Source organism: Corylus avellana, chromosome 1 (assembly GCF_965113065.1).
Source record: "Corylus avellana chromosome 1, dhCorAvel1.hap1.2, whole genome shotgun sequence".
Taxonomy (NCBI): domain Eukaryota; kingdom Viridiplantae; phylum Streptophyta; class Magnoliopsida; order Fagales; family Betulaceae; genus Corylus; species Corylus avellana.
Genome location: NC_142490.1, coordinates 2,852,252 through 2,987,928, shown reverse-complemented (window position 1 = coordinate 2,987,928; position 135,677 = coordinate 2,852,252). Strand labels below are relative to the sequence as shown.

Sequence of the window (135,677 nt, the reverse complement as noted above, 5' to 3'; positions counted from 1 at the left end):
CCTTGATGACATATGGAATGAAGAATTACTCTTGAAGTCTTCATTTAAAAAAAAAAAAAAAAAAAATCTGAGCTTTGAAGGGTGTGTTTGGTAAGTATATATCTTTGTTTTAAGTTTTTTTTTTTGGTTTAGAAAAAATAAAGAGTAAGAAGGGAGGTAACGAGATGGGGGTGTCAACTGTCAACCCTACTCACGAGTCATATCTTTACTCATCCTATTATTCCTGAGGGTCTTAAAACGTATAATAATAAATTATGAGATTATTACTTGTCTTGAAAATCTAAAATGAGAGGATAGAAAAGTAAAATACTGAGATATCACAACTTTTACTATAAAAATATTCTGATTTAACAATTTATAATTAGTAAAATAATTAAGACAAATTGATAAGCTAAATTATTTTGCTTCTTATTTTATCAATTATGAGCCATCACATTTATTTATAAATAAACTTTTTTTTGCTTTGTTTATAATAAAAGTTGTACCTTGGCACTGTTCTAAAAAAAAATATTATTGTTTTGTCAAAGATTGAGGAGAGAGATTCAAGGGATTGATTGATTTGTTGACTAAATACATAAATCAATTATTATGAGACTGATTCCATGATTTTCTCAGTCAATTAAAATATATTCCACACATGATATATATATATATATATATGACACCTTATAATACCAGTCTTGTCATGTATTAAAATAAATAAATAAAAACTCAAGAGAAAACCTTTGGATACATGTCTACTGGAGGCACTGGAAGCTTCTTCAAGTGTACATCGTATAAGGCTGTAAGCTAATTTTTTGAAGCCTGAGTCAAGCAGGCCAATACGTCCAATAAATAACCATAATTTGGGGGTTGTAGTCCACGGATAAAAAGACAAATTGTTCATAGACGCCAACAAAACTCGGATAATATATATATATATATATATATATATATATATATATATATATATGTGTGGAAAAAGTACGCTTTAACCCCTCAAAGTTTGAGACAATTTTCAATTCGACCTCTAATGTTTTAATTTTTACAATGCACTTTCCTAAACTTTCAATTTTTTGTAATTTGACCAATTGTATCACAAACTTCTTATATTACCCATAATTTTTTTATAAAAAATAAAAAAAAAAAATTTGGAGTGGCTGTAGTGACCCCTTTGGCCATCTGGCCATTTTTGCACCCCAATTTTTTTTTTTTTTTTGTTATATATATAATTAGAGGTAATATGAGAATTTTGGAATAACATTAGTCGAATTGCAAAAATTTGAAAATTTGGAGAGGTGTATTGTAAAAATTGAAACATTAAAGGTCAAATTGAAAAATTTTCAAACATTAAAGGGGTAAAGTGTACTTTTACCCGTGTCACTATATATATCAAGATAATTGCGGAGTCAAACGGGGTTGCGAGGAGCCAAATGGGGTTGAGAGGAGACAAACGACCACTTCACCCGCCTACAATTTTAATAAATCATGTAAAATGTGTTGCATGTTATAGTTGCTCCCCCTGAAAAACAAGAAAAGAAAAAAAGAATTCCTCTCACAAGTCAAAGACATCAAACAATTACAGCCATGCTTCTAAGTCTCTTCTAGATTGCCATGTGCTTGTCAACAATTACAGCCATACTTCTTTAATATTTTTTAAGTAATTCTTGTTCAGTTCCGTCTTTTCATTTTGCCTCCTATGAACTAAAATTCTAATTCCGCCACTGCACAGTTAGTCAGAATCGGATCCGTGAAATATATCCTTCCGTTCTTGTTCGAAATAAAGAGGATCTTATTTCGCAAAACTGGCGGGAAATGTAGCACACTTGTATGCCAATAGGCCATAGGTGATAGACCATGATAAGTTTCTTGAAGTCTTTGGCTCACTCAAAGCTCGTGGACCAAAATTAATAAGGAAGGAAAACGAAGGCAGGAAGCAACAAGATATTATTGATAAGTATTTTTGTTTTTGAAGGCGTCAAGGAGCAGTCTTTGTCAATCATTAATACGTGGGCCTATGGAGAAACTATTGTTGATGGAGCCCAAGCCCGTCACGTGACAGCCCATGTAATGGCATGATGGTGGGGACGGTCATTATGTTTGATTGGCAAAGTTGAAGGCCCAGCAGATAACGTATCGACGGCCCACGATTCACCCTTTGTCTAGATTGGAGCCCACACCCTTGTTGGAAATCTTTTGAGCAACTCCTGGTATAACACAACTGCCCCACCATTTTCTCACAAACTGTACAGCTTGTGCAACATCACAGTGTGGAGTCCACCCATTATATGCTCAAACCCTAATTCCAGTCTTTCGCCAAGATTTCGAATATTAGTCCCGAATTCAATTATGTTTCGCCTCTTCCTCAGATAAACACATCAAACAATTCCCAATCATCAAAATAATATATAGAAAAGAAGCTTCATATATTTGATTTCTTTCTCTTTGAATGAGAATTCCAGCAACGGTTTCATTAGATATTTTACGACTAATTTTTTTTTTTTACCAACGCTGCGAACCGCAGTTAGATTAAGACATGATACACTCTTTTACCAAATCCAATTCTTATTTAATGTATAAAATCCAACAACTCAATCATAGCCTATCATTATAAATTGTATTACAAAACCAAAACAGATATATTGACAAGGCCTTTTCCACAGTACTGTTGATTTTTTTTTTTTTTTTTTAAAAAAATATTGATATAGAAAAGTAAAAAAGTAGTATTGAAAAGTGAAAATTTTTATTTTGTACTAATTTTTTTATTTAAATAATAACAAAAAGTAAATGATATGATAAAAAAAATGAAAATATTTTGATGTTATTTTTTTTGAAAAAAATGAAATGAATAGTATGGTGGTGTTTGCTTTTGTTTATCAATCACGACACCATTGAACCATGTCAACCTTTTAGAAGAGACGACCTTTTGTTTGAAGCAGAGTTCACGTGGTTGGGCCCATAGTTTCATCTCCTTCTGTGATTGTGCGTTAGTTATTGTCAAAATTGCATCCAGTCTGATTGGATAGATGTGACATTCACGTGACCAACTATATGTAGGGCATTATTATCCAACCAAGGTGGCCATGAATATGATGACTAATAAGCCCAGAAATTAGGCCCAAGTCCAGAACATCATTACCCAATTGGGCTTCGGCCCAAATCCCTCTGTATATTCACCCCTTGCATTCTCTCTCTCTTTTTTTGGGCATCATTTTCTCTTTGTTTTTCGTTCTTATTTGCTGCACCACAAACAAAGGAGTCATAAAAAATCGTCATAAAACTTTTTAAAAAAAAAATATTCAGGCGAAAAATATGACATATTCGAACCCTATTTAAATTTCAATGAGATTAAATCCCTTATATATAACTTGAATAGTTGAACACATCATTTTGAAAGAAGCCAAATGACCCCAATCTATCCCATGAATACATATAATTAATATCTTTCACTATTTTAATTTGAGTAAAGATATACATACAACCCTTTTACAACCGCTTAACACGTGTCAGACTGGAACAATGTCAACCGCTTTAAAAAAATTTAACATCTTCAAATCATATGCCGACACTTGTCAGCAAATTATAATTAAGTTATAAAGAAATTGTAGGTCTAGTTTAATAGGCCCACGTACAAAAGTTATTCAAACTCTGAGGCCAGTTTCCTAATTATTTTTTACAAGCACAAAGCCCTAAAGCAATTTCCAATTGGTTTTGCTTTCCTGGTCACTTCCAGAGTGTTTTTTTTTTCTCTTCTCAAAGTAAGGGGCGCCATTTGCAACTTCCAAGAGAGGTAGTGGTCTAGAGATTGGTGATACCGTTAGGGGCTCACTTGTCAGGTGAGTGTTGTGAGAGCCTCAGAAGATATAGGTATATAATCTCCACAGCCACAGGCGTGCCATACATGGTATGTCTAAAGCTCAGACACACATTCTTTAGCCCGGCTGAAGCTCGAGTTCGGCTCGAATAGAGGTCTTCATAAAAGAGCTAGTCTTGAAATCTCAAAGTTCAGCTCGACTCTGCTCGATCGCAGGTTCCTTCTGATAACCATTCTTTCACAAGTGTGCATTTGTTGCTTAATTTGTATACTGTTCCATCCCATTCGAGCTCTTCTTTCAGTTGAAGCTATTTTAATGGTATGTGATGTGCTAGTTTCTAGTGTGGTCGATCGATGACTTAAATTTGTAGTAAGTAATTAGCGAGTGCTTAAAGAGCATTGGCCGTCCATCGTCATCATGGGTGTGCTTGCTGTCCTGGTGGTTCTGCTGATTTTTGCAAATTATGGGATTCTTGCTGTTGCTCGAGGGTTTTCGAATTTCACTGGCTTCGATTCTTCTTGCAACGTTGCTTGCAATGTCACTTTGGAAGACAAGAGAGGTATTCCAACAGGAGCTAATCCTCTGCATAACAGGTAGAGAGAGAGAGAGAGAGAGAGGTTTCCAGGTCCTTTATGGTTAAAGGAATCTGTGATTTCTATTGTTGTTTTTGGATGTTGCCTGTGAACATGTATTCAAGATACAAGAATAGGTAAAAAAGAAATGATTCTTTTGTGGTGGTCTGACATGTTCGTGCATGAGTTGTCTCTTGGTTTGTTAACCTCAAACGCAATGTCTTGCATGCCTATCATAAGTTTGTTTTTCTTAATTGCATTTACTTATGGTTTAATCATCAAGAGTAGTGTCAGTGCATGCCACCATGCACCACTTACCACTTAATTACATTAATTATGATTTGTTTGCATTTACCAGATTTATGATAACTGAAATACGAGATAAGTTGTAGAGCAGGGTTTGAACTCACGACATCTAGTCTGATATCATGTTAAATTACTACTTATTTCAAAGGCTTAATGATACAATGTTTCATGTTATGTTAGTTTTCTTGATCCTTCCTAAATATCTTATACTCGGAAAATTGACATTTTTTATTCTCCGGCCTGCTTTTAAAACATGAATTTCCCTTTGAATTTTAGTCGTTTTACATTCAAACACATAGCATCTTGGTTTCTCCAACTCAAAATCTTGACAATTGATTTTGATTGCATGTTTTTCATTCCTTAATTACAGAAAAGAAACAACTCTTGACAATTGACATAACCCACTTAAATAAGACTTGCCACAAAAGAGCACGTGATGCATAAAATTTTCCTAATTCATGATTCCAATTTCCGGACAGGAGAAATAATTTATTACTTTTGAACCACGCGTGATATATATGTATTAATTTATGTGCTTGAGATAAGTTTTTGTATGTTTATTGGTTGCCTGAGAGCAGGAGAGAGCTGGCAGTTTGTTTTCTTAGGACGCTTCCAGGCTTGTCCTGTTGGCTGTTGAGTGTTGGGGTAGTCTATACGCTCTCTTTCGTTGTCTCATTTGCTTGTCCGGCCGAGTGTTTATTTTAGCCCGTGTCACTGTGTACACCAATCACTGCTGCATTTTTTTTTTACCCTATTTAATTTAATCCTCAATACTAAATAATATTTTGGAGAAAATATACTTTACCCCTACGCTTCTTTTGATTCAGCTTCTTATATTTAAAAATAGACAATGTATCTCATAAAGTTTTCTTTTTTCTGCAATGTAGCCATTTTGTTTGTAAATTCTATCTTTTTTGACGGTTTGGAGGTCATGAGCGTCTCACGTGGCCTTTAAGCACCAAAATTGCCAAAATTAGCCCTATGATATTTCAAAATTACCCAAAATGTCCCATTTTTTTTTTTCAAACTAAAAAAAAATTCTAACCCCTTGGCCCAAATGGAGGTGGTCGAGCCACCCCCATTTGGGCCAAGGGGGTTGCCAGCACCCCCTTGGTCCTTGACCTCTAAACTGTAATTCACTGCAATTTCTCACAAATTTTTGAGTTTTCCCATGTGTCAAAATTGATCGTTATTTGGGATTAAAAAGGTTAGAACATGCCCTCTACATGCATTTGAGCTACCCAATTGTTCTCACTTACAACAAATATAACACATTTGTTCAAATTAGTAAATGCGTGGTCACCCCTACTTATTTAGGTGCCTCAAGAGTTAAGAGGGATTATAGAGCTGTTTGGCCACCCTCATCTACTTAGTGGGGAGGTAGGATGGTCACCCTATCTATTTAGTGAAAAGGTCATGCGGCCACCTCCCACATGTTTGGAGGTGGAAGCTGTATAGCCACTCCTTACTTATTCAAAGGCGGTGATATCATAATCACCATCATTTATTCAAAAGAGTAATTGTGTGAGCAACTCTCACCTGTTCAGAGAGAGTGATTACATGACAATCCCTATATATTTAGAAGAATACTTACATATGTTGCCTTTGTCATTTTTTAGGACAATTTGATAATTTATATTAACATGCAAAACACACTCTAATACTTTCCACCCAAATTGATGGCCAATTTTAACATAGTGGGCAGCTCGAAATATTATGGTATAGTTTATAGGTTGGAGTTATAGATTTGAAGTCAACTTAAGAATGATGAGGTAATTTTAGAGGCAAAATTATAATTTAACTTTTTTTTTTTTTTTAATCAATTGCAAAGAGTAAATGGATGCCAAAAAAAAAATCCTCCAACTCTCAAGACAGCCTTGAGTTCTTCCAAAATCCTTTATTTAAAGATGTGAGATTTGAATAGAAAGTTACCATACAAGACATAAAGAAGTTCAAAAAAGGTTCATTTCCTCTTTATTTTTCTCAGAGTCATGCTATTGCTATAGCCTATACATCATCCCTTGATCTTTCACCTACCCTTCTACTTTTTAAAATTACTATTAGATCTTCAGAATCTATGTATGAAACTCTACAAATCCAATGGTAATTTTGAAAAATAAAAAGATGGAAAAAAGACCATGAGAGAAAATAAATCATTTTATCTTTTTCTCTATAGTTACTTTAACACAATTTTTCACTCGTACCATTATCCCAATAGTGAGATTCATTTTTTCTTTTCTTTTTCTTTGTGCAACAAAACAAAAGGAATTTGTTGACATATAAGGCCTAAGAGGTAAGTTGGTAAACAATTAGTAAAAATCCACAAATATGTCACTGCAAAATCTTTGTCTGAAAATGGCAATTCCCCACTCCACAGGAACAAAGTGATTTTTTCCTCAAATCATTCAGAACCCACGTCAACCCCTCTTTGCTTCAAGTAATCCTTGGCCTCAATGACGTCCTACAAAAGAAACATGACAATTACGACTCTGCAAAGCATGACAAGAAGTATGATCTTCATTTAAGGATATAAAAAATAAACATATGATGGTTAATCATAATGGAGATAATAATAGGGGGAAACTTCAATTACTCCCATGGTTGTCACCCATCTTGCAATGTCCTCCCTAATGTTTAAAACCTTTCAATTTAGTATATCTAACCTTTAATTTTTTTTTAAAAAAAATTTCAATGTCCTCCCATCCTAACAATTTTCAAAATACCTTTTTTTTTTTGTTTTTTTTTTTTTTTTTTTAAGAAAAAATATTTATTTTTATTTTTTGCAAAGATTGAGGCATGGGTATATTTTCAAATACCGTTAAATTTGGACCAACGCCTAAATCTTTGCAAATTTTTTTTTTTTCCTAAAACAAATGAGGGTATTTTGGAAAAAGTTAACGGACAAGTTAACGAAAATGTGAGATTGCAAACAATCGTAAGATTGATACACTAAATTGAGAGAAATTGATCTCTTTTTTTTTTTTTTTTGATAAGAAAAAGAAAGTAAAAAATATTTCTTAAGAGAAATTGATCTTTAGGAGGAAGATTGCAAAAGTGATGATAATTCAGGGAGTTAAGTGAAATGTTCCTTAAAAGTTAAAAAGAACAAGGGTATTCACCGAAATCAGACACAGATAGATAGAGACACCTACCAAAATGCACCATACATGATATGGCAATGTTAAGTCACCGAGAAAAAAAGGAAAAATACCTGCTGCAAAAGCAATGCTTCTTGAGGACAAGTTGGAAACCGCATCAGACCAACTCCAACCATTAATAGGCCATAGCATCCAAGACACATGATAAAATAGATAGGTAGCTGGGAAGAAGATGGAAACAGGGCACTTTGAGCATTGTCTACATTGGAGAAATAATATTAAACAGATTAATAGACAAACTTCTGAAATTAACTCACTAACAAAGTATGGCTACTTGGAACCATAGATGTCTTCAAGAGGCCAAACCATAAGGCAGAGATGCCAACCAGCAATGTCATAATCTTCACAATGTGCTTCATTGATCTATGATAAAGCTGAGGCCTGAAAACAACACAAAATACTATCAGAGCAAAAACATATAGTTGTGGCAACAGCTCTGATGGTTAAGAGCAGATATTGCTTGACAAGAAATACCTAAGACAAGTATTCAACAGCTACTACCATTCCTTTTTTCTCATTTTTTTTTATCCCTTGAGGAACTTATATATGTTTGTTAAAGAACTTTAATATCCACACACCACCATTCTTGATTAAAACACGTGTATGCTCCAGATTTTAGAATAAACCTATCTGCATAGTTAATCTTGCACTAAACTATAGCTTACATGTATAGTAAAGCATGCACTGATGCATGACCTGAAAATATTTTTTAAGCAAAAGAAAACTGAATTTTTTTATTAAAAAAACCGGGGTATCCGGAAAAATTCTATCACATGCTGCCATCAGAAGGGATGGATCATAGAAATTATTTCATTGTCCCAGACAAACGTGAAAGTGATAATGGAACTCAAAGCCCTTGCGCAATGTCCCAACATCATCTGGCAGTTTCAAGTGGAATCACCCATTCCTCTAATCTAAGCCGCCCAATCAATGCAATTGGTAAATAAAGTATATAGCAATAACTCAAACACACAATACTATAACATTTTGCAAGTTCTTCCATCATGTTATGTTAAGCATGAAAAACATTCCTTCTTTTCTCTTTTTTTTTTTTTTTTTTTTTTTTTTTTGTGTTTTTTTTTTTAATTCTCTTGTGGAACTTATATATGTTTGTTAAAAAATCCAGACAGCACCATTCTTTACTAAAACACACGTATGCTCCATATTTTAGAATAACCTATCTGCATAGTTAAACTTGCCGTAAACTATAGCTTACATGTATAGTAAAGCATGCATGGATGCATGACCTGAAAATATTTATTAAGCAACAGAACACTAAAAAAGTCTACCACATGCTGCCATCAGTAGGGATGGATCATAGAAATTATTTCATTGTCCCAGACTAACGTGAGAGTGATAAAGGAACTCAAAGCCCTTGCGCAATGTCCCAACATCATCTGGCAGTTTCAAGTGGAATCACCCATTCCTTCAATCTAAGCTGCTTAATCAATGCAATTGGTAAATAAAGTACATAGCAATAACTCAAACACAGCACCATACCAGTTTGCAAGTTCTTCCATCATGAATTTTCAACATGTTAAGTTAAGCACGGAAAACATTCGAGTGATGCAAGTGAAAGTGACGATTACGTAAAATGAAATTCAAGAAATTCGTAAGAACCTGAAGGACCCAGAGATAGAAGATGATGTTCTGGTCATACAGAGGTCATCAAATTTTGAGAATGACCTATTTAAAACCCTATTCCATAAAAACAAAAATGGGGTTTGTCAAAATTAGAAAACCAATTCAATCAGATTGTTTTTTTCTGCATTCAACAGAGAAAAAACATTTTCTTCTGTTCTTCTGGCCACGAAAGAAACACCTTACTCACCAGCTTAGTTCCTTATTTGGGAAAATGAAATATGAACAGAAACAAACTCACTTATGTGGAACCAAATAACTGAGCTTGTAGACTAATTCTTCTATCCTTTTACTTCCCTATTTTTTTTCTCAGCAACCAAATAGAGGCTACTCGAAGCAGACAAATCAAACCTACTCTAAGAAAACCATACAAAGAAACATCAACAAACTCATAAGACACAACAATGATGGCTCTGCAGATTGTCAAACTCCAGAGATCTTAAAACAGGTCAAATCCAAAAATTAAACACAAATCCCTTGGATTTGCAGAAAACCAGTTTTTTTCCTCAAATTTTCAAAACCAACAGTTTTCTCACCAACCAAATACAGAGATAGATAGATACATAGAGAGAAAATTGAAACGCAATCATGGGAACATAATGAAAGAGAAAAGTGTTGTGACCTTATAGCACTGCCAACAAAATGAAACTTCATTAGTGTTTCTTGGGTTTATATGCATTGCAGGGAGGAAACCTAGCGAAAACCCTCTTCCATGAAAACAAATCAAAGGGGGGAGAGGTTTCAAAAGGCTGATTTTTTTTTTTTTTTTTTTGCAGGGGGAGGGGGTTAGTCGATTTTGACACAATCGTTAAGAGTAATGCTACTCTTCACACCGGTGATGTTGGCCAAGCCACATCACCCACACTATTTAAAAAAAAAAAAAAAAATTGTAACCCCGTGCATTTTTGAAAACAACACCTGCGTCAAAATCGACTACGCCAAAAAAAAAAAAACTTCAGCTTTCTGAAACCACTCCCCCTATTTTTCCCCCAAAATCCCCCCGCCCATCGTCAGCTCCACCACCGCTGACCTTCCCCACTGTGAGATGACCAGCTCCACCACTGCTGGGAAGGCTGCTGCTTGTTCCGCAAGCCTCATCGACAGTGGGAACCCCTTCACAACGTACTTTACACGCGCTACCGCTTCCAATGCGAATGTATCAGCTCGGCATCGTCGGCAGCGGAAAGGACAAGGCCGGCATGCAGATGGCCAGGGCTTCACCTTGAGTGTCTCAGAGTAGCTGCACTGGAACTCGAAGGGCGAGCCAGAGAGGAGGTGTTCATTTTTTGGATTGTTACAAATCTCAAATTTGGATTTTTCACACTACTTTAAGTCCATTTCTATACTTTTGATTTGTTCAAATGATTCTTTAAACAATTATTTTGTAACAAATACATCTTAATAATCTTGTATTTGACATTTTCTTCTTTGTGAATGCACATTCTTAAGAATGTAAGAATGAATTATATAGACTGTGAATGGTATTTCTATATTATATGGCTGCAACCAAATGGAATTGTTGGACATGCAGGTAAAGTTCTAGATACATTTTCTGCTGAACTAGTGGGGTACATTCCTGAAATCATATATGCCATCTATGCGTTAGAAACTTGCTCTTTCATGTCATAGTCTGTTTAATTTAATCTAAGATGAGAGACTTGTTTATTTTTAGTTTACAATAATTTAACTCAGAATATGCGAAACACTAATTACTGCTTAAGTTGGGAATGAGAGCACAGGGATATGGGCATACTATCTAAATTATTTGTAAATATGAATTTATAAATTAGTGACGATAAATTCTACAAAACAAAGACGGCATATCTGGCATAACCTCAATTCATCAAGTCGGCCTCTAATGTAAACAGCCTTATAAAAACTGAAATACAAAATACAAAACTGAAATGTCAACAACAAATCAAAATCCACTTCAAACAAATCAAATTACAAGCAGATCCACAGAAAAGTCAACATCAAGCCAAGCGTGCCAAACATACAAGCAGATCCACAGAACAAACTCTGAAAATATTAAAAAGAAGAAACTAGCAGAGGAAGATTACCTGAGATCAACGACAACACAAGCCCGGGTCTGAGAGAGAGAGAGAGAGAGAGAGAGCTATAGGAATCGAGGGTAACTTGTAGCTCGAGAGCTCAGAGTCGGGGCTTGGGCGGAACGAGCGTGGCCTCGCCGTGGTTGTGGTGGAGGCTCGTCGCACGGAGGAGCTAAACGAGCACGAGCGGCGGCCAATCGAGTCAGCTTTCCGACGGTAGTGGAATTTTGGGGGGAAAATTGAGGGAGGGTTTGAAGAATGAAGTTTGGGGGTGTTGGTTTTGACGAAGACGCCTCTTCGTCGATTTTTAATTTTTAATTTTTTTAAAAAAATATAGATGTCATCTTTTTTCCTCATATTATTTTACGATCTTATATGAGCCCTTCGTAAATCTATGCTAGACTAAATTTAATGATTAATTTATTAAATTTATAAGAGAATATGTGATAAAATGAGCAAAATATTAATACTAATCAAAATGAAAAGTGGCCATGCCACATCACGATGATGCTAGATAGGAGTGGGTAAATTAAGTGATTAACTATTTTTTCTTTTTTGAGAAAAATCGATCAAAGCTTTATTACTAGGACTCAGGAAAACCATACAGTCAGAGTGGACAAAACACTCTTAAGAAAGAAGAGCCCGAAGCTCTAAGGTTATAATGTCAGAAATACAAGTTGGAATTTCCTCAATCCAATTCTGCTCAATCAAGGATGACGTTGCTTCTTTTGTTAATCCATGAGCAGCTTGGTTGGCATCTCTCTTCAAATGACAAATCTGCCAATTTCTAAGAGAATTCAAAACTAACTTGATGCCCTCCAGAATCTGTCCAAAAGGCCTCCAGCTAGCCTCTAAATCCCCAATAGCTTTACTACATTTAAGGAATCCTCTTCAAGAATAATATCATGGAAGCCCATCTCACAGCAAAATTCTGCAGCCCAAAGAGCCCCCCAAGCTTCGCCAGTAGTAGGTTCTTGGAGCAACTGGACCGGTTCATATTGTGCTGCATTAACCATTCCATCGTGGTCCCTCGCAATGACGCCATCCTCCATCCTTTTATGCTTAGAATCAAAGGAGACATCTCAATTAGCTTTGAACTTTCCTTCAGGAGGTGGTACCCATTGCTCTCTGTTTTCGCAAGCCCCATTCGGATGACTCCCTTGCTGGCCCAATGAGTCCTTGAATTGAAGTAGGAGATTCTCACATTCTTGGACCAACTTTGTTGGATGCAAAAAATCGTCACCATGGACCACAGAGTTTCTTCTAGCCCATATCTTTTTTGACAAATAGTTAAGTGATTAACTATTTATTGCCTACTGATTGCTTACTAACCGCACACTGAACTGTAACCGAACGACAATCGACTTTCGACGGCCAATAGGTGGAATAAAAATATTGTTTCGACATTAATTCGGTTCAATAGGTGGTATATATATATATTGTCGATTAATTGACAACTAATTGATTTAACCGATTTTTCAAAATGAATTTTGAATTTTATCTAGTAATTTTCCTTATTCTGTTTATCTGAATAATGTTATGAATTATTTTTTTATCCTCCTAAAATTGATGTGGTTTTTAAAATTACCATTAAATTTTATATGAATTATACTTGAATTTTGATCAAATGATGATTTTGAAAGTCATATCAACTTTAGAAAGATAAAAATATGGTTCCTAACATTGCTCTTGTTTATGCAATTAATTTGTTGTTGTCATTTTGGTCATTGTTCCATAAATTTACATTTAAAAAAAAAATTATAAAACATATTATTTATTGATTTTGTAATTACAAGGAAATTGATAAATCTTAACATAAAATCTTATAACCAACAATTAATAGACCATTTATTAACCGATTAACCGAAAAAGTCGAAATTTTTGTATGAAGTCGGTTGATTAATCAACTTTTACGAATAGTAGGCAAAAATGCTCCAGCGACACTGACCTAATCGATACTCATCCTTAGTGGGATCGGGATCCCCAACAATAGCTGGGAATTGCCCAATAAAAATGGCTGAAATCCTAGCCATTAAATTTCATCCAAAGGTCTATATGCTGTTACATGTTCTACTAATTAAAAAATAATAAAATATTATTTAATTTTTTTAAAATATATATATATTTAATTTAAATAATATTTTATTATTTTTTAAATAGTAGAATAGGTCGCAGCGTATAAACCCTTGTATGAGATTAAGGGCCAGGATTTCAGTAACTTTTTATGAGCAACTGATCCCGATCCCCCAAGCGGGCTAGCCCAGCATCTTACTCAATAGTCACAGTAAAACCACATACCAATTTTATTTATTTATTTATTTTTTTCTAAACAAAACCACATACCAATTTGAAGTGACGGAGAGTTGGACGGGGAAGGCGACATATACGTTACGGTGACGCTTACAACGACAATCGGGAACAGCAGTTATTTTTGGTGTTTTTCTTGACAAATCAAATGGTACGCCTTCTCCATCGCTGCGATATCCAGCTCTAGGTTTTGTGTTTTCTATCAATTGGTACCTTGGTCGGTTCTAGTGCTATTTATTGGTTAGTAGATTATGGCTGTTTACGAGAATGAAAGCAAGTGCACCAACTGTTTGATTAAATTTCTAAACGAAACTTTTGAAAGCGAAATCAGGAACACCTTGTTTCTAAATACCAACCACTTTGCAATTGCCTTAAGCTGAATTTTGTCGCCGCCATTGACATTACACCTACGAAGATTGGTTTGCTCACCAATCCAACCACACTCACAGCCGGTGCCACTTTCGCAACCACTGCTAAGTTCTATGATTATCACGATTCACACTGCTAATGCCTCTAAACTGGCATTTCACCACCAGTGCCACTCTCCGTCGCTTCCGATATTATTAACACCATAACCAGCAAGGACCCATTGTTACATTACCTTAACCGCTATTGCATCCACCGTATCCACTTTCCCACCATCAAAATTATTGCCTCTGCTGCATTCACTACTATGGTTTGCACTGGCAGGTCATTGTTATTAGTAGATCCGCCAACATCATCCCTGCAATCATTTTTTGATACCATTTAGCTACTGCTGCCACCATTGCCATCATCTTCACTGCAATCGTTGCCACCCATCCCCGTCTATTGTCTCAATGCTACTGTGAATTATGGTATCAGGGGCTCCACCCTTTCTATTTTATTACAATCATTCTCATTTTATAACCACTCTACCTCTAGCATACAATTTTTTTTTTTTTTGGAAGTTACGAAATTCATGCATGAAATTCCAAATAGTATGAGAACGAGAAAATTTACACAATTGACATCTCAAATGATGCCTACTAAGTCCTAAGACTACACAGTTCTTGAGATTTCGGATTTCAAGGAAAAGGAAAAGCCCGAATTGACTTGAAGGTGAAAGACTGATGGCTTTTTGTGTCTTAAGAAATCGGCTGACACAGACTTTTTGAAAGTGCTACTTGGAAGATAGAAAGTAGGGGGCATTATTATCACATGCACAAGACACGCATTTTTTAAGGGTTTGTACTCTCTCTTCTTTTTTTTTTTTGTTAAAAATATTTAAATATTTACAGGAACAAACTGAACAGACTAGATGCAGAGAGCTGGCGAAATCGTCTACATTTTACCGCACAGTGTACTCTGAGGTGACTTCATCATAGGCCATTACTACTGCCATTCATTCTTTTGTGCATTCAGTTTTATTTACTATTCAAGACTGAAGCATCATGTTCTGGTATAACAGTACTTCCATCTAGTCTAGCATTATGAAATTATGCCCATTGTCTTCCTGTGCCTATTTTTTTTACTTTGGGTACCATGTTTCCATGATCATAGGATGTACTAATATTAATCATCTAGTCGAGGTATATGTTGAAAAGTAAAAAAAGGAAATTATGACGTAATTGTCGTTTCATCCTAAGATCCTCCATCCTTGGTTAAAATGAATTTCTTTTATGGATTCTATTATGTTATATTTTATTGTTTTGATTCAATACCATCCCTTAAGTCTATTACGAAATATAGGGGTTCATCTTGATGAACGTTCTTCACAATCCAAGAAGAAATTAAGTCTCTGAAAACTCCCACTAATCATATATGAATGTTAAAAGAGTAATTATAAGATGAACCGAAAGTTTAGATTCCCAAAAGGAATGATCTGCCTTTTTGGTCTAGAGCTGTGTTGGTTTATGGGGAATAGGACAGCCATATGCGTTAGTTCGCCTTTAATATTCTGTTTCATCAATAGCCATTTTCCTACATAAGATATTTCTTTTGTTTTATTTCCCTTTACTACTAACAAAGCCCAGGACTGATCAGAACCCGAATCTTCTTTTGAAATGGAGCATTCCAAATGTTTAGTAATGAACATTTGTATTTTTCTTATTCCATACCAGCATCAATTAATAAAACAACGTTCAATTATAAACTTGTACTCTCCATAATATGCAGTAGAAATCTGGAACCTTGAGTACTTCATGAACAATCATGGTAGAGTGCATTGAGTTTATTATTTTGAGTAAAGACATATATCTTTTAGGATCTTTGTTCTGATTATTGCATATACAGATAGAAGAGGTTGGATGGGAGCATCTGGTGAGATTGGGCGAAGATCTGACATTTCTTAGCTTTCGAATCTTGTAAGAGAAGATGTTCTTGCTTGCATTATTCATCCAATTAAAATTATTTTCCCTTTGGAAAAAATGGTCAAGGTTTTCTTTTGCCTTCCCTTTTACATTAACAGGCTTATATCCACCCCCTCTGCGCCCCTCCAAATTCGTATGTACTTGGTGTTTACAGCAGCAAAATGAGGGGGGGGGGGGGGGGGGGGGGTGATGACCTTTTTTTATTTACTTTAATTTTTTGGGGGTTTTTTTTTTTTTTTTCTTTGAGAATATAATTGGGTTTTCATATGGCTTCTGATGGAAAAATGAACAGGAATGATCTATTTGAAATAGGACAAAACCTATGGAGTAAATTACAAAAATTTAAAAACTTAAAGAGCTATTTGATACTAACCTAAAACTCAAGATAGCAACTTGTTATTTCCCTAATCTTTGGTTTATTATGGCTGTGAAGTTTATTGAGGGGTTCCTCTGATGTTGCTTGAATAGCCTGCTATCTTGTCTAGTCGTGAATGTATATGGTTTTTTTTTTTAGATGTGTTGTGAATGTCTATGTTTGTTATTACATGTCATGGTTTCTCAATTTCTTCACTTGTTCATATTTCTTATTCATGTAGTGGACTGAGCCTTTTTCTACATTTAATCGGCAGAGATGAGAAGGGCAGAATGCACTTTATGGAAATTCAATTGGATATAGCCTATCCCAAAAGTCCACCTTCTGTATCAGCGGTTGGTCTTCTTTAATCTCTTTGGTAATTGAAGTTTTTGCATTATAGGCTTAAATTATTCTTTGAGCTTCCTCCCTCAGGATGTACCATATATTTTTGACTTACAATGGTCAAAAAACTCAAGATTAAAGGATGTGGTGCAGCAGTTTGGAGAGGTATTTGTTGCAGGCTTTTTTAAGAAGTCACAAACTTTTCATTATTTGCTTGTAGTTACTGCTGTAGGACACGGTATATCTCTTTCTTTTGATCTTCTCACGAGTTCTTACATTCACTAAAGGATGCAACTACAATACTTTGTGCACAGCATCTGAAGGAGCTTCAGGAATTTTGGTCTATTTTGGATGATATTGATAGATCACTTTGGGTTGTTGACCCAAAAAATCCTTCTCGTTCAATGTCCGAGCGGCAAATCAATATAGGTGAGCCATTGGTTGATCATGCATGTGTTGACAAAGCATTTATCTTTTCTGTTTGTTGGTATTAAACTTAATAGTATATGTTTTTCAGGAAACGATTGCTTCATTGTGTTGTCTATAAATGCCAACAATCCTAGATCCTTACCAGAGTGAGATGTTATCCAATATTATATACCGGCAGTGCTGCTGCTAGTTTTATCTTTTCATTCAGCATTGAATAAGTTGTGTCAGGTGTCGTTTTATGGGTTCAGGTTCATTTGTGGATTCATTGAGAAAGATATGGCAGAGAAATAGCAGAAAATGGTAAACTCTCGATTTCTTCTATGGATCTTAATCAGCATTTTAAATCTGATATTTGTCATATAAAGGTAGCAAAACATTCAACATTCATGTAGTTATGAAAGGAATGGCATTTTTGGATGTGCAGGCTTGCTCACTTAGAATCTATAATACTCCTTTGCTTTTATTAGCAACAATCTGTTATGGCTAAGTATCTGTAGGGTTTCCTATTGATATATCAGGCTCAGCTTCGAAGGTGAATGGTGGTATACCTGTTCCCCCTCCCTCCCCCCCTCTCTCTTCTCTCACCCACACACACAAAAGAAGAAAATGCAAAAGGACGTAGAATTGTGATAGGATCATATTAATGATGTAATATTTTGTTTTTTTTATTTTATTTTTATGTATTAGAAAATGAAAAAGAGTCAATTTTATCTTTCTATCTTGTTTTGCCATATTTTATCTTGCAGTAGTTAGCTGTTGCTTGTATCTTGCCAGCATGTATTGCGAAAGTTCTTTGAATTAGTAGATACTTTTCCTTAATTTTTCTGAAAACTGTTCTCTTGATCAACAAGCATTAACCAGTGACATTCTTTATTTGTGTACTTTGATCATCTGTATAGGGCAAAGGACAAACCATACTTGGAAAATCTTACATGTCTTCTGGAGACTCAACTGCCAAGGCCTACTGATGGACAGAAGAATAACCAGCAAGTTGAATGTGGAATTTGTTATGCACAATATCTTCCTGTTGGTATTGCTATATACATTTTCTTAGATGTTTTCTGTCTTACTAAGTATTTGTGCATACATCAATCACTTTTGCAATTTTATTGTAGATGATGAGCTGGGAACTAAGAGTGGAGGCGGAACTGACTATACTTGTGAGAATTCCACTTGCAGTAAGGCTTTCCATAGTGTTTGTCTTGGGGACTGGTTACGCTCAATAACCACAACAAGGCAGTACGTTGAGTTTTTAGTGCCCTTGTGTCTTTCGATTGGTTCGGCATTAATATAGCTTTAGCTTTCAGATACTAAAAGAGGTGTCCTTTTGTGTTGAGTTCTCCATTGTTCTCATTATTGATTGATTCGTGATTTCTGTGCATGCTTCACTACAGGTCATTCAACGTTCTTTTTGGGAATTGTCCATACTGTTCAGAGCCAGTTGCTGTGAAAATCAAAGCCGCTAAAATGTAAATTCTGTGTCTTCAACAAGGTTATCTTTCTTCTCCAAATGGTGTAGTACAATGACCAAGACCAGAAAGTTGCTCTTGTTGCTGGTATCTTTCAACAAGGTTAAATCTTTCTTCTCCCACTGCAGCAACAAAACACTTTTTCAATTTATTCATTAACAATGTCCAGTATATCAATGTTACATTATGGTTGCATCCGATGTAAGCTTAGTTCTTACCCACCTGTACTATAATTTTTCTTAAACTATGACCTGCTATGCAACAATGAAGTGGCTTTTTTCATTTCATTTTTTTTTTTTTTTCTGAGCAATACATGGGAAAGGGAAAACTAAGAGGAGGACTTTTTTACTTCTGATACGGATGGAAGAGATCACTAGGGATAAGGAGGAAATATTTCCAAACACATGGCCCATTTAGCTATTTGTTGTGCTATAAAATTAGCACATCTTGAAACTTTACTAGCGGGAGTAATGCTACACATACACTTTTACTTTTACACTTGGCTTTTAAAATGACAGTTAGATTTGGAATGAATCATTATTAGATTTTGATCCAATAGTAATTTTAAAAGCCATATCAGAAAGTGAGAATAGGAGTGTAGAAGTGAGAGTGTGTGTATCATTACTTTTATTTGCCGACCAACTCAAAAATAAGAGTAATATATGTCGCTATTGATTTGTTATGTTGTGACCTAATCTTACCCATCAGCCCATTCTCTTGATTATACTTTACAGTGGAATGGGACCTGCCTAAGAGACGTAGCTTCTCTTAACTCATGCTTTATGATAGTGACTTTGGGCTCCGGTGATCATTTCTTTGGCTTGCAAACATCTTTTTACTGAGAAGTAGAACCGCACACGTTTTAGGTTTTCCCTCCATTGAAATTGGCGGAGCCACTCCCAATCAATGTTACTTTTTAGTTGAGTATATTGCTGGCCATTTCTTTAAATGTTATCTGCTCACTTTTATCATCGTACATGTAGACTTAATTTACCATTTTTTGTGTTTGGCTCTGTATATCCATGCATGTGAGCAGCTTTATATTGAAATCATCAGATAGAGCCGATCACATTGTCCCACCAAATTTACATTGGCAGCATCAAATCATATGTCACAAGAAAGATTTTTACTTTTGGGTTAACTGAAATAAAATCATTGGAGATTTCACCGGATGGTCCCCTTGTTTTGACAGCTTACGGCAAACCACTTGGGGTGTTGAGGTCCCTCGGTTTAATGCCTTCCTATCAAGCCGGTTCAGATTGTGGTCCCTATATTCAGACCAGGTTATATGGCCCTGTCCGTACGTACATTTAGAATAGTAGAGAACTATTTTGTTATCGTGTTTTTTTTGGTCCATAAAAAATCATCTGAAATTTTCCTTTTATTTTATTTTTTTCTTGTAAACTTAGTCCCTATATTTTTCGAAGTGTATCATTTTCGTCTTTGCATATTTGTTATCTGAATGGATGGAAATTTTTTATTAGACAAATTTTACGTCCAAACTAGATAAGAATAATTTCTTCCAACTCAGTCTATTAAACTGACACGTATCTAAAAGTGCATGTAATTATGATATAAATTGTAAAAATGTACATGAAAATTACATGCATTTTGAACACATGTCAATTTAATAGATTGGGTTCTTGAAGCCAGCGAAGAACTCATCTCATTGTTGAGAGATCTCCATGATGTGAGTTTCTGTGAAAAAAATAAACGGTCAAGATTGTTTCCAATGAGAAAATAATTAGATTGAATCTCTTATTATCTTATAATTTTGACCGTCTGTTTTTCCAATAAAAAACTTTCAATAATTTTTTCACTGGCGTAGGCCTAGCTCGATCGACCACCGGCTTTTCCAGTTTTTTCTTTGGGTGGATTTCATACAAGCAATAAAACTTAAAAGAAGAAAAAGAAAAAGAAAATCCAATTATGATTAGAGAGACTTGTATCATTTTATGTAGAATTTAGTTCATAAAATCTTTTTTTTTCTGAGCATTATAAAATCCAATTGGTGTTGGATATGCTATGTATTGTGTTGAAAATGCGTAACAAGTACGATCTAATATAAATTCTATTGACCCCATTCACCAAGGCGATAAAGGGGGCCTGGTAGCCCTATATGGTGGTTCATATTCTTTTATGAATCCTCTTGACCAAAAGATGACAATGCATATCAATCCTCACACAGTCACACGTGCACTTAACCACCCCGACCGTGACAACCCTTGACCTGGGACCCTATCTCTATGCTTTATGCTAGCTATAGAGCCCACTTGAGAGGTATAGGTTATGTTTGGTTAATTTATTTGGGTAGGTATTTTGTGTTTTTTGGTTTGAAAATAGTGTTTTAATAAAAATTGTTTTCTTTAAGTGAATTGTGGCGTTAAAGTTCACATTTAAGAACATATTTCCTATATATGGAGTATGATTGAGAAAACCTAAACGTAAGTAGAGTGGACTCTTTACAAATAAAATTTTTTTTAAAAGAAGAGAATGGCTATGAGCCGTGAGGACACCTTCATTGGATGAGAAAAGTGGTCACACGGCCACCTCCTCCCATTAGGGTGGCCACACGGCCAATTTAATCCACTTTATTTTTTAGTTATTTTAAGCACAAAAAGGTAGGAAAAGAGTTTTATAAAAATTGCTATGTATTTTGAGAAGCGGAAAATTAAAACCGAATAAAAAAAACAATAATACATTAATATTAATTTTCAGGGACGACCATGGAAATCATATACCCACAATTCTTCAAATGATTAGGAAAAAGGAGAAAATAATAAAAAATAATAGGAATAAAAAGGTCAATTGTTAATTTTGTTTTTGGCCAAAATTGATAGGTCATGACTTTCTGCACAATTGGGTTATTACCTTTACCTTATTCTTTTTTTTTTTTTTTTCTTCAAATAAAGAAATTCGTTACCCTCTTCTTCTTTCTTTGGCTTGTAGCCACATAATGGAATAAATGGACCACCTAATACATAGACCGATCGATCGTCCTTTTTCTTTGGTTCATCAATTGAAAGTAAGCAGATTTTTCTTGTGTTTGAAAACATGTACATATAAAGAACAAGAACATCCTTTTCACAGTTTTGCATAAACTTTATTGGCACGTACTGTGCCTACAGAATACAGACACGTATAGCCCACAGGAAGGATTTGACTTTTTTCTCCCTCCCCCGGAGCTTAAACTTAAGCTTCATCGACATGATATACACACGAGAATAACATATATCCCCCGCCCTTAATTTATACCATCCAAATTTGAATGACTCTTATCACACAACTAGTGTACAAGGACATGTACGCACACGTAAGTCCATATCATATGATCTGATTGGTTGCTCTGCAATTTAGATTCCGGCAGCACACTCCGGTGGGGTCACCGGATTCCTCGATTTGTCGGTGCAGTAATCGTAGATCATGTGGTTTATACGAACCCATCTGTACTTTCTGGCTTCCAGAGCACTGAGTACTTGATAGGCGGTTCCCTCCCACCAGTTGCTGGGGTTGGAGGCGCAGTTCGCCGGTCCCGGCACCGGGCATCCCTCGATGTCAAAGTCCTTGTAATAAGCATAGAAAGGTGCCTTGCTCCAATCAATCTTCTCCAGCCCGCCTCTCGTAGCCCAGTTGTCGGCTTCCCATAATGTGGAATAGACCCCCATGGACTGAAACTTGGGGAATGGGATTCCTCTAGCTTCGTTGTTCTTGTACACCCTAATGGGCACATCATCCACAGAGAAGCTGCACCAAAAGTACACCGACAATATTAACACTGTTTTAAAGGCTGATTTTCACCGACAGATTAATTCAATTATTACATGACAAATAATATTGTAGCATGACATATATATGTCGGTCATGCTTACGAAAGTGTAAAACTTACACAATTTGACGGTGGTTCCATAGAATTGTGTATGTGTGGAAGTCAGCAGCAGGATCAAACCAAAGGTTGACTCTTTGCTCCCTATCACCCTTCCCATGAGCGTAGATATTGGTCTGGACTGTGTACGGTTGCCCTGTCCGATTCCCCAAGAACTCAAAGTCCAGCTCGTCACGAACAGAGTCGGTGTTTGAATTCATCTGCCACACAAATTAATCAGAGCAGACAAAATAAATACCAAGAGGGAGAATTTTTTTTTTTTTTTTAATAAATTCTAGTACTGTACATTTAACGTACATAAAAGGCAGTGACAGTTCCGGCGGAGTCTCCGGGAACCAGCTTAATCTTCATGCTGACACGCCCGAACAAATACTGCCTCTTGGAAGCAAACCCACATCCTGAAACGTAAAACAAACACAATTTTGTATTCAGATAATACTTTTTGTCATTTCTGAGTGCGTGATGATGATCATAGTCCAAATTAAGCCTTTTTATTTTTTAAAATACTATATACTAAAAACACATGTGACCCCACGAAAAGCTGTACCAGAATTTCGGTCAAGAACGAGTTGGATTGCCTTCCCGCCGTCGATCTGCCTGATATGGGAATCAGACCACGTGATTCGAAAGTCTTCCAGAAAAGTGGCGGGTCGGCCCGTGATGGGGAGAGCAAATGCAAGCACCAAAAGAGAAAGAGAAGCAATAGCGTTTGTCAAGGAAAGATATATGGCCATGGTTGCTTTAGACTTTAGAGAGAAAGATAAGAGGGAATATGATTTAGAAGAGGACTTGTGGGTAGCTTGTATATATAGTAGTGATATAGTAAGGGGAAGATAATCACGATAATTGATTAAGACTGCTGCATTAGATGGGAAGAAAGCAATATATTACAGCTTAGCTTTCCATACAGCTAATGGCAAGCCGTCATTAGGCCCTACCCAACTGTTTGTAGACTTGTAGTTTCTTTTGCGCCTCTTCTTTTATCATCTGCCTCATGATTTTCTTGTTCTCATTCTTCACTCTCTTCATTGTTAATATGCATTGAAAAAAAGTAATCTCCAATATCTAGCTTGCTATACTATTCTGTGGACGTCAAAAATTGCCTAACTCTTCCAAATTATTCCCATGACATTCTCGAAGGATTGGAAGAAGCTGGATTTGATTGTATTTTTGAGTGCACGCGTAGGATCATACCATATACTTTACTTGCACCTAACTCCAAGGCCCAGCTAGCCTGATAGCCCCTCTCTCTTTCTTATCTGGGTGGCAATTCAATCAGGTTTAATTTAGACTTATTAATTCTAATTTACTAATTTCAAATTCGCGAATCATATAAAAAATTATCATAATAAAATATTGTGTAAAATGAATTAGATCTTTTTAACCTTAATCTGCTAATTTTGTAATATGAATTTACAAACCGTCATGTTGAAAGATAAGGGCCGGCTAGCTAGCTAGGCTAACTATGTTTGATAGGCTCAATGAGTTGGTTGAGTTAACTAGGCCGTGTAGCCTGAAGTTAAAGCCATTCAATCAATTCGATATGGGGACAGCCAGGACAGGGTAGGTGGATTGAATCAAATGGCTACAAGCAGATACGTCCAATGTTAGACCCATTAGTGGGCCAGGTTTTACAGTCTGGGTTGAGGTTGGATTGATTAAGCCATCCTTCAACTTGTTAAACAGGATTTTAAGATAAACTTGTTTATGATAGTTGAAATTATGTTTTGTTTTTATCTAATATTGTTACTGTTGGTATAAATGGAGCCAAAAAAAAGTACTTCTGGGGGGAGGCTATCTCAAAATAAATTTAACAAAGACTAATTCAATGGTTAATATGGACAATTATATCAGCATTGTATGAGATAATTGTGAGATAAAAATTCATGTTCTAACATTACTTTAATTTTCTTTTTCCTTTTTAACGGAAGTAAAACTTTTTAGACTTGGTAATTTGAACATGAAAAAACATTATAATTATATTTATCAGAATCTAAACAAAGCAAGCAATTATATATTGATAAATATAATAAGTATAAAAATTTAAATTTTTAATCTCTCATTATGCAGAGTAAAATTATTCTTATACTAAACCATGGGTCCATGAGCTTCTCTTTCATTGGCAGCAAAAGGCAAGAAGATAAAAATAATTTTAAAAATATATATATATATAGTCTATTACTTTCCAAGATAGCAACTTTGTGATGCTTAGCCATATTATAGTTTGAATAAAGCAAAACAAAACAAAACAAAACAAAAACAAATTAAGAAAAAAAACAAAGAAAACATATACCTCAAAAAATTATACTTTTTTTTTTCTTCATATTTGGGTGTCGAACTTTTGTATTTTAGAAGAAAAAAAATCAGATATTATATTTTTGAGGAATTCAAGGTTTTTTTTTTTTCTTTTCATATTTTATGGGAGATGATGGTTTTTTTTTATGAATTTCTTCATTTTTTTTTTTTTTTTGGGGGAGGGCGGGGGAGGGAGTATTCATGCCCCACTAGCCCCCTCCCTCCGCCCCAAGTAGGAATTCCTATTCTTGTTGTATGCTTTATTTTAGTTAATATATTTTTTCGTATGTTAAAGTGGAGTTTCTTCTTTCTTCGTATGAGAAGGAAGTCGATCTCTTTCTTCTTTCTTCGTATGAGAAGGAAGTCGATCTCTATCATTTACCAAATGAAGTTTTTTCCATACCAAACATTGGATCACGAAATGTGAGGCCAAGATGCCACTATAGAATTCATAAAATACGTAATTAATTAAGCAAATTGTTGGTACGTACATGCAGTTGACCGCACGCTTTTAGTCCAATCAAAAAAATTTGCTTAAATAGAAACAAACAAGGGTAACTCATTAGAAGTACCCGCGAAAAACATTGTGATGCTTAAATGAGTTGATATTTGAGAAATAACCAAATAAAAAATAAAGTAGAGAGGGAAAAATGTGCATACTTTAGAATATAGACCATCATCTTCATTTATATGATTATTATTATTATTTTTTACATATCCGTACAAGAGAATGGAAAATTCGAACTAATGACTTCTGCTTCATAAGACATAGTCTCGATCCGATTGAACTATCTCTTAAAGACTATTTATAAGATTGTTGTTAATATAGTAAGTAGACTTTATGTCGAGAGTCAAGGGACCAATGGAAAGGTTTCAACGGCCCATACCTTTATTGAATCAAGTTTAAATAGGCAAAACTGTAAATGAGGGATACCATTTCTTCTATGGTCTTCTCACCACGTGTCCGTTTGTCTGCAATTGCCTCGAGGGAGGGTTGACTACCAGACACAGTCCATCTCGAAAGCGGATGGGTCTTCCTGATTCCTGAATACGAAAATAATCAACTTTACTAAACTTGAGTGGCTCTTACGAATCCGAAAGGATCTTCAAATAAAAGTAGAAGTTCTACACAACATTTTAGTGAGCCATCATTTCAAGTTGATAAACATCAGTTTAAGATAATTATTGTAAATGATAGAATCAATTATTAGCATGAGACGAGGCTTGGATTATCACACATGTAAAGATTAAAAAATGTGCTTCTAACCCATCTACAAAAATTGGGCTTTCGGATGTGAGATCTAGAGTGAATACGTGGCAATTCCAACACCAAACAAATTCATATAATTACATTCATGATTTATTTTCTTGAGTGAGGACCCATCCTAATCCCTTGGCCTAATAGAGTAGGGCACATCATATAAAGAGAATTTGGAAAGTAGGGCCGATCAAACGAGGCCTTAGATCAGTTGACAAGGAAAGACTTGAGAATTTTGTGGAGCTAAAAGACAAACATATCACTTTTTTCTTGCATAATTGAAAGAGAAGAATATGATTGGATAGAGAGGATGAATGGGGCCATGGCCACGGGAAGGATGGCTGTCTCTAGCAACTTATGGGCCCTATCTGATGTATATCTTAGGAAGCTGACACCGTTGATTGGACCTGGTCAAGCCTAATCACTTCCAACTCACGTCTACGGTGCTTCGGTTTCGAGCCTATTTGGGTGTGCGTTTAAGAGATTTAAAAATACGTTTAACACTCAAAATATCCGTTTGAAGAAAAAAATAATAATTTGTTTGGTAAAAAAAAATTGAAAGCGTTTTTAAAGGTAAAAAAAACTTAAAAATTGTCAAAACGCAATTTTGATAAAAACTTAAAAATAAAACTTTTGACAAAAAAAATTTTAACGTCTAAAATTGACCGTAAAATGACTAATCTCTTTTTGATTTGAAATGAAGAGAATCGTATTCCAGTGATGGTCATAATGAACACAAATGAATGCCTAATTTCCATGACTGAAAGGGAGTTGTTATATTGAACCCAAAAAGTCGAAAGAGTTGGTTCTGTTTGTTGATATTTTTTTAGAGGGCACTTTTTGTTTTTTATTTGATAAAAAAAAATAATAAAATAGTTTTGTATATTTTGTATGTTAAGTTAATATATATATATATATATATATATATATATATATATATATATCATACAAAGCCACCTAGTATTTTTTGTTTTCTACGAGATTTGAATTTTTGCCTCTTCATACATTAAGTTGATAGTGTATTGGCCCTTTGCTCGAAAGTAATAACATTTCTCTTCCACCGACAACAAATGTATTTTAGAATTCGCTTGAGATTGAGATTGAGATTGTGAAGAGTTCACACCTGTTTTCACCCTTTTTCCATGCATCGAGCTTCAATATTTTCCAACGTGTTTTCAATTGAGAAATTTCAGAACTCATCCGTGAAAATAATTTCATGTATCCATGAAAAATGCATTTAAAAATCACATACTTTAAGAATATACGTAAGTTAATTTTTCCAGGAAAAACTTTACCCATTTCAAAATTATTAGGAAAAATGTTTACAGCTTCAAGTAATATCTTTTCCCAATTAATTAAGCACCACAACATAAAACAGGAATTAAAAAGGAAAATGGTCCCCAAGAGGTAGCTCAATCGGCTGGGACCACACTTAATGAAGTGGAGGTCACTAGTTCGAACCCCCTCTCCCCCCTCTTGTGCGGACATGTCAAAAAAAAAAAAGAAAAAAAAAAAAAGGAAAATGAAAAGAAAAAGGGAAATTCACTCGAAAATCATAGTGGCACGTGATGAATGTTGCATATATAGGAGAATTCAGAACCCAATATTGTTTCGTGACATAAATCATATATATTCTTGTGGTGATGGGGGAGTCACAACTGACAAGAATAAGTGGGAGAGAGAAATTCACTCTCAAACGTCTTCTTTTGCCTTAAATTCTTGGTCCCCGAACACTGCCTAATCTATGAACTTTTAGAAAGAAAAAAGTTCATAAATTTAAATTTTCACACCAATGCGTTTAATGCAGACTGCTTTCATTTTCTGAGACGGACAAAAATTTATTTCAAACCGGTCTGGAGAAAATATTCACCAACTCATGTAAAATTGTGTCAAGTGTCTGTAAATATTTAAAAGACACATTAAATTTAGTCTAAGTTAGTAAACTGTTATTAATATGGTGAAGAATTTAATGTGTATTTTAAATGTTTATAGACACTTGGCACTATTTTACATGGGTTGGTGGATATTTCCTCCAGACCGGTTTGGAATAAATTTCTGTCTTTCTGAGACACCCTTTGGAAGAAAACCTAAATTTAGTCCCAAATATTTTATTGATAACTTAAAGTTAAAAATTATTTTATAACACATTTTCTAGGGAGACAAACACAAATCAGAGTGGAAAACTTCCTGAAAATAGGTCCCAGGAGAAATATTAGAGATCTCTCAACTCTTTCTGATATTGTTTTGTCTAATTATGAGATGAATGATACAAGTGTTTAAATAAAAAAAGGAAAGAAAAAGAAAAATTAGTTGAAAGTGGAGTGCGACCTAAAAGTTACCGAACAAGCGTGTAGCCGTGAATAGAGGAATTAGTTCCTTGCACGAAAACTCAAGAATTACAAAGGTAAACATTTTTTTTTTAAAAAAAAAAAACAAAGAAAAATTTAAGACTTCTGATCACAATTATTTGTCCCTCAAATAATTACTAGAGATGAATGAATATATTGCTATATTATTTAAAAATATAGATAAATGTATTTTTGATCCTTGTGTTTTGGAGTGTTGACAAATAATTCTTTGAGTTTTAAAAAGTGATTAATCACTCCCTTAGAGCATCTCCAGCAGTAAGAGGTATTCTACCTAATCAAAAAACATAATTCTCTATTTTAGCTACTCGTTTTTTACTACCAACTCCAACAGACTCTTTATTTTATTCTTTATTTTATTAGATATTATTTTTTATTTTTTATTTTTTTTTTGATTCGCGATCACTTTTGCATCATCTTGTAAATTGCAATAGAATTGATTCACGCAGCATACCTTTTTTTTTTTTATTTTTTTTATTTTTAAAATTTTTCCATTTTTAGTTTGTCAATTATATGCATGCTATTCAATTTTTTGTGTGGAGTTTTTAGTGATTCAAAAGACTTGAATTTGTATCATAAATTCATGAACAGAGAAGAGAGAAGAGAGAAGAGAGAGAAACATTGAGGGAGTGAGAGAAGAGAGAAGAGAGAGAAACGTTGAGGGAGAGAGAGAAGAGAGAAAATAATATGGAAATAATATTATATTCAACAATCTAGTGTGCTACAGTGAATAACAATATGAAGCTATTCACTGTAGCAGTTAATAAGGTATAATAGCTAATATGAAGCTATTCTGTTTGAACAAAAAAAAAGGACAAAAATAGCTAAATATAGCTAATATCTCTCTTTTAGCTACACTATTGGAGATGCTCTTAGAGTATATTTGGTGGTGGCCGAACTATTTCTATGGTCATTAGCTGGTGGTTCGGCCACCCCTGGATGGCAAAATAAAAAATAAAAGATTGAGGTAGTACCCAAACCACCCTCTCTGTCCGCCTGATTTATGCTGATCGATGTGATACGTTAATGGATTCTTTTAACTTTTTTATTGAGATGAACGAAATTGTTATTTTTTGGTTACTTCAATGAATGATTAAGCACTTTTTAAAATTTATGGAATTATTTGTCAAAATCTCAAACCACAAGAACCAAAAATGTATTTATCTCTTAAAAAAACGATTAAATGTTTGAAAATAAAATATTTGACAGTGAAATAAACCATTCCTATCTCAAGATCTAGAGGATTCTATTCCTTTTATATTCATGCATTAATTCTGAGGGGAAAAAAATAACTCAAAATTAATGGCGCTCGCTATCCACATGCAGAGGTACAGAGCCCACCAGTCCAGCGATTATGACTTACTCATCAACTTGAAAATGAAAACAAAGAAAGAAAAAAAGATAACTCAAAACAAATCATGAAAAAATCTCGTATTATAGCATCCATCCATTAAACAAGCTGATGCTGATGTTTTATAGGAAGCATAATTCTTTCGATTTTTTTTTTTTTTTTTTTTTTTTTTAAAGAAAAAAATCTACAAATTGATAATAAATAGAAATTAGAAGCCACCATTGAAGAGGAGACAAGCTCGTAAATTGGTCATTTTCGACTCTACCAATGAGTACGCTTTGATGGGTCACACCTGCGCATGCCTAGACTGCACCACATCATAATCAATATTATTCAATAATTTGGACTGTCATATTGACATTTCACCTGTAATAGCTCTTGTGATATTAATAATATATAGTACTTACACATGGGGTGAATTAATTTCTTTTATCTTTTGTTCAAAATAAAAGAAAAACATAAGGGCGCATACTAATATTTCTAGGAGGACGAAAAAAAAAACTAGAATTAACTGCAGCTTGTAATGGGGTCTTCAATAAAGGGAATCAGTACAAAACGTTGATTAATTAATGGGTTTATTGAGTGGTCAAGGATCTGATCAAAATTGGAGGCGTGAAGTGAACAAATAAATGTGATTTTAGATATGGTCTAGTATGTCCACCCTTGGCATATCTGTTATATGGTGGAAAATATATAAATAAAAGTTGACATAAAACCTTTAATTTGACGCATTCATACTACACGTGCTGTCCTATGTGTTATTATTCTTATGGATCGATGGAGATTGGTTGTAATCTTTTGTTTGAATTGCAATTTGTTCGAGTGCGTGCAATTTTGAGAGGAGAAAAATTCGAATTAGTGACTTTTAATTGTTTCATAAGGTGTGGTCTCCAGCCGATTGAACTATACTTTGAGTATAATTGTGAGACACCTTTGATGGGAAAGAAGTGGTAATAATTTGTAACCTAAGATGTAAATAATTACCTTAAGTGATGGTTGGTGGTTCTAAAGTTTTAAGAAAAACTTAAAGTGATTTGGCATATATTAGTGTAATTGGATGGGAGTTTGACTATTAAAATAGGAATCCTCAATTTTATTAGCATTAGTCGCATTGGGTCCCACCAATGCCCCAATAGGATTATATTAGCCTATATATGACTCAATCGAACTTGAGAATTTTTACCGTTTAAGTCCCTCATGTGCAACTCTTAGCGGTTAGATACCATTATGATCACGTCTAATTAAAATAGTTACAATTGCTTAAGTTACCCGGCTACCTTTTTTTAATAAAAAAAAAAAAGGGGATGTAAATGACTTCAACAATTTCTCCAACCAAAGTCACCACATTTTCTGTGTCAAAGTTGAGACAATGAAGTAGATGCAATGATAAATATTATATCCTCTTCTGTTTTATAGCTGAACCACTTATAATGCACAGATGAAAATGACTCGTCATATTTCTGAGCAAATCACATTTTTTTGCCGGTAATTAGGGTGGCTAGATTTGACAAACCAACGACATTAAGGCTTATCTAATAGGCCTTTGACAACAAATATGGTTCACCTTTCCTTTCGTGTTCTCTTGTTAAATCTGATCTTCTGATAAAAAATAACATGCAATTATATATACTAACCCTACCTTGATTTGGACGTAATAGAAGTAGCTCTTTGGAAGGCTCTTGTGATAATGATAACATCCAAACATATATATATATATATACAAACAACAACATTAGTTGCAAGTAAAAGTAACTTCTTGTACGTAAAGCTCCTTTTATGAGATCATTTTGATACGACCAAACAGGTTTTTGGATTCTCTCTTTCACCAATTATCAACTGCGCTTCAATTCTAGGAATCTTCGTATATATTCTTTGCCTGTTTATCTTTCATGATTTCAAACGCATGAACCAAAAATCTATGAATACTTGTAAATATATGATGATCATCGATGAATGATGTATTGCAAAGAGGCTAGAAAATGAAAGTAAGGTTTCCTTCTGCATGCCATTATCAATATATACCAAAGTAGATAACAGGAAGACCCACATGTAAGGGGAAAAGAAAATCATGTGGGGGCCTTGAGGGGGCTTAGGGAAGCTACAATCTGCAGAAAATATATGTATGACAGAGGGACTCAGATATGCTATTTCCAAGTACACTGTACATGCGTATACTTCTGGCAAATGATATGATCACCCGGCCCGTATATATTTTTCGTTTATATGCAGAAAGGGTGACGCCGACAACTACATGAATGGTTATGGATAAGAAAGATATATATATACCAACCATTTGTAATACTAGGCTAGCTACAGCTTAATGGGTGTTAATTATTTGCTATTGTCGTAATCATGTTCATGGATAAGAAAGCCCATCAACCCATATATATATGTTTACTTTATAAAACAGCTTCAGCTTAATATGTTTCCTAACATATTCCATTATTGTGATGTGCATATTAGAACCACCTCATATTTCGATGGTTGGTTTTCACATTTTCATTTAATTAATGCTTTGGGATTTAATGTGTTGATGTGTATATAGCGGTAATGTTAAATTTTATGGAAATTAGGTTTGAGACCTTTGTTAGCCTTTTTTTTTTTATCAAATAGATAACACAAATGATTGTAGAAATATAATTATACCCTTTAGATAATAATAATAATAATAATAAGTAGTTTAATTGGTTGGCCGGTGGCCGTAGGTGGCACAACCTAGCTATGGTTGGGTCATCTCTGAACCACTCATAACTTAGAGGGTGGCCGTGGATGGATAGCTTGCAACCACTAAGAATGAAACTAAAAATTTAATTTTTGGGGGCTCGGATTGCTCCGAAATTTTTTTGGAAGCGGTAATCAATAATAAAGTAAAAAATAAAATATTCTCTATTAATTTTTTAAATGGGGTTTTGGGTGTCTATATGCCCCTTACTCCATCCGTTGACCGTGGAACTATTCCTTTGTTAGATTAGATGGTAGCCGCAAGCTACCCCGTCTTATGGCTACGTACCTCTCATAGAGGGGGGTGTAGCAATATCCCCTTAGTTAGGGGATGGAGCTATCCCTATTTTAGGAAGTGGAATCGAACTAATTACTTATAGAGGTGGTGCTTTGTGGTCATCTTTAAAGTGGTGAGTGGGTGGGAGATGATCCACTTTTTTTTTTTTTGGTGTTTTTCTTTTCTTTTCTTTTGCTCTTTTTATTGTTATTTTTATATATATTAGGGATATAATTATATTTTCATGGTCATTTATCTTACCTATTTGACGAAAAATTGGACTGAAGTCTCAATTTTAGGATAGGGATAAATCTTATGTCTCAAATCTATCAAATTAAAAATTAGAGGCTTAAAGTCAAAATGGCTAATATCATTGAGATCCTCACCAAATTTTCCCAAATATGAATTTTTCATGGTCATTTTTATCCATCACCGTTGATCCGAACAGAAGGCTAGGAACGTACATATGCTCGATCTGAACTGTTGATCATATATATGTTTTCACTTGGTCATAAGCAGCCTTGACTCCTTAAGGACAAATTCATTTTAATTAGCTGATACTATTGTACTCGTGAATGATTAAAGATAACACCCAGCCGATTGAGCTACCTCTTGGGGAATCAATTAGGTTCTTGATCATATGCATTAATCAAGCTTTGGGTAAGAAGTGTTTTATTAATTAATTATATCAATTATGGACAGCCGACAGGTGTTTTATTCATGTTACTATGCATCCAAACGTTTCGTGTCATTAAGGTCAATTATGGACAGCATGTGCTTGTCCATTCACTAGTCGTTGTTGTTTTTAGATGAGAAAAAAGGGAAAAGGGTTAAAAAGAGATTCTCCCACTATCAACTACCAAGGGAAAATATCTAATCAAGGAAAAATACATGTAGAAAAATGTGCACATTTTTATAGGATGATGAGTGCTGTCATGCCATGGCCTGATGGCCATTAACTGAGCTACAAATTGAACTTCTAATTACGTACAGGGTTAATTTGGCTGTAACTTCAATAAGATCATGCCATCAATCATTTAAATTAGTGGGTGTTCCAACATCAGTGAAGAGATAGACAAATGACATGCAAGATACCAAACTATTGCGATTTACGAGTCATTTTTAGATGGATTTGTATCTTCAGCAATTTGTTATTCGGATCATTAAAATTGACAAATAATATGCAAGATGCCGAACGATTGTGAGTGACATTTAGACAGGACGTGTTTTCTCCTTTTATACCCGGACCAAGATAATTGTGATCTCAAATTACTTTCATCAACACTAGTGCTTCGATATATATACGTCATGAGAAAAATCCTGAATACAAATATGGCAAAGGACCCTGGAAATGAAACGAAGGGAAGCAAAGGAATCTACGGCTAGCATTAGGTTTCAGAGATATAAATCCTGCCTTAGCTTAGAGATAATTCAAATCCATTTCCCTAACAGGAATCCGCATATTTATTATGAAAGGGAAACATTTATCTGATTGTGAACATCGAGTATATTTCATAAACCCATAACCACACAAATGAGATAAATTAAGGATTGTGATATATATATATATATATAGGATGGAGAATCTTGTCAACATTTTGCCAGTAGATGTCAAGCTCATCCTTTAGAAAAGACTAAGACATCTGAATCACTTTTGTGTCTCAGCGACTCATGTAAACATAGAGATCGATCATGACAATTCCCACTCCTTTCTCCAAATTTATATGCTCCATTTGTATTAATTTTTTGTTAGAATACATATTTCCATATTAGGTTTGATTCTAAGATTTGATTATCATAGTTGTATTCTCTCACCTACCAAAGTTTTCCTATAAACAGGAACGTTTGTATTATAAACAAGAATTAAGTTAATAAAAGCAAAATGTAGCCCTCAAGGTAATTAGATGTGATGAACAGAAGTGTCTATCACCAAAATCACTCCAAACTTCTTTTGTCTTTTCTCTCTCTTTGCTTCAGCTTTTCCTCCATATTTTATTATTCTTCATAAATTTTTTTGGTGTTAATTCTTTAGGGCGGTGACTCTTTCAAAGTTCCTACCAGCGTTCTTCAAAGCCATTCAACCATTGTCTTCATCAGATTTCATTTTTGGTTTGATATGGATATGAAAAAAAAAAACAAAATAAACAAATATCAAACCAGCCTCAGCAAAAACCACGGGTCTTTGACCCATCAAATATGTCCTTTCTATGCTTCAATTTTATAGAATGGTAGAACCCCATTTCTGCCAAAATGGGCTTCCCAAACTTTGATCAGAGCCTAGGATTATTTTAGGGGCTCAATCGAGGTTCCAAAGGATGGAACTTGTGAAACTGTCCCAATGCATTGGCAAGGTCGGCCCATGGGCCTGCTGTAAGGCCTAGCCTTGATGATAGCCACTCTCGCACATCATCTTTCGTGAATATTCCGCATTGCATTTGTTGCCTTGCGTTATGCAACAATTAATATTATGCTCCACTGATTTTGAACGAATTTTGAGTAACTTACTCAACAAGTATATGGAGAATATAAACTATAAAGAGTAATATTTTCCGGTTAAAAAAATTGCACTTTAACATTTATCCCATCTTATGTACTGTGCATGTACCTAATAACTTTCGCTTCATTAAACATGATCTTCAATCGATTAAACTACTTCTTGAGACGCATGAACTTGAAGCTTTTGCACTACACAAGAGGGGGGCAATCCAAATGTTCAAAGGAATTGAAATCTTTGAATCATCAGTCAAACATAAACGAAGAAACAGTGTCAAATCAATTAATGCAATCACCCTTCAAGCTTCAATGCCCCCAGAAATTTTAGCCTATAGTTCACATTACAAACTCTAATACTCGCACATAAACGCCACTTGGTCCAATTTCGACCAACAATTTAGTCAAAATGAGGACAAACAAAATTGAATTTGGATCCTTCCCTTCGTTATCATCGGACAAAGAACTAGGCTTACTTTCCACGAAATTTCCCTTACTTTCGTGGCCAAGAGAGAGAGCGTATTTGTGTGAGTGACGAGTGACGACTTTCCGGGTAATAACGTGTCGCCCATCGGTCAACATGGCGACCACTTACATTAGACAAATTTCCCTGAATTTGCCTGCAGAGAGAGGGAGAGCTTTCTAGTGTCTCACCATGCTACTGAAAAAGCTGGTTGGAAATAGAAAGAAAGAGAAAGAGAAAGAGAGAGCATTTCTAGAGAATGGAAGCAAGGTTTTGGAGAAGCTGGTTGCCTCTTGTAATGGCAGGCCTATTCCCATCCGTACCTTCTCCTACGAAGAGCTTAGCCGAGCAACGAATAACTTTGATCATCGCCTTGTTCTAGATAAACACCTGTGGTATATATTGTACAAGGGTTCTTTTGAAGGCCGGACTATTTCCGTTAAGAAGTATGAAATGTTGGAGTCCACGGAGGAACTTGATTTTCCCTTCACTGATATAGCTATTTCTGCAAAGATGAGCCCTCACAAGAATGCTCTAAAGCTGCTCGGGTGCTGCCTCGAGACTCGATTTCCTATTTTGGTGCTTGAATCGGTTGAAAACGGAACCCTTAAAGATCGAATTTGTGCCTCTAGCGATGATGAAGCTCAACAAAAGCTTCGGCCCATGGCGTGGCAGAGCAGGTTAAAGATTGCAAGAGAAATTGCTCATGCAATTGCATATCTACACACTGCGTTCTCTAGACCCATCATCCACAGGGACATACAACCGCACAATATCTTCTTTGACCAACATGATGTTCCGAAACTGTCTGATTTTTCAATTTCTGTATCGATCCCAGAGGGGGAAACTCATGTAGAAGATTTGGTGCATGGGACTTATGGATTCGCATGCCCCCAACATGTTGCTACGGGCCGGGTAACGGAGAGGAGTGACGTTTATGGCTTCGGGATGCTTCTATTGCAGCTTATAACTGGACAGCCTTCTAAGAATATGTGCTCTCATCCGAGCTTAGCGAATTGCATTAGAAACAATGCTATAAATGAGATCGTCGATCCTGCAATTTTGGTTGGGGAAGGAGGAGCCGGTGTGGAGTGGCAGTTGCTAGCTGTGTTGGAGCTTGTTCTCATATGTAGAAATGAGGATTCGGAGTTAAGGCCAAATATGGTTGATGTTACAAAAGAACTCAGGCGGATTGAGAAGTCGGTCGTCGTATGATTATTTCCTCACTTGGAACAACCAATTTCCTCTGTAAAAATTAATCATGAAATAAGGGACAATTTATGGCTCTTCTTGATCACTTGTAATGGTTATTTTCTCACTTGGGTAGTCCAAATTTATTTGTAAACATCAGTTACCTATAATATGGACCAGTTTATGGCTCGTCATCCATGTTGCTTAGCAAAAATTGGTTGTAGCCCTTTGTCATTCTTCTTCTATTGAGGTCAGGGAATAGAAACTAATGATTTTTTTGAATGAATCATTGACATTCATATTATTTGTAACACCCTCACATTAGGGTGTGGGCTTGATATGCGAGTTGGCCCAATGCGTTGGGCTAGATGTGCATGCCATTGACATTGGGCTTAGTTTAGTAAAAGTTGTATCAAAATCTTCTCAAACAGATCATAAAGCTAATGAATTTCATAATTATATGGTCTAGTTAGTGCCGGAGATTTTAAAGCCACAAATCTAAATGGACCCTATTCAACTAACCAATTCCACAAAGCAATAAGGATGAGGATCCTTATATATATATATATATATATAGCCTAGTACTCCGACGAATAAATGGTCTCAGACCAACCCTGGGACTATATATCAGGTTTTGTACATTGTAACTTATCACCAAAATTTGATAGAAGACAGAGATATGTATAAAGAGTAATGCTGTAGAACTCCATAATCACCAATGATCTCTGAAAAAGAATTGATCGGAAAACGCGATGTGTCATCACGTAAAGGTCACTATGAGATTGACAAGAGATGCCATGCATGGCTTGTTAGAATATATTGTATGATTTGATTTCTATTTTATTATTGATTGTAATCAAATTAAATCAATTTTTTTTTAAAAAAAAATCTGAAATCGAGAGAGAAAAGGAATAAATACTTACTTTTTTTAAAATATATTAATTGTGGGATTTGATTTCAGAGATTTGATTATATTGATTTAGGAGATTTAAATCAAATCAAATTAGATTTAAAAGAAAATAAAAATAAAATCCGAAATAGTGAGAGAAAAGGAAGAAATATTTACCGAAAATATTGTTGGGTTTGATTTCGAATATTTGATTATTGGTTTTAATTAAATCAAATTTGATTTAAAAAAATAAAAATAAAATCCGAAATCGCGAGAGAAAAGGAAGAAATGTTTTACCATTGTTAGAATATATTGTTGAATTTGATTTCAAAGATTTGATTATTGATTGTAATAAAATCAAATCAAATTTAATAGAAAATACAAATAAAATCCGAAATAGTGAGAGAAAAATGAAGAATATTTACCATTATTAGAATATATTGTGAGATTTATTTCAGATATTTGAATAATTGTTTGTAATTGGTTGTAATAAAATCAAATTAGGTTTTATAAAATCTAAAATCGTTAAAGAAAAGTAAGAAATATTTACCCAAGGTTTGTATCATTTTGATATTAGAGTTAGCCACCACGTTGAGTATGTGATCAAATAGGTTGCAGCTTTGTGGTCGAGTCACAGAAGAGACTACCAATAGGCTGAATTAAAATGCCAAGAGTGGGCAATTATAGATGCCGGCTGCTGATGGTATTTCACAATCCTATTCATATATATATATATGTATATAAATTCTTGAGTACCGTATGGATATATGGTAGCTAGATGTTTCTTCTTTTTCTCTCTATAGAGATCGACTAGAGAGTATATGACGTGATTAGGTTGGATTGCTCAGAACAAAAACTACAAGAAATCCCGAAAGATATTGAAAAGAAAGGTAAAAAAAATAAAAAAAAGCAGAAATGGAAGAAAGCGAAAACCCAAAATCCACAGCTGTATATGCATGTCCGTTAGCGGGAACTTGCCCCTCGTATCTCGTGGTTTTTTGCTGTTTTGGCTGTTTCTTGTCTTTTATATCATCTCCGTGTGTCCTGTTGCTTCTCTTTCCTCTATTATATATCTTGGTTCATCAAACGAGGTTTCAAGTGTTTCTCTTTTCGGGATGTTCATCTCCCTTCTTTTTCCTTTCGGCATTCTGTAATTTTCCCCTTTGTCTTTCCACGTTCCATCACCTCCAAAATCTCTGTGACTCTCAGAGAGATTGCTACATCAGGTTTATCATTCCGTTATTGAATCCGTCAAAACCTTCGCTTCTTCTTCTTCCCCATCTCTCTAGCTCTCTCTCTCTCTCTGCAATGGGACGTAAACTTCGCTATTTTGCCGTCTCTCTTCTCTGTCTCTTTTTGAGCTCCACCCAGTTGAAACTCATGGCCGAAGGTAAAAGGGTCACTGCTAAATCTTCAAACTATAAATCCTTCATTCTTGAAACTTGAAACTAACATTCTTGTTTGTGATATATGCAGGTAGACCAATTTCCTCACCTTCATCCCAGGTGAGAATCTTACTCTCTCTCTCTCTCTCTCTCTCACTCTCTCTCTAAAAAGAAAAGTTTTGGATTTTTTATAATGAATTTTTGTTGTTAATTTAGACAGTAGTAAGAGAAGAAAAGGCAACGTTGAGAGCCCAGATAGGATCAAGGCCTCCGAGGTGCGAGAGACGTTGCAGCACATGCGAGCACTGTGAAGCTATCCAGGTCCCCGCAAATCCTCAAGCACAAAACGGGCACAGAAACTTTTCCAGTCTCTCAAATATTGCATATGCAAGAGGCGCTGACAATTCAAACTACAAGCCCATGAGTTGGAAGTGCAAATGTGGGAACTTCATCTTCAACCCATAACCAAATTGCATTACAGTAATTTCCAGGCGAAGAGTAATTAAGATACCTATTTTTCAACCCTGTAAATCAATCATAGTCAAGGTAAAGTAATTTTTGTGTGCGTTTTTTTTTTTTTTGTTAGGATCCTTTTCCCATGCAATTCCACTTCCTGTCCCATGGAAAGATCATTAGTTATTTTCGGAAAAGTACAACGTTAGTGCATGTTCTTTTTTCTTCTTTTGATGATTATATATACACCAAATCATAGTTGGTGCATCATGTTTAATTTAATGGGAATTTGCTTGGTATGCTAAAATTTCAAAATTTTGATTAAAATGTGTAATATATTATGTCTTGAATTCTGCATAGATCCGACATGGATCCAGCGTAATCATGAAACCATAGCCAATAGCATGGATTCTCAACTGCGACATTTGCGCAACCGTGAACGACACCATGTGTAAAAGCTCGAGCAGCCGCCTTAACAACTCAAAGGTCGCTATTAATCAGAGAAAAAAAAGACTCAGAAGTCGCTATTATTATTATTATTATTATTATTATATATAGACTATTATATTAAATTTATAATAGTTAATCCAAATCCAAAAGACAGATTGATTTCTTTGGGATGATTGAGTATGAAAGATCTGGTTAAAGTAGTTAACCATTTGCGTATTTTTGTACCTTTACCACACGCCACCGTCCCGCCTTCCCATGTAGCCTTCACCTACATAACGTAAACAGATGAAAAGGAAAACAAGTTCAGAAATATTTTTTCACCCAAGAGTTAACCATTGTGTGCTGGATCTTCTGTTTACCTTTCTAACGATTTTATTTTCTAAATTGTTAATAATTTAGGTAATAAATATTAAAAAAAAAAAAAAACAAATTATTGGGCTTACCTATTTAAAAAGTGAGTCTCTTTTTCGGACAATCAAATCTTACGAGTCATAGGCGTTTGAATTATTTGCAATTTGTACAAAAAATTTGCTGAAATGATCTGTCTGAAACCCGCATCCAATCTTACCACATATATACTTCAATTGAAATATCTGAATTACTTGTAATTTAAACAATAAAATTGCTAAAAACTTATTTCATTAATTGGAATATTTGGTAAAGCAATCAATGTCCTCATCATATGAAGAGAAAAGGAAATCATTATTAGTAGAGATTCTTTTAATATTATTATTCATTGTTATTTGAGATTTGATCAGCCAGAAAACTCTCAAGAATCAGATCGTTGATGGGATAGTTCAAGGTCAATTTTCCAATCTATTCCATCTTTTCCTTGTTTATAAACTCCTATCATCTACTTTCTTGTGGACGTGACTCAACAAGAGTTCCTATACGTGCAGGTCTAAATTTTGCACTTAAATCAATCGAATCAATAGTGCAAAGTACCCCATCTGAATGACAATACAGCACCAACTGCAGTTTGAATGACGAAAAACAGTAACAACCGCAGCCTGCTTGTTAACATGCATGCACCAGCACAGTTCCTGAAAATTTTTGGGAATTTTTTTTGGGTCTGTTATTGTAACTTTTTGTTTGGTAAAGTTTTGAGATGAGAAAAATTGAAAGAAATCGGTTAAATATATTTAAAAAATCTTGCTTATTAATATTATATCTTTGTTATTCATCTCTCATTTTAATTTAAATATATTGTAAAAATATATATTAGAATATATAATAGCTTAAGAGAGAAAGAGAGTGGAAACTGATGAACCATTAGTTCTACATATTGATTATATTTAAATATGATATAATATAAAAAGTGTTCATATTTACAGAAAAAAAGTGGTAGGTAAATATGATAATTATCTAAACAAGAAATTTGATACACTTACACGAGTGGTAAGTGACCCAATAAAAAAATCTATATAAATCAACCTAATATTAGAGTTAGAGGATACTCTAACACCAACTATATATGGTACAGCTCTCACATGCTTCTCTCTGCTGTGGACAGAGTGACAGACAATGGAACCCCACCTGAAGTACTGAAATGTCAACAATGTTTTTTTCATTATCATTATTAGATCAAACACAGAAAGGGACATAATAAAGATTAAAGGGGAAAGCTTCAGAAAAAAAAGTTTTGCCACCATGGTTCGAAGAACCGGTTTGTTTGGAAGCCAATCTAGGAGAAATGCTAGGCTTTGGTTCCAAAATATGTGTCAGAATGGTGACACATTACTTTAAAACCTAAGTTTTAAGATTTTTTTTTTTTTTTTTGGGAAAAATCTAGCATTTCTCTTAGATTGGCTTCCAAACAATACTTTCAAACATAATGCAAGCGTCCCATGCATAATTCAATAGGTTTAGTTGTAGCATAGTTCGAGTAAGTATAAATTTCATCAAAATATGTGTCATTTATTCATAAGTTTATCGATTTGGGGGAGAGGGGGGTAGATTTTTTTTTTTTTTTTTTCTCCATTTTGCTCTTATGATAGAAATGGGTATGAAGTATAACATTAATACTCTTTATAAAACTACAAGCAGAGTACATTGGATACCCTGTATTAATATGTGTCGGTCAATACACGTCAAAACAACCCTTTCAATCTTTCAATAAAAATTGGGGGTGGACCCATGTGTTGGGTTGGGGGACAAATTTCTCTCCAAAATGATATATTAATGTGTCGGTCAATACACGTAAAAACAACTCCTTCAATCTTTCAATTTTTATTGGGGGTGGACCCATGTGTTGGGTTGGGGGATGAATTTCTCTCCAAAATGATATATTTGTCCCTCCAAAATCAACATACTATGCTCTATTTTGTTTGTATTTTTTCTCTTATCCATCTTCCCACGTATTGTTTTTCCTTGCATTTATTTGTGTGTTTTTGGAGCAAAAGTATGGAATATGATAAAAATGTTTGTTTTTTAGACTTATTTTTTGAGTGATTATTCTGAGGCCATTTAGGTTATATATATATATATGCTCTTGTATTTATACTATTAAATAAGCCTGATTCCGCCCCTTATCTTCATCATAGGTTGGTTTTGATTGGAGAGAAGAACCCTAATGAAACTTTGAGCCTGTTATGATCGAGGTTGGATAATCCTTGGTGGAAACTGGAAAGAATAAAATTAGAGTACAACAAGTGCAATAATCAGGTGGGGTCGAGAACAGTGAATCCTCAACTCCAAAATTCAAGAGAATGTTGATACAGACAACTAAAAAGCTGGGGGCCAGCGCAGAAGGGATTCTGATTCCCACGCCTTTTTCTCAAGTTTTTTTGAGCCTATCAACTAAAACAGCATTCAAATTGCCCCATCCCTTGGACATGGACAAAATGTACAATTTTCCTTATCCAACCCACCCAAGCAATAACTCATCATCCTTCCCATGTGATGTAGATGGGGCATCCTGTGAAATCAGAGCCGTATATTTAACAGCTCCCGTCGGGGCATTTTCGTGGGCCCTCTGATCTTGATCACATTTTGAGAACTGATTAGCTGAAACTAATCATCATGGGCAGCAGCATAAAGGGTTATCTATCTGCCACTTGATTGCTCTCTCAAGTCTCAACTGTTTGTAAAGTGGGTTTTCTCAAAGCAGCCTAAACTTTGGCCAGAAAGCTTTTTATGCTGCGGCAGACATCTCTTTTGATAATTAAGAAATGCCAGGTTTTAGATTGCACTCAAAAGTATCTGATTCATCATTATGAAATCTGCCCATTTTGACACCAAGAGAGTTAATGCTGGAGAGATCATTATGTTGACATATAGTAATTAGATGCAATAAATGAGATCCAAAATCCTGACAAGAGAAGGAGGAGCTGCAAATGCAGGCAGTACTGGACCTTGCTTGCACATATAAAGAAAAAGATCCAGAGATTATACAAGAGAATTCGAACGTATTGAAAAGTCGCATCACATGATTATATTTTTCTCATTTAGTACATGTAAGTTTCTTTGTGAACATGGAACTAACAAATACGACACCAATCGTTCGATCAAAGTTCCTCTATAAACATCAAAGTTCCTCTGATTCCCAGGCCTTTTTCATCATGCTTTTTGAGCTGGTTAATTATCAAGCATATATATTGATTCAAGTTGCCTGTTGCCCCATACGGTAGACATGGACAAAGTGTATAATGCCATATCCACCGTACCGCAGCATTAACAAGTCATCCGGCCCATCGACTCCAGTTCCCAGCTGATGTAGATGGGGCATGAGGAATCCCAGCTGTTGTGTAATTAAATAGCCGTAGAAAGCCTCCGACGTCACAGCATTTTTCGTAAGCCGTCTGCCCCTTTGCTTACATTTACAACAGATTAGCCCAAACCAAGCATGACGGGCGACAACACAAAAGAATCTTGGCCTGTGCACTACTCTGCCACTAGATTGCTCAGAACTTTTTCGACAGTGGTTTTCTCATGTAGTTTCTTTCTTTCTTTTTTTCTTAACAAAATGAGCATAACCATGCTATAAACTATATATATATTTTCAGTGTTTTAATCAAGTAACCCTTTTCTTATTTGCTTAGAAAAAAGAAAAAAAAAAAATTGGGTAAGTGATACACATTTATCTCTTGTCTATCTATTTTGTAAATTCATCATTGAATCTGTGAGACCTACATGTAGTCCTACATATTCAATGATAGATTTGTCGATCTTTTTTATAAAGATCAATGGACAATATATAGATAAGCAAAAGATGAAAACCAACATTTTTACTTTTATCAATTTATTATCCAATTAATCAACTGTATATCACGTCAAACCAATCAAATATCATGTAACATTTATTTGACATGTGATACAGTAAAGTTGGCCAAGCATCTTTATTTATTTTTTTTAGAATAAACTATTTTGAACTTTTTATTTATTTAAAATTTTGTGTCATATAGCATGCAAAATTTTCTGTCATATACTCTTTGTTCGAACGCTTCTCTCATTTGGGAGAAAACGCATCCCAGTGTAAGGTTCGTTGCATACCTTGATCCATTACTGTTCGAATAGAATTTCCTACTGTGGTTTGTTTGTGACCTTGTTGTGGTTCGCCATGTTCTTGGAAATGACGGTATTCATTTCGTTTTTGTTATCTTCTCTTTGTTTTAACTTTGTGCAACTGTGCTTACTACTCTACCCCCAAAGCAAAAACAATAAAAACAATGTCTCTTATTTTACTTAAATTTAGTTTGGTGGCTGAGAAAAATTGGAAAGAAAAAGAGAGAGATTTGATGGGACTTTCTATTTAATCTCCGAGAATGGAAAATTGAAGAGATTCGACGTTATTTTTTATTTTTTCCTCTCTAAAATTTTCTTAGTGTCAAATTGCTTATAAGTGTAGTTTTATCTAAATAGCTGACGCTTTATATATGATGGTGGTTCATGGGGACATGGTTAAGTGATTGCAAAAAAAAAAAAAAAAAAAAAAAGCAATTTAGATCTTTTATCACTCCTTCCATGGGTAAAACAAAGTTATTTGGAATTATGAATTTTAAATATGAAAATGGTTCCATTTCTATGCTGTTTTAGTTTTTCGCTTGGTATCTCAACATGGTTGTTGTTAAGGCTTCGGGTGATCTTGTTAGGAAGAAGAGTTTACGCTCAAGGATACCCTCAATATGAAATTAAATTTAAGATTTGTCTATTTTTATTTTACATAAACCCGCGCATACACATATAGAGATATACTATATGTATCTATGCGCTTATGTATTTATGTAGGTTCCCCCAACACCAAAAATCAGGGTTCCGCCCCTGTTTTGATTGGTTGTTTTGTGTATAATATTGACCAAAATAAGAGAAACACCAAAGCTTTGGAAATGAAGATTGTGCTCAATTTTATTTTGTACCAATTGTGTTGGATTTGACCGCTATCAGGATAATCCCAAACTGTACGTCATAAGAAGATGGACTGAACAGAGGACTACAATTGGTTGTTGACGGGCAGGGCCATAAACAAGCCAAGCTAGGAGGTATAATGTCCAATTATGTATGGGTGATTCTGCCATCCCCAAATAGCCCATGGCTTCTGATTCTTTTTCATTACCTAATAAAACCAATGTGAGTTTCACGAGCTTCTATATAAAATGCACAGAATCACAATTGTTAGTTCTTGTGTTGGCTTAATTCAGTTCCAAAATGCAGAGGCTACTGTTCACGAGCTCAAACACTGATATAGAATGCTCAGAATCCAATCTCCACCGTTCATAATGTAGATTCATGTGTTATGAACGTCCCTGCAAAATTTCAGCTCAATCGGACCACAAACGCCCATCGATCGGGGCTGTTGATCAAGACTGGACAGCATTTCCAGAATGCTGTTTCACCCATGTCCGGACATGCCTTCCCCGGGTCCGGACCTCATTTCCAGAAACTCAAATTTTGCTCCGCAAAGCCGTGTCCGGACAGCCCATTAACATGTCCGGACACCCCGTAAGTTTGAGGCCCAAAAACGTGATTTTAAGTGGTTTAAGTCTAGGGTTTTGTCGGGGGTATATATACATCATTATAGAAGATAGAAGCATGAATTTTCACCCCCAGAGAGTTCGTGTGAGGCTGTGCTTGAGTGATTATTTTGTTGTGAGCCAAATTGATTCCTCTTAGAGGATTTTTGTTAGTATTGATTGTGTGCTTAATTGAAGTCTATCGGAAGGGTTCGATAAAGGAGAATCACGTTGAAGAAGATTGTGAGCGTGGAGACAAGTTGGAGGCTTGTCGATCTTACAGAGTCAAGGTCTTGCAAAGGGTTGTAAGTGTTCCTAGTGTCTGTAATCTCTAGATAATCTTTTGATAGTGATTTCCTGGGTTTGGCTGCCCCGGAGAGGTTTTACTTTTAGAACGTTTTCTAAAAGGTTTCCTCTTCGTCACCAAAATCTTTGTGTGTGATTGTTCATATTTTGGTGATTGTTTGCTTTGATAAATATCCGTTAATTCCGCATAAACTTGTGATATTTATCTGTTTAGAGTTTTTTTCAACAATAAACAACCTAAATTCAAATTATGTCTGCTACTTAGGGTTGTAAAGCCAAGAGAAGGCTTGAGTCTACATACAAGCTAGGTTTCTGGTTTCCTGGCCTCAAAGTGCAGCCAAATGTTATGCATCTAATCTAGCATCAGTAGTTCAATGCACCTCAATAACAGTTATGGGTTTTAAGTATCAAAAAATACAAAAACAATTAAAAGCTGTAAGCGTGACTGGAAACTGAGAAAACAATAATAACATGGCTTCTCCCTCAAAACTATATGAGCCAGTAATAATGTTAAGAGTCCTTCCTTCCCCTCACAGGAACAGAGGAACATGTTTTTACTCATGATACCTATATGGTCAATGCTGGTGCAATAGACAGGGATAGCCTATGTAACATCATACACTACAGACCGATTAGCCTATGCAACATCTTCTATAAGATTATCTCCAGGATTCTAGCTAATCGTCTTAGATGGATCATCCACAAAACTATCTCACTGATGCAATCCTCAATCGGCTCATCTATGATAACACAATCATGCTCCCCAAGAAGCTTGAGGAACATGGTCTGATGCGCTAGAAACAAAATTGTCTACAACAATGCTCCCCAAGATGCCTTCTGCCTGGTCAATCAAGTAAAAAAAGATTCACTGAGAGAATCAAAATGCCTGGTCTGAGAAATCCACCGGCCCTCCCAAGAGAAACTGTTGGATTCTTCTGTTGACCAACTTCTTCAAGCTCCACTTCGATGTCACAATCTGTGATAACTTATCTTTGCTTGCAGCATCCTATCACAACTCCGAAGGGAAGATCCTCTATGGTCCATCCTATCACAACTCTGAAGGGAAAGATCCTCTATGGTTGGACTGCTAAATGTCCTCCCATGACCCCACACTGGAGAAGTCAAAGCTGCCCTCCTTGCTGTTCAAAAAATGACCGACCTAGGGCTAAAGAAACTTATCATTGAAGGGTACTCTCTAGTAGTAGTCCACACCATACAGCACAGGCACCTCCCTTTGGACTGGCAAATTGGCCCTATTATTCAGAACATCCACAGCCTTCTTTCTAAGACCTTCTCTTAGTTGGCCATAAAAATCAACTGCAATGCCAACTTCATTGTGCACAACTTAGTCAAATGGGCTGCTTCCATCAACCTTCCGGAAGCATTCCCATCGAGCAAGTTCCTACCTCCATTCTCCACTGATAAGATACCAAATGCCATATGATTAGAGCTTAAAGGTGACACTATTGCCAGCATTGTCATAGGACTCCCCAACAAGTATAATGCCCCTTAGGAGCTTGAACTACTTGCATGAAAGTAATGAGAAAAGAGTACAGGCTGATATTAAGTGAAAAAACACTTCCAGCATTTATAGCATTATTTATCCACAGCACCTCTAACAGATGCAAAATAAGTAGTACACAAACTCCAAATACACGTAATATAAGTACCACAGAGACGCTCTCAAGTAACCTACGTTTTTTTTGCCTCTTTTTAGTTTCACCTCTTAAGGAAAGCCAGTACATCCTTGACCATTTAAATCAGGACTAAATCCTACTCTAAGACGGGGTCGTTAAAAAGCATGCAGCATAGTTAACATCACTAACAACTATAGACATAACTACAAACTAAAAAGCTGGAAAGCAATGACCAGCAGTAGAATCTATGGTGTTTGTTCTAACCAAAGGGAACGAACATAACCTTCAAATTATAAGTAAGAACACAAGCACACCTGCGCTAGCGCACAAGCTTGCACACACTCTTAGAGATATTCATCCTGCTGGAGGTTAATCCAACATATGATAAGGTTTCGAGCTATATATTGAAATTAGTTCTCCAATTAACAATTACAATATGCTGATCATCAACTGAGAACGCAACTATTTGAGTAATTCGAGATACTCCTACACCATACTTATATCACAATATAACGTGCAATTATTTCTACAGCACATAGTGAAAAAGCCAATAAAGGAAAGAAAAAACTCCATTTTTACGACAATGGAAGCATACCCCCCATTTTTTTTTCATCATCATCATATTTTCCGATTTCAAGACCAAGAGAGCTCATCTAGTTTACCAAAACACAAAGCAAAGCAAATGCTGAAGATACCATCTATAATTCCAAAACTTAAACAAAAGCTGGTTCAAGGCCTATACAAGGGGTTAAAAAGGGAAGAAACCCCCAAAAGAAGAAAACCCCATGAACTTCTCCACCTGATAGAGCAGCTCCACCCAGACTCCTCCTCCTCAGATTACCTGCATATATATATATATATATGAACGTATCATGCTAGCACTTACAATTCGGGGTCGTTGAATGCCACATTAGTGCTGTGCCCATTGAATGTCCTTAATATTGATCCCCTCCTTAACCATCTCATAAAGCGGGCTCATCTCCCTCAGCTTCTCCACCCGCTCTACCGTCAGCTCAACCGCCTTGTCGATCTCGGCCTCCGTGGTGAACCTCCCAATCCCAAACCTAATAGACGTGTGCGCCATGTCCTCGTCCACCCCCAACGCCCTCAGCACATACGACGGCTCCAAGCTCGCGCTCGTGCACGCACTTCCGCTCGACACAGCAACCTCCTTCAGCCCCATCAACAAACTCTCCCCTTCCACGTACGCGAACGACAGGTTCAAATTCCCCACATACCTCCTCTCCTCGCTGCCATTCACCACCACCCCATCCAGTTTCTCCCTTATCCTATTCAACATTCGCTCCTGTAAGGCTCTGATTCGCTTCTCGTCGTATTCCATTTCCCTCATCGCGAGCTCACACGCCGCGCCGAACCCCACCACCAGTGGGGTCGGCACGGTCCCGCTCCGAATCCCTCTCTCTTGCCCACCTCCGTTCATCTGGGGCTCCACGCGAATCCTAGGCCGTCGTCTCATGTACAAAGCCCCGACCCCTTTTGGCCCGTAGATCTTGTGCCCACTCAGAGACATCAAGCTCACGTTCCACTTCTCCACGTCGATGGGGATTTTCCCCAACGCCTGGGCCGCGTCGGTGTGGAACGGCACGTTGAATTCCTTGCAGATGCTGCCGATTTCCTCCATCGGTTGGATCACCCCGATTTCGTTGTTGACTGCCATGACCGAAACGAGGCCCGTGTCGGGACGAATCGCGGAGCGGAGCGCGTGGACGTCGATGATACCGTCGGAGCCCACGGGTAGGTAAGTGACGTCGAAGCCCTCCTGCTGGAGGTGGCGGCACGAGTCGAGGACACACTTGTGCTCGGTCTGGGTGGTGATGACGTGGCGCTTCTTGTCCTTGTAGAAGTGCATGACCCCCTTGACGGAGATGTTGTTCGACTCGGTGGCCCCGGACGTGAACACAATCTCCTTCGGGGACGCCTTGATTATTGCGGCGATTTGGGAGCGGGCCGTCTCGACAGCGTTTTCGGATTCCCACCCGTAGAGGTGCGTCCGCGAGTGGGGATTGCCGTAGCGGGAGAGGTAGTAGGGGAGCATCGCGTCCAGCACACGCGGGTCCACCGGTGACGTGGCCTGCATGTCCAGGTACAGCGGCCTTCCCGATATCCTCACCCCTTTCATCGTAATTCCATTTGCGTCCTCGTATGAATCAGCCGGAGAGGGATCGGCGGCGACGGCTGCGGCAGAGGAGGACGAGGAGAGGCGGCAGAGGAAGTGCTGAGGGTTGGGTTTTGTTGAAAGGGTTTTGCGTAGAGTGGAGGAAGCGGAAGCTAGAAGCTTCGAAGCCATGGATTTTGTTGCTTGGTAGTGTGGTAAAGGAAATTCTCAGAAGAAATGAGAATTGGGTGCGGTTTGAATTAGAATTAGGATTAGGGCTGAGAAGTCACCGACTTAATCTCCGGGATCGACACGTGGCAAGTTGAGAACCATGGACTTCCCACAAACAGAAGGCTTCCACATAAATTGTGTTCGAACGACGCCGTTTCAAATCTGCGGTTGGGCTAACTGTCCACTTGCTATTATAAATACTGACCCAGAGTCACAGAGCTCTTATTACGTGGCTGTCCCACAGTCTCAGTGAATTGTTGCTGACATTTTTCCGGTTTTCAGATCCGAATCTCAGTGAAAGCATTTACAAGAAGCAACATTGCTCGCTGCTCAGATTTTCTGCTGATTCTGCCCGTGGTAAAGAGGCTTTTGGTGAAGTCCCTAAAAAGTGCGAATTATAGCGATTGTCTCAGTCTTGAAATCTTTAATTTCGGTAAAGTGTTTGACCCACGTTGTTGAAGAAGGCTAACTTTTTCTTGTCGTTGCAGAATCTGTGGGTGCTCGAGTTCTCCCAGGTATGTCTGTTTCCTGAGCTTTAGCAATCTATTTTGCCATTGTGAAAGTTGGATTTCATTGATATTGGGTGGAATCAGATCTTTGGGGAGCTCTGCTTTTAGAGTAGCTGTTTTCTTGTTTAGATCTGCGTGGTTTTGTCAATGTGGTTATATTTTCTCTGCTTATGCATTTCATTTTTCTTGTTTTAGTTTACTTTTTTATGGAGTGTTTTGTCGTGGGTTGGATTTGGAATGTGGAGAAGTTGTGAGTTTCGTTAGGATTGGGTATTTGTTGTTGAACTGAAGTAGATTTGGTCGTACTTTTTATTTCCTTATGAGGTTTCAAAAAAATGGACTTTCCCCCCTTTCTTTGTCCTGTTCAAATGATTGATATCGTACGGGATTGTTATTTGAAAGTGGGCTGTGTCTTTCGAGGGCGAATCCTGATTGATATGTAGAGTTATATTGAAATCATTGAAGTATTGGTGATGTTTGTTTTCCTTATGTTAATCATGGGTAGATCAGGCTTGAACGAAAATATGTTTATCATATTTGATATGCTTGAGGAAGTTTGGAAGATCTAGACGATTGAGTAGTTCTCAATTCACACCTTAAGATTTCATAAAAAATTAGGGAGCTTATTGTATTTTTCAGGCATATAAATCAGCATTGGAGTTGCTTGATGTGATGCACTTTCCGGCCTTTGAATAAATGGTAGATTATTGATAGAATTTGAAATTTGTGCAGATTTTGGGCAGGATATATAGGTTGAGATCGAAAGAAAATTCATCATGTTCAGGTTCTCACCTCGTAGGAACCAGAGATCGAAAGGATTCAAGGTGAAGCATGCTCTCCAGATTTGCCTTTTGATTGGTGTTTGTGTCTGGCTGCTTTACCAAGTCAAGCACTCTCATGAAAAGAGAGCATCATTTGGTGAGGGCACAAAAACTGAGAATGACATCATAAAGATGGGAAGAAAAGACCTTCGCCCTCAAGTGGAAGAGACTACCACTAGAGATGCAACGCAAAAGGAAGGGGAAGACGAGGAAGAAGGCAAGAATGAAGAAGAAAACAAGCCTGAAGAAAGTGATAATGCAGGGAAAGGTGGTGCGAATGATGAGATAGATGAACATGATAAACATGGTAAGGATAAAGTCGAAGAGGAAACAGAGCAAAGATGGGATCCGGTAGTCGAAGAAAAAGAGAAGGAAGAGAAGGAAGAGAAGCAGGAAAATGTTAGTGAAGAGAACGAAAGAGACAAGGAGTTTGAAGAGAGCAAAGAGAAGGAAAATGAAGAGAGCAAGGAGAACAAAGAGAGCAATGAGAATGAGAAGGTAAGAGAAGTAAAAGAGTTGGAAGATAGTAAAGAGAAGGAGAACGAGCAGAGCAATGGTAAGGAAAGAGAAGAAAAGGATTTTGAAGAGAGGAAAGAGAAAGAAAGTGAAAACAAGGAGTTTGAAGAGAGCAGAGGGAAGGAAAGTGATGAGAAGGAGAATGAAGAGAGAAGAGAGAAGGAAAGTGAAGAGAAGGAGAATGAAGAGAGCAGAGAGAAGCAAAGTGAAGAGAAGGAGAATGAAGAGAGCAGAGAGAAGCCAAGTGAAGATAAGGAGAATGAAGAGATTAAAGAAAACAGAGGTGAAGAGAATGGAAGTGTAGAGGTGAGTCAAGGGGGCAACAATAAAGAGGAGAGGGAAGAGAGCAACGAGAGATATAGCAGAGAGAAAGAGACAGAAGAGAAAGAAGGTAAGATAGAGGAGTTTGGTTCATCTGCAGATCAGGTTCAGGATGGAAGTGACAGGAATAATGAGGCAAGAGAAGAACATTACAAGGGGGATGATGCTTCTAGCGCTGTAGCACATGAAAGTCAAAATGTAACATCTGGAAATGAGCAAGGCAGTTGGGAAAATTCTAAGGATGCAGAACAGGTTGAAAACAAAGAAAATAATGATTTTGTGCTGGAGAATAAAACAAATAGCACCGAAGTAGTTGATGCCAATCACAGTGAGTCAGACACAAGTGTGAGAGAAACTGAAAATTTTGAGAAGAATGACTCAACAAATGCAACTAGCAGTGAAGATGGTGGTAGTGAGAGCAATCAACCAGAGTCTAAGAATGTTCCCAACTCTAGTTTAGATAATACATTTTCTAATGGAGATAACTCTACCCTGCAAAATGTTGTGCTGCAAGAAACTGATAAATCTGTACCAGCTTCCAACAATGAGCAACAAGATTCAAGTGGAACACCTTACACTAGAATGGAAAACAGTGATGCAGCTAATGGAGAATCCAGAGATACTTCTAACAGTAATTCTGGAGCAGAGGGGACAGAAAAAATTGTTATGCTATCAAGCACAAATGACAATGCAGACAAGGGTCATGAGGAACAAATTGACTCTTCTGATTCTTCGTCCCAACAAGTAAAAGATGTATCCCTAAACACAGATAACAATTCTGATGCTGGCCACAATGAGAATGGCAATGCTGGTCAGAATAACACAAATGACAACACGGATGCAGGCCAAAAAGAACCAGATAATTCATCTGATTCTTCAGTCCCCCAAGAGAATGACAATTCCTTAAAGACAGATACCAATTCTGATGTGGGCAAGACTGAAACTGAGAATGTTGTTCAGACCAACAGAAATGACAATGAAGATGCAGGCCAAAAAGAACCAGTTGATTCGCAGGAAGAGAAAGAGGCATCCTCAGAAACATATAGCGACCACAATGCCAGCCAGGAGAACGATCAAGTAGATTCTTCAGTTTCTTCTATCACTCAAGAAGAGAAAGAGGCTCGTACAGATTTGGAAACTTTGCCAGAGACCCGAACTGAAGGGAATAACAACGATGATACGGCATAGAGTGACATTTCTGTGGAATTGGTTGTGCTGATCTGTACACGATCATCTATATAATTTTTTTGTTTATTCTTTGTATCTTAGGTTATCGAGCTTGTATGTGCTTTACTTGTTGTTCTCAATATTGTAATACAATCTATAAGCTTTGTGGTACAAGTTAAAAAGGCCAACTTGGTTTCTTGCATGCATAACCAGTTTGAGATTCCAATTTTGCATATATAGTTCAGGGTGTTTTGTGGGATGAATTAATGCTGGCTATTATTTTCATTTGGACACAGTTTTCCTCCTAAAATGCACGTGAGAATACCCTCTAAGAGCGCATGTCGGTTTAGAGAAAAAAAATTATGTCCTTTCTTTCCATTTTATTCCGGGGCAAAGTCATTTTGTGAATGCATAGTACAACAGCAGAATTGACCGAATCTGTTTGCCTTTTGAATGGATCACAGGTTTCCTGCAGCTTCAAAACAAAAGCCCTCCCACTTTTACGTCAACTTTCCTTGCAAGCACACCTAGAAGCGTCTCCTAAAATCCCCTGCTTCGGTTGCGGGGACCCTTGGAGGGTGCAACGCGGATGCAAATGGTAGAACCGATGAACACCCCAAACCTAAAATTGACTTTGAGAACTCCAACCAAACCCCCCCACCCCAAGTTAGCCTGAACATGACGTGCGAACCTTGTGAGTAAGAAAGGGCACGTACTTGATAGAGCACTCCAGACACAAAATTTGACACAATATCTGCTTCTTATTCTAATCTATTTTTCTGTCTATTGACTCTATTGGTGTGGAATTTACTTTTCCTCTTCCTTCGTACTGTCATGAACTTAAAAATTGACCATGGAACAACTGGTCTTTAGAACTGTATCATCAGAATTGCATCACTTCTAGAAAAGTGATATTAGAAGTGCGAAACACTATGCATTAGATGGTGGGCCTGGACCTTGGAGAGTAGTGAAATAAATTTCAATATTTCATCGCCCTACCTTGTGGATGAATATGACGGGGGGATCTTGAGACATCAAGCCCATCCAATGGAAGCATTTCAAATTCTCCCACTTGTTTTTGATTTTTCTCTTCTTGCACAACACCCAAGAGGCCAAGAGAAAGGAGATTTTTTCTTCAAACTAGAATAAAAAAATCTCGTTCAATTTTAGCCTATTGAACTGACATTTGGCTTAAAACATATAATTCTCATATGCATGTTCTATTTTAATTAAGCTTGTCCTTTTCTAAGTGTTTTCCGCCATAACCATTTTAAGCCAAAAAATGTTAGACCTAGAACATTTTTACAAATTGTTGAGTAATTAAAGCGTGTTAAATTTTTTTTTAGTGGTTGACATGACTTTAATCACTGTAATTTTGCATTGTAAACTTCATGCCGAAAGCAAGAATCAGTAAAAGCCCTTCATTGCCTTCAGTCTTTTGAATAATATATCTTTGCCTAAAAAACTTCATGCCTTCATTGCCTAAAAAAGTTGCTTCTAGCAAGAACCTTCGAATTGCCAAAACCTCTTCAACAATTAAAACTTTATTTCATTGAATCAATTGCAATCGGCTCGAAAGTGAACCATCCAAACTATCATCGAATTTTTATTTAGCTGCTGAGTTGGGTGTAGAAAACAAACAATCTAAAACAAGTACTAAACAATTTGCCACTTGCAAGTTTTAAACCACAATTCATAATGCAAAAAGAAAGAGAGCTATCATCAACATGCAGAGGTAGTCCAATTGAATCTGACAGAAGGAGAGGAATGTGATAAACATGAGTTATTCTGGAAGATATCTCCTTCAAATGCGCCATCAATGTCTTAGTGGTGGTGGGGCTTCGCCTCAAAAAGCCCATCTGGACCTGGACCCACAAAGGAAATATATCAAACATAATATAAAAAATTAAAAAAAATAATAAAAAAAAAATTTAGCTGGGCGTGCAGTAACGTGCTATTTATCATTACTCCTGATAATATCATCAAAAGCATATGCATATAGGAAGAAAAAAAAACCAACGTTTATGATTCTTTTAATCACTAAACTCAACCCCTTGTTTTGCTTTAAGAAAGAAAAGAGAACGGGGAAGACTATTCAGTACAAGTTGAAGGTTTCAACAACACATCTTGCAACTGATCTAAAACATGCTACTTCAACAACTCACTAAACAATAAAGGTAGCCAAGAAGGTATTTGCAGCAATGGTGACAATGCACACAAAACATTCCAAAGCAGCATAGAGCCCTAAAGTCAAACAAAATGAAGAAGACCGACAGATCTGATAAAAGCAAACAGATGCAGCAATAAAAAAAGGTTGCTGTAAGATGAGAATCAGAAATACGGCAAAAACTGGATGTCCAACTTCGCCACAATATTTTATTTTAAAGTAGTCGAACTACCAATGGAGATATGATCATGCCATGAGACATAAAAGGCACAACTAGTTCTGGCAAAACATGGGGTTAAACCTCAACTAAGTAAAAACGAAGAAATGTAGACTGTAATGGATTCCAAGCTCACTAAATTCTTAACAATTGGGAAATAAAAGGCACAACTAGTTCTGGCAAAACACAGCGTTAAACCTCAACTATGTACAAAATGAAGAAATGTGGACTGCAATGGGTTCTTATCCATTTGATGGCAACTTAAGGACCAATTCCTTACTTGGATGAATAGCATACACAACCAAGCAGAATCTACCTAAAACACCAGAAAACTCACTATGGCATGCCACAAAACCAATGTGTCGAATGCACTAGTGCCAAACAGACAACCTAAACTAACCCCTACCTTATTATGACACACTGAATTGAAGCTTAGGTTGAGTTTAGTGTGCTTGGCTCTAAGCAGTATGTTTAACGCTATTAGGCTAAAGAGTCGAGCCCAACCAACCCCACCCTCCCCTTAATCCACAACTGCTTCAGGTTTATTAGGGATAATTTTTTTTTCCCATGCCAATCCCACATTGAGTTTGTGGTGATACTTCTTTTTTTCAATAAGTAATTGGCCCCAAGGTGAATTACCAGTCAACTCTTTTTGCATGACCAAAGTTACTTATTAAGTACATGGTTCACACCACTTTGGTGCTTACTTAGAAAAAGGAAATTCCATGGATGCCCCTAATCCCAAGTATCGCAATAAACTTGAACCTCATGACTTCACTACATATGAAATCATTGGCATCCATTCAGATGACCAAAGTTACTTTTTAATGTTTTTTTTCTTTTTATAAAAAGTAGTTCCTCCACCTCCCAATCTACTTGAGAAGGCTGCTCTTCATTTACGATACTGTTGATGCAGCATCAATCAAGGCATGTGAAGACAAAATAAACTGTCGTGCCAAATGAAGCAACTAAGACAATGACCGAAACAAAGAAGCAACTAATAAGGATTAGCAAGTTACGAGATGTTCTTGCATAATTAATATAAAATCCAAGCAACACTAACACTGGAATAAAATAATGGTGGTTTCTTCATTTAAGCCATGTTTGCTCGAGAAAACAATAAGCAGATTTAATAGTGATGTTAGAGAACATACCCCATGGAAACTCTTTGTTGCGAATGTGCAAATACGGGTACGGCTGCACACATTGACACAACCATAAAAGATGGATAAAGTGACATACAAAAGGAATTGATACATTGAACCTAATAAGCAAGGAAAAAATGCAATAAAAGCCATTGTAGAGAGTAACTAGCAGAACCCTCACATTATGACTAATGATATTGGCTCCATGTGTTACATATGTACAAACTGCTCAGGTATCTTCCGTATAGCAAATGTAACAACAACAATCAGAGAAGTCAAGTGGGTAAAACAGAAAGCTTACAGGAGGCTGTTCATAGTGGGGATGGCCCTTTGATAGGTTATAAATCGCTAAAATCGTGCATGTGGCAATGCCTAAATATGTTATCTTTTCCCATTTTGCCGTCTCATCTGTTAAAATTTAAAAAGTTGAAAGAAACAGAAAATCAATAGCGAGAAAGAAAAGGAACATGTTATTAGAGAGAGATTTTATTTAATTTTTTTGATAAATAATCGAAATGTCATTAAAAAGTTGAAAATGCACGACCCAGGTACACATAAAGTATACAAGAGAAACATCTAGCTAGAAAGAGAAAAAGGGTAAAAAAAATCATGAAAACCAAGCAAATTAGGATAGTCTAAAGCAACTACCGAGTGGAAAAAAAAGTATCAAAGAAGAAGACTTTAGATCCATCACCATTCCCTTGCAGTCTTCAAAACTACTATAATTTTTTTCCCTCCAAATACACCACAAAAGGTAGGACAGTACAATCTTTCGCACTACTACTCTTTAGGGACTACCACTCAACCCTCTCCAACAACCGAAAACGTCTACCACTCTTTTAGGCATAACCCAAGTTAGCCCAACATGACTGAAAATAGCACTACATAAGGAACTAACAATCTCAAAGTGGAGAAAAAGATGATCTACAGACTCACAATTCCTCTAACATATACAACACCAATCAACTATTTAATGCTATGTGTTAGCTCACCAAAGCCATGGGACTCACAAGAAATACATATTTAATTCGTTTTCAGCTACACATCTTATCAACAATCCAAGAGAGCACATACATTAATCGAACTAAAGATCCAACAATATAAGAAAAACTAAACCCTAACATCACACGCAATATCCCCAAATAAAAAGAAAAAGCCCTAATTCATTTCGAATTGAAATTGAACTTTTGAATCCTATAATAGCTGACCCCAACTAGTTGGAATAAACTCCCTCATTCCCTCAACAAATAATAAGTAGATGATTTCCAAAATTCTGAAAATAAATCCAACAACATCAGGCAGAGGAAAACCAAGCCCTCATCACCCGATATATCATAATAAACCTCAACAAAACCCCAATTTTCCGGAACAGTAAAAAAGAAACTTTAATTCAGAACCATACCATTTAGCAAGTCAAAACCCTGACATTGACCATAACTCGGAAACGAATTCGAATGCATAAATCAGAACTCGAAACAAGCAAATAATCTCGATCGTATTTACGACTAAAAAAATCAGACCAATCTCTGTGTGTGTGTGAGAGAGAGAGAGAGAGAGGGAGAGAGAGATTTACAAGCGTCGTCGTGGTGAGCAGAGGAGGAGAAGGAACGCTTGGGAGGAGCAGAGGCACGAGAGCCACCACGCAAAGCGGTGCGAAGAGCACCAGATCGGACCATCGCCATCGCCATTTCTTCGCTAATCTCACTGTTTCCTGCGCTTTGGTTTTGGAATTGGAAACCCTTTTGTTAACAAAGCGAGATGCCGAAGAGTGTACAGGGTGTGGCACGTGCGAATAGAGTACCACTTCTTTTTCCTTTTTATTTCTTTTGGTTTGGTTTTTTGTTTTCTTGGACGAATTTAATTTTTAGATGTTGAACAAAATTGAGGTATATATATATATATATTATTTCTTTTGTTTGGATTTGCAATTAATTAATTTTAATATTTTTGTACAATTTTAAACTTTTTAAATAATTTAAGCATCTAAATTCCATTTCAAAAGTTATGAGAAATGTTATTCTACAAATTTTATCATCACCATTCTTATATCATTATTGTTATTCTTCGTATGACTGTCACTGTAATTATTATTACCATTTTTACTATTATTACCACTATTATTCACGTCGCTAAAATTAGGCGTTACAATTATCTTTGCCATTACTATCATTGCCATAACTATTATGTTATTATAATTTCTTTATTTTCAGATATATAATAATAATAATAATAATTTAATTTGACGGAGATTAACATTTCCATAAATGATGTAATGGAAATTCTAAATAATGTTGCTTAGTTTTTGTCTTGATTTTGCCTTACCATTTTTTCAATGTTAAAACACATATATGCATATATACCAAAGTAAATTTGTACAACGAAAGATCTTGAAAAGGACAATCAAAAAGCAAATTCTTTTGTTGCATTTCCATAATTCCAATGTTGGCATGGACAGAATGATTTTTATGATGATTCAAGTCTAGAGAACAAGAACCAAGAATAATGTTGCAATTATAATAGCAATCATATTGCAGAACCAGCAATGAAAGCAGATTTTTTTTTTTTTTTTTTTTTTTTTTTTCGGTTGGATGAACAAAAAACTATATAGAGGTACTCTCCAGTAAAGACTGGAACACCAACTACACTATTTGTAGCTGAAAATAAGCAATCAAAAGGGCTGCACATAAATCTGCAGCAAACAAAATCTACAGATATAATACAAAGCTGCAGCAACCAAACTATAAAATCAAAGAAAATCCCAAAACCTATACATGAGACAACACACCACAGAAACTAATCTACACCAAAAATCTTCCTTTGAAAGGTTCCACATTCTACATAATTCCAGATTAGCATCTGATTCTTTAAACCTCTTCCTTTAGCCATAATTCTCACCAATACTCAATCTGCACAGAATGGATTCTGAAGAAAATTCAACACAATTGCAAAAGCCTCAATCAAAATGGGTCATGCATGAAGCATCCATAGCGAACTTTTGTTGAATTTGTGGTTCAGAGAGCTGCATGAAAACCACTTCGCTAATACAGCAGCTCAGCCTGTTTTAATGGAAAAATGACACAGAAAGGAAAATATAAATACCGACACAATTAATGAAACAAGCAACTCTAATCATATGCATCTTCGACTAGACTGCCGAAAAGCAGCATTCCAAAACAAAGAAAAAAAAACATAAAACAATATACTGATAGAAATAAGGAAACTTGAATTGCTACCGTCACACACCCCAGTTAAAACTTAATGCCATTGGCTAATTCCTTGGTCTGGAATCAGGGTTGTTTTTGTCACAAGACATTCTTCCACAATCACCATTGTCACAGTAAAAAGGCATTTGAAAGATTATTTCATGAGTATTATTATTGGAAAAAGGAACATCTTATGAAAAACGATACAGAGGAAGAGAGCAACTGAATGTATTGCATAAATCTGAAACCCCATAACAAAAAACAGCTAAGCCAAACTCTCTCCCATCAACTTATTCAGAGAAACCGATATTAATGGCCTACACTATGGCCATGAGGATCAACAGAAGAACTACCCCCCGTCTGAGCCAGATACTTCTCTCTGTGCTTGAGTAATTTTCCCATAAGTTCTTCCATTTCCGCCTTCTGGATCAGCAGCTCCTCAAAGCTGAGTTCATTAAGTGGGATATCAAACAAGCAGCGCCCCTGGCATTCCTTCCTCATCTGCTCGAGTTTCTCCCCTCGTTTCTTTTCAACTTCCAATTGGTTGAAAAGATCAGAACACTGCTTGTTCAGGTCACGGAGAACACTCTCTTGGTGAGCCTCAGCTTCCCGAATTGTAGCAGCATCTAGCTTCACGGGGCGGCCAACCCTGTCTATTACAGCAGCAACAGAAGGATGACCAAAGGAGAAGGCCTTTCCCCCAGGGGAGAAGATGATAAGGGCAGTCTCAACAGCGCACAAGGTGCAGAGTTCGCTGGCCTTCTTGAAGAGGCCAGATCGCCGTTTTGAGAAAGAAACTTGCCGAGCATCTGCTCTTTGAATCATCTTCTCCTGAATCTTTTTGCTGCCCATGTTCATTAAGTCTTGCACTTTGCAGAACTACTTGAAGTGCAATGGGAAGCTTGAGAAATTCTAAGGAGAGACAGCAGGATTTATAGGGCTTTGATGCCTTAACCAAGTTTCAAGTCTATTCAATTCTCATTTTCTGACCGGTCAACCCCATTTCTTTCCATATATTACCTTGTGATAAGAAAATTATGAGAAAATCTTATCATTCCTGTGGAATAAATAATGAAAGTTTCAAATATCGTATGTTATTAATGGCATACTAAAACTATATTTGACTATTAGTAATTTGGTTAGAAAAGGGAGTTAATTCCAGAATAATCATACCAAAGATACCTAAAGAGTTGAATAATTCCAAACCATTTAATGTCACTCCTCATTGAATAGTTTGAGTGTTTTCAGTAAAAGAAACGGTTCATAAATTAAGAGAGTAACAACATTTAGTAAACTGTCATATAACTTAGATCACGTGGCAATGAAAATCAACCCTTGGTTCTTTTTTTTTTTTTTTTTTTAACAAGTGTTGATCCCAGGGCTGATTTTGACCACTACATCATCATGTTGTATAACAATCGTATAGTAGTCTACTAAATAACAATTTATAAACCATGCCAACAGTTCGCATACTAAAAATCAATGCTCCATGTTCCTAGTGAGCAACCAGACATGAGAGGTTCCTTAATGAAAACAGTCATCTTATTGTGAGCTTACCAAAAGGTAAGAAAATAAAAACCACAATAAGATAGATAATCATTCTTGCCTCCAGCAATTATCTAGATTTTGTTTTGATGCTTGTAAACTCAAGTACTTGACAAGAAAACTTAAGAACCAAGAAAAAACATTTGCCATCAGATTGTGACATGGAACTACCTAGGCAGGTTTCTTGTCAATCATGCCGTGCTCAGACCAAATTCTGAAGGCCTGCAATCATACAAACTATTTTTTCCAAGATTATAAATAACTTTCCTTACTTGGAAAAGGCATCCTACTTTAAACAACTACTGTGTGAGTGCCGTGGTTTAGGCAAGGTCAGATGGGAGAGAGGAAATAGAGGGCTTTTTTTTTATTTTTTTATTTTTATTTTTTATGAATAATAATTTATTAGAAAGAAAAGCTCACATACACAAAAAGTATACAAGAGAAGCAACCACCCTATCGGGTCGGAAATCTAGAAAGTCAACAAGATCTACAAGATTAGAGGAAGAGCAATTAGGAACAAAAGTTATAGCTCAATCGAAGCAGGCACTCAAGAAGAATGATTTTAGTTGAAGCACATTAGATTCGTGATCCTTGAAAAGAAGTCTATTTCTTTCTCTCCAAATACTCCACATTAGTAAACTAGTGGGATGACTTTCCATATGGCTGAGAATAGAGGGCATATTTTCTTTTAGACTTTATTTACGCCCAAAAGAATTTGTGGAGCTTACTCGGTCTTCTTATAATGAAGTTTTTCCAAATCTTTGATTCAGTAGTCCATCTTAGCAGGTGAAAATATTGACTAAATTGAGTTAAAAAATAAATAAATAATCTAATCGTATGAATGTCTCCAAACCCTAAAAGTTATACTTTAGTTTCATGTTTCATGTTGGTTCATTTACTTGCATTAATTAAGTTGTTAACTAAACTGTTATTATTGTTAGTTTAATTTACTTTAATGTTTTTATACTGAAAAAGTAAAAACATTAGAAGAAAATTATTCAATTTAGAATTCGGTCCATGAGCTAGAAAATCCAAAAGGGTGTCATTTGAAGTTCTAGATATTCTCCATACTTTATAAAACAGACCAATTTATTAAAAATAAAAAAATAATAATAATTAAAAAAAAATTAAAAAAAAAAAAAAAAAAAAAAAGTTGAAATAATAAAGAGGTATTTGCTAATTAGTTTTTTAAACACACTCACATGGCCACTCCTAAGGAATTACAATCTAATGGGATAGCCTAAGTTGGAGATGACAGGCTCAAGGACTATTTGAGTTGAGATATCTTAACTTGAAATATATTACATTAGCCTTTTATTGAAGCTGAGCTGACTAGACCAAAGTTTTATAAAAGGAATATGAATATGACTCTTCCCAACTTAAGTCAAGCGAAGCATATTGAGGAAGGAGAAGAAGAACTAATAGACAAAGGCTAACTGAAGTACTTCATGGGACTTCTTCCAAATTCTTGTCTTCTTTTCTTGCTTATCACCAACTTTCCAAGCGTTGTTTGTAGTAGGGAGGGCCATGTCAATTGGCCTCGTGTATACAATTTCTACTATTCTTACATTATTGATTGTATAGCTCTCTTTTATCTTTATAACTTTTAACCAACACAAAGCAATAGGCCAGTTAGAAGTTTGAGAAGCCACTTATTCACTTATTACTGCCACACTTTCCATCAACACAGGAACAATCTACATTAGCTTAGTGTGACATAGCCATGGTCACTAGAACACTAAAATAAAAAGAGAAATTATTCTAATATTAGTTTTTCATAATCATGAAACTAAATTATACTTTTTTTTACAAGTTATCAAAATATCATTAAAAAATGTAAAGCGCAACCCAAATACACAAGAAGTATACAAGAGAAACGCCTATATAAAAGGAGAAAAGAAAATTATAATTATTCATAACACAAATAAGTTTTTATTTTTTAAAATGTTTTGGTTTATATTTTGCATTAAATATCAGTGTTTTAACATTTCTATTTAACAGATCCATCTCCAAATGAAATTAGGCTATCTTTTTTTTTTGCACCCCCCCCCCCCCCCCCCTCGACTATTCAGTTTTTCATTTCTCTCTAACTATGCAAAAAATAGCCAACTGCTGCGATGTCATAAAAATGTGAATGAAGCATGTGTTCACGAATCCTTGCACAAACATAAAAGGTTGTGAAGAAAAAGTATGCAGTACCCTTACAATTATCATAATGATGGAAAGGATCACATCTGCTGGAGACTGAAGAACTCACCTCTTTAAGAAGATGCCAAAAGTTGTCAGAGTTTTTCTGAGAATCTTGTGGTAACAAGCATCCCTCGATCAATCAGATAGTAACATGGAGAACAAAGAGTGGTCATCCCGAATAGCTTATTCTCATATTTCTTCCGAAGTGGAAAGCCAGAATAGAAACACTGATAAGAGAGTTGCATATGAAAAAGGACAAGTCTATTATAGCCAATGCCATAACTCATAAGGAAATGCACCCTAAATGGAAGGAATGACATAAGGCCTGCAAAAGAACAAGGGTTTCCCTGAGAAGTGTATTGCTGAGAAAATTAATAGAAATATTGTAAGGATTATTTACAAATATATCCTCTAACTATAAGTGATTATGTTAAAACCATGTGAAAAGGAAAAACATACAAAGCTTCCATTGGGGATTGTAAATCTGTATGACAATTACAAGTAAATATGGCCATGCTGACAATTTCACAAAATAATTAACAGTAATATTTGTTCTGATACTTTAGGTTGTTGAAAATGTCCGGAAATTTTTATGATGATAAATCATTCTAAAAAAAAAAAAATACTCAGCATCTTTTAATTCTCTATGACATTGAATAATTTTGTAAACCAAACACCTCCACGTTCAATAGTAACATCTAGTTCTAAACATTTCTTGCCTTCATGTTCCTCAAGATGTTATAAACTTCTAACACCTAAACCCCAATAGTACTTAAGCGTAAATATCTCCTCAATCACTCTAGATTGCAAATCCTCATAAACCTAACTTTCCAAACTGGTTTTAGTTAAACAAGTTTTGCCCAACTGCACATATACACCATACATATAATGCTTTTTTCCTTTAGTAATTTGAAAGAGAAGCATCGTGAAGAAAAATATTTATGTTCATTATCCATTTATTATCTGCTTAGATTAGAGAATTGCACAATTTAATGTGGTAGCCAACTAATCAAAAGTTGTGATTAAGATCCCTTACAACGAAAAGTTGCAATAATGCATATTTTGAGAAATTAAGATGTTAGTAGTTATTAAACTCACCTTATACATTTTTTTCATTCTCCAAAATTTTCATCATAGCCATATCTACTTGTAAATGAAGAAATAAGAAGTGCTGATTAAGAAACAAGGAGGCATTTCAGAAAATTAATGAAAAAATTAGTAGAGAGATTACTCGTTGCTTTATACATGTAACACTTGCAAGATGTGACTCGGCATAAAACATTGGGTCTAATTACCAAAAAGAAAAACAACAATCATATGGATCACACATAAGAATTACAAATGCTTCCATAGGATTATGTTGTGAGCAGCGCAAAGCTTACATGAAACAGGACATAGCGAAAGCATTAGCTGAGCAGGTGATCATAATACACGAATTCTGAGGAAACCAGAAAGGAGAAGCCATTGTTAAGTGAGACAAAGGTATCTTGCTCGATCGGTTCTGGTTCCATTCCGAGGAACGAACTACTTTCGTGCACAATCTCTTTCGTCTCTCTGCTCGCAAACCCGACCCGTTACCACGAAATTTGGTCCTCTATTTGGATATTTCCAGCAAGTGCAACTCAAATCTGATGAGGCCTCGTTTTCAAGCCCATGCTAGCCCTTGAACAATCAGGCCCAGTCCGCCCAGACAAAGATAAATATGAGACGACGTGTAGTTTTGAGGATGATGAGGCCATAAGTGGTAGCACTGGTAGGCGAGACTTCTTTTGTGGTGACGTGTTTTATAATATGGAAAAATCGAATTTACTTGATTTTATAATTTTGACAATTAGGGCCTTAAAGTTTTTATATTGTTTTAGATAGGTCAGTCCGTCAATTTACAGTCCAATTAATTAATATCATATGACTTTTGTTTAACACGTCATGTAACAACTGTACGTACTACATGAAAAATTATAACATTTTTTTTAAGGAAAGAGAAAGAGAGGTGACGGGCCAACTTTGCTATGTGACATGTACAATTTGGCACATAACATGTCAAACATGAGTTATGTAACATTAATTTATTGGTCTGACGTAGCATACCGTTAATTAATTTGATAGTAAAAACCGACATAGATACCTATTTGAAAGAGTAAAATATTATCAAGAGAGGAGATATTTGGCCAAGATACATTCGATTGTCACACCAGAGCTTTGGTGGAGAGAAACGGGAGATCCTCAACTCCTTTAGAAGCATGCGTAACCAATATAACTCAGCAGTGGCAATGGCCATAGATCTATACTCCGCCTCTGTGCTTGAACGAGATACAGTTGGTTGCTTTTTGGATTGCCAACAGATTAAGCAATTGCCAAGAAAGATACCATAACCATTTGTGGATCTTCGGTCAATTGGATCACCAGCCCAATCAGAGTCACAAAATGCTTCTAGATGAAGAGGTCCCTTAGTGAAAGACAAGCCATAATCTGGAGTTCCCTTGAGATACCTTAATACTCTCTTAGCTGCAGTAAAATGAGCTATAGTAGGACAGTGTAAAAACTGACAAAGATGATTCACTGAGAAGGATACATCTGGTCTTGTGAGAGTGCAATATTGAAGTGCACCAACAATATGCCTATATAGGGACTGATCTTCCAATAGTTCACAATCAAATTTAGTCAATCTTTTGCCCGAAGTGCATGGAACAGAATAAGGTTTAGCTCCTATCATGTGAACTCGATGTAGAAGATCAATAATATACTTGGATTGATTAAGATACAAACCAGCAAAAGTACGATGTATATGTATGCCCAAGAAATATGACAAATTACCCAAATCCTTCAACTTGAATTCAATTTGCAATTTTGAGATGAGATCATTAATGTTGGATAGATTATTTCCAGTTATGATGATATCATCTACATATATAAGCACAAAGATGGTAAGAGAATCTCTATGAAGCAAAAATAAGGAAGTATCCATCAATGATCCTGTGAAACCGAGTTCAAGTAGAGCTTGAGTAAGTCTATGGAACCTGGCTCTTGGTGCCTGTTTTAAGCCATACAAGGCTTTCTGAAGCTTACAAACTGAATCAGGATATTGAGGATCAACAAATCCTCTTGGTTGTTCCATAAAAACTTCTTCATCAAGTTGTCCATGGAGAAAAGCATTTAATATATCAATTTGTTTCAAAGACCAATTATAATGAACAGCTAGTGCTAGAATCAATCTCACAGTTGCAAGTTTTATCACATGACTAAATGTTTCTGTGTAATCTATACCATCTCTTTGTTCAAACCCTTTGGCCACTAGCCGTGCTTTATACCTCTCAATGGTTCCATCTGGTTTTTGTTTGAGTTTATACACCCATTAGTTTCTAATGACATTTCTGTTGTGTGGTCTTGGACAAAGAGACCAAGTGTGATTTTCCTACAAAGCTTGGAACTCACTTTATATGGCAGCCAGCCAATAGGGATTTGAGGTTGCTTGAGTAAAGGTGCTCGGCTCACTAAAGGTAGAGATAGACGTATGCATGGGTTTTAGGGGATGTTTGGTAGAATAGTATAGCTTGAAATCAGTAAATGTTTTAGGTTTTAGGCTGCCTGTTTAGGATCTAGTAACAATATGAGGTGAGCTTGGTGGATTAATTAAGGTAAGTAGTGAAGAGATGAAAGGAATATGGTCTTCTAAGATTAGAAGAAATATGTCACAGGTAGGTGTTGATTCTGCAGGAGAATCAATGGTTGTAGGTGAGGTTGGTGTGGTTGTAGGTGAAATAGGTGGAGAAGGTATAACAGAATCTGTTATCACAATTGGATTGGATTCTGTAGGTAAAGAGCTTGAAGTTGGTATTATTGCAATGGGAACAATTGGAGTGGATAATGGTTCAACAGAAATTGGTTCATTTGTAATCAAATCAGGTGAAATATTGTTAACTTTAATGAACTGAGAGAGTAAGGGAACAATACCTTGATTCAAAAAAGAGTCACTTGCTGAAACCATGTGGGAGGCAATACCTTGTGCCAAAAACAACTTCTCATCAAAAATCACATGGCTTGAGATAAAAACCCGTTTGGTGGAGGTATCTAGGCACCTATATCCCTTTTGATTTAAACAATATCCTTAAAAGATGCATTGTCTACTTCTGAATTCAAGTTTGTGTCTATTATAAGGACGAAGAAGAGGATAACAAGCACAACCAAATATCTTTAAATTATTATAATCTGGTTCCTTATTGTGAAGTTTAAAATAGGGAGTAAACCATTTTATAGTTTGAGTAGGTAATCGGTTAATTAAATAGACAGCAGTATGGCAAGCTCAATCCAGAATTTAGAAGATAAATGAGATTGAGCAAGAAATGTAAGGTCAGTTTCTATGATATGTCTGTGTTTTCTTTCTGCTATCCCATTTTGTTGGGAAGTGTGAGGACATGTTATTCTATGAAAAATACCATGAGAAGAAAGAAATTTTTTGAATTGATGAGATGTATATTCACCCCCACCATCAGTTTGGAGTTGTTTGATCTTTGTTGAGAGAAGATTTTCAAGTAAACTCTTAATTTTGGCAAAACAATCAAATAATTCGAACTTTAATTTTAAAGAAAAAATCCATGTATATCTTGAAAAATCATCTACAAATATAACATAGAATTTATAACCACTAACAGACACAACTGGAGATGTCCAAACATCACTATGAACTAATTCTAATGGAGAATTGGTAACATGAGTTGAATCCTGAAAAGGTAGTTGTTTGTTTTTGACTAATTGACGTGGCTCACATAAAGAAAAACTAGACCCTAAATGACTGACAGGTAGATGTTGAGACTTGAGAACAATAGAATTGGGATGTCCAAGTCTGTTGTGCCAAGTGACTTCACCAGCTTTGACTCCAAGAAAGGCAGCAGGCTTGTTGTGTTTATTGATGAGAAATTGTTTCAGCTGAATTGGCCCCTGCAATATTATCTCCCCCGAGAGGTTGTCCTTTACAAGAAAATAAGAATCTGTGAGTTTGAAGTGGCAATTATTATCATGATAGAAACGATTTATTGAAAGGAGATTAGCTGAAACATCATAACAATGTAAGATGTGTTTTAAATGAATGATAGTGTTTTGGAGTTTGAAAGAAGAAGAACCCGTATGAGTGATGGGAAGAGAGCTACCATTGCCTACAGCAACTTGTACTTTCCCATTGTATGGCTATTGGATTGTGAGATTTTTCAAGTCAGCAGTGATATGGTTATTAGCCCCACTGTCAGCTAACCAATCATCATCTTCACGAAGAGCATTAGATTGAGCAGTCATGGCTGCAAGCTCACTTGGAGGGTGTCTTCCTTGGTAGGCATAATCCATGCGATGATAGCAATCAAGTGCTTGATGGCCTGTCTTACCACAAATTTGACAAGGAACACGATTAGTGCTATTAGAAAAGGTAGAATTTGTTCTACCTGAAATTGAAGCACGATTTGTTTGCTGAGGAGAATAACGCTGACTAGCACTATTTGTTTGCTGAGGAAAATAACGCTGACTAGCACTATTTGTTTGCTGAAAAGAATAGCGCTGACCACCAGGAGGCTTATGTGGTTGATTGCGTGGATTGTTCTTGCTGAATTTGGGCCTGTGAGTATTTGGCTTTTGAGAATAAAGCGCAAATGAGGTGGTCTCATACTGTTTATTCTGCTGCAGTAGAAGATGTTCATGGTTGAGCAAGGCAGACTAAAACTGATTTAGAGGCATAGCATTGTTATTTGTAACAAGAGAGAAGGTAGTGATAAAGGCATTAAACTGAGGATTCAGGCCTCCAACAAGGTAAGAGATAAGGTCTTCCTCTTCAACTTTCTTTCCAACAAGAGCTAGTTCATCGACAAGGAACTTGGCTTCTTGTAGATATTCAAAGCAAGTCTTAGTTCCTTGATGAAGAGTTTGTAATTGGTGCCGTAATTGACTTATGCGTGTCCTAGAAGCGCATGCAAAATGGGTAGCCAATGCAGTCCACACCTCATGGGAGGTATTCAAGTCGTAGACTGTTAGAACCACTTTCTCAAAGAGACAAGTGATTAGCCAGCTAAGAACATACTGGTCTTTTCTTTCCCATATAGCAGCTTCAAGATTGATAACATCATCCTCTCCAGCAGTTTTGGGAAGGAATTTAGGTGGGCATGGTTCTGAGCCATCAACGATGTTCATAAGACCATGAATACGAAGGATGAGACGAATCTGAAGGCTCCAGACCAGGTAATTACGTTCACCCAATTTGCTAGGTGTAAAGCTAGTAAGATTAGGTATGGAAATAATGTTTGCGGAAGAAGCCATTAGGTTGGAGGTGTTAACCTACAAATGGCTCTGATACCAAGTAAAATATTATCAAGAGATGAGATATTTGACCAAGATACATTCTATAGCTTTATCATTGAACTTAAATAGAAAAGAGTTACACTTGTATTTGATCACATCAAGCTAACAAGATAAGCTTTGATGTGATAAGAAGATTTAAACAAAGAATAAAAGATAAAGAGATAATATAAAAGATTACAAACAATCAAAAGAGAAGTGATACAAATAAATAACTCTTACAAGAGATAAGTAAGAGTCCTAGCGCACTTCTCCTGAGTAGCAGTAGACTCCTTAACAGAAAGTAGAGAAAAACTTGAGGACTTAGTTGTCAAAATTAAATTGAAATCCAAACTAAATTTATATTTTCCTTCATAATATATGATTCTAAGATGATAGCCAACCTTATAAACTCTTGTAAGGGTGTCAAAATTCGTTATTAAAGGTGCCATTTTGATTTACTAATTTTTTATCTTCTCTTAAAATCTCTCTCCATTGTTGTCATAATTAACAAATTAATGCAAAAGAAAAGAAAAAGAAAAAAAAAAAAAATCACAGAAAAACTAAGTGAAAAGTGAAAACAAAAGGAGAAGCGCGTATCTTCAAAAATTGTCATTTGCTGGTTTACTTTGCATACAGCCAAACACTTTTTTCTCTGGTCGGCTTTAGACTTGATCCCATATCTACCCACTAGAAGGTTCCTAATTCTTTGACAAAGAACCAAAACTAATCCGACATGTCGGGCCGACAAGATGAAGCTTCGGACCACGAATCTTATGAGCATAGACAAATAAATTCTTTCTTCTTTCTTTTTTTTCCTACGTGGCAAAAACAGTCATCCGAATTGCATGCAATTCAATTAGTTTTGATTTTGATCGAGAGAGTTGCAAATTTAATTGTTTTGAGGCGTTGAGCATGTTTTGTAGCTTTTACGCCTCAAACCGTTGAAAATAAGTGAAGTTTTTTCTTAATATTATAAGTCAAAGTTGGAATTTAAGTGTCTACTCTTTGTGGTTGTGGGGGACGAACCAGAATAATTGGGCACAAAATCTTGAAATATTTTTTGCTTAAACTTGTTGATATGGAAAATATAAGCAAGTCCATATAAATTCGTAATCAGTCATTTTTTTTATGAGAATCACGTTATGTGCCACCCGTACATCGCTGGTCTTATCAAATTTGGACACTTGTATATGCTCCAATTCCACGTGTGAATGCATATATATAAGTCTACTCATTTTTCTTAACAATGTAAATTACTTCTTTCCTAAGAAAGAGAGGCTCTATCGTCGGATGTGCTTTGCTTATATACATATATTTGTCTCGGCTGGCGAGTCCTCATTGTGTATACAGAAACAGGATGACTGTGGCTTTGGCGGATACCCTTTGGAATTGGGATAATGCCAGTTGGATGTGATTATGAACCTACTCTTTATTTACTAAATCCTCTTTAATTACAGATAAAATATCTCTATTTATAGGTAATACGATATCCCTCTATTATAACTAATTGAATATTATCCAATTCATTTAAACTGGACATGATCCTAATTCTATTTGTAGAAGAGGTAATGATAATAAGTTATTATATTTACTCGAAGATAAATATTAAATAATATACGTGATAAAAACTTATTGGCAAAATGATTAGCAAGTGTTATCTGAATAATAGTGTTCAAGTATGAATATTTATTTATTTATTATTATTATTATTATTTTGTATTTACTAGAAGAAATAATTAGTGAATGACAACTTCAAAGTCTAAAATGCTCTTTATGTCCAAATGCAAATAGCAGATAATATTCACATTTATTATCCGCATTAACTGCGCGGATGCGGATGGTAATAGCATAATGTAGATGCAGATGTTGATATAAAAAACTATTATCCACATTTTGCGGATGCGAATATTACTATTATCTGTATCTGCATTTTCACCCTTATTAATAACACGAGAATAAAAAGGGGCAAGGACAATTACAAAGAATCTTTGCCAAGTTAACATTTATTATTAAATTCTACCAAATTAATATATTTTCTATTTCAAGTAAAATGAAGAGTTATTTTGACCAAAAGAGGTAATATTATATTTCAAGATATTTTTGAGACATGAAAATTGAGAAAAATAGTAGAAAATTTGTCTCGAGTTGAAGTAAGATTGTGTAAAAATGATTTGAAAAGAACGAATTCTCCACTTGATCTTAGTTAAAATAGACATCATATTCCACAGTAAGTTTTCCAGAATGGTGAAACATGCCACCTACAGAATGTTGGATTTAAGGTATAATTTAGGAATACTATATTTTTTATTATAAGTACCTTATGTTAGCTACTAAAACATAGACTCTTACGACACTAATTTCCCTACTTACCTCTTATTATATAATCATGGCCGTCCATTCTGGGTCAACCCAATAATTTATGGTGCATTAAACCTCACATGGTCCTCTACTCGTAAAATGTCCATCGAAAAATTGCTTACGATTCCCTGAATTCTTTGCAACCACTATAACCACGACAAAAAAAAAAAAACCCAAACCCAATAGTATCCATCTTATTTCACCCAAAAAAAAAAAAAAAAAAAATTATATACACCAAAACAAATGCCTATTTATGTATGTATATGATGAATAATTAACTTAAAAAAATAATAATAATAATAAATTATCTATCAACTGCTACAAGGTATAGGAATCACAAAACCAAAATTGTGTGGCACCTTCAAAATGAGTGGGGCGGCCGAGAGGCAATCACATGCACCTCAAGCGACTGCGACTGCAACTGCATCAACTGCTTCAAAGTGAGCTTTGGATGATCATTGTCCACCCTAAAACCGACGGTCGGATATTGTTTAAACTTGAAAGTCCACAAAAGATTTCCCTTCTATAGGACCATTCTCCTCTTGAACACCAAGCGAGTACACCACGTCTTCCCTGGTCCATCCCGCACGTAACAAAACCATGGAGAGCACCCTCACGTGCCACGCCACGCCTTCTTCGCCATTCGCCACACCAGGCCGACCTCCACCCTTCCTCTCATCACCACCGTCCATCATCATCATCTCCCTAACCTCCTCATCCTTCCACCCTCCATTCCTCAACCTCCAAAACATCTCCTCCAAGCAACTTCCCAAGTCCCCACTCCACCACCGCTTGTTCCCACGCGCCGCCACGTCCGTCCAGAATTCAATCCTCCTCGCCGCCGTGGCCGCCCAGGCCGGCGCCTTAATCCTGGACACCCTTGAAATGTTCAAGAATTCAGCTTCTTGGAAGAACCCAGTAACGTCAAAGCTAAACACTCGAACATCACCGCCATTAACGTAAAACACCGGATTTCCTGCCATTTTTGGCTCGGAAGGAATGTAAAAGTTTCTGTAAATGGGAACAAGAACCGGGGCTTTATCCAAGAACTTCTTGGCCATAGCCAAGGCTTCATTGGTGTCTTCAAGCTGATCAGCAGAACCCCAAGACTCGCACCAGAATTTTCTTTGGGAGACTTGTTTGAGGAGGCCGAGCGTGGGTAGCTTGAGGAGGAGTTGCAGCTGCTGGGGAGAGGAGGAGCGCCAGTTGGGGAAGCCGGGGGCGAGCGGGAGGCCTTCCTGGAGGATGGGGCGGAGGTCCGGCGGGAAGGAGAAGCCGTAGGTGGCTTCGATGGCGGAGAACTCGGTGTCGGAGAGACCGTCGAAGACGGAGATGTTGGAGGCCTTGAGGTGGTCGATGAGGGCCTTGGCATAGGCGGCAAAAGAAAAGCAGACAAGCGGTTTTTGTGTTGCTGGGGCTGCCATGGGAGAGGAGACTAAAGAAGTTGAAGAAATGAAAGGATCATGGAATCATGGAAATGTGGGGTTTTGGTTTAATTTGTTTGTTGAGATTCTGTGCGAGTTTGAAGGTGAAGGGGGAGTAGGAGATCAAGGCTGCGTATTGCTCCTCCTAAACTGCTTGGAGCGAAGAAGTCGTCGGGGGTGAGACCCATATGTGTTGATTTTTTCTGGTATAAATATATGGGCCGGTGTGATTCTTAGAGAGAGAGAGAGAGAGAGAGAGTTTTAACTCTTTAGCACACGATACGTTAAACGTCTTCTGGATGGTAGGATGCGGTTCCTTACCCACGAAAATTAGGCGTCTATGATGGAACATGCCAAGTCACGTGCCATTCTTCCTTTTATAATTTCAAATATCACTTAAGGCTCTAATTTTTTTTAAAAAAAATAATAATTAAAATACAAAATACTTCTAAAAATATAAAATTTAAATTTAATTTTATGTAACATTAAAATACTTTTTAAATTTTTTTTTTAAAAAAATACTCTCAAAACACGTTAGCAAATTAATAGAGCTAATTAAGTATATTTTAAAAAATTGATATACCGTAATGGCCTTTTTTTTCTTTTTCTTTTTTTTGAAGGAAAATCATTCTTATCTCATTAATAGAGAAATTAAGAGCATTAAAACTCTTACCATCACAGAACATAACGTTCTAAAAGATCCTAGCCAAAGCTAAAAGATCAAAGTCGTAACTAAAAGATTACACATCAAAGACGCCAAACATCCGCTAACCTATAACTAATCTTCAGTTGGAATAACAGATCTGCGCTAGGCAGACACAAACTAATGCATAGGTAACTCTTATTCCTCGACCCTAGGATCAAAAGGACCCCATGCCGACACACATCCTCCTGAACCCGAAAGAATGGCCTTTTTTGTCTTTCTTAACTTTCACGTTTTGGGAATGCATGTGGCTGATTCATGGCTTTCTAGGGTCATCAAATGATGCCAAGACTTTAATATGAACATATAAAAATAAAAATATGAATAATTACTTCACTGGCAATTGGATAAATTATACTTTCTCGTACGAAATTAAAGGGTCATTGGTAATGTTTTATTAAATTTAAGATTTGAGTAATTGGACCGTAAATCATGATGTTAGTCGTAATATTCTCTTTGTTAAAGTTTCTATTTTATTAAAAAAATTATACTTCATTTGTATATTCTATCGTATTACAATTATTTTATAAACTTACCTAACTATTTACAAGACGTTATATGGTGGTTGGCGTGATCAATGCTACGTAGTTATAAACTGATTTAATAGTCTACATGACACTTTCACATCAATCACAATCAAACTTAATTATTTAATAGTTGATGTGTTAAGTGCTATTAGGGGTGTATAAATAGAGTGGTTATTAACCGCTAATAAGATAATTGAAAATAACTGCAACCGAATAATTGCCTAGAGCATTTAGAAATTCAGTTAATAATCAAGTAATCAAAATTATTATTATTATTATTGTTGTTGTTGATAAAATTACTTTAAAACCGTAGGTCCGTATCAATAGATTAATTATATCATGGTGTGCCGTAAATTCATTGTCATCAACATTCACTTTTGAATTTGTAATGTTGTTTTATGTTTTGGATTTATAATTTCTTTACCGGAAGCCTTGTAAAGAAAACTAGTTTCAAATTGATTTTGAATTTGTAATTGTTTTGAATTATGAATTAATATATATAATTCTTTGGTCACATTTGAGATACGAGATAAATCACAAATAAAATAATGGCTTCAATAGTTTAGTAGTTTGAAGTAACAATATATTATGAATTATAAACATTATTTATCATTCGAATTAACAATTTTGAAGTTTTAAATTAAATAAAAAAAAAAAACCAAATTATTTAAGAAAACCAGTTCATAACTGGTATTCAATAATCACATAACTGGCAGTTTTAATTGCGGTTATTTAAAATGGAATAATTGCCTAACCGCTACCGCAATCGATTGCACACCCCTTAGTGTTACGTAAATTAGTACCTTAGTAGATGAAAAACTTAAAATAAAAGTTATGCCCACAAAATAATAATTTTTTATTTAAATAAGAAAGACAAACAAACACACAGATAATGCCGATGTTACATGCCTCCAAATGCTTCCAAATTGATGTTTTTGGTGAGAGTGTTTGATACGTGAGACAATCACAACAAAAAAGTAGAGAGAGACGGGGAGAAGGGAAATGCCAACTTTGAGTGAATGCTGGATATGACATCTTGAGATAGCACCAGAAAAATATATGCTATAATAATGCTTAGTTTAATTAATATATATATATATATACATGACAGTCTTAATTAATTAATTAATTAATCATTCTATTTGCCAATCAAATATCGGGGTCAGTTTGCCTCGGATCCCCCATTCCCATTTTCCACAGCCACAGCTTTCATGATCATTAAAAAAATCCAACCATTTTTATAAATCATCCCTCCACCGCACCCATGAACGTCACACACTTTTTCTTCGTTTCAATGCTCCTGAAAATGACATGAATGTGCTGCAAATTTTTTTATCCCCCCTCAATCCCCGTTGGATTTTAGGATATTTAAGTATATACATAATGTCATATTATTTTTAAAAAATATTTAAACGACGTGATAATAACAATAAGTTGAAGAGTCTTTAGTAAAATTAAAAAAAAAAAAAAAAAAATCACAGCATAGTCAACAGGATTCCATTAATTAGTTTGCCCATTTTTTCTTCCCCAGCCATGTTTATGTGTTTGGTTTGGTACAGCAGGAACGTCACCGTACTTTCCCATATTTGATTAAAAGTTGTGAAGCTTCTAGATTTTTGGACTATAATAAAAAAGGCCTTTTAGGGTAAGCCATGTGGCATGATTTTTGGGGCCAGCCGAATAGGGTTTGGACTTTGGTAACCCTATTTAATTCATAGGCTATGATGCCATACTTAACTAGCTGCCAACAACATAGATTGTAGGCCATTGGACATTAATGATGCTCCAAATTATTTTTTCTCAACAACTTTCGCACAATTTATAAATTGAATGGGTCATAGTTTTTTTTTTTTTTTTTTCCAAATTAGGTTTAGAAAATACTCTTTAATTCAGTTTATTAATTTTGATATCGGTTCAAAATACATATGATTTCTACCTAATTTTTGAGTAGACCATGTGAATTTCACATGCATTTTTGAACATATATCATTTTAATAAGCGGGATTAAAAGAAATTTTTCTAATTCAATTTGGAAAAAAAAAAAAAAAAAACTTTTTCCTTACATATTTTTTCTTTTAGGGAGGTTGAGGATTATTTAAATAAATCTAATTAAATTTTGTGTTCTTCAATTTATTTAACAAAAAAGAAAAAGAAAATTTTGGTCAGCCTATTACAATTTGTAGTTAACATGAAAGAGGAAATAAGCAAACTAGCTTATTCATTAAAAAATTTCTACTTGACATCATCCAGGGTTTTGCAAATAACTGCCTACGAAATAGCCTTTAATTACACCCAAAAACCACTAACCAATCAAGAGTAGGGTTAGGTGAATCGTCCAAGTTTGACAACTAAAAGGAGGAGCCATTTGATTTTCTTTGGTGCAGGAATTGTAACCTGAACTTAGTCAATGACAATCTAGAAAGAAGGGAAAGGTTTTGGTTGGGGGGTTTGGTGGTTAGGGTCGATAATTTTTGATATAATTCGTAAATTTGATACGAATCAAAATACAAAATTAGTGATTTACAGCTGAAGAATCTGATCTATTTAATTACATGATTTGATAGTCTTTTATACCCACATCTTAATACGATATGAACCTAATACATGAACAAGAATTGATACCCCTTAAGGGTGTGACTGAGTGTGCATTTGAGAAATCTAAAAGAGCATTTAATATTCAAAAAGTCTGTTTGAAGAAAAAAATATGCATTTGATAAAATAAATTAAAAGTGCTTTTAAGAATCTAAAAAGCAAAAAAATGGCAAAAACGCACTTTTGACAAAAGCTTAAAAATTAAACTTTTGCGAAAAAAATATTTTTTGACTTAAAAACTCTATTTCTCAAACTCAATCTCAAACATACTCTAAGTGTACACGAATTGCTCTGAAATTGGCCCAAGGAAGCTTCATCTTTGACCCTTACAAGATTAAAGATAAAGCCCTAATACAAAGTCATATTAGAAATAGCCCACGCCTGGCTCAACAAAATGATCAGGCCGGAAAAAGATATGAGCTTAGCCTTCATTGGGGAATTAGGTCTGGGTTGGGCTGACCTTGGCTAGTTGGAAACCCAGCTCTCAAGAATTTAGCTCAGGTTTGACCTTGGCTAGTTGCAAAGATATGTGTTTTTTCTTTTCTTTTTCTTTTTCTAGGCAACTATTTGTCTATTTATTCATTTGTTTCTAAGAACGCGTTTGGGTTTGCGTTTAAAAAATAGAACTTTAAAGTCAAAAAGCGCTTTGGAGCAAAAGTTTCATTTTTAAACTTTTACCAAAAGTGCGTTTTGGTCATTTTTAGATTTTTTGGACCCTTAAAAACACTCTTAATTTTTTTAACAAATGAGTATTTTTTTCTTCAAACGAACTTTTTAAGTTCTAAATGTACTTTTAAGCCTCTTAAACGTAATCCCAAAGAAGCCCTAGACCCTCACCCTAAAGAAGATGAAATGCGACCAGTTGATAGTCGATAGATGCAAAAGGATCTGATCATGGTGACACCCAAATGTTTCTATTTCTATGCTTCATCTACCTGGTATGCCTCGTGTTCTTTGCTTTCTCAAAACAAAAATATTAACAAACTACCCAAACACAAAAAAGCTCATAAAAACACACAAATATTTGTCTCCGATTGTTTCACCTAAATTCTTGTTTATATTATCTAAGAGTTGCATATAAAAGGGGAAGAGGAGAGGGACTTTAGCAACAGAACTGAATAAGTACACAGTAGCAGCATTTATAAACTCATTTCCAATTGTATAAAGTTTGGCATAGCTAAATCATCTTACTCCTGTACAAAATTTTGGGCAAACCTTTCTTTCTAAAGAAAGAATTTGGCCCAATGGAGCAGAGTTTTCATTACCAACATCTATTTTCTATCTAGACAAAAGTGCAAGAAAAGTGGAAACTATCACCAGTTACTATGTGGAGGGAGACCTTTAGGGCTAATTCCTACTGCACCATCCATTTTGTAGCCACCCTCATCTTGTTTTTGAGCAATTTCTTCGGCTCCTGAACTGGCATCATCTTCCATTTCCTCCTCTTTTTCATCCTTAGCTGATCCTACCACAGCATCTTCAAGCTCTTCAGAAGCATCCTCTTCATTTACATAACCCCATCCAGGAATGATCTTTCCTTCTTGTCTTATTATATTGCCATCATTGTAGAAACCCTGAGAACCCATGTTTATCAAATTTCTTCCACAGTCTTCAGAGGTGATATTAGGATGCCACCCAAGACTCCCATTAACCGTGGCTCCCATATAAATGGTGGAAGCGCCCTTGTTATTCATCCCCTTGGCTTGCTGAGACAGAATTGAATAGCCAGTTTTCAACTTCTTGACCTTTTCATCGATACTGTTCAATTCTGAAGAGGAATTAAGACCAAATCCACCAATTTGGACTCCAGTAAATTGCTGATGAACTTGATTGTGATACGCAGGCATCATCAGATTGTTTCCATTGATCTCCATGTTGCCACTAGAGTGAGGTGTCAAGATATTCGAGATCTCTTCAATGTTTTCTTGCTCCATTGTGGCAGTGGAGTGAGATGCTTTTTGTTTATCTTCCACCTTATTAAGGATAACTTTCTCAAAAATAAGCGTTTTACTCTCAGATTGAGCTTGAGCAGGTGGATGCTTTCTTCCTCGAGCTCGGGGATGAGACTCACTCGGAGAAGTTAATGTATTGACTGATGGTCTCTTTGATCTCCCTCTCTTTGATGGTTTCCCAGCAGAACCAAACGCAATAACTTGTGCATTGGCCTCTTCCACTGTTGGTTTCAGAGACGAGACTTCTGCTTCGAGCTTCATTAACCGATTCTTGTAATCAGCTATTTCTGATTGCAAGAGATTAATTACATTCCATAGCTGAACATTCTCTGCGGACTGCAACATCACAACAGAAAATCCAGCTTATTTACTCACAATCAGAAAATTTATGAGATTATACTAAACATCATAGAAGTTGTAGAAAAAACCTCATACTTGAGCATCCCAGAGTTGTTGATGCTTCTGAGAAAGTTTTGCTGGAGGCCTGATTATTCCTCTTTGAAAGAATTGTTGTCCAAGGGATGCTGCACAGCTAGGCATCGGGGGAGGTTGTAAAGAAAAGAAGCCATATGCTCCTGGGAAAGCATAAGTGGAAGGAGATTGTGATTGTTGTGCTTGACCCCACCAAGATGAGTGATCCCAAGGACCTGTAAACAGGAAAATCGCTTCCTTCATACATTCATATAACAGCGGCAATCCGTTAAACAATTATCTGAAAACTCTGCTGCATAAGCTGGACTAGTTCAAGAAGAAGCACGAATACTCTGTATATTGCAAATCATTCCTGAATTGTTGACTATTGATCAATTTATTCCCATTCTATTCGCTTTATATATGTGTGCATGTAGAGCAAAATTTACCCAAATCACATGGTCAGATATGGCTTAAGATGTTAATAAAGCCCAACATATAGCATAAAAAAAGACTGAAATTGCACATGTACCTGGAAAGCCTGGATGCGTGTATCCAACTTGATAACAGAAATTGGGAATCTGGGGTTGGTTTTTTGATGAAGTTCCTCCTCCTAGAGCACCAGGAGTTTGCCAGCCACTATCAGTTGTTCCAAGGGGAGCGAACGGCTGAATAGTGGGTGCAGCATTCACTCCAGGGAATGGGTAAACCGGCCGCTGGGGCAGCCAAAATGGTACTGTTGGTTGAACAAAATGTGGTGGCTGTCCAAGCTGGTCCTGGTGGCCAGCGGGATTTTGTTGAAGATGTGATAATTGCTGCCATTGGTTTAGGATGATAGGTGAGAGTGATTGAGTGGGAATACAGGGTTTAGAGATTAAGGGGGGCTGCTCCACAGCATGTTGAGCTGTGTATGGCCATTGTACAACTGGGGGGTGCTGCTGATTAAGGGAAAATGCATTGCCATCCGAAGGGCTACCAGTTCTGTTAGTTTTTGTCACAAGTGAAACATTGGGTTGGCCTTGGTCTTCGTTGGTCTGTTCATGATCATACACATTTTAATACATTATATGAAGCAATATTAACTAAAAAATCCAGTTCAATAAAGATATCTACATAAGGGTTTAAAAACATTTTCCAGCCACAGAAAAATATAAGCATAAAGCATCTTTCAGTGTCCAAAATGTAAGTAAGATATTAATGCACTTCTAAACAATGGAACTGGAGATGATTTCTTTGTCTATAATAATCAATGCTCAGATATGTGGTGAATTACAAATAAATAGCATGCCGTGTACCATTTTCAATTGAGAACGATGACAGAACCCTTGCAAGACAACATTTTTCTAGATTTTTTTAGGGCAATTTATACTACTGAATACCAAAACGCACAATGTGATAAAAGGAAAAAAGAAAGATCAGTCATTGTGGGTAAAAATGGAAATGGGGAAGAATTAGCAGATGGAACCAGAAAAGAAAATGTTTAGCATAATCTGGGATTAAATAAGAAAAATAACAAACCCTTTTATGAAAACAAAGCAGGGGAAGAGAAGAGAATGAAAATGTTTCGTACCAAGAGCCCACTTGTCTCAGGTTCTTGAGTAGCAGAGCAAGCAAGGGTTTGATCCTTCTTCCTCTTTTCCATGACCCAAAAAGTTTGCCTATATTTTGGTGGGTGAAGAGTAAAGTCACAGCTGTAGCAGTAGTGCTATAGTATTCATCTAGGCGAGAGAGAGTGGGAATAGCATATTAAAGAACCAGGAAAAAGAGCTCGAATGTCTTATTTCAACCCCCAGAGAATGTGACGGAATCTTTTGCAGCTTTTTCTTGTTGTTGCAGGCCTGTCTCCTGTTTGTTGCAACCAGCTATATGAGAAAATAAGAGAAAACCAAGAAGGAGAACAAAAGAATACCACTAATGTGCTGGCAGTGCTGCCCCATTTGCTGTCTCAGGATTGCACGTCATACGGTCACTTGCATTAAACGCCTGGGAGATTTTTATAGATATTATCAATATTTTTCTCCTGATCCATTTTATTTTATAAATTAATTATTAAATTTATAAATTTAAGTAAATTTTACATAATTTAATGAGAAACACTATAAATTTAATAATTAATCTATTAAATTTGTAAGATAATATAAACTAAATATGAAGAACTTATTAACCTTTAACATTTCTCATTTTTATATGATAGGCTGGTAACAATGATGTATGAGGAGCACAATTTTATTTTCTGCATCTTTTATATATATATATATATATATATATATATATATATATTACTGTACTATGATTCATTTACTACAATTTTTATATATATAAAAATTTAACAATCCATATTAAAAATGGTTTGGGATATTATAATTCATTTATAAATGAATAATGTTACTTACATAATATCTCTTTCCCATTTCCCTCCTCACATGCGGACATATAAAAAAACAATTCATATTTTAGTAATTAACGTAATAAATAACATGGGACAATACACATTTTAATGATTAGTATAGTAGGTAACACGCAAACTAACATATTAGTTTGGAAGATTTTTTTTTTTTTTAAAAAAAAAAAACTATATAATATCCTTAACCACTCATTTTTCTTAAGAGATATGTTCTAGTACAATAAAAATATTATTTTTTGCCCATAAAAGTTATGGCTGACAAAAATGTCTTAGGCTCCATCAATGGGTGGAGCCACAACAACTACTGATCGGGCTTATAGCCTCTTCCCCTTTAGGACTTTTATGGGCAAAAAATAGTCATTTTATTGCACTATAGCATTTACAAAAAAAAAAAAAAAAAAAAAAAAAAGAAAAAAAAAAAGCCTTATTATTAAACTTGTAGGACTCACATGTGTCATACAAATTTAATTATGAATTTGCTCATCTCTTGTACAAAAATAAATAAGAGATGAATAAAAAATGAAAACTAACCATTTATTAATAATGAATCTAGCAAACAAACTAATAAAGTAGTTCTTTATAACACAAGTAGTGCCTCGTGAGTTTAACTGCTTAATTATAAGCATAAATTATCTTTTTAAATTGTGTGAGTACAATTTTTTTCTCATTCAATTTATTAAATTGACATATGTATTTAAAATATGCGATTCTAAAAAAAGAAAAAAAAAAATTGTATACCAGGAATAGGATTTACATAAAGTAGTAGCATTTGTAATGGAGGGAGGATCTATAAAGATTAATTTAAAAAATATGTAGGAGATGAAGAAGAGGGATGGTGGAGGGAGGGAGCAAGGGTATAGAAAGGAACGTCTTGGTGCGTGGAAGACCACCCTCCACCTCTATTTTCCGTCTCTGGTCAAAAGTCCATTTTGTTTCCGGGAACAAGATGCACAAACAAATTTGTCCCATTTCCCGATGCCTCTGATAATGTACCTGCACGTGTACTTTGCGAAGAGATTAAGGTAGTCGTGAACCTATCGGTGGGATCAGGTTGGTTGAGCCTTTAAGCCAATCGTGAGCCAACATAATGCCATGCTGTATATCAGTCCAACAAGCCAAGGGCCTATTGGGCCGATGGATGACAGGCCCCATAGGATCATAAACTAAATGGCCCAATAAGGACCCAAATACACCACTTCTCAGGTGCAGCCTCCCGCAATAGATCGGGCACCTATTGCCAACTCACTGGTTGCTGTGGGTGATGAGGAACCCTACCTGAAGATAGACTATTATCTTACGAGATTTTAACTTTTGAGGTTTGCCTAAATTGTGGAAGTAAGTCTTAACTAAGTGAGAAATGCTAAATTGTAGAGCTTATTTATCCGAGAGGATCAAAATAACGAATAAAAAAAAAAAAGGTTATAAATATCAATAAATAAGTTATACACATCATTTTCATATTAATCCTTTTATAAAAATATTTAGTATCCATAGCATTTCTTTAAGTGGTTGCCACATGCAGCGTTCTTTGTAAAAAGACAATGGTTTGTCTTCATGTATGTAATGACTTTGTAACATAAATGAAGTACATTCAATTTACAGTTTTGATGTTTAGTTTACATTTTCAGCAGCAATAAGTATTGGACAAAAATTTTCTTTAAATTATTTATATACCCGCCCAGGGTAATGGGTGGAAAATCCGTCCATTACCCTTGCGGGTGGGCAGATATGACGGGTGGGCTGGTTTTTAACCGGATGCTCTGTCATTCCCGCCTATCATTTACCGAGCTCTATTAACAAAAGCATCTTTTTTCTTAGCCTGCTGGTTCTTTCCAAAAATCAATCTAGGGAAATAGCAAAGAAAACTCATAGCTTATTATAACAAAGGCCATATTGATGTCATTACAGTAGTAAACCAAACAACGAACATGACTGTTTCACGCTGAGTGAAATAGCAAATAGAATCCAGGGCAACTAGAACTAGAAAAAGCCAACAGTTTGGAAAGGAAAAACACAAGTCATCACCACAGAACTGAAGCATTAGAAAGCAAGTAACTAAACAAGCATTCATTCTCAGTACTCATCTCCCTCGTCGCCTTCCTCGTCATCACCTGCCTCAGCACCAACCTCCTCATAATCTTTCTCCAGGGCGGCAAGGTCCTCACGGGCCTCAGAGAATTCACCTTCTTCCATACCCTCACCCACATACCAGTGAACGAATGCCCTCTTTGCATACATAAGGTCAAACTTGTGGTCAATGCGTGAGAACACTTCGGCAACACTGGTGGAGTTTGAGATCATGCACACTGCCCTCTGAACCTTGGCAAGATCACCACCAGGAACAACAGTTGGTGGCTGGTAGTTGATACCACACTTGAATCCAGTAGGGCACCAGTCAACAAATTGGATGGTGCGCTTGGTCTTTATGGTGGCCACAGCTGCGTTCACATCCTTGGGCACTACATCTCCTCTGTACATCAGACAGCATGCCATGTACTTGCCATGGCGAGGGTCGCACTTAGCCATCATGGATGAAGGCTCAAATGCACTGTTGGTGATCTCTGCAACTGATAGCTGCTCATGGTAGGCCTTCTCAGCTGAGATGACAGGAGCATAAGATGAAAGCATGAAGTGAATCCTAGGGTATGGGACCAGGTTAGTTTGGAACTCAGTCACATCGACATTCAAGGCACCATCAAACCTCAGAGAAGCAGTTAGTGATGATATCACCTGAAACAAACAACAAATGCATATAATTAGAATAAGCATTCGTATAATAAGATAAAAGAATTGTACGTTGGATTCAAAGAGAAAGATGAGCAATACCTGAGAAACCAATCGGTTAAGATTAGTGTAGGTGGGGCGCTCAATGTCAAGGGAGCGCCTGCAGATGTCATAGATGGCTTCATTGTCAAGCAGCACAGCAACGTCAGTGTGTTCCAGAAGGGAGTGGGTAGAGAGGACACTATTGTAGGGCTCAACAACAGAGGTAGAAACCTGCGGCGAGGGATACACGGTGAACCCAAGCTTTGACTTTTTGCCATAGTCCACTGAAAGTCGTTCCAGTAGAAGGGAGCCAAGGCCAGAACCCGTGCCCCCACCCACAGCATTGAAAACCAGGAACCCTTGCAGACCAGTGCAGTTGTCAGCAAGCTTTCGGATGCGATCCAAACAAAGATCGACGATCTCTTTCCCAACTGAAACAAATAAGACATGTAAGCAGTTGATATGAAACAGGGGTAAAAAAATAGATGAAGTGAGAAAGAATTACTGGTGTAGTGGCCACGAGCAAAATTGTTAGCAGCATCTTCCTTGCCACTGATAAGCTGTTCAGGGTGAAAGAGTTGCCGGTATGTTCCAGTCCTAACTTCATCAATGACAGTGGGCTCTAGATCTACAAAAACTGCACGGGGGACATGCTTCCCTGCACCAGTTTCGCTGAAGAAGGTGTTGAAAGCATCATCACCTCCCCCAACGGTCTTGTCACTTGGCATCTGGCCATCAGGCTGTGAAACAAAATAGAATTAAATAAAAGTCTCCTCTAAGAATAAATTCAGACGCTTACTATTTAGGATGAATGAAAATCAGATTTAATAATTAGAAATCAGATCAAATGAAATCTGTCATTGCAATTGAATACACTGCTCTCAAACCATTGATTAAAAAGAACTCGAATAAAGTTTCAGGAGATCCACTTAGCAAGGAATCAAAAAGAACCATTGTATAAATTCCATAAATGCTTTTTTTATAAAGAAATTCAAATCAAATTATACTTCTAATTTTGTGAATACACTCACCAAAATTTCAAAGTTCTAACTTTCAGATTGTCAAGCCTAAAAATGACAGGCCAGGATTGTTATTCTTTTTGATTTATGTTCCCAAGACAAATATAAAAACAAACTACTCAAAATACAAAACACTTCTCAAAATCACAAAACACACAATCCAATGTGGCCTCCACAAGAAAACAATTTTTACCTTTTAAGTCCCATCACAAAAAAAAAAAAAAAAAAAAAGGGAACAGTAGAGTGACAACCGACTCTATTGTATCTTTTGTCTCATTTCTTCTAGAACAATCAATTATTATTATTATTTTTTTCTATTTATGGATTTGAGTAATGCTAGAAGGAGGGCTAGAATCCACTTTGTTTCCACTTTCCTCCCAAATATGATAGGGCTTTTAAATCATCATTAAATTTTAGTTGATTATTATTGAAATTTGATGTACGAGTAATTTTAAAAGTCATATCAAATTTGGGAGAAGACAAAGAGTACTATAGTCCTTTTTCTAGCATTTCTCGATGGATCTAAGTACCAGAAACATAATGCAAAATCCTAGCATCAATGTCTACTCCTGAATGCTTTTATTTTTCAATTATTATACCACTTCATCTTACCAAGTTGATGTTCGCCAGATCTGTCACGATTTAAATATTTATATGCAATAACAAGACATTATCTGTAACAACTAGTTTCGTTAATTTGTTATTACGTCACATTTTACTCTTGAAATGGCTTGGATAGGTATCAGTCTGGAATACAACAAAATAATTCCCTTAGATTCAATGTCTTTACTAGATCTGAACAAAAAGAGCAGAGAACCCCCTAGATCTAGCAAAATGTCAACAAAATGTGTCGCAAATCTGAGCATCTAACCAGGATCAGGCAAAAATATATCGATTTGCATCACATTAAGCACCAAAACTTAAGTGAGAGGACTCAGAGAATCAGAAGAGTACCTGAATGCCGTGCTCGAGGCAGTAAAGTTCCCAGCACGCATTGCCGACCTGAATGCCGGCCTGGCCGATGTGGATCGAGATGCACTCTCTCATTTTCGCTGAAAAACACTAAAAGGAATCGACGAGAAGCTAGAGAGAATGCGAGAGAAATGCGTTTATCAAGACGCCTCTCGTTTGCGACAATGTTGTGTCTCTGAACTGATTTCTCGCCTGGAGATTTATTTGCGACGGAGAGAGAATCGGAATGAGTTTAACCGCGGTTAGCGAACCGTGGTTACGCGGGGGTGCACGTGGTTACGCGCGGGTGCACGTGGTTAATCCTTATTGGCCAGACTCAACCGCCCTAAATTTAACCGCGCTTTGTCCCTTTTTCACGGTCGATCATTTGAGATTTGAATTGCTTTGCCCGCATCAGGGGCCAAAGCAACGACACCGTTTAATTATCAAAAGATGCGGCGAACGACGAGGCAATGTTCTGTTTGGTTTTGGACAATGGCCCAATACAGACCGATGATCAATCTTGGTTACTACATTACACGTGTCTGCCCCGTCTAACTCGGGAAAGAAGAAAAAGTCAAGTTGAGGCATACAGGCTATACAGCTCAGCCGTCCCGATGCTAAACTTTCTACTGTACTAATTCCTAAAGTTGTGTTTAAAATTATAAATGGACGTTACTGAATAGTGTATTTTCTGCTTGTTTGTTTTCTTCGTATTCAAGCCATTTCAAGGGAGGGAAGGGGACAAATTACAAAGAGTTGTTATCGTTGAGTTTTCTTACTTTTATCTTTAAGAACAATTAAAAAAAAAAATCTCAAAAGATTGCATTGAGAAGGAATTAACCATCTAATGTCCTCTAATCCATAGTAGGTCAAACAATTTGCGAGTCAGGTAGTCTGCACAGGATAAGGATCTGCACAACATGAACCCTTTACTTCTAAGCTAAGCAATTAATGTGATGGGGAAAAAAGATAGAAGGAAAAGAAAAGAAATGCAGCGCATTATGGCAGGATGCGACCTGCAATGACTTTGTTTCAAAGAAACATTCATGAGAAGACGCCGTAAGATCTATGTAATTGTCTTGTGGCGCTTATTCAATTCTTAACTTGATAGTAGATAAGACTTCTAGCATAAATTTTGCAAATTCTGTGCATAAAACTAGAACCAAAACTCTGACAATCCACATTCACTAATTTCCATGTGGTATATACATTAACCCGCAAACGAGTGCCATATTAGCACAACTGTGAAGACATAACTTGAGCGCCACAAGAAGTACTGTGTTACTGTAGGATCATTTTGGAAGAGAGTTTATTGTCCTTGAGCAATTCAACCACTTTTCGCATGGAGGGCCTGTTAATGGGGAATGCTGAGGTGCAAAGACGGGCCACATCCAAAACCTTCCCAATCTCCTCGTAATCGCATGAAGATGGGTCCATTCTAGGGTCTACAAGCTGGTCTAGATCTCCGCAACAACCGATGCCATTGTCGCTTCCTTCTGTCGGAGACGACAAAACGATCTCCGAAACCCACTTCACTATGTCCTTGTTGTCACCAAAGGAGTCGTCGTTTGGCCTCTTACCCGTAATCAATTCCAACAACACCACACCAAAGCTATAGACATCACTCTTCTCTGTCACTCTTAAAGTGTAACCATATTCTGCATTGGTAGAAAGTAGTACAGAAGCCAAACTATATTGCATTCAAATTCAAACGAGTATGAAAAAGGCATTTGCATGCTTTACGTTAAATATGAGTTTTGTACAACCAATCAGAAGATGAAAACTAGGGACAGAGCCAGGAAATTTTATGGGAGAGGATTAGCCAATTTTTATTTTTATTTTTTTTTGGTTTTTTAGAAATTTTTTATTAAAAAAATTATTTTTGTTATTTTTTATGAACTAAAGACTACCGTAAGGGCAAAAAAAAAAGTGAGCATTTAAAAATAAGGACAAAAAAAGGGACATTTGAAAGTAAGGACCAAAAATAAAATAAAAAACTTAATGCGTCTGGCCCAAAAAAATTAAGAATAAGGCCAAAAGTTTTTATTGGATATGGCCAAAAAATCTAAAAATAAGGACAATTTTTTTTTTAGGGGGCCAAATGACTAAACTTAAAACTTTACTTTATTATTATTATTATTATTATTTTTTACTTATAATTTTTTTTTCCTTATTTTGGGGGGGGGGACCATAGCCTACCTCAATCCCCCTCCCTCCGTTTTTTGTGACAATTAAGCCAAACTTAAGTTTAAAAAAAAAAAACTTAACTACACAATATTATATCACATATGAAATAAAAAATTAATTTTTTTTTTTTTTTAAAAAAAAAATTAGAATTGAAGGGATGGCTAGCTGGCCACCCCTCCCCCCACTTGGGGTGGCCGGTCACCCCTAGGCCTACGGGTGGCCGTGTGGCCACCCTCAGGCCATGGGGTGGCTGGCCGCCAACCCCAGCTCACCAGCCACTCCCATGGCCTGGGGTGGCTCGCCGGCCACTCCCATGGCCTATGGGGTGGTCGGCGAGCCACCCCCAGGCCATGGGAGTAGCTGTGTGGCCACCCCTAGGCCGAGGGTTGGCAGTCAACCACCCCAAGTTGGGGAGGGGTTGCCAGCCACTCCTTCAATTTTGTTTTGTATTTTTTTTTTAAAAAAAAAATTAATTTTTTATTTTATCAATATAATTTGGTGTGGTTCAGCTTTTATTTTAAGTATAAGTCTCATAAAATTGGCTGATAAATCTTCTTATTGGTGCAACAAAAAATAACTTTTGTACAACAGGTGCACCCAAGTCTCTCTTATGCTAAAAGAGAGATAGAACTTTAAATTTACATCAATCTTCCACTTTTGTTGACCGTAAAAAGTTATCTAGGACTAGGGTCATATTTTGCAATTCATTCTTTGCTAGCAACTTAATAGCAAATTGCCAAAAATCCAAGTCATTTTAACACAAGGGATCATGTTATACAAGCTTATTCAATAGCAATCGTTTAAAAAAGTGTCAAGAAGTACGAGAACTGGACTAACCTGGCGCAATGTAGCCACACGACCCAGCAACGCGCGACATGGCACCCGGACACTCCCCCACGTCACGCTTCAGCGTCTTAGCCAGCCCAAAGTCCGCCACACGTGGCAAATACTCCTCGTCCAACAGTATATTGTTACTCTTCACGTCCCGGTGCACGATAGCCGGCGAGCAATCGTGGTGCAGATACGCCAGCCCCTGAGCCGCGCCCAGTGCTATAGTGAACCGCCTGGGCCAGTCCAATAAACCTCCACCCTTCTCTCCGTGCAACACGTCACCCAAGCTCCCATTCTCCATGTACTCGAACACCAAAATTCTCCGATCGTCGCCGCTGCAACTGGACAGCAACCTTAAAACGTTACGGTGGCGGATCCGACCCAACGACTCAACCTCGGATTTGAACACCACTTTCGAATCCGGGTTCTGGGTATCTCCCCAGAGTCTCTTAACTGCTACAATCTCACCCGTTTTGAGCCTCACCCTGTAGACCCGACCCGTCCCACCCGCTCCGATCAAGTTTTCTTCTTTTAAAGATAAGAGAATGTCTTCCTCAATTAACCCGACCCTTTGGAATGAGACGACCTTCCATGCGCGTTTGGGTTTGCGACCAAATGCTTGGTATTTCGATTTGAAGAACCAAAACAGAGACCCCAGCAGAAGAATTACGCAGAGACTTAGAACAACTGCAAGATACCAAGTGTTGCGCCTGGGTCTGGGACTCGAACATCGGGGCAGGGGCTTCAAATACGGGCTACAGAGACCCGGGTTACCCAAAAGACTCGAGAGGTACAACTCGTTGTCGAAACCCACAGGTACCTTACCGTACAGTTTGTTGTCGGAGACGTTGAACAAGTTCAGCTTCAGCTTCGTAATTTCAGCCGGAATCTCCCCAGTAAGCGAGTTTCCGGAGAGATCCAGATACTTTAACACCGGTAAATCCCCGAGTCCAGGCGGAATAGTCCCGTAGAATCGGTTTCTCGATAGGTTAAGCTCGTTCAACTCGGTCCACGAATCCACCGAACTAGGAATCTCCCCGGAGAACGAGTTCTCCTGCATTCTGAGATTCAGTAACTTCTTCAATCCCGTTATACACGTCGGAAGCTCGCCGGAAAAATGGTTTCTACTCACATCGATCACTGACAGATTATGTAGTTCGCAAATATTCGCCGGGATTTCGCCAGTAAACTCATTACCAGAGATCAAGATCGTAGTGAGCCCACGAGCACTGGAAATCAATGGAGAAATTGAGCCTTCGAGTCTATTATCTTGCATTTCAAGAAACGAAAGCTGTGATAGACTCCAAAAACCGTCCGGCACTACACCAGAAAGTTGGTTGTTTCTAATCCTCACATAATTGAGAGAATCGCATTCACTGTACGACTCAGGTAAGCTTCCAGAGAAGTGGTTGTTGAATGCGATTAGAATCTGAAGCTTCCTTCTGTCGCAGAGGTACTTGGGCAATTCACCATTGAAATTATTGGTAGAAACATCAAATTCCACCAAGGCCGAATTTTTGCCTAGATTTTCCGGTAGTTTCCCGGAAAAGCTGTTGTTGAAGAGCTTCAACTGTTGCAGATACGCATTCGAAGCTAAAACCTCCGGAACTTCACCTTCGAAAAAGTTGTCGTTGAGATTCAGAGAATCAAGAGGCATTGCCGCGATCTTTTCCGGCAATTTACCGGTGAGAATGTTTTGAGAGACGTCTATTCTGAGCAAAGAGCTCAGATTCCCTATGCTTTCGGGCAATCCACCAGACAATTGGTTATCGTAGAGCTCGATTTGTTCTACTCTTTTCAATCCGCCGATGCTGCTAGGAATTTCACCGGAAAGAGAATTGGAGGACAAGTCTAGGTTTTTTAGCTCAACGAGTTTTCCGATCGAGTCTGGTATGTGTCCGACGAGGTACGATCGTGGAAGAAATAAATTCTCAAGCTTGGTTAGGTTTCCGATCTCTGGAGGCAAGGGACCGGGCTTGAATTGATTGTAAGCGAGTTCGAACCTGGTCAACTCACTGAGATTGCCTAAGAAGGAAGGGATCGAGCCATTGAGACAGTTGTTACTCAGGGAGAGCACTCTCAGCGCCTGGAACCGGCCAAAGCTCACCGGAATATTCCCAGTGAAATTGTTCGAGGATAGGTCAAGTACTTCTAGTTCTGTGAAATCCGGCGAGAATTCCGGCACCTCTCCGACGAAGTAGTTAAGGGAGAGGTTCAGCAAGCGAAGGTGTGAGCAGAGAGACAAGGGCTGAGAGGAGAGAGTACCGTTGAAGAAACTGTTGCCGAGAGAGAGGTTTTGGAGGGTCCGAATCCGACAGAAATCATACGGAAACCCACCGTAGATATCCAACCCGGATAGGTCAATGGAAATAATCGAGTGTTTCTGAGAGTCACAAGTGACGCCGGTCCAGTTGCAGGAATTACTGTCACCGTTTGAAACCCAGTCGTTGAGGCTGCCATTTGGGTCGTCCAGCCGGGCATTCTTGACCCGAACCAAAATCTCGGAGTCTCCTCTAAGACATAGCGCCAGAGTAGAACAGTGCAGCAACAGGAAAAACAGAAACGGAATGGTTTTCTGCTTCAGATTTTTCATCTTAAAATACAAAGTAAAAGAAATCTTCTGCTAATGAGAATCATTGGACATGTTGTTTTGTAGGGCTTCTGTGCTTGCGAGAGAGAGAGAGAGAGAGAGAGAGGGAGAGGGAGAAAGAAAGAGAGTAACGGTTGGGAAATGGAGATGGCGACAAGTACTAGGCGGTCAGGCCCAGGATTTAAATGGAGGTTACAGTTTCAAGAGGTTCACATGGAAAGAGCTGCTGCTAATCAAAAAGGAAGGGGATTAATAGCTTCATCTTTTGGGATATTGTGCGAATGGGGGTGGGGAGTGGGTGATTAGAGTGATATAATTGCTGGTTAATCAAGATAAACGTGATGCGTTTTGGCTTTTTAGGAGAAAATGCCAAAAAAAGTGAGTTGGTTGTGCTTAGTCCGAGTGTGGAAAGGACTTTAATGCCCAGGACCAGGAGAATGGCAAGAGCTTATTTCCAGGAGGAGGAGGAGGGCATGCGTGAGATTACAACTGTGAGTGGGAAATTATTAGATTTTAGGGCATGGGAACCAATGATAGAGCAAGAAAAATGCATGTTTGGTGTATAATACAAAAGAAATATGATATTTAATTTTAACTATAAAATAGTTATTTGATGGGTTTTATTTTATTTATTTATTTTATTTTATGGCGGAACTGGAATTCTGGAACGTGTTGACTACTGAAGCATGAAAAATGCAAAAGTTTCTACTCTGGCCCTCCGTGGCCGAAAATCTGTCCCACTTGATGCTCCCCGAGGCTTCTGTCCAAGTGTATTGAATTGTATGGAAGTTATGAAGGCGACTTCCTGGTTCCCATGCCCATCAAAATGCATAGAGCCATGGAAAAGTCTGTAACCACAAGTTTCCAGAAGAAAGATTTAAACCTTTGAAAATGCTTTTATAAATATCAATTTATATTAATAAAGATTTTGGTATGTTAGGTAATTTGCTTTGATTTTTTTTTTTTTTTTTAAATGTCATTTGAAAACTGGTTTTGTATTTTAAGGTGTCATAGCAGATTATAGGTTCCAATTTAATTCCATAATTTACCTTCTATTTTAATTATTTTATATTTTGTGGGTTCAAGCATACTATATTATGTGCATGAATTCATGGTCCCACGAAGAATATATAGCATCATATTGATATCTATATACTGATGGATAATGACTCCAGCTAAGAAGTTTGATTAACATAAACTAATTGGTTGTGTTCATTGTTCATGGTCAAGACTAAATAGCGAATGATATTCGGTAAACTAGCAGTCAAATTGCAGAACTTATGCATCATAGAACCTGATACTTTCTATCTTTTTTTTTTTTCTTTTTAATATTTTTATTTATTTATTTAATCTTTATCTTTTAGTGGGGGTGATGAGAATTAGGTAGTTGATTGAGGCATGCTAAAAGAGTAATAAAGTGGAGTACTCAGAACAAGGATATATTTCACCGCCTAACAGTAACTGTTTTCCAATAAGAAATAGTCTATGTATAATTTAACACTTTTAAATTTGTAATACAATTATACACCTTCGAAATGTTGACTATAGCCAGTATATATATATATATATATAGGAGTATTTTAGTATGAAACTTCCCTCCTAACCAAGTGAAGCAAGATGATGAAATAATTTGAATTGATCGTTAATAAATAAGTATGCATAGTACTAGAGTTTTCCGTGACAAGCAATAAGCTTGCAAGCTGACTGGCTGTTTTTCATGGTCTCATCTCAATTTTAAGAGATATTTGGTACATGGAAGGGTCATTCCATTTGGAATATCCGAATATATATATATATATATATATAAAAGAAGTTGGAATTAATGTAATGATTATTTATATTTTTTTGTTTAGTAACAAAATATATATACTCACTGAAATTGAAACAAAATTACAAACTACCTACGATTTTATATATATAAATCTCTTATGAATATTCTATTGGTGTTCAACCATCCCAGTAGAAGACATTGGATAGTTGCACCACCTTAGCAGTGAGAGTGGACAAAACTATCCCCGATGAGCATGCATGTGAAGTAGTCTTAATTGGCATTAGGGGTGGTCGTGCCGCCTCTACTGTTTTGCCAACCACCCCATTGAATATTAAGTAGATATTAAAAAAAAAAGAAAAGAAAAGAAAGATTTTTGGAACCTTCATTATATTCCTCTAATAATAGCTATTCTTCTTATTTTTTTAAAAATAGATATTTCTCTATTTAGGAGAATAGTTGTTCCCCTGGAATGATGCACAATCAAATAAAAAAATAACTAGAAATAGTCATTTCCTTTCAATTGTCTGTTTTGCATACCAAACATGCATTGTTTGCATCATTAATAATTTATGGTGACAAAGTTGATTGTCATACCATATACATGTGTTACAATATTATTGGATATGATCATGTGACATTTAATCAAAAGATTTAGCGAATATGAGATGAAGGCCGGAATTGATTTGATAACGCATTTAAGTTCGATGGATCAACTTAATTGATTGATTTTGAATTTTAAGGAATAATTTGATAAAAGATAAAATCCCATTAGCTCTAACAATAAGCACTTTTCCACTGAAAAATTTTCAGTGCCAAACAACAACCTTGGAAGCAGCCAGCAGCCTAGCTGTTTATCATATTCACGGTCTCGATCATCTCACATCTGAATCTTGGTGTCTCTGTCATTAGAAAATTCAGATGGCAAAAGCAAAAGTAGTTGAGCTAACATAGCCCATTTGGTTCCTATTTTAAATTCAAGCTCGGTGGTCAAAAACTCAAAAGCATCATGCATCAAAGCATCAATTATCTTCAGCCACGTTCCCAAGAATCAATAGCAAAAACCTACCGAAAGATTAACTCCACATTAATGTTGCTTTGTCTGGAGACTGGAACAGTCAAATCCTTTGTCTCAAAAGTCATGGGTTGTAGAAGTGGACTCTCTAGTCTAAGCAAGTCCGATGGATCAGCACAGCAGTCAGCAGCCTTTGTAGACTACTTCCCGCAGGTCATGTTCTAAAGCCAAGCCTATATTGACTTCTAAACTGGGCTCACATGGGTTTTTGTCTGCAATTGCAAAGCAATTAATCAATAATTTCTACACCCAGATGAGCTGAAAACACCTGCAAAAAATACGGTCCCGGACAAAACATAAAACAACAAAAAATCATCGAATAGTTTAGTAGTCTTAAAACAAGATAATATATATAATTAACGTCAAGTTTTGATCCATTGCTTATGTTTTGTACTGAAAGCATGAACAACAAGCTCCATAGTACGCATAAAAAAATTGGACAATATCACTTTCCGCAAAGATAGAAAACAAAATAAAGTAATTATTCTTTCATTACATCATTTTCTCTTTTCCGAAGTAGGCTTTATCCTCTTGTTCTTCTAGAAGGGGAGGAATAAAAAAACATGTGAAATGAGACTTCCTTATCTTTATTGGCATGCACCGTCCAAACACCTCAACAAGAATATTGAAACTGTCCGCGCGTATGGCTACATGTAATTTCATTGAGATCATTTGAGAATGTAAATATTTTTAGATAAAATAAGGAATATTGGGGCAAAGCTGGTGAAATGTGGTGTTTTAATTGAGACTATATATATAAATACATATTTTTCAAATAAATGTTCATCAAATCCGCTGAAGCACAAACATAAATGGCTAAGCAAAATCCGGGTTCGAATCCCGGCAGCGGAAACCAACTTTTGTTTTTTTACCCAATATTGTAAAGCTGGTCAAATGGGGTTTTAATTAATTAATACCATATATATATATATATATATATATTATGTTTCAAATAAATGGCATAAAATCTGCAGAGGAAAATAAAAGTTTTTTTTTTACCCTTTGGCATAACTTCTCAACCCAAGCTTTTACCGTTGCACGTGTCTCGTGCATGTTAGAATATCATTTTATTGTATTAACTCATCTATTTTTAATATGATATTAATGATGAAATGAGTAAACTGTTTCTAGATTTTGTTTAAAATTTTTTTATAGAGGAAGAACATAAAAATATACCTTAAATTTGTTAATTACCTTGTGCAAGACAAGGCTAGCTAGCTAGCTAATTGCCCTAGGACATATCATTTTACAGTGTTAACAAAAAACATAATATTATATTATTATATATATAGAGCCAAGATGTGAATACTTCACGTGTTAATAATTTGGTATAAGCAAGCACTTAATTACTCTCAAGTTTTGTTTCTCATTCGTTTGCCATTTAACTGATCGATCATGTGTAAACGAGCTGTAGTTCATGAAAAAACATAGGTTATTCGCCGTGTAACTGCTTGTTATTGAGGATATATATTAGGAATAGAAGTACGTAACAGCGTGAAGGAGGAGATGGATGCATATCTTAAGCGGAGAGATATTGCAAAATGTTTTCTTAAATTTTAGGTAGGGGATGGGAAAAGCAATATTCACATGTGATGTGGGTGGATAACTGACACCCTGCTGAAATATGGGTGTTAGAATATATTATGTGAGATTTGATTTATCAATTACAATCAATATAAATATTATTTTCAGAAGAATTTTGGGGAGGGGTTATTTTCAGAAGAATAGGGGAAAATGATCTTCTTTGTCAAAGTTGGAACATTTCTACAAATTTGTTGGTTTAATTTCCCTTTTTTTGTTGCTATTTTCTGCAGTTTCTAGGTAGCTGGTGGTTCGTTTTCTGCCTTGCTTGAAGTCGTGTAAGCTGGTTTCAGCTCGTTTTGGTTTTGTTTCTGGTTTGAATGAAATTCTCTTATTCATCAAAAAAAGAAAAAAAAAGAAAAAAGAAAAAAGAAAACGGTGTGCCGTTTAAATCGATGCTTTAAAATCCATGAAATGCTCAAGCTCCTTATGCATTTGGTGCAGTGGTATATAACTATATATCACCTCTGGAAGCACAGAAACGACAAAAGGCATGGTAACGTTTTGATCAGTTCAGAAGAGCAGATCATCCAACGGATTGATTAGGATGTTGGAACCCGTGGCAAGTTTAGCAATACAGCAACTAATCGGGATTTATGCTGTAATGGGGCCTGCAAGATCGAATTTTATGTTTGTTCTGGTTTGTCTGATCTCTTGTTTTGGTTCTCGGGTTTGCAGCTTTTAATTTGTTTGGTTGTAAATTTGGTTGGAGTTTGTTTTGTTGTGAAGTTGTCGTGCAAAGTGTTATTCTTGTTTTATATGTGTTTGGGCTTCTGCTTTGTATACATTGATTATATGATATGATATATTCCTTTATTATATACTATCATTCTTATCATATTATTATATTAACAAAATAATTATATAGACATATAACAAAAATAAAAATAATACTATTGAAATAAAAGTAAGGGCTCAAAAGAGTGTTATCTCCCAGTCCACCATTTTAATTAATATAAATATGTAACTACTTATAAAATTCTCTAAACCAAATAAGAATATACTACCTAAATAGTATATATATATATATATAAGTAAATTATATAAGTAATCGACTTATTAATAATATAAAGAGCATTTTTGGGAAGTTGTCCCGAAAGTCCCTAAGGTTTGCATGTGGTGTGGCTAATAAGTAATAAGGATATGAATTTGTCTTGAATTTGGTCAAATAACAAATAATTAAGTTCTTTGTCAGATTTTTCGTTCAGTCTTTTACGAAAAATAAAAAACTTCCCATCTACTATAATGTTCATGTCTGACAGACGTGGCACGCGTATCAAAATATACCACCACGTAGACAAAACAATTATGTCAAAATATTTGGAAAAAAAAAAAAGCAGGAAAAGAGAAACAACAAGAGGGGTTTATCCCAGCAACTACGTACACAAGGACAAGGTGTACTCTTCCTTAAAACACGCCTAGGACTCCAGACCCCCAAAGTTCCCTTTATGCTTGTCCTTTCAGACTCACACTAGCTAGCTAGCTATTGCTCTTGGTAGAGATCAATCAATCATTTGTTCTTCCTAAATCCTAAGAAACAACTTGAGCAGATGCCTAAAGCTTTCCTTTTGGAAGGGCAATGACCTAAGCTCAGGTGGGGGACTAGGTTACGTGAGAGCAGGGTTGTCTTTCCCAAGATGGAGGAGGGCAAGGCATGAATCAAAAGAGTATATATGCAGCTACCATTTGAATCAAGTTAATGAGACAGCTTTTAAGGTGCCGTAGGATTGTAGGAAACACTAACATGTTTCTCAATCTCCTAAAAATAGAATTGTTGGACACTAAATTCGGAAAGGAGATCATAAAGAGTAGTATCACGACACTACCAACTCACCATGAAAGCATTAACCAACAGATCTGGAACGATCGATGCTAGCAAGAATTCAAAATACAAATGTGAAGCTGAAGATTAGAATCATGATAAGATTAAAAAAAACCTTGTTAATTAGTTTCATAAGAGCAAATTAAGGTCCTAAAATCGAGTGTTTCGGATTAATGAACAGTTGAAATTAATTAAGGTTAACCAGATACACCAAATGATAAAACCCAATATCATATTAATCGATCCAATCTCATGAACGAAACATAGTAACAAAACGTACAGCTGATTAAATGATACACTTCTCAGAAAGAACAAAAAACATAGTGAAATGAAATAAAAAGACAGACCATATATGAAATATATAGAGGTAGGATTTATTCAGAAACCAACAACCTCCAACAATATAGGAATATTAGGAAGAACATGCAGCATCATTCACCAGTATGATCACGATTTAACAGAAACAATAAATACACAAATAAATATTCAGATCGATCCTTGGTGTACTATACATACTCTTATAAAGTAACTAGCTATGAGATTCCCATTTGATCATATGGTCGATGATGATGAGACTTGATGTGGGTCTGTCTTCCTTCTCTAGCTAGAGAATCTCATGAACAAGTAATTAACAAGCAGGCAACAGAGAAACGAGTAGAGTAGTAGTAAAGGAAAAATGTAAGTAGCAGAGAAAAACTGTAAGATATGCCAAATGGAAGAAACGGAACTACAACTAAATTGCCTGGCTCCATCCTGTCTGCCTTTCACTATTAAGGATTGGTGTTGTTCTACACAGGGAGTCACATTGAAGTATCCTTCAAGTCGAAAATTGCACGACAATGACCTTTGATTTACAATGGAATGTCAAAAAGGTGGTCATTGCACATAAGAAGAAATGGGTGGTTGGGAAGGATGAGAAGTGCTTGTCCACCTAGAGCCATTTCTGCCTTTTTCTCCCCAACCCCAGCAGTACGCCACTACACCTAGTTCCCCTTCTTCTCTCCTTCCCATCTCTCTCTCTCTCTCTCTCTCTCTCTCTCTCTCTCGGGAGAGAGAGAGGATAGAGAGAGAGAGAGAGGGATGAATATGGGGTTATAAAGAGGGGGGCCCAGGTGGGGAAACAAGGAGGAATTTTTGCTCAAGCGGCAGGATTTAAACAAAGCATTTTTGTGGTTAATTTTGGCTTTGAGTGGCCGGTGAAAAGCACTTTTCAAATTACTCTTTGGTCTGTATTCTAGTAAGACACAAACAGTACTCCCTTTCAATTCCTGGCCTAATTAAACAAGTATTAATTATAAGAGTCACACTATATTAACCCAACAATTCATGGACTTCCCATGCAATTTAAGGTCAAGTTTATGTGACATTTGAATGGATTTTTTTTTATTTTTTTTTAACCCTTTTGTTGGGTCGATCAGATCGCATGGATTGTTCGTCGACCTCAAAGGCCTCAAATTACACCATGCTGTATTCTGTTGATTGTAAAGTGGTTTTAACTTTTAAGATGGGTTGAGGTTAATTAGAAATAAGAATCTTGTCAAATAAAAAAGGAAATAATTGAGGTGAGTGTTACAATCAAGTACATTCGGACCAAATTAAATGAGATCAAGAAACAATTTAATTATAAAGCATCATAGAAACAAGTTTAGAGGCATTTTTGAAAAAGGAAGGAAAAAAAAACTTTGAGATTGATGTCAACTTCCACAGCGATTTACTTACGAAATACGCTTCTAAATTAAAAGAAAATAGTGGTGGCCAAAGAAAACGCTACTAATTAAAAGCCATTTTTATGAGGGTGGTCCACCCAGTACTCCCTCAAGAGCTTTAGAGGTGATTCGGCCACCCCTAAAGCTTCGAGTGATAATTTGACAAAAAATCTTGAAAAGTGTTCCACCAATCTTAAATGGGTAGTCAAACAACGATCTCAAGTCTTAAGGGAATGGTTTGGCCAGCCCCTCATAAGCCTTGAGGGGTGGCTAAACCACCCCAAAAACAACTCTTTTTTGTTTTTTTTTTTTAAAAAAATCTTAATTCTTATTTTAAATGATTAGTCATGATTTTAAGAAATGCATGGAATTCGATCTTATCATTAGTTAGATACAAATGGAAAAATAATTATTACAAATGGTTTTTTCCGTACCAAGTACCTAATCTTCTTCACGTTTTCTATATAAATTATTTTCTTTTCCTTTTTTTTTTTTTTTATTTATTTAATTTTTTTTGGTTCCTCTATTCTCACCTTATATAAAAAATTAAAGAAATATCCGGATCAAATAGGGAAAGACAATAAGAATCTTGTCAAATAAAAAAGAAAATAATGCCTTAGTCTAATAATTAACTGAGGTATATATCTATAAAATTATCATTAGATTTTTTTTTTTTTAGGGTTTCCTTTTGTCTATTTCGCACTTACCAGGGAGGGAGGCACCAAGAAAGAGGTTGTTTGTTTTTTATTTTGTATTTTTTGAAATAAGTGAATCCTACTAATTATAGGATGAACACCATGCAAGATAAAACCCTCCCAAGAAAGCAAAACTCTCCCATCTAATGCAATTTGCCGGCAAAAGTTAATCCTAGGTAATTATGACATGATTGTCTACTAATGATGAATACAAAGAAACCCTTTGAAGAGGCATCGCCCAATATCCACATATAATGTTCTAACTTTACATCATATCTGATAATTTTGTTGTTATGATCACAGATCATGATCATAAGTGTGTGAATTGTTATATATTATAAGTGGGTTGATCCGTTGATATATATGATTAAACTAATACTTAGGAAGAATTAGGATCTCATTGGCACGTGCGGGACTGCAAATCGTGGTTATATTTAATTATTTATATATAGATAATTAAGGAAAGTATAAAATTATGTTTATTTAAATAATAAAAAATAGTATTGTGAAATATTTATTAATACAACAGCCTCAAAATGAGACAGACAGCCACCTTCTTTTGACAAGGAAGGAAGGAAGGAGCGGTGGTGTGGCTTATACGTCAAAGATTCTACTTCAATATTCAACGACCCATCAAAACCTCCACACAAATTATATATATGTTACACCAAAAGCGACGTCCGCTCTCTCTTGTAGACGCGCAATACTCGATTGCTCTGGTCCTGTCATGGAGTGTATAGTAGAATGAGAGGGCCGACAAAATAATTTACAATATACACACGGTTCTATCTACGCACTCGAGCAACCATAACAGTTGCTTCTATTGAAAAGACATAAAGAAGTTTCCATATAATTATGCTCTTTTTTTTTTTAATACAATATCAAATTTAACCAAAAAGAAGAAGAAGAAGAAGAAGAAGATATGTGTGAGTCTTTCGATTTAAGATGGAATTATATAATTTAATATCACATAAAGCGTTAAACATTCCAATTTCATGTAAAATTAATTTTCTCTATCACACTTTTAATTCCGATGTGGGAATTAAGTAGTCTAACTCTAACAGACTGATTTCACATCATAGTGGAATGCAACTAATAATTACACCTAAATTAACCCATATATCTCCAATTACAAGCTAGTACAACCAAGCCCAATAAATGCTTGGGTTCTCCTGACAAAAGGCTTCGGTCCATTATCCTTTTCGGTCGAAATTGATCCGAGAGGATCTAGTCTTTGTTAACATATATATAGGGGCAAAATTATCCAATAAAATGTAAATTGAAAAGTTTGCCCCTATGTTAAAGAGGACCAGCTCCTAGCCAATCCGGAGCATGTGATGTAGTTGATTTATTGTTCAACCTTTACAGTATTGAGCATACATATTCATACGAATTTGGTGACATTTCAGCGCTATATTATGGTTTTACTAAAAAAAACTATTTTCACTAACAAGTGGTATAGTGTTTGATATGCTGGAATAGCATAGGCACAAACAATGGCCCTTAAAGTAGGGATGATGATTCATAGTGCGGGCAAGATTAGTTTTTGGAGTAGGGGTAAAAGTGCATAGTACGGGTATACCCACATAGCACACAAATGATACTAGACATGACCCATAAAATTGAAAAGAAAAAAAAAAAGAAAAGGTTTTGTTTGAGGGGGAGTGTATAGACCATAACAATGTGGTGATGAACTCATACTTGAAAGAGATTATTGAATATACATGTATGAATTTTAAAAAATTGACTCCCACAATGTGAGTAATTAGTATAACGTTAACATAGTGAGGCCGAAACCCATTATGTTTAGAGTTCATTTGACCTTGCGAGATTTTGTAGGCTAAAGTGCACTTTAAAAAAAAAAAAAAAAAATCATAGAAAGTTTTTCGTCTGGGAATGTGTTTGAAAGAAAAAAAATTGTAGTTTGAAAACATAAAAAATCCATGTATTTAAATCACATGTAAGGGGATGCGTTTTTAAAATTGCACGATTTTAAAGACTTTCCAAACACTTGATTACATTTTAAAAAACTCATATTTTTATTAAATGCGTTTTGAATTCGCTATTTTCCAAACCATGGGTTTTTAAACCACTAAAATAAATAGGCCCTTAAGTATTTGGGTTGAGTGGTGTCACTTTTCAAAATATCAATTTTCCTTCCAAAGAGATTTTTTGGGCCTTTATGGACTAAAGATAGCTTGGACTTTAAAGAGCTTAGAATCACGAGCAATTTTGTATTGAGTTCATATAAATTCAGGGATTGCATCAAAAATAGTTAGCCTATTATATAAGCTTCTTGGAGAGCTCAGTTGGAACCAAGCCATCTGGCAAACCTATTAAGGCCTTCATATAGATATACATGGGCCTTGGGCTTCACAAGTGCTCCACGTGCTTGGAGCACGGATATGTTTTCACATAACTACATCGATTTTACAAGACCGGGCCTTGTATCCCAAAATCAAGAAACCGACAAGCCCATTCAAAAGCCCAATGGGCTCTTTCGTCTTCAAGCAACCCCTCTGGACCCACCAAAATAGAGTTGTGAATCGTGATCCGTGATCCGTGATCTTCGTGTTCTAGAGTCTAGACCAGAATAATTCTTTTTTATTTTTCACTCCTATAATTTTTTTTTTTGGAAGAACCAAATTTGGGGGCGTTAGGATAAGATTTGTTTTCCACACTTCCCAATTCCCAGAAAACCTTTCACGTCATCCTCACCTTTGTTTTATTTAACTTCGCACATCTATAAAACATCTCTCATTTCTAACCAACTTCTCCGACACAGTCTTTTGCTTCAATAACTTAGAGAACTAAACAAGAAGATGCAACCCACTTCGGATGTCAACCAACGCCTTGCAAGAATCTCTGCGCATCTCCACCCTCCTAGTTTCCAGGTTTGGCTTTCTCTGTAGTATATTTTGATTGTTTCAGCTGGTTATCTATGAGTGATGATGGTCCTGTCTCTGGCACAACCTTGTAATCTTTTTAATGATGATTTTGGTGGTGTTGGAAACGTGTGTGAATGGTGGACCAAAAGATGGGGGAGAGTTCGGGTTTGAGACCGGCGAATTGCCGGGCAAAAGGCGGGGCTCCCGGGTTCAAGGTGGCGATTTTGGGTGCTGCAGGGGGCATAGGGCAGCCTCTGGCCCTGTTGATGAAGATTAATCCACTGGTTTCGGTTCTTCATCTCTACGATGTGGTCAACACTCCTGGTGTTACAGCTGATATCAGTCACATGGACACTGGCGCCGTGGTAAAGTTCATTCTTTTACCTTATTTGCATTTGGTATTTGAGCTTAATGGGTGATTTTTAATTTGAACTTTGAACTATTTAGTCAAATTTTTGAGTACCCAATTGCCTGTTGAATTAGTGTTGGGGTTATCACTACAATGAGAGACCAAAAGAATATTACCAAATTGGGAAATCGGTTCACAATAATTAGCTTGAATATGCTAGATATAGCAATTTGAATAGAATAGTTGTTCACCCTAGCTTTTTATTTGAAGCTCTGAACTTCATTGGGTCATATTTTGAATAGGGTCAGTGGAATGACTAGTATCTTTATATATATAGGTGCGTGGGTTTTTGGGGGCACAACAGCTGGAGAATGCTCTTGCGGGCATGGACCTTGTAATCATCCCTGCTGGAGTTCCCCGTAAACCTGGAATGACGAGGGATGATCTGTTCAACATCAATGCTGGAATCGTTAGAACACTTTGTGAAGGGATTGCTAAGAGCTGCCCAAATGCTATTGTCAACTTGATCAGTAATCCTGTTAACTCCACCGTTCCAATTGCAGCAGAAGTTTTCAAGAAAGCTGGCACCTATGATCCAAAGCGACTTTTGGGTGTCACAATGCTTGATGTTGTCAGAGCTAATACTTTTGTGGTATGCTCAGTTAATCTCACCATGTTTATGTTTCTTTTTATGTTGGCAGTGTTGAGCGGTACTGTTTATCATCAGTTTGATGTTGACAAGGAAAGTATTTCTTGATAGATATGTGAGTTTATGACTGCACTCTCTGAATATTATCCTCTAAACCTTTTTATTTTGATTTCATTTACACTGTCCACTCATATGTTATTTTGTAAGCACTTATGAGTAAAGGATGAAATCTTTTTGCTGGGATTTAACTTTAAGGCTTTATTGAGTTTGCCGTAGGGTGGAAATCATTTCCTTTATTTTTGACCAGAGTTAAGCCAGACTGGCATGAATGTGTGTGTGTAAGCGATATTGGTATTATGTCATTACATGGCAATGTTTTCCATCGTAACAAAATGTAATCTGATGGGTTATAAATGAAAGGAAGACCTTAAGTGATATTTGTGACTCAATAAGTCAGTTACTGAGGATTTACGTTCCATATGTGAAGAACTAAAACGTGGATTGCATGACACACCTCATTGTAACCTAGAGATGACAAGATACTTCATTGGTCAGTTATGCTTTCAAGTTGTGCTCTGCTGCTCTCCCTTCTTTTTTTTGTGGGGGCGGGGCAGGGGTAGTTTAATGGTGTATCTATTTTTGTTTCTGAAGCTAACTTAAATCTTTCCTTAATGTTCTTTTGGGACCACTGCAGGCAGAAGTTTTAGGCCTTGACCCTAGAGAGGTTGATGTTCCGGTTGTTGGGGGTCACTCAGGGGTTACAATTTTACCTCTTCTTTCTCAGGTTCAAGAGAAATAGCTAAATGCTTGCATTAGATGCTTTTAACTACTATTTCTCTAGTGAAACTCCTTTATATATTTACTTTTTCAATTGATTGTTCTTCACATTATATACAGGTTAAACCTCCTTGCTCTTTCACCCCAAAAGAAATTGAATATCTGACGGATCGCATTCAAAATGGTGGAACAGAAGTTGTTGAGGTATAGAAATATATGTTCGGGTTGCTCTTAGAATAATGTATCTTATGCTGCCATTTAAAAAAAAAAATAAATAAATAAATTATGTGGACTTACATGATGACGTCTGACATGTATTGTGAACACATGCATGGAATTGTTTCTTCCAGTAGGTCCAATACTGTGGCTTCCTTCAGAAATTATTTTTTTAGTCTTATAGAAGATGATATGACAAAGACTATCTGATTTCGTAACTGACATGGATCTTCTTGACTATGTATTCTGCCAATGACATGATGGCTTGTATTTGTAAGCGTTCTTGGTCTTATGAACATTATTTCACATTTGCCTTGGATCTCAATCTCAAATACCTTGCTTTTGTTGGTATAAAGATTTAATATGACACATTGTAAGTATGAGGTGAAGTAGAACAGTTTGCATTCTTGTGGTAGAATAACAACCTGAATAAGAAATAGAAGGAAAAGAAAAAAAAGCTTAACAATTATAAGACTGGATGGGGAAAAGAAATAATGAAGAAAAACGAACTCACAACTACAACAGACACTTTCCTGAGCCAGAAAGGCTTCCTGAATGGCTGAGCTCACTAGCTTGCTTACTACTGAAACAATGAGTGGGATGGGCTATTGCTATTAAAAAAGTCTTTGCTCTAGAATGACTAGGAAACAGAGCGATTTCCTCCCCTCCCCTACCACCCACCCCCCAATTGGGCAAATGTGAAGGAAATATTCTTTGAGCTTGCCAGACTATTTTTCTTATTTTTCACTGAAAAATAGACTGTAGCAGTTTATGTTTCTTAGGGTTTTCTGGTACAGTGAGAAAGTGGCTAATATCTTGTTTTACTTAGAGGGAGGCACTTTCTCTTTCTTCAGACTTAACCGTAGATTAGAAATTGGCTACCTTGGTTTGTAATAGCAGGGCAAGTTGCAAATTGGGGTCTAGAAGAGACATTCTTCTAGGTAAAATTGTGGGAATTAGATACTGAGAGATCACTGATTAGCTGTTGTTTGGAGTCTCGTATTCTGGCCTGGGTAGCTCTGTTTTGAAGTCTTGTATCATGGTTAGCTCTTGTTTGGAGTCTGATATCATTGTTAGCTCTTGTTTGGAGTGGATTTAGAATTCTAGATTGAGATGAATATATAAATCATAAAGAAACCACCTGCACATAACTTGTAAAACCTTCGACAAAGTTTGAATAGCTATTGCAAATTTTATTATTCAAAGAATGGTTTAAGACAAGGTGCAAGTTCTGTTTGGATATGTGGCCAGATGAAGCTAGGTTTAGTGACCTATTATTGACACAAAAGCTTGCTGCTTTATCTAATCTAGTGCAATGGATGAAGGGTATTGGATGAGTCATTTTGATAGCCATGGCAAACGATATGGCCTCATAGTATGATTCTGCAGGCATGGCTTTCTAAAGTGCATCATTTAATCCAATGCAAGAATAAAGTAGTTGTGGGAGTTCATATTGCTAGCTACATGGTAACTAATTTCCTGCACCCAGAGACACAGTAGACCACCATTCTGCATGATACCATAGGTTTCTTTGCTGGTACATATAAGAATCTTTGTCCAGTTGGCTGATTTGATGTAGTTTCATTTTGTTTCCTATTGTCCAGTATTGCTGGTAGATTTATTACATTTATGAATTTATAATAAATAGCTTGATTGCTAGTTTTGCTCGAGTTTTGATCCGTACTCTTTAGAGAACTCTTATCTAGTCCTGTTCTGTTGCCATTATGTTTTTTTTTTCAAAGTGAATTCTTATCTAACTCGGTGCCGATGGCATTGCTCACAGGCAAAAGCTGGAACTGGTTCTGCAACACTATCAATGGTCAGTTGTCTTCTACTTTTTCTTAATACCTGCTTTATTTATGTATCCTTTTCTCATTAGTTTCATGCTTTTGATGCTTGGACATGCTGAAATATATAACAAGATGTGTAAATAAAAAATGCAGGCATATGCTGCTGTTAAATTTGCAGATGCATGCCTTAGGGGCCTGAGAGGAGATTCAGGCATTGTTGAATGTTCATTTGTGGCTTCTCAGGTATGTTTGGACTCCCATATCCATTTACTTAAATCATCTTTGAGTCTTCCTTTTTTAATTTAGATTTCTTGCAGTTTCAAAGAACTCAAGCATTGCCTGTTTTTTCAGGTGACTGAACTTCCTTTCTTCGCGTCCAAGGTACGGCTCGGCCGTACTGGAGCGGAGGAAATATTCCCTCTTGGCCCTCTGAATGAGTATGAGAGGTCTGTAGTTGTTATCGGCTAGCAAGTCTTTAATTTAATTCGGTGTTCATTTGATGTGATAAGTTTTAAAAAATACCCATCCATTATCAACAGGGCTGGCTTGGAGAAGGCAAAGAAAGAGTTGGCAACAAGCATTCAGAAGGGGGTTTCCTTTATCAGAAAATGAACAGCTGCCAGCCTGCCATTGACCTGGTTTTTCTTGATATATTCAATGTCTTATGGATCATGATTCCTCAAAATAAATGGTTCCTATCTTTTCTTGCTTCGTTCAAGCCACAAAGAGGTTCGATCATGTGGGGTTGTTTGAAATCCAAATGCAATAAAAAGATAAAATGGGCATCTGTATACTAGAACTGGTTTCTGTTTTCATTTTACTTATATAGTTTATCTTAATCCGAGTTCGAATACAACCTGCGTTGTCCTTGTCATGGTTTTTGGTTTCTGGACGCAATCATGCAAGAACATTGGAGCATGTTCCAAGATGAGTATTTTCTTACCTTGGAAAGTGGATCTTTAGCAGTTTAATAGGCTCAAAAAAAACCTCCAAGTTCTCAGAACTTGTGCCAAAGATTTTGGACTGGTCTAGCTGGTCTGCAATGGGCATGATCTTAGCGCGATTATTCTATTTTCGCCACAAGGCACCAAACATTTTCTCTTGGGATTAGAAAACTAAGCCACTCTTCGAGATGACCCACGTGTAACTCTTGGTTTCAGAAAGGGGTGACAATTTGTCTTAAATGGTTAGAGTTGCGTTGAAATATAGGTAAATAAGATTATATAAGTCAATTTTAATTTTGTTTGCAGATGTCATCGGTTCAAATCTTTCTTCGTTCCTTTGTGTAAAGAAGTTATCAACCCTAATTTAAAAAAGTTCCCATTGCCAAGGAGAATTAATAGTGTGCCCTTTTCAATTTGAGTTTATGAGCAAAAAAATGGGAGGTCTTTTCAAGTTAAGTTCATCCCCCCATTTGTTTGCATCCGTTTGGGGAGGACAGGAAGAGAGTAAAGAAGGGGAGAGTGGGTTGGAGTTTTTCCCTTTTTGGTATAAGAAAAGACCAGAAGGAAAGAGGGGGAAGGGGAAGATGGATACTTTCCAATCGGGCCAAGCAAAACTCATTCTCCCAAATGTGGAAGAAAAATACGAGTGATATGACAAGTCATTAAAATAGATTTAAATTCAATATAAAGTAATATAATGATAATTTATCCTTCAATATATATATATATATATAATTTAACATTCAATCATTTTTCTTTCTCTCCCCTCCTGTCCTACCATGCAAGGGCAGAAAATACCACCTTTTTTTTTTTTTTTTTCTTATAATTTGTAACATATTAAACTTGTTTCAAAAGTTTCAAGCAAATAAAAATACATAATTTAATCATTTGATTAATATTTTAAATACTCCCACTTGTCCTATAGGTGGAATCATACTTCCCTTCATTAATACTACAATTTTTATTGAAATAAGAAATAAATTACCCGGTTTGAATTGAAACTCAGTACCACTATTCTAATATCATGTGGTAAATCATTCGTGTTGATGGTCAATTAAAAAAAAATCAGAAAATAATAATAATGATTAAAAAAGTCACTAAAATCAAGAAAAATGATTTATTTTTTTTATTTTTTTTTTCATTTTCTTTGTTTCTAGCAAAAATTAAAAGTTTTAAGCGAACGTTACAAATTGATTTAGTGATTAGAAAGGGGTAAATATACTTTACCTGAAAAAGTTAACTTTCTCTTTTTTTTTTTTCATCTTTTCCTACATTTTCTTTCCTCCCACTTTTCTATCCTCCCTACCAAACAAAACCATAAAGAAAGATATTTTTCTCTATGTGTTTGTTAACTGCAATCACCACTCAATTAAAGAGCATAGCATACATGATTAAAAATGATGGTCCACTTAATAAGTATTGGCAATACGTGCCTCTGCACGTACAAGATTTGTGCGTGCAAGAAAGAAGTGGGATTGGTGTGGGTTTTGTTGGTAGGTAAATAAATAAAAGAACATATGATGGATATACATGTACTTTACTTTTAAACTTTATTGACTCCTAATTGATGGCCCAACTCCAGTTGTATGATAAATACATGCAGAATTGGGTGAACAATCATTAACAAGGATTGCCCGTGAAACATTACATTATTAAAGGACCTGCCCTTTTTTTATTTTTCCCTTCTCAAACTCCTGGCCCATGTCTTTTTTTTTGTCAGACCCATAAAGCCCTGTGCTTGTCTGCATTTGCACAACACGCTAATGTTTGTTACTTCGATCTCATGACTTTTATGTTTTTAAATATTTACATCCTATTCAACAAATTTTAATTTTAGTTTTTTTTTTTTTAACCTACTAAGCACTTAGAGCATTTCAACTAGGTCTCTAAAATTAACTTTTAGACAAATTTGGTTAAATTTTACAAAAAGTAAGTTCTATCAGAGCATTTTTTGGTTATTTTAGTGAGGTAATTTGGTGAAAATGGTTAAAATCCTTACTTTTCAGCCTCGTCATTTTAACCCAAAATAAATGGTGAGTGAATAGTTTTCATTATCTTTAGTGAATACTATTCACTCACCAAATGAATAAGAAATAATATACATTTTCTCTCTTTCCTTCCTTATTCTTTGAAAAAAGTTAAAAAAAATAAAATAAAGTAGTATTTGAAAAATAACATTTAAATGGAACAATGAAAATTGATAATTAAACTAGTGAGACTACTGGAGGTGCTTTAAAAATGTGGGTGGTTAAAATATAAAAAATGTACTTTTGATTATTTTGGTGAATAAAATTTGGTAAGGCTGATAAAAATGTTTTTAAGCTCTCTGTTTCCTTTTCCATTTAAAGTATGACTGTTTTGCTCAAGCAGGTTGAAGAACAACTTTACATCAACCAAATCTATAAAACTAAAAATATTGAGAGGTTCTTCTGATTATTCTAAAATCTAGAAAACCAAATCAAGCAATTACTTAATTATTCTCAAGTCCACACATTGATGTGATAAATTCCAAGGATGCTAATAGGAGTTAGATGGGCACATGATTGAAGACATTAAAGTGGAGATGTAGGTGTTTGTTCACCGGCAGCTTACCTTCGTGAAACGTGAAGGCAGCAAAGTGGCTCACGATCTAGCCAAGTTTGCTTTGATGAATTGTATTACTGAAACTTGGCATGATATGCCTCTTGCTTGTATTTATGACACGTTATTATTAGAGCAATCTGCTCTAGTTATGTGATTTTTTAATGAGAAGTAGCTATTTTTTATCAAAAAAACCTCTCCCCACATTTGGAGAGCAAAATCCTTTCTCTACTATATTTTTTATGTTTTTATATTTTCCTTTACACTATCTCTCTCCCTCACCTGTATGGGTTTGTAACTTTGTGGGGGTGCTTTTGAGAATAAAAAAGGAATGAAAATAAAATAAAAATTATATTTAAATATAATAGAGTAAAATTTAGATGGTTTATTATTTGGTACTTTTGCATAGCTGTTAGTTAAACTAAAAAAAATAGATTTTTTTAGCTAAACTTTTGATAAATTTTAAAGAGCTTATTGAGGATGCTTTAATATCATACTCTCTATTTTAACTATCAACTTTTACTATTTCATTTTAAATAGTCTTTGTTTATCGACTTCCACTATATCCAGAAAGGAGAGAGAATCATATTGTTTTTTTTTAGTTCTATTTATGCATTGTTGAGCAATAATAATAATGCTCAACACAAATTGGCTAAGAGAAGTGCTAGAGGTACCAAATATTTTATTAAGAAATGAGTACTAAAATGACATGGAACTTATTCATCGGAGATGACTAAAATAGTTAATAAAAAAAAAATGATGCGAATACCAATGAATAAGATTCACATTATTTTAGTACACATCTCTTAGTAAAAAATTTAGTATTCATAGCATTTCTTATTTGCGAAACTAATATATGGGGTTTTATTTTATTTTAGTTTATTTGCCATTTTTGATTAAGAGTGAGAATGCTCTTAAGTTATCACTTATCTAAAAAAAAAACTTAAATTGATATAAATGAATTTAATTAGTTAATTAATACTTTGATATAAACTTCACTTTGCCCTCCTAAACTTTCACCCGATTTTATAAACCTCCCTGAACTTTCAAATCTCTCATTTTGGACCCCTAAACTTTCAATTACTCTCAATTAGAACGCTTCCGTTAATTTTAGCCGTTATAAATACAAAAAAACCAAAATGTCATTAATTTTCATTTTTTTTTTAAATAAAAAAGTGTTTTTGAAGTTTGAATTTTATACAAAAGTCAGGAGTATAAACGTCATGTAACGTTTAAAATCTGACGGAAATGTTCACATTGAGAGTAATTGAAAGTTCAGGAGTCTAAAAATGAGAGATTTGAAAGTTCAGGAGAGTTTGTAAAATCGAGTGAAAGTTTAGGGGACCAAAGTAAAGTTTCTCCAATATTTTAATATAATTATCATCTAAATAGGTTCAATTGCAAAGTTCTGATTGTATGCATTAAGTGCTCGTCATTGTGGCATTGGAGGTTCATATTGAAGATCAATTTTCATAATAACATACTAATCCCACCATGCCACTAGATCAATTTTCTAGATGAAAATGGAAAATTGAAAAGTAGGAGGATCGAATATAAAATGAAGCAGTGGGAGTGGACTTAGGTTGAGGATAACAAAATAGTGCAAATGATGTTGGTCCCATTCCCCCATGATGTTGAACATATTATAAAGCCTAAAATCACTAAATTTCAACTTACGGCAAAAGTACTTTTTGGATTCGCTTTACAGCTTTGGCTGGGTCCTTGTGTCTCCTACCACTTTTTCTTGTGGTATTGAATTTTCAAAAGTTGTGAATACGAAAGGCAGAGTCACGTCCCCTCTCTTTTGCTTTTCCAACATCACCTCAATTGTCTCCCTCCCCACTTTGCTTAATTTGCATTAAATGTCTTTCAATCCAACAATAAAGTAAATTTCATTTCCATTAATTTCAGATTTGACAAGTGGAATGCAATGTAGCTGCATGACCACCAAACCATATCTTCTTTTTTTGTTTGCTATATCCCATGAATCCATATTATCTCTTATCTTTCTTTCAACAATTAAAGTGACATCTGTTATAAACAACATGCTATTCTTATATACATTTTAATATGGTTAATAAAGTATGCGATTACTTATTCTTAAAATCTGTTTGGAATTAACTAAAAAAATCTTAAAACGTACTTGTAATACATAAAAGAACTTTGCAAAACAAAAACGGGTTTATATTGTAAGAGCTTTTCCAGCAAGAGTAACCAAATAGCTACTAAAAAATTACAAATTTTTACTTTAATTGCTTATTTTTCTATATACTCTCTAACATATTATATAATATCTATTCTACTTTATCTTTTTTAATATGTAGATGAAGGGAGAGAGAGAGAGAGAGAAAGGATTAGAAGAAAGAACAAGATAAGAAGAAGTTCATATTATATTAGTAGAAGCATCTAGATTGGATGAAAATCATCTATTTTGAAAGGTCGGTCGGAGAGGTATATTATGAGCCATATAAATGCTATGCTAGAGATGCTCTAAGAAACTCGAAAAGTACTTTTTGATTTATTATTATTATTTATTTTTCGTCAATACAATTTATCGATCAATTTAATAATCTAGAAAGAATTTCTCCGAACCCAATTTAAATTTAGAAGCAAACTTTGTTCATAATGAAAATTAACTCTTAAGAATTAAACAAAATGGTTTGACAGAAACTTTAATTTCATCATCCATTTGATTGAAATTTGTGATAGACATGAACAGAGACATGATGTTTTGAAATCCATGGGTTTCCTTGCTACCCAAGTGAAAAGTACTCTAATCTCCCCCCACCTGGCACATTTTTGGACTATGCATTGTGACCCTCATCTTCCATCATGTCTTAGAGAGAATATAGAATCGTGATCAATCAGGACACTTTCAAGAAAAAGGTGCTGCACTTCCCCTGCATCGGTCCTCCATTGTAGTTTGTAAATGAGTAATAAAAACAATATTGGGAGTTGTTGGACCATCATCTCATCGCACTTTCATCAATCGGTGTCGTTTTGGATGTAAATGTTTACACTATGAGAAGAAGATCATGCATTCCGATATCATGTGGGTTTGTCGATAATCTCAAAGCTTAAATTACCATCAAGTGTGCTAACATTATCGTTAAGACAAATTAACATGCTGAAGATGTCGGCAATTCCATAATCAATAATCTTAACACTTTTTACCATTTTGTTGACATTTTTTTTAAGAAACATTAATCTACATTTTAAAACACAAAACATAAAAAAAATATAAATAAAATTTAATAATTTAACTAATAGGAGAACTATAAGGAACAGTTCAACCACCCTTTCAACTAGGGTGGGAGGTCTGATCACCCTTAAGATGCTTATAGGTGGTTCAAGTTATGGGTGGTTTGGCCACCCCCTAAAGGTTAGGTTATTACTGAAAACCTTAAAAAGACTCTTGAGAGGGTAGGGATGACCCGAACTACTCTTAAAAACTCACAGAAGTGATATCACTTCAAAATAAAAAAAGTTTTCAAGGGTGGCGAGCCCTTAACCCCCCCAAGTTGCAAAGAGGGAAGGCTCTCCACTACCTTAATTTTCTTTTATTTATTTATTTATTTATTTTTTTTAAAAAAAGCTATGTTGTCATTTTATATATGTAGCCAAAGGGCAAAACTAATGAACGGTGCCACTTGTCACGATTAGGTAGTCTATGTGATGCGAATGTCTCTTTTTAAACTTTTGAAGTATAAGTGCTAAAGTAAAGATACTTCTTAAGGTAAATTGTATTTTCTCCTATTAGTTAAATGATTAAATTTATTATGTTATATAAATTTAAACGTTTGGAACAATAAGTGATTTAATACTTTTAAATTCATCAGCTCCAATAATATTTGTTTTTTAAAACAAAGAATAGATGATAAATGGATATGATAAAAACTTGATGTAAACTGCCACACATATAAGACACGAACAACATCGTTTCAAGGATCAGCTGCTTACTCAATTTGTGACTTTTTCAACTGATGTCTCCAAAATGGGTAACATGGCCAAACAAACCATACACGAGCCAAACATCTTCTTACAGAGTAGGCCAGATTTCGATTTTTTCTTATAAAATATTTATATGTAGTTAAATACATATGTTATTTATAGAGATTTGATTATAATCAAGCCTAAATGAGAAATATTCTTATAAAGAAACTATATCAACTTAATACATTATATTCTAATATGTGTTTTTCTATTATAGGACAAGATTCATAAATACATGGTACTCCTCCTCTAGCTAGATCAAAAAATTGAATGAAGTCAAAGAAAGCAAGAGATGGCAACATTAAATTAAGGCTGTCATGTGGGGTGCAACGTCAACAATTAGCATACCTACATCGTTGACTCCAACCATCTCTCAAATTGTCTGCCTTTATTGCTCGCACCAGATTTTCCGTCCGAACCTTTATATTCCTGAAATTAATGCTTTGATTTCAACCCCCATCTCTCGCGCCACCAACATCGGTTGTGTTGAGCTATATTCATTTACTTCAAATCTTTAGATTGTGCATTTTGAAGGCACAATTAGTTATCCATAGAGTGTAAATCCAGTCTTTTACACCGTCCAATAGAAAGATGTCACGTGTCACATTCCACACAATCGAAACATTTAGAATAGTGGAGTGCCCGCACAATTACCCTCCAAATACGTGTTGGAGAGTTTAAAAAATCGTGTTTATGCATTATCCTTGCACTATAAAAATTAGGCAAAATAGTGACAGTTTAAGTTCAGAAAACGTCTCTATTTAATTAGAGACGTTCGAATAGTGACATTTTGCAAATACACTCAAGTATAGTGACTAGAAATCCTTCGGTCAGAGATTGATCGTTTTACTATTAAAATAACTCAATTTCAGAGCATCCCTAACACCTGTGTTTTTTGTATTGTTATTGAATTTAAACTCTTTGTTATTCCCAATATAAGCCTAGTTTCGTTCACTATTAAAGGAGGGGGCAGAAAAGGGGTGGTAGGATCATGGAGTGCCATAGAAATTTGCTAATTCCATGCATGTTTTTCCTATGCTTTAACTTTGTACCTCTTTTGCGATTTCATTGCTGGAAAAAAAGATAAAATAAGAAAAGTACAGTGAAAGAATCTCATTCGAATTTGAGAGGAAAAAATGAGACTATTGGAAAGAAAGACATACGACATAAGTTCCAGCAAAAAGACGAAATGTTTTAGACAAAAGAGTAGCCCCACATTGGAATCCCATGTTTGATAGATTTTTCTTAAAGTTGTTTGTCATATTTGGACCTCCTTTTTTTTCTTCTTTTTTTTGTCAATCTCCAAACTTTATTGGTTTTCAGTTTTCACCTATGATGTTTTCGTGGTGATCTTCTGATCTGCATAATTTTGCCAAATACCCACATGAAACATGAAACAACTCGCTTGTTCTTTGTCTTTTTTTGTTTGGTGTTATATATATATAGAGGTTCCTGGATGAATTATATGCCCCAGCAGTTCTTCAATCATGAAGCAATGATCCATAAAGTTCATATATTTTGTATCTCAATGCTCTGCATTGTTGATTGATTCATTTCCCTTTCATTGAATAAAGAGTTCAAGTTTTTTTTTTTTAGTTGAGACTTTTTATTCTTGGTGAGTGGAGTAGGTAGGGTTAGGTTTAAATCATTTATTGATCTGTTTATTAACCTACTAAATATTACTAATGGCCTACTCATAAAGGGCAAAACCTAACCCCCATGATAGATCTAAGGAGGAGGATGGATAATTTAAGAAGCTTTCTGTCATCTTGTGCACAAGTCCCTTTAACCCTTTCATCGATTTGAGCTCTATCTCTGACTAAACTTGGTTCACAGATGCTATTATCTGAGAAAAAATAAAAAAATAAAAACACAATTTATTGTTCATTGAAATGGCACAAAATGGTCATGTGGGGGGAGATATATAAAATCATCAATAAAAATATTACCAATCCGAAATTATCGGAAGAGGTATTGTTTAATGTTATCCACATGTATTATTTATGGAATGGAGATGGTTGACTGCAATCCATTTAAGAGAACTAGGAAAATTATCTGTGTGGGAGAAAGAGATTGGCTTATGTGCAAGAAAAAGAGTGACAAAGAGGGGTGAAGATCTCCTTTAATTTTCTAAATTATGTTAATTAAGATTGTTCTTTGTATCGAACGGCTTAAAAAAATACTCTCCATTAAAAAATGGGTGGCATGTTACTGGGATTGTAAAAACATAAAGTACAAGAATTCAACTCTCATATATAACATGCCACTTTTTTAATAGATAGCATTTTTGAAGCCGTCCCATACAAAAATAAATAAATAAATAGTATGTAATTTTAAAATCTACAATTTGAAATTGCAGGGAATCCTTAATTGAAATGGCGGGTAAAGTATGTAAAATCTCTAATTATTTCACAAACTTAAACTAATAAGAAGATAAATTTTAATTAATATTTTAATATTAAAAAATGTGTATAAAATTTCTACAAAGTAAGATATTATTCCATGACGTAGGACAGATTGTCAAAAAAAAATATTCTACATCAATTGGACCGCCAAAAGTACATTTAAAGCCTATAGAAAAATAAAGTTTAAAGACTTTATGTGCAAAGGCAATGACTAGTAATAGTATGTGATGATAAAATAATATAGGAGTAAGATTTAAAGCCTATATAAAAATAATTAATAATTTGAAGATAAAATTAAATTATTTAAGAAAAAACTTATTATAACTATAATTTAGGATAAAATTAGAGACGGAAATCTCCTGCAATTATACATGGAGGAATTGCTTGGTATATGTATCCTAAAATTAGAGGGCAGAAGATTCCCCCCACCATTGCATTGGCATTGAATGTTGAAAGGTGAATCAATTTTGGGTACCCATAAGTCAGAGACACCCCTAAACTAGAAAATGCCGTGCCCCACCACCCCCACAACTTTAGGGTTCTATTCAAAGATGGGACATGCCACGTGGTTGAAAGGATGTTCCATGTAAAAGATCTGTATATATAATATGCCATCTCGGCTTGTCTTATCAGAATCTAGCATTGACGTGGCATCTTCGACCCATATTCAAATCATTTTTTTTTTTCAAAAAAAAAAAAAAAAAAATTGGTTGTACAACAAACAGCACCAACCAGGACGTGGGCTTTGTCAGGATCCTCTTAAAATATGCAGAGACCAAAGTTGCCTCCAAAATATGAATTGCTTCTCACACGTCCTTTTCTACAAGTTAATATTCACCCAACTATGGATCATAGTGACCAAAACGCCCTTGGATAAATGCATGGTAACATGATATATATATAGATTCAATGGAAAGGCATTTCGGACATTATTGGACAAAAGAATCCCCACCACAGGGACGATTCAAAAGTTGAACGACCGAAAGGACACTCATTGCCCCTCTAAACAAACTATCGTTTTGCATTGCATGTGCATCACATGCATAGGCTTAGCTAAGTCTCATTTGTGGGTCTAAAGCGCCACAACACCTCAAAATATTTCCAACCAAAATCCAGCTGCCGGTAGATTTGCTATTTTTATAGAGGAATGTTACGTTTATAAATAAATTTTACAATATGATTGAAATGAGATAAATTTAACTTTTAAAAAATTTAATCATATTGTGTCACATCATGTAGTAATTTTTTTTAAAAAAAAATTTCTTTATAAGCCTAGCATTTTTCTTTTTGATAAGATACAAATCTAACATGAAATTAGTAAATTATGATAGAAATATTTGATTTGTTTAATTAAATAAGTCGGATTAAGATTAATCTATATAATATTCTACTCATGTGTTGGACACCATCTGAACCCGATAAGCGACTACTAGGACTATTTTTTTATATGATCTACAAACTAAATACAAAATCAATGCAAAATTTGAACGATACGATTGAAGGGTTTCGCCCTTTTAATTTAATGTGTTGAATTAACGTTAACACATATAGCTTCCTTAATACAAACCAAATTCAATATTGAAAAACGATCTACCACCCACCCTTAAGGTAGTATTTTTATTGCATTAAAGCACTCTCAGCAACTTCCCCATAATTTTTCCTAAATTTAGAGATCTAAACTAATTTTTACTTGTCCATTCAAATACACCCCCACAATAATTGCCTTTGCCTTTATCTTCTTCTATACCCTTTAATAGTTTTTTCTTACAAAATACAAGTTAACATAGAGAAATATTTTGGGTTAAAATAATGGATAAAAAAACTAAAGCAAGTTACTTAATGTTTAGGAAAGGCATAAAAGTATGTGCTTGCGACTTTTTAGAAATTTTTTGAAAATCTTCCCTCTATTTACGAAAAGAAAAAGGACTTAGAGAATGAGATTAGACTTTGAAGGTCATAAAATGGACTAATTTAGGTTTATATAATAAAGAAAAATGGAAGCCATTCAGGCAAATGCCACACTTGCACTTACTTCAAAAAAAAAAAAAAGATCCCCCAAGTAGAGCCAGCTGCAAGAGCTTTCACTTTCCAGATTCACTCTCAATCAGGGAAGCCCCACAGTCTCGGTAATTGGAAGGCACTGGTTTCCTGTGCCTATCCAGAATAGGGTTTCATCATTAAACATTTGTGAGCCACAGAAGCATTTTTCATATTTCAATTTCCCCCATTGCACGTCATGATAAACACTCCCCACTTGCCCTTTCCCCCCTCTTGATGTATACAGTGTAGTAACACTCAATGCAGGCCCAGAACAGTAACAGCTGTGCCATTAACAGAGATTTCAGAGGAAGAAGCAGGCAAAACCAGCTACTGCTACTACATGATAGAGACAAAGCTTATACGAAAAAGTACATCCCCCCAATCCTACTGTACACAAAAACTTTGAAACATGTAGTTGATACCTTAAAGTTAGAGCAAAACCCACCCCCCCCCCCCCCCCCCAAAAAAAAAGACAAATAAAATAAAATAAGGCTGAAAATGAAGAAAAGCTAATACAATCCATGGAATTTTAGAACAAACACTCCCCCATATCCCACAAACTAATGAAACACTTCAAATGCTTAGAAGATCAGGTGGTGGTGATTGAGGTGGTGGCTGGTGGCTCTCTTTAGAGTCTATGGTTGTCGTGGTTGAGGAGGAGTTAACGGCAGTGGCCGGCGACGGGGATGAATCCGTGATTGTATTGTACGTTGTGTCTCCCTGTTTTGAGGAGGGGGATTTTGGAAGTTCCGTTAGAATTTGAACGACTTCTCGCATTGTTGGGCGCTCCACGGCCTGTTCTTCAACACACAGCATTGCAACGTAGAACACATGCATCACTTCGTGAAGAGGAACAGAGGGGAGCCTTGGGTCCAGGATTTTGAGGACTCCTTCCTTGTTTGAGTCTGTAATTTTCCGAACCCATTGGACTATGTCCACTCCATCGCCGAATTCTCCGACAGGCTTCCTCCCGGTAATCAGTTCTAAGAGAACCACGCCGAAGCTGTACACATCACTTTTCTCATCGACCTTCAGAGTGTACGCATACTCTGCAAAAACAAACATCAATTTGCTTTTAATTAAAAACCAAGTAATCAAACATTTAATGCCGCCACTGTTACTCGATGCAGGCCCAGAACATTAATTTAACATAAATCAATTTATTTCAAGTTACTTGTCATTGCCTTCGCACAAAAAGTCTCATCCATGAATGGGATGTAAGACTAATAGTTTCACTGGGTTATGGTCAAAATTCATATGAAAGAGACAAACCCCACAATCGCAATAATGCAAGCAATCAATCTAAAGTCTAAACCACAGTATGAGACAAAAATCAGTTTTGGGTTTGAAGATCATTTGACATAATTAAGACTTTGAAACCAAAATTAGTACGACTCCATGGAAACACAATCCACAAAACAAAGACTTCAAAAATCAAAATCAAAAGAAAGATTCAAGCTTGGAATCATACCTGGTGCTATGTATCCATAGGAACCAGCAATTGCAGACATGCACTCGGAAGTGCCCGAATCCTGCAGAAACTTAGCAAGGCCGAAATCGGCAACATGGGCTTCAAAACCGGAGTCAAGTAGGATGTTGTTCGATTTCACGTCCCGGTGGACGATCAACGGTGAGCAATCGTGGTGGAGATAGCAAAGGCCCTTTGCAGCTTCCACAGCAATCTTGTACCTCGTATCCCAGTGCAAATGGCCCCCTTTCTTGCCATGAAGAACCTCGCCCAAGCTCCCGTTTGGCATGTACTCATAAACCAAAAGATTGGTCTCGTGGTTAGAGCAGAAACCCAATAATCTCACAATGTGACGGTGCCTAATCTTCCCCAATGTCTGTATCTCCGCATTGAACCCATGGTCATGAGAAGACCCTCTGCTCATTGCCGGTAGCCTTTTCACGGCGACATGCTCACCGTTGGGCATCGATCCCTTGTAAACAATCCCAGCACCACCTTTGCCTATGATGTTGTCCTCCTTCAAGCAATCTAAGACATCATCGGCGGTGAAGTCCAACCGTTGGAACGCAGTTAACTTCCAAGCCCGAGCCTCGCTGGCCTTCTTCAACGAGCGGGCTTTGAGGATTGCCACGATGGCAAACGCAATCGAGAAAACAAGCAGTCCAGACACGAGCAATAGCTTCAGAGAAGGCGAGAGTCGGCCTTTCTGGTGAGCTGGGCGAGTGGCATTAGCAACCCCAGCCTTGCAAGGCCCCAAATAAGGTCCGCAGAGATCGGGATTGCCCTGAAACGACGTCGAGTTGAAGTAGCTGAATTGGCCAGTGCCAGGAACCAAACCAGAGAGGTTGTTGTACGAAAAATCGACAGAGGTCAAACTTTGCATAGATGCTATCGAAGCAGGAATGCTTCCAACTAGATGGTTTCTCGAGAGGTTCAGGTAATTTAGGATTCTCATAGCAGTGATCTCGTTCGGAATCTCGCCGGCGAGCTCATTTCGGCTAAGATCGACGAATGTCAAAAGCTTGCATTGGCTGATTTCGGGTGCAATGGGGCCCGAGAGTTTGTTGTGGCTGAAATCTACATGCGAAAGCTGCTGTAACCTCCCGATTTGAGGGGGGATTGGACCCGAGAAACGGTTTCCGTCGAGATTAAGCTTCTGAACACCAGAAAAGTTTCCGATACTCGGCGGTAACGCCCCGGAAAGCTGATTGTTGGAGAGAGTGATCTGGCCGAGACTCACCGAGATCGTATCGGTCTCCGGAAATCCCCCAGTGAGAATGTTGTCCTGCAGCTCCACTTGGGTGAGCTCCGGCAACCCAAGAAGCCCTCTTGGTATCGACCCGTTGAGAAAGTTCTGACCCATTCGGATTCGATTTAGCGACTGGCACTGACCAAGTAACTCAGGGATCGGACCGAACAAGAAATTCCCCAGAGTAATCAGAGTTTGAAGCCGATTCCCCGAACACATATTGGGGGGCAGAGCTCCGGTCAGCTTGTTCGATGAAAGATCGAGAAGCTGAAGCTTGCCATTCTTTCCAAGCTCCTGAGGAATGCTTCCGGTGAAGTTGTTCTCCCACAGCTGCAAGACCTCAAGGCCCGGCAAGTCTCCTATAAAATCAGGAATGGCGCCGTGAAGCTTGTTTCTGAACAAGTTCAGCAGCGTCAAGTTCTTCAGCTCTGCAAACGACGGCGGAATCTCACCGGTGAGCATGTTATTGGATAAGTCCATGGATTTCAAGCTCACCAAGCTCCCAAGCTCCACCGTCAAAGACCCCGTGAGACCATTCACTTGCAGAAACAGAGTATCAAGCTTCTTAAGTTTCCCAATCTCCCGCGGTATCTCGCCGGTTAGCTCACAGTTGGCGGCATCTAACCGGACCAGCTCCGACAGGTTTCCGATCTCCGGTGGGATGCCACCATCGTAGTTGTTGTAGTATCCAATGTACAGCTCCCGGAGCCTCGTCAAGTTCCCGATCTCCGGCGGTATGGCGCCTTCGAGCTCGTTGCCGGAAACCGCCAAGTACTCGAGGAACCCCCATTTTCCATACTGTGGCGGGATCCGACCCGAGAAGAAGTTCCCGCCGAGATGCAAATGGCGGAGGTTGGGCATTTCGGTCACCGTCAAGGGCAACTCGCCGCTCATATTATTGTTGTAGAGGTCGAGGACCTGGAGGTTCTTGAGGAGCGCGAGCGTGGAAGGGAAGGTACCGTTGAAGATATTGTTGGAAAGGTTGAGGAATCGGAGGGCGGAGAGGGATGAGAGCTCGCCGGGAATGGGCCCGGAGAACTGGTTGGCCGCAACGGAGAGGTTCGTGAGGAAGCGCAGGTGGGAGAGGTCCGGGGAGAGCGAGCCGGTGAGATTGAACCCGGAGAGGTCCAGGGCTGTCACGTGGCGGTGGGAGGGGTCGCACGTGACGTGCGCCCACGTGCAGTGGCTGGTGGAGGCATTCCACGTGGCAAGCGCCGCCTGCGGGTCATCGGTTATGGCGGACTTGACTGAGAGCAGCGCTCTGTACTCCGACACTCGGCCGGAGGCGATGGGGTGGATTTGGAGGTGGAGTAAGAGGAAGAGCAACAGGAGAAGCTCCATATTTTTTTGGTTTGATTTGGGTTGGGTTGGATTTTGGAGATAAAAGAAGAAGAGGGAAGGATGGGGTAGATGGAGAGTGGGAGTGACAAGAGAGTGAGTGGTTTCAGTGTGCTGCTGAGGCCTTCAGGGGGTTGAGAGGGTGTGAGTTTTATTCATAAAAATATATATAAAAATAAAATAAAAAGGAAATGAAAATGAAAATGAGAAAAAATAAAAGAAAAAAGAAGAGTTAATTGTAGATGGATAGTGGGGGAGTGGGGGCTTCATTTATTTAGCGTTTTTGCAAGTTTATTGTTGTTTAACCAGGGAAGGAAAACACAGCTGAAAGGTAAAAGAAACTCCTGATTCCTTCAGATCGATTTGCTAAAATATGCCTCCTACAACCCCAACACTTGTCTCCATACAGGGAAATTCCTCGTTCCTTTCTTGCCTTTAATTTTATTACTCTTCCGTGCACCAAAGGGTAGAACATGGGTAACTCTTTTTTTATTTTTTTATTTTTAAAATTTTGGTGAAAGCAACTGTCTAAAGCGGGAGTTTTTATCTTTTCTTTTCATGCATATATAGTTTAATACTCGAAAGAATCCATACTATCCACGCAATATACTTAAGAGGACAACTTTACTCATGTAAATATTGAAAGGTGTATTAAATATATATATTAAAAAAAAAAGCACAGTAAAGTACGTACCAATATAATATGTGTACAGAACAGCTAATGTGTGTGTGTGTGTTTTTCTTAAGATGACTAATAAGAAAACTACAATACAAAGAAGAAATTAAAGTTACAAAAAATCAAATCAAAATGGAAACAAATGAACAATATTCATGCAGAAAATTTATTCCTCAGCCTCCCATAGGATCCTAAAGATGGAAGGAGGATGCAAAAATGCTATCATTATAAAAAAAACACTTGAAAAGCTATAAAAACTAAGAGATATATTTACAAACGTTTACGAGCGTGATTTCAATTTTTTGTTTTTGTCTAAACTAATATTAGATTAGTATTTGTTGAGAAAGTGTGAATGATACAATAATAAATAAATAAAAATAATAAGAAAAAACCAATAATTATTGGGTGAATTATTAAATCTTTCCCGGTCTGATCAATCAACCAACATTGAATTACCCTTTCTTAATGGCCATTCCTTTTCTTTTCTTTTTTTCTTTTTTCCTTTTTGGATGAATATGGCTATCTGTTTTATTTTTTTTATTAGAACTTGCTTAAATGGGACTCTTCGTATTTTAAAAAAATAATAATAAAAATACTTGTATGTGACGTTTCCAAAATAAAAATTTGAAAAGAATTCGACCATCATTATGTTTAAAATTGTTTTTAGTATTTATTATTATTTTTGATTAAAATTTAATATAAAGTTTTATTAGTTATCAACAACTAATGCTTTAGCACTTGTTAGTAAATGAAACAATTTACAGTCGGTTTCTTTTATTGTTCTGAACAACTTAGAGGGAGTTAGCTTCCATCACTTGTTAGTAAATGAAACAATTTACAGTCGGTTTCTTTTATTGTTCTGAACAACTTAGAGGGAGTTAGGTTCCATTTTCTCCCATTTTTTCTTACCACATAAAGTAAATGAAATCCAAGCATCTAAAATAATACAGAGCATTTTAATTCATTTACACTGAATCCATTTTCTCTTTCTCTATGCCCAACCCGGCCACTATAGCTGTCGCCACCATTAGCACTAACACCCTCGTCGACCACTGTCACGACCACCTTCACCTTCTCCTAATATGTCTTTGAAACGACGTCATATTGGCTTAAACGTGTCTTGAGCCACTAAATTGAATTTAAGGAAGATGATCAGATCATGAACATTGGCGCGTGATAAGCCAATCTCATAGAAAGGGGTTAAGGGAACACGAAATCAGTAAGGTTGAATTTAAATACTGTACATTATTTTGGACCATCATATTTCATTTAGTTGTTGTTGCAAAATTTAGGCCACAAATTAAAGAAAATGGAAGTTAATTCAATGAGGTGAGCTGGTCCAGCTCTTAGATTATTGTTCTAGAAGACTCTTTATTAAGAGCAATTAATGTTGTAGTATTTTGAGGCTTAATTTTTTTTTTTTTTTTTTTTAAATAAAATTACTGTCTTCTCCACAATGCTCTCATGCAAAGATTTCCATTTTTGTTTAAAGGCCCCATAGTTTCACTTAATTGTATGAGAAGATTCTAGTCATTTTCCACCCTATCATTAGTAGAGTAGTCAATATTCTTGAGGGGATTAGACTTGAAGTTAAATAAATGTAAAGATGAAGAATTAAGATTGAAGATGAGATTAAATGTAATTCTCGATCTCACAATCATGTGAATTTTATATATATATGCCTCGAGTCTACATGTTAGACTCTCTTAATCAAGTTTGTTAGATCGATTGTTCAAATAAAACTCACATGATTGTGAGATCGAGAGATACCAAATACTATAAATATTGTTAATTATTCACTATAATTAACAATATTTACAAAATTTATAGAGAAAATTTTCACTATTTGGTGGGGATAAGTTACCTAAAACTAATATTTGTCTTTATAACATGTGAGAATGACATATTTTATTAAAATGCATGTGAGAATTATAGACTCATTTTAATGAGTTTTTTTTTTTTTTGGTTCGATCCAATTTGAACAAAACCTTTACCTTCCTTGAAAACGAGTCAATTAATGGAGAGATAATGAAATCTTTAAACTAAACAAAGATTAAGCCAAGCCTTGGATCCCCTTTTTATCTCTTATATTTCCTTTTCACGGTCAAAGATACTGTTTTCTAGTCTATTTTGAGGAGATAAACAACTAAAGACAAATCCTTAACAGCGGTTTATCTTCCTATCATCCACCTAAACACGTTTTAAACTTTCTTGATTAATGATGATCACCATTAGAGAAGGACCCGCTCCACTGTGGCGCACACGAAATGGATAACATTAAGGGGACCAATAGCAGCATAGCACCCTACCATTCACTCATTCAGTCAGCGTGACCAAAAAAAAGGAAAAACAAAACATGAAAAAAAGAAAAAAGAAAAAAAAGGCGTCATCACCAAAACTTCCCTACCCACTCTCCATTGTTTTGACACTAGAGGAAACAGTTTTTTTTTCCGACCCCTTTTCGGTGCATCGTAGAATCTTACCTAAGAAAAAAGAAAAAAAGAAAAAAAGAAAAAGAAAAATGATAATTCCTAATTATTAAACAGTAATAATTTTGTTGGGTTGGATAAAGTTGGTCAAACAATGTTGACTGACATGGCGGGACACGAGAGACGTTGTTGACATGTTGTGTGTTTTCGTAGAACCCCCCAATCTCTCTGTCCCTTTACCCTTTTACAAATCGAATTATTACCGGAGACCCGTTGCGAAATTACAGATCTAGCCTCCAAGTATGTTTAAATTACATTCCCATGGCCCTTGTACCGGCACAAACAGGTCACAGACTCACAGCGACTCAGGTGACCCACGAAGAGGGATGCCATGATGGTCCCGAAATAGTCAGTGAACAGTAGCAGAGAGGAGCTGCTTCGCTTTCTGTAATAGAAAATGACCAAGCACTTCTTTTTACCTTGACTTTCTGAGTTGAAACAAGAATTTATAGCCGACAATTTTTCACACTATTTGTGAAAATTTACAATAAAATTGTTAAAGTTGAAAATTTTCACCAGTTAACTTATACAACCTAAATCAAACATATAATATCCATGACTGAAAATTGTTTATACGAATTTTAAATTGACACAATCCATCACATATAATTAGCCGATTACGATAGAGTGGTTTGACCCGTTTAATTAAATAAATCATATTATGATCTATTTGGGTTTGCAATTTAAAATATACGTGACATTTGAATCACAATTTAGCTTTTTAAAATTGTGTATTTTCAAAAAAACACCAGGCTATTTGAAAATGCAGAAAATTTACATTTTGAAAATTGAAAATTTTAAAAAACATAGTATCAGATAATTAATTTTCTATGATTTAGTTTAAAATTACACCTTTTTTTTTTTTTTTTTTTTACTATAAAATCGCAAATGCCAAACACACTTAGAATTGAATTATAAAACCCAAATCAGACAAACAAACACAAATTGACAACCCTAACCAAACAAGACCACAGAACCCTTAAATTGATGGCCATTTTTGTGTCGTTTTCTAGGTGGTAAAACAAGGCATGTGGCTGAAAGGATGTGTTGGTAAATTGGAAGGAAGAATCCAGCTAGCAGGTCTTTATCTGGGTCACTTTTGGGCTATAGAACAAGGGCTGATGGAGAAATGAGAGCCAATGATTTAGGCACACCCCTGTTCTCACTAAAAATAGACCAGATGGTTTGTTAAGGATAGTGGTGATAAAGAAAGAATCCAGCTGGCAAGTCTCTCTAGATGTAAATATGTGCATCATTTTTGGCCTATTCACCAACCGTTTAATAGACCGTACTCATGAAAGGCAATTGAGTTTTGGGCATGCTTGTGGCCTGTACTTGCTTAAGACCTGAAACTCATCTCAATTCTCAACTAAGGAAGGATACTGAAGAAGACTTGGAAGCAAAACCTTCTTGGATTTGTAAAAAAATTACAAAATAGTGGATATTTCAAGATTTTGCAATCAATTCTGTTTTATTTGCTTCTCACCCCAAATTTTTATTTATTTTTTAAATCAGCCATATTTTGTGTATTAATTGTTTGTTAATGTCTTTACCTAATTAACAACAGTAAAATTGTTTTGTTTATTCAATTTTTTTTTTTTATTTTCTGTTTTTTTTTGGTTTTTCTTCTCAAAAGAAAATATTAACAACCCAAACATATAATACTCTTAAAAACAGAAAATCGATTTTTAGCTTTATTTCACATTATAACAAATTTTCAAATGAAAAAGAAAAAAAATATCTCACAAAACACATTAAGGTTCGGTTGGTTTTGGCGTAATATATTTTCTGTCGAAAAAATATTTTCATATTTCGGCGTTTTGCTAGTATGGAAAATGGGTGATTGAGGAAAACGGCCAGTGACTCCTGGCAACCTCTGGCAGAGGTTAGCGGTAGTCCAAAAAACTTCGGCGATTTGAGAATGAAAAGTTTAAACTTAAAAAATAGTTTATAATTTTAAAAAAGGAAAAAAAAAAAGATTTCAAGAATTAAAGAAGTGTTTTTTTTAACCAAAAATGTTTTTGATTACACCAAATGCTGAAAAATAGAAATAATTTTTTTTTTTTTCAAAAAAATAATTTTACTTCAAAACAAACAAACAGAGCTAACAAACAAAAGCTAAACTGTCAGTAACAAACATGATCAATTTTGTCTTTTTTTTTTTTTTTTTTTGAATGGTAAAAATTTCTGTATAGGGTGTCAAAATCACTGCCTAGTTCCTCAGAAAATGAGCAAAACCATCCCATACGTTGGATTTGACCAAATTTACAATCATGGGTCCACATTTTATGTGATTGTTAGGCAGATAGCATTGCAAATTCTATAATATTATATCGTCTACAGTGGGCAGGATATCTTTTTCGTGGGAACAAGGGAGAGGGACTAGAAGGTTTGCATTGGGAGGATTGTTTAGTTTTGTTTTGTTTTATTGGGAGTGCGAGTGGGTGGAGACAGATTGGCTGGTTGCATCTACTTTAGTTTTTTCAAACCATTTTCACTCGGAACTAGAAAAAAGCTTTGGGCTATGTTAAGAAAGCCCTGAGCCCAAAGCTCTTCCACCCCCAGAAAACACGTTGTATGAAATTACTATTTTAAGCCTTGGGTGCTGCTCCTTTTGTCTCCTCTTCTTTGGACTCTCTTTTTCTTTCAAATTCAATCACATTTCCTTCTCCTATATATATATATAAAGCCTTGCTTCCCCCTTCTTTACATTGAAAACCTCCATCGATGATCCTTCATTCATGAAAAAACAAGAAAACACCCACCACAAGTGGAGAGACCACGACAACAATCTAAATGCCAATAAACTCTTTCGTGTTAATATATATTTTATATTTAGTCTGGTCATCTAAACTGAAGATGTTGCAACAGTTAATTCCTACATCAAATTTTGAGCTACGTATGAGCTCAGGTGTAGTGGAGTGTGCTTGCCCCAATTGGGGGGTGTGCTAGCCATTCTTTTCAATGTGGCATGCCACGTCAGCAACAAGATTTGTTTTCATTTTTCGTACAAAACATGCATATTACTTCCGACTGGGGTTATTAAACAAATAGAGGCTCAACTTGGATAGGCTTGACTTTTGAGTCATCTTCTTCCAGAAGTGATATTAATTAGGGAGTTATAAATGGGGCCTGCATGAGGGTGTAGAGGAAGAATATGGTGAAAGGATAATTACGTGAAAGGATGATTACAAGCACTAAGGCATCAAAGCCTGCAAAAGCCTTTTCTTTTGTCTGATCTTTACATTGGCTAATGAGAGTGATATTAATTAAATATGTCCAATTCCATTTGTTAATAACACAAATCTCTTTCCCCATGCCCACGGACACGTTTGCATCAATGCCCACTTATTCATTGTCATGGCATGGAAAGAACCAAAAAAAAAAAAAACGAAAAAAAAAAGAGTTATCATTTCCATAGATATACAAATGTTGCACAGTAATTGGAGTAAAGCATTTCTCCCAACATGATAATGTGATTTAAAAGTGATTGACAAATTGGCATTTCTTTTATGCTTTTTTGTTTGGTAAAAAGTTACTTGGTAGCTTTTTACCAGAGTTTTGTTCCAACAAAGGGGTCTTGCAGAATTGATGTGCCAAGAATTGGTGATCGCCCATGATCAATTTTCTTTATATATATATATATATATATATATATATATATATATAATTACAAAGATAGACAACCTGGAACCTGGAGTCATTGATCCATTCACTCACTTTAAAGTTAATTACACGAGGAAAAAGAGAAATTTTCTTTTAACACATCTTTTTGCTAAAAAGGGAAGTGTTAGAATCCACAAAATCACTTAATTAATTACATATTTGTCTCGTTTCACATTAATGTTAATGTTAATTAATAAATACAGTTTCTATTAAGTAGTACTGTCTTGTCTAGAACATTTAATTCTTTCCTAATTATGTTCTTTTTATAAATAATATATAATGTAGTACAATATAATCAATTCAATAAAATTAAAATGTACTACGCCTAAATTAAGGCCGAACCACCTTAAATTAATCTTATCTTTCACCTTTTCAAATTATTCTTACTTTTATATTTATTATTAAAACAAATTCCTGATCTTGGCCAACAAAATGGAGAAACCATGGAAGCTTAAACATATATCCAAAGAAATTTGATTCAAAGAGCATGGAACTTTGAGCTTTGCCCGTATTGCATGGCAACTCATTGCACCCAACGGGGGGATCCAAGAGCCACACCCTAATCTTCTGTCAAATCTTATTTTCATTATCTTCTCTCTCTGGATCCCTCAAACCATTAGTGTTCTCCAAGCGATCTTGATCATAAAATATGTTACATATACATATATACCATTTAACTTATATACAAGTTTATGGGTTTTTCGCCACAATATTATATATATTCACCAATTGATCATATCACTTGACGTGGGATTCCATTACACTTGAATCTCCAACAGTCTCTAGCTCCCACATACAACCCTCTAGTACTGTAACCACCATGCAATATAACATGATGCCATGTTTAATATAAATTATAACATGCTGGCATATTTTGTTTTTCAGTAGAAGCTTCTGATCAAGAATAAAATAATTGTTTAATTTGTTGGTGCTGGAACAATAATGTCATTAATCGGGCTGTGTTTAATTATGAGAAATGACCTAAAATTTGAAGCCATGCCAGATCCAGTGACTGAGATCTGATGTCATATATAGCTAGCCCTAGCTGCATGCCCAAAAGGCTAGAACCACTATATATATGTACAATGGTTGAAGCAATCAAAGGGTGTGGTCCATGCATGAACGTATGGGTGAAGGCTTGGGGGGTGGGGACCAAAAACTTAATTAGCCACATGGTTGACACGATGATCAGCGTGGGCTAGCAATTGGGTTAATTTGTCTCTTCTTTTAATATTTAAGAAGCTGATAAGGAAAACTCTAGAGAATTGAATCCTTGTCAAGGAGCAGAAGAGGCAGCAATATTATTGCCTGAATGTTGCAGTCATATAATTTCAGTTTTTATTGAGTGGGATTGTCTTTATGTCTGTCTTCATACGTTGGAGGGGTAGCTTCCATGAAGAAGTTAAGTGAATCCTTTGTGCTAGCTGTTTCTTTATATATGCGTTGGGCAGTGCTCAATTGTAGGGGGAATCGACAAAAGAACAAGAGGGCGTTTAGCGTACTGTTGTTAGCTTTAGCTCAAGTCTTTATCAAATTTGTCTTGCTTCTTATCGTTTTCTCCAATGAGCTCACAGGATCAATGCACATTCCCAAGCTGTGATGCTGCAAATTACAATTTGCTTCTTAGAGAAAATGCAACTACTCTGATTGTGAGACTTCGACTCTCTACCCTTCACATTGGCTCTCTCTTAGCTTGGTGCATGCTAGGGAAAAGTGAAAACCATGCAAATGTTAATTGTTGATATTTTCTCCAATAGATAGAGCCAGAGAGTTACAGTGTGTTTAAAAAGAAGTTTGTTTGAGGATAAAAATGACTTTGATGGTCGATCAGTTGCATGCCGCTACACACAATAGTACAAAATATGTCAATAGAATAAAAATGACTTTGAACAAAATAGCTCATCGAGCCTTGAAGCCCTTGTACATTTGCCTTCACATTTCTCCTTTTTCTATTCATATAGCCCATTTTTGGGCCGGTATAGTCACGCTTCTTGACTTACTAGAAGTTGGGTCGAATATTTTGAGATCAACTCCAAATGAATTGTATAAATAGTAATTTCCGAAACTAATACGATCATGCCCTCTTATAGGTCAGAGAAGGTACAGAAACCACGACGTATACTCTTCTCTTTGTTTAGAAACTGTTAAGCTTATGAGTTTTGAGCGCATGGGCCGACTCACGCTTTCGGGTTCGCGATTGTTGGCCTCTCTTTAAGGTTCGCGATTTTGGGCCTCGTTAAAGAGTTGCAAAATAAATTCGTTGGGACTTCATTAGCAATGTGTCCATGTTTTAAATAAATCTGTGGGCCTTGAGAGCAAAAATGCTATATATACACATAGATATGTACATTAGGTAGACCCTAGTCTAACATGCCCATGGGTCCACAATTAAAGCCTGTCAAAATCTTTTTTTTTTTTTTTTTGGACACTTGTACATAAGAAGAGGATGAGATATTCGAACTAGTAAACTCCGCTTAATGAGGTTGGGTCTCCCAACGCCAATAAATATGAAATGAGTGTGAAGGAGAGTAGCATTACCCCCAAAAAAAAAAAAAAAAAAATAGGATTGAACGGAAAACGTTACAAAGCTCTCGACATGGACACTTTAGCACAAATGGTCACTAAACTTTGATTGGGGAAAAAAGAAAGAAAAGAATCCCCATTAAAGGGATTAGGGGAATATGTAGGATAACAATCTTGGTGCACCATTGAATTGCGGGATAGATGGACCCCGATTTTGTCCTCATCAACTTCATGAATCCTCCCTCAGCTCACCTACGCTTTACCAACTTGTTTCCACGCTTGGAAGTAGAAAACAAAAACACCTTTATATTCCTGCACTCTTGTTCAAATGTCCATGTCCATCCATTATATCATACAACATGTCGTGTCTGTTCTTCTTATTTCTTAAAAAACAACAAAAAGTTTGTTATGATTCTAATCTTGTGTCACAATTTGAAGGCATGCACCTTATCACATTTACGTGATATCTTAAAAGAATTAAATTTATAATTGAGATTCCTTAATTTATACTTGTTTATACCGTTTAGATGAACTTGATATACCCACACATATCTTCTCAATAAATATTATTCTAGTTATTAGATATGTTTGTTAATGTGTTTTGGGAGAGTGTTTTTTTGTTTAAAGTAATTATTAACAATAATGAAATAATTCTTGTCATCATTATCTTCATATTCATATATATCTTCATGGAGATAATTAAAAGTCAAAATCAAACTTTTGTGATTTGGCTTAGAATCTCCCAGCAGCCGGTTTCATCAACCTAATCTCAATGTGTGTTTACATGTGTTTCTTCGTGAGAGCCGAGAAGAAAGGAAACCTAATGGGAACAGAAATCGCCTAGATTGTAGGTGTAGTGTATTAAGGTGGAAAACGAAAGAACGACAACAGGTTACATCATTACAATTGTCAGATCACCGACCATTTGTTGGACCATTTGGATCAAAAGTCCAACCAAGCATCAAGAAGCCATTGATCCAATTAACACGTGTTGCCCTGGATTTTGACAATCTCATGAATGATGGGTGGTCCAATTGTCGTTGGAAGTTGTGGAAACTGAAGCTCTTGTGGCCGTACTTGTGTCGCTACCTTCAATTGCCGCCCAATTTTGGTCGGTATTGTTCCATCTACCATTATTAATTAAAGACCCTTTGATTAAGGCTTCTAAAGTATTCAAATTTTTGCCCATAAAAATTGTACGCATCGAGCCGCAAGCTCGGGTATGTTTTATCCTTGAAAAGCTCCTGCTGGTTATAGATCGGTGCCATTCTGGTGACTCTTTCTTTTTTTTTTTTAACCTAGTTCAGACGTTTTGGCGTTTGTAAAGAGACATATGTGAAGTTGATAGCTTTTTCTATTTTTCCCTCCTTTGACAAACTAAGATAGTGGTATTATAATTACAAGAAGTATGAAACAATTAGGGGTTACATAGTTCAATTAGGGAGAGAGAGAGAGAGTCAAAGTTCTAGAGATTAGGTAAGATCACACAATCTCTTGTGGGTCTAAGATTGTCTCCAAGCTTACCTATAATCAAGTTAAAAATAATTTCACGTGGACCCCTTGATGTGCATCCAACTGTATTAATCACTACCATTAACATCTTCCTTATGCTAACACTCTCAATAATTGGCTACCGTGTCACATCCCAATTAACTAAGTAAACTAATTAAAAAAAAAAAAAATTGTTACACT

General features: G+C 36.1%; 14 protein-coding genes and 1 pseudogene across 25 annotated transcripts; 5 read left to right on the top strand and 10 right to left on the bottom strand.

The window, feature by feature from the left end:
* Positions 1-6,927: 6,927 nt before the first annotated feature.
* Positions 6,928-11,839, bottom strand: DPMS3 (dolichol-phosphate mannosyltransferase-like protein). 3 transcript variants are annotated; one of them, XM_059584024.2, is made up of 5 exons: positions 11,532-11,839; positions 9,451-9,528; positions 8,088-8,211; positions 7,884-7,991; positions 6,928-7,133 (listed from the first exon to the last, which is right to left on the bottom strand). In XM_059584024.2, exons 2-5 carry the CDS (start codon positions 9,486-9,488, stop codon positions 7,074-7,076), a joined length of 330 nt encoding a protein of 109 aa, XP_059440007.2. In that variant the 5' UTR covers positions 9,489-9,528; positions 11,532-11,839; the 3' UTR covers positions 6,928-7,073. The 3 variants fall into 3 exon arrangements, with proteins under 3 accessions (XP_059440007.2, XP_059440005.2, XP_059440006.2); XM_059584022.2 differs by lacking the exon at positions 9,451-9,528 and adding an exon at positions 9,120-9,268; XM_059584023.2 differs by lacking the exon at positions 9,451-9,528 and having other exon boundaries at positions 11,532-11,838.
* Positions 11,840-13,756: 1,917 nt separating this feature from the next.
* Positions 13,757-19,041, top strand: LOC132170960 (zinc ion binding protein). Of its 5 annotated transcripts, none has more exons than XM_059582127.2 (11): positions 13,757-13,980; positions 15,089-15,160; positions 16,083-16,153; positions 16,756-16,867; positions 16,947-17,021; positions 17,144-17,285; positions 17,374-17,431; positions 17,514-17,585; positions 18,185-18,311; positions 18,401-18,524; positions 18,680-18,771. In XM_059582127.2, exons 1-10 carry the CDS (start codon positions 13,978-13,980, stop codon positions 18,509-18,511), a joined length of 843 nt encoding a protein of 280 aa, XP_059438110.2. In that variant the 5' UTR covers positions 13,757-13,977; the 3' UTR covers positions 18,512-18,524; positions 18,680-18,771. The 5 variants fall into 5 exon arrangements, with proteins under 5 accessions (XP_059438110.2, XP_059438106.2, XP_059438109.2 ...); XM_059582123.2 differs by having other exon boundaries at positions 13,760-13,980; positions 18,185-18,315; positions 18,680-19,041; XM_059582126.2 differs by having other exon boundaries at positions 13,761-13,980; positions 16,789-16,867; positions 17,171-17,285; positions 18,185-18,315; positions 18,680-19,041.
* A 2,776-nt stretch (positions 19,042-21,817) lies between these two features.
* On the bottom strand, positions 21,818-23,433 carry LOC132171958 (putative xyloglucan endotransglucosylase/hydrolase protein 7). The gene is made up of 4 exons (XM_059583378.2): positions 23,185-23,433; positions 22,935-23,035; positions 22,641-22,837; positions 21,818-22,498 (listed from the first exon to the last, which is right to left on the bottom strand). Exons 1-4 carry the CDS (start codon positions 23,369-23,371, stop codon positions 22,108-22,110), a joined length of 876 nt encoding a protein of 291 aa, XP_059439361.2. The 5' UTR covers positions 23,372-23,433; the 3' UTR covers positions 21,818-22,107.
* A 12,608-nt stretch (positions 23,434-36,041) lies between these two features.
* Positions 36,042-37,235, top strand: LOC132172491 (serine/threonine-protein kinase ZRK1 pseudogene; annotated as a pseudogene).
* Positions 37,236-39,031: 1,796 nt separating this feature from the next.
* On the top strand, positions 39,032-40,041 carry LOC132172195 (EPIDERMAL PATTERNING FACTOR-like protein). Its single transcript, XM_059583646.2, has 3 exons — positions 39,032-39,328; positions 39,415-39,443; positions 39,540-40,041. Exons 1-3 carry the CDS (start codon positions 39,247-39,249, stop codon positions 39,786-39,788), a joined length of 360 nt encoding a protein of 119 aa, XP_059439629.2. The 5' UTR covers positions 39,032-39,246; the 3' UTR covers positions 39,789-40,041.
* An 8,759-nt stretch (positions 40,042-48,800) lies between these two features.
* NFS1 (nitrogen fixation S (NIFS)-like 1) lies at positions 48,801-50,506 on the bottom strand. The gene has a single exon (XM_059579907.2). It carries the CDS (start codon positions 50,423-50,425, stop codon positions 49,028-49,030), a length of 1,398 nt encoding a protein of 465 aa, XP_059435890.2. The 5' UTR covers positions 50,426-50,506; the 3' UTR covers positions 48,801-49,027.
* Positions 50,507-50,671: 165 nt separating this feature from the next.
* Positions 50,672-54,018, top strand: LOC132168845 (uncharacterized). Of its 2 annotated transcripts, XM_059579906.2 has the most exons (3): positions 50,672-50,852; positions 50,953-50,979; positions 51,706-54,018. In XM_059579906.2, the coding sequence occupies exon 3, from the start codon at positions 51,750-51,752 to the stop codon at positions 53,817-53,819; it is 2,070 nt and encodes a 689-aa protein (XP_059435889.2). In that variant the 5' UTR covers positions 50,672-50,852; positions 50,953-50,979; positions 51,706-51,749; the 3' UTR covers positions 53,820-54,018. The 2 variants fall into 2 exon arrangements, with proteins under 2 accessions (XP_059435889.2, XP_088368429.1); XM_088512303.1 differs by having other exon boundaries at positions 50,672-50,979.
* A 1,359-nt stretch (positions 54,019-55,377) lies between these two features.
* Positions 55,378-59,109, bottom strand: LOC132172967 (cytochrome c oxidase-like protein). The gene is made up of 4 exons (XM_059584536.2): positions 58,901-59,109; positions 57,629-57,735; positions 57,337-57,379; positions 55,378-55,663 (listed from the first exon to the last, which is right to left on the bottom strand). The coding sequence occupies exons 1-4, from the start codon at positions 59,013-59,015 to the stop codon at positions 55,623-55,625; spliced, it is 306 nt and encodes a 101-aa protein (XP_059440519.1). The 5' UTR covers positions 59,016-59,109; the 3' UTR covers positions 55,378-55,622.
* Positions 59,110-59,898: 789 nt separating this feature from the next.
* LOC132171231 (agamous-like MADS-box protein AGL61) lies at positions 59,899-65,844 on the bottom strand. Of its 5 annotated transcripts, XM_088512305.1 has the most exons (5): positions 65,648-65,844; positions 64,333-64,590; positions 62,247-62,297; positions 60,571-61,587; positions 59,899-60,383 (listed from the first exon to the last, which is right to left on the bottom strand). In XM_088512305.1, exon 4 carries the CDS (start codon positions 61,386-61,388, stop codon positions 60,840-60,842), a length of 549 nt encoding a protein of 182 aa, XP_088368431.1. In that variant the 5' UTR covers positions 61,389-61,587; positions 62,247-62,297; positions 64,333-64,590; positions 65,648-65,844; the 3' UTR covers positions 59,899-60,383; positions 60,571-60,839. The 5 variants fall into 5 exon arrangements, 4 of the variants coding, with proteins under 4 accessions (XP_088368431.1, XP_088368430.1, XP_088368432.1 ...); XM_088512304.1 differs by lacking the exon at positions 62,247-62,297; XM_088512306.1 differs by lacking the exon at positions 62,247-62,297 and having other exon boundaries at positions 60,571-61,550.
* A 7,454-nt stretch (positions 65,845-73,298) lies between these two features.
* LOC132168497 (uncharacterized) lies at positions 73,299-74,521 on the bottom strand. Its single transcript, XM_059579487.2, is given in 2 exon segments — positions 73,299-73,431; positions 73,433-74,521. Coding segments are annotated over 2 exon segments (1,062 nt in total). The 5' UTR covers positions 74,363-74,521; the 3' UTR covers position 73,299.
* Positions 74,522-79,325: 4,804 nt separating this feature from the next.
* Positions 79,326-82,393, bottom strand: LOC132172054 (uncharacterized). The gene is made up of 4 exons (XM_059583486.2): positions 82,118-82,393; positions 81,080-81,581; positions 80,572-80,783; positions 79,326-80,472 (listed from the first exon to the last, which is right to left on the bottom strand). The coding sequence occupies exons 1-4, from the start codon at positions 82,187-82,189 to the stop codon at positions 79,498-79,500; spliced, it is 1,761 nt and encodes a 586-aa protein (XP_059439469.2). The 5' UTR covers positions 82,190-82,393; the 3' UTR covers positions 79,326-79,497.
* Positions 82,394-84,804: 2,411 nt separating this feature from the next.
* LOC132170342 (tubulin alpha-1 chain) lies at positions 84,805-87,981 on the bottom strand. Its single transcript, XM_088516020.1, has 4 exons — positions 87,691-87,981; positions 86,223-86,457; positions 85,778-86,148; positions 84,805-85,681 (listed from the first exon to the last, which is right to left on the bottom strand). The coding sequence occupies exons 1-4, from the start codon at positions 87,781-87,783 to the stop codon at positions 85,025-85,027; spliced, it is 1,356 nt and encodes a 451-aa protein (XP_088372146.1). The 5' UTR covers positions 87,784-87,981; the 3' UTR covers positions 84,805-85,024.
* A 591-nt stretch (positions 87,982-88,572) lies between these two features.
* On the bottom strand, positions 88,573-93,835 carry HSL2 (HAESA-like 2). Its single transcript, XM_059584276.2, has 2 exons — positions 90,715-93,835; positions 88,573-89,348 (listed from the first exon to the last, which is right to left on the bottom strand). Exons 1-2 carry the CDS (start codon positions 93,299-93,301, stop codon positions 88,972-88,974), a joined length of 2,964 nt encoding a protein of 987 aa, XP_059440259.2. The 5' UTR covers positions 93,302-93,835; the 3' UTR covers positions 88,573-88,971.
* Positions 93,836-104,558: 10,723 nt separating this feature from the next.
* LOC132170769 (malate dehydrogenase, glyoxysomal) lies at positions 104,559-109,325 on the top strand. Its single transcript, XM_059581869.2, has 9 exons — positions 104,559-104,839; positions 104,983-105,198; positions 105,520-105,834; positions 106,526-106,615; positions 106,729-106,812; positions 108,608-108,643; positions 108,768-108,857; positions 108,966-109,060; positions 109,154-109,325. The coding sequence occupies exons 1-9, from the start codon at positions 104,768-104,770 to the stop codon at positions 109,224-109,226; spliced, it is 1,071 nt and encodes a 356-aa protein (XP_059437852.1). The 5' UTR covers positions 104,559-104,767; the 3' UTR covers positions 109,227-109,325.
* Positions 109,326-121,029: 11,704 nt separating this feature from the next.
* LOC132170212 (uncharacterized) lies at positions 121,030-124,783 on the bottom strand. The gene is made up of 2 exons (XM_059581101.2): positions 122,048-124,783; positions 121,030-121,625 (listed from the first exon to the last, which is right to left on the bottom strand). The coding sequence occupies exons 1-2, from the start codon at positions 124,632-124,634 to the stop codon at positions 121,150-121,152; spliced, it is 3,063 nt and encodes a 1,020-aa protein (XP_059437084.2). The 5' UTR covers positions 124,635-124,783; the 3' UTR covers positions 121,030-121,149.
* Between the last annotated feature and the right edge of the window lie 10,894 nt (positions 124,784-135,677).

What these genes read in the sequence shown, in the direction of transcription:
- DPMS3 (XM_059584024.2), bottom strand. Translation starts at nt 9,488, where the DNA reads ATGACCAGAACATCATCTTCTATCTCTGGGTCCTTCAG. An exon ending in CAAGTAGCCATACTTTGTTA is followed by an intron (nt 7,992 to 8,087) that starts GTGAGTTAATTT and finishes TCTTCTTCCCAG; the next exon opens with CTACCTATCTATTTTATCAT. An exon ending in AAGCATTGCTTTTGCAGCAG is followed by an intron (nt 7,134 to 7,883) that starts GTATTTTTCCTT and finishes TTTCTTTTGTAG; the next exon opens with GACGTCATTGAGGCCAAGGA.
- LOC132170960 (XM_059582123.2), top strand. An exon ending in TTTCTTAGCTTTCGAATCTT is followed by an intron (nt 16,154 to 16,755) that starts GTAAGAGAAGAT and finishes TTATTCATGTAG; the next exon opens with TGGACTGAGCCTTTTTCTAC. An exon ending in AATCCTAGATCCTTACCAGA is followed by an intron (nt 17,432 to 17,513) that starts GTGAGATGTTAT and finishes AAGTTGTGTCAG; the next exon opens with GTGTCGTTTTATGGGTTCAG.
- LOC132171958 (XM_059583378.2), bottom strand. Translation starts at nt 23,371, where the DNA reads ATGGCCATATATCTTTCCTTGACAAACGCTATTGCTTCTCTTTCTCTT. An exon ending in CGTTCTTGACCGAAATTCTG is followed by an intron (nt 23,036 to 23,184) that starts GTACAGCTTTTC and finishes TTTACGTTTCAG; the next exon opens with GATGTGGGTTTGCTTCCAAG. An exon ending in TGGAACCACCGTCAAATTGT is followed by an intron (nt 22,499 to 22,640) that starts GTAAGTTTTACA and finishes CTTTTGGTGCAG; the next exon opens with CTTCTCTGTGGATGATGTGC.
- LOC132172195 (XM_059583646.2), top strand. Translation starts at nt 39,247, where the DNA reads ATGGGACGTAAACTTCGCTATTTTGCCGTCTCTCTTCTCTGTCTCTTT. An exon ending in GTTGAAACTCATGGCCGAAG is followed by an intron (nt 39,329 to 39,414) that starts GTAAAAGGGTCA and finishes TGATATATGCAG; the next exon opens with GTAGACCAATTTCCTCACCT. An exon ending in TTTCCTCACCTTCATCCCAG is followed by an intron (nt 39,444 to 39,539) that starts GTGAGAATCTTA and finishes TTGTTAATTTAG; the next exon opens with ACAGTAGTAAGAGAAGAAAA.
- NFS1 (XM_059579907.2), bottom strand. Translation starts at nt 50,425, where the DNA reads ATGGCTTCGAAGCTTCTAGCTTCCGCTTCCTCCACTCTACGCAAAACC.
- LOC132168845 (XM_059579906.2), top strand. Translation starts at nt 51,750, where the DNA reads ATGTTCAGGTTCTCACCTCGTAGGAACCAGAGATCGAAAGGATTCAAG.
- LOC132172967 (XM_059584536.2), bottom strand. Translation starts at nt 59,015, where the DNA reads ATGGCGATGGCGATGGTCCGATCTGGTGCTCTTCGCACCGCTTTGCGT. An exon ending in TGCTCACCACGACGACGCTT is followed by an intron (nt 57,736 to 58,900) that starts GTAAATCTCTCT and finishes AAATTTTAACAG; the next exon opens with ATGAGACGGCAAAATGGGAA. An exon ending in CCCACTATGAACAGCCTCCT is followed by an intron (nt 57,380 to 57,628) that starts GTAAGCTTTCTG and finishes CAATGTGTGCAG; the next exon opens with CCGTACCCGTATTTGCACAT.
- LOC132171231 (XM_088512305.1), bottom strand. Translation starts at nt 61,388, where the DNA reads ATGAACATGGGCAGCAAAAAGATTCAGGAGAAGATGATTCAAAGAGCA.
- LOC132172054 (XM_059583486.2), bottom strand. Translation starts at nt 82,189, where the DNA reads ATGGAAAAGAGGAAGAAGGATCAAACCCTTGCTTGCTCTGCTACTCAA. An exon ending in CTGAGACAAGTGGGCTCTTG is followed by an intron (nt 81,582 to 82,117) that starts GTACGAAACATT and finishes GATCATGAACAG; the next exon opens with ACCAACGAAGACCAAGGCCA. An exon ending in CACGCATCCAGGCTTTCCAG is followed by an intron (nt 80,784 to 81,079) that starts GTACATGTGCAA and finishes TCCTGTTTACAG; the next exon opens with GTCCTTGGGATCACTCATCT.
- LOC132170342 (XM_088516020.1), bottom strand. Translation starts at nt 87,783, where the DNA reads ATGAGAGAGTGCATCTCGATCCACATCGGCCAGGCCGGCATTCAGGTC. An exon ending in GCCTCGAGCACGGCATTCAG is followed by an intron (nt 86,458 to 87,690) that starts GTACTCTTCTGA and finishes TTTGTTTCACAG; the next exon opens with CCTGATGGCCAGATGCCAAG. An exon ending in TGCTCGTGGCCACTACACCA is followed by an intron (nt 86,149 to 86,222) that starts GTAATTCTTTCT and finishes TATTTGTTTCAG; the next exon opens with TTGGGAAAGAGATCGTCGAT.
- HSL2 (XM_059584276.2), bottom strand. Translation starts at nt 93,301, where the DNA reads ATGAAAAATCTGAAGCAGAAAACCATTCCGTTTCTGTTTTTCCTGTTG. An exon ending in GTGTGGCTACATTGCGCCAG is followed by an intron (nt 89,349 to 90,714) that starts GTTAGTCCAGTT and finishes CTACCAATGCAG; the next exon opens with AATATGGTTACACTTTAAGA.
- LOC132170769 (XM_059581869.2), top strand. Translation starts at nt 104,768, where the DNA reads ATGCAACCCACTTCGGATGTCAACCAACGCCTTGCAAGAATCTCTGCG. An exon ending in TCAGAGCTAATACTTTTGTG is followed by an intron (nt 105,835 to 106,525) that starts GTATGCTCAGTT and finishes GGACCACTGCAG; the next exon opens with GCAGAAGTTTTAGGCCTTGA. An exon ending in GTTCTGCAACACTATCAATG is followed by an intron (nt 108,644 to 108,767) that starts GTCAGTTGTCTT and finishes TAAAAAATGCAG; the next exon opens with GCATATGCTGCTGTTAAATT.
- LOC132170212 (XM_059581101.2), bottom strand. Translation starts at nt 124,634, where the DNA reads ATGGAGCTTCTCCTGTTGCTCTTCCTCTTACTCCACCTCCAAATCCAC. An exon ending in CTATGGATACATAGCACCAG is followed by an intron (nt 121,626 to 122,047) that starts GTATGATTCCAA and finishes TTGTTTTTGCAG; the next exon opens with AGTATGCGTACACTCTGAAG.